The sequence below is a fragment of the Pelobates fuscus genome, chromosome 5 (assembly GCF_036172605.1).
Source record: "Pelobates fuscus isolate aPelFus1 chromosome 5, aPelFus1.pri, whole genome shotgun sequence".
In the NCBI taxonomy this organism is placed as follows: domain Eukaryota; kingdom Metazoa; phylum Chordata; class Amphibia; order Anura; family Pelobatidae; genus Pelobates; species Pelobates fuscus.
The window spans coordinates 5277875-5399770 of NC_086321.1; the positions used below are offsets into that span (position 1 = coordinate 5277875).

A 121896-nucleotide genomic window follows, 5' to 3' on the forward strand; every position below is an offset into this window, starting at 1 on the left:
CCAGTCAATCGTAACAGGGCAATCATATCGTATGCATTGTACTACTTCTGCTGTGGGGACTAACTTACTAGTGTAGCGTGGTTCTTGCCCTGTCCTTTGTCCATTTATGTTTTGTTTATTGTCTTCCCGTCTGTACCCATTTTCACGTAGTTTGTCTAGCTGCAGCCACCATGTCTGCCTCAGGTATCCATTACTGAGACAGTAGTGACTAGCAACTTCGTCAGTCATTGTGTGTGTCTTGAATATTTTATTAAACCATATATATATATTTTTTCTAATGATTTTTTAACGATTTCCTATACACGATTTAGAGACAGCCTCTTCTCTCTCCTTTCGCATCTATCTACTTAGGGTTATCCCCTGTGCTGTCACTTTATATAGGACCAACCCCCTCAATATATAGAATATATTATCAGTTGTTGTGGTAAGCGTGTGCTCACTAGGTGGCAGCCTTGTATCAAAAATCCTTTATAAATGGGGAATCTTAAACTAAACAGCGAATAGTCTTAATATGTTGAATGAGAGTAAATCCTTAAAATTTGAATAGGAATATATTAACACAACGGCTATGAAATAACTGAATAAATAGTCCAGACACATTAATGGTCCAATAGAATCAGATAAAGAACTTTGTCTTTCAAAGACTTTTTTGGACTTCAGTTATACTTCAGTTATTATATTATCTAATATGTCAGTTATTATATTATCTAATACTTCAGTTATTATATTATCTAATACTTCAGTTATTATATTATCTAATACTTCAGTTATTACATTATCTAATACTTCAGTTATTATATTATCTAATACGTCAGTTATTATATTATCTAATACTTCAGTTATTATATTATCTAATACTTCAGTTATTATATTATCTAATACGTCAGTTATTACATTATCTAATACTTCAGTTATTATATTATCTAATACTTCAGTTATTACATTATCTAATACTTCAGTTATTATATTATCTAATACGTCAGTTATTACATTATCTAATACTTCAGTTATTATATTTTCTAATACTTCAGTTATTATATTATCTAATACTTCAGTTATTATATTATCTAATACTTGAGTTATTATATTATCTAATACTTCAGTTATTATGTTTTCTAATACTTCAGTTATTATGTTTTATAATACTTCAGTTATTATATTATCTAATACTTCAGTTATTATATTATCTAATACTTCAGTTATTATGTTTTCTAATACTTCAGTTATTATGTTTTATAATACTTCAGTTATTATATTATCTAATACTTCAGTTATTATCTAATACTTCAGTTATTATATTATCTAATACTTCGGTTATTATATTTTCTAATACTTCAGTTATTATATTATCTAATACTTCAGTTATTACATTATCTAAATCTTCAGTTATTATATTTTCGAATACTTCAGTTATTATATTATCTAATACTTCAGTTATTACATTATCTAATACTTCAGTTATTATATTATCTAATACTTCAGTTATTATATTTTCTAATACTTCAGTTATTATATTATCTAATACTGCAGTTATTATATTATCTAATACTTCAGTTATTATATTGTCTAATACTTCAGTTATTACATTACCTAATACTTCAGTTATTATGTTTTATAATACTTCAGTTATTACATTATCTAATACTTCAGTTATTATATTATCTAATACTTCAGTTATTATATTATCTAATACTTCAGTTATTATGTTTTCTAATACTTCAGTTATTATATTATCTAATACTTCAGTTATTACATTATCTAATACTTCAGTTATTATATTATCTAATGCTTCAGTTATTATATTATCTAATACTTCAGTTATTATATTATCTAATACTTCAGTTATTATGTTTTCTAATACTTCAGTTATTATATTATCTAATACTTCAGTTATTACATTATCTAATACTTCAGTTATTATATTATCTGATACTTCAGTTATTATATTATCTAATACTTCAGTTATTACATTATCTAATACTTCAGTTATTATGTTTTCTAATACTTCAGTTATTACATTATCTAATACTTCAGTTGTTATATTTTCTAATATTTCAGTTATTATCTAATACTTCAGTTATTATATTTTCTGTGTGTTGCTGTGTGTTGAATGCAGGGCTGTATTTGTGTGACGTTGGTGTGACCATGATGTGAGCACTCATACATATTGCCAGTCTGACACGGGTCTGGTCATGCCGTGACCAGAGAACATGAGTAAATTACTTTATTAGGGAATCCCACAATATAAAAAGAGGAGTGCTTATAAAATCAAATCAATTAAAAGTATGTATCAATCAGAAAATCTGTATTAATGCAAGAATGTTGTAAATCTCCTACAAAAAGTATCAGAAAAATTCCACAAGAAATACATTAAAACAAACTAAGGATCTATGTGTTAGTGACAACCCAAGTGGATAATCCGCTAAGCAGAGCAATCAGGAAAAACGTGCAACTGCCAAAATGGGCCAGGTCAAAGGCCCAAGGTAGATACAATATATAAAAATAAAAAACACTATAAACATAAAGCAGATTCTGAAAAACACAGAAATAAACTAACAGAAAAATGCATATAAACATGTCCATTAATCTATGGGAGTGATATCAACCACAAATTCTGATGATGATAGAAGTAGGCTGTATAGATGCTCACATGATGAGGCTGTACCAGACCAAATCCAGGTCTGCCCAGAGAACTCAACCCTTGCCAGCGGTAGTGGGCACCAGTGGTGTATCCTGGTTTTGTGCTGCCCTAGGCAGGACAAAACTCGCACCCCCCACCCTTCCTCCCTGCCCCGCCCCGCCTTCTAAATACACACACACTCACTAACAGACACATGCAGTCACTAGCAGACACACACATACACTAACAGACACACATACACTCTCACTAAGAGACACACTCCCTGACATACACACACTCACTAACAGACACACACACACACACTCACTCACTAACACACACACTCACTTACACACTCACACAAACACTCACTCACTAACACACCCACACTCACTCACTAACACTCACACACTCACTCACACACACATACACACTCACTCACTAACACACACTCACACACACACATACACACTCACTAACACGCACACACTCACTCACTAACACACGCACACTCACTCACTCACACACTCACTCACTAACACACACACACTCACTCACTAACACACACACACTCACTAACACACACACACACACACACACACACTCACTCAGTAACACACACACACTAGTGTTTTTTGTTCTTTTTAAATTGAACCCCCCAGCCTCCTTACCTTTGGGAATGCTGGGGGGGTTCTTTCTCTCCCTGGTGGTCCAGTGACTGCTTGGCGGTCGGGCGGGCGGCGCTGGCGAGGGAGCACTTCCTCTGAGCTGTCTGCTCAGTTCCCTTGCGCGCCGCCCGCAGAGTGAGGCTGGGAGCCGGAATATGACGTCATATTCCGGCTCCCAGCCTCACTCTGCGGGCGGCGAGCGAGGGAGCTGAGCAGACAGCTCAGAGGAAGTGCTCCCTCGCCAGCGCCGCCCGCACGGATTTTCACATAGCCGCCCGCCTGGCTGGACGGACTGTTAGCCGCAAGGCTAACAAGGCATTTGCCCTGGGCGTTTGGGGGCGGGGTTTTTTGCCGCCCCCTGGAAAATGCCGCCCAAGGCAAATGCCTTGTTTGCCTCGCGGCTAAACCGTCCCTGGTGGGCACCAGAGACCAGCTGAAATAACTTGTGTGACCACACGAACAAGAGGGGCAGCCACCACACGCCAAATGCATGTGTCCTGGTTGATTATATATTTCCTACCTGTTCTATGTTAAATGTTGTATTTATTGTGTATTAATATTGTTTTTGTATTTTATTGTACCCTAATTGTAACAATGCAATGATTTGTGGACCCAGGACATACTTGAAAACGAGAGAAATATCAATGTATCTTTCCTGGTAAAATATTTTATAAATAAATAAATAAAAGGGGATCACACCAATTTGGGATCCTGGATATAACCGCGGCCGGTAACTTTGAAAAAGGCCACGGTTATCTTAAAGAGATAGCACAATAAAAATGTGTGAACCAAAATTAAGAGACCTCAAATCTACGCGTTTTGTCTCTTAACTGAGACTTTTTCAAGACAAAGATCTAACAGCAAATGGTCCCGATACATACCCACTAAATTGGGCACATTTAGGGTTAAAATCTAAAGTCAGGCATGGATTACCAAATTAATTAATATAAATCTGAGAGTAAATTATATGTAAAACAGACAAATATATAATACTTTTAATTATGATTTTGGTTATCTATTGTCAGGATCGGGTCAGGGATCCAACACGTAAAGTACAAACAGGTACAGGGTACGTATACCGGACCTTAGAATGGCCGGACTAACGTACAGAGAGTATAGAGAATGGTCAGAGACAAGCCGAGGTCGAGGGAACGAGAGGACAGGTAAGCGAGTAACAAGCCGGGTCAAGGATAACAGAGGTAAACAGAGTAAGACAAACAAGCCGGGTCGAAACCAAAAGGATAACTGAAAAACACCAGAGCACTGTGTGACTAGACAGGCTAGAACCACGACAGGGCAATGAGCAACAGGGCGAAGTATGTTTAAATACCCTGGCTAGAGAGGGTAGACACGCCTCCGACGAGTCCTGATTGGTCTCCAACGGATTGAGTGACAGGTCGTTCCGGATTGGCGTCATGACGTCGGTCTCCGGGCACCATGCTACATAAGGAAGTAAGTCCCTCGCGGCCGGCGTTTATGTGAACGGGTCGACCGCGAGGAACAGGAGAAACATGGCGTCCGGACGGATAAACGTCTAAGTCTCTACCTCTCTCGGAGGTAGAGACCTCAGGTACCCTGACAGTACCCCCCCTCTCAGATACGCCCACCGGGCGGAAGGAACCGGGACGAGATGGGAAGCGGGAGTGATACGCCCTGCGGAGACGAGGAGCATGGACATCCTCTTGAGGTACCCAACTCCTCTCTTCAGGACCATAACCCTTCCAATCGACAAGATATTGAACCTTCCCCCGTGAGATTCGAGAATCAATAATAGAGTTAACCTCATACTCCTCCTGACCCTCCACCTGAACAGAGCGAGGAGGGGTTGTTGTGGAGGAAAATCTGTTGCATATAAGTGGTTTCAGCAATGAAACATGAAACGAGTTAGGGATGCGTAAGGTAGTAGGAAGAGCTAGACGGTACGCAACTGGATTGATTCGAGTCAGTACCCTGTAAGGACCAATATAACGGGGAGCGAACTTCATGGAGGGCACTTTTAAACGGATGTTCCTTGTGCTCAGCCATACCCTATCACCTGGAACAAAGACCGGAGCCGATCTTCTACGTTTATCAGCGTGTTTCTTAACCAGCATAGAGTTGTGCATAAGGATTTGTCGAGTTTGGTCCCACAACTTCCTCAAATTGGCCACATGAACATCAACCGACGGCACCCCCTGGGAAGGAGAAGCCGAAGGAAGAATAGACGGATGAAAGCCATAATTCATGAAGAAGGGGCTTGAATGAGTAGAATCGCAGACGAGATTGTTGTGTGCAAACTCCGCCCAAGGAATCAAACCGACCCAATCGTCCTGGTGTTCGGAAACAAAACATCGTAAATATTGTTCAATTTTCTGGTTGGTACGTTCAGCAGCTCCGTTAGACTGAGGATGATAGGCAGAAGAAAAGTTCAACTTGATACCTAGTTGTGAACAGAAGGCCCTCCAAAATCGGGAAATAAATTGAGAACCTCTGTCAGATACAATTTGGGAGGGTATCCCATGTAGACGAAAAATCTCCCTAGCGAATATCTCTGCCAATTCGGGAGAAGACGGTAGTTTAGGCAGAGGAATGAAGTGAGCCATCTTAGTGAATCTGTCAACCATGGTGAGAATAACAGTCTGTTTTTTAGAGATAGGTAGATCGACAATAAAGTCCATGGCCAAACAGGACCATGGTTTCTCTGGAACCTCTAAGGGATGCAGGAATCCACAAGGGAGTGTATGGGGTTGTTTGGTTTTAGTACAAACCTCACAAGCAGCGATGAAATCTTTAGTATCTTTACGTAAAGCAGGCCACCAGAAGTCTTTGGAGATCAAAGCAAATGTTTTGCGAATACCAGGATGTCCCGCCATCTTGCTGTTATGGAGACACTGCAACAGTTCCAGTTGAAGAGCAGGAGGAACGAAATGTCGACCCGCAGGAGTCTGTTTAGGTGCTAGATGTTGCAGCTTAATGATCTTGGCCAGTAACGGGGAGTGAATCCTGAGATTCGTATTAGCAACAATATTGCATTTCGGAACTATAGAAGAAAGGACCGGTTCCGGTATAGTAGAAGGTTCATATTGGCGAGATAAAGCATCGGCTTTAGAGTTCTTAGAACCAGGTCTGTAAGTCAGCACATAATTGAAGTGAGTCAGGAATAAGGACCAACGCGCTTGCCTAGAAGACAGACGCTTGGCCTCCCCAATATAGGACAAGTTTTTGTGGTCCGTCAAAATAGTAATAGGGTGTAAGGTCCCCTCCAATAAATGTCTCCACTCCTTTAAGGCTTTAATGACCGCTAACAGTTCCCTGTCTCCGATGTCATATCTGCTCTCAGGCACCTACTCCTGTCTCAGAGGCATCGACCTCGAGTAGAAACGACAAAGTCGTATCAGGATGGACTAAAATTGGAGCAGAGGCAAAAAGTTCTTCGAGATTCTTGAAAGCAACGAGAGCTTCAGTAGACCACGTCTTAGTATCCGCCCCCTGTTTGGTCATATTGGTAATGGGCGCAATAATAGACGAGTAACCCTTAATGAAGCGCCTATAATAATTGGAGAACCCAATAAACCTCTGAATAGCCTTGAGTCCCTTAGGTAATGGCCAATCTAGAATAGACTGGAGTTTGTCAGGATCCATCTTAAAGCCTTCCCCAGAAATCACGTATCCCAGAAAGTCTATCTGGGTCTGGTCAAAACTGCATTTCTCCAACTTACAGTATAAACCGTGTTGCAGAAGTTTGTGTAACACCTTTCTGACTTGTCTATGGTGAATCTCAATCTCTCTAGAGTGTATGAGTATGTCATCCAGGTAGACAATAACACAATCATGTTGGAATTCCCTAAGAACTTCGTTAATCAAATCTTGAAAAACTGCAGGTGCGTTGCAAAGACCAAAGGGCATGACCGTGTACTCATAATGACCATAGCGGGTATTAAACGCTGTCTTCCACTCGTGACCTTGCTGAATTCTCACCAAGTTATATGCCCCTCTGAGATCCAACTTGGTGAAAATTTTAGAATCCTTTAGCCGGTCAAAGAGCTCGGTAATCAGGGGAATAGGATAGGCATTTCTGATGGTTATTTTATTCAAACCTCGGTAATCGATGCAAGGTCTGAGTGAACCATCCTTCTTTTTAACAAAAAAAAAATCCAGCCCCGGCAGGAGAGGAAGATCTCCTAATGAATCCCTTGTCTAAATTCTCCTGAATATATTCCTCTCAAACAGCATTCTCTTTAGTGGATAGAGGGTATACATGACCCCTGGGCGGCATGGTACCAGGCAATAGATTAATTTTACAATCAAATGTCCTGTGTGGGGGTAGCGTATCAGCGTTCTTCTTGTCGAACACTGCTTTTAAATCCAGGTATAGAGGAGGTATCTGTATCCCCTTAGACTGGGTAGAACTGTCTGGTGTGTTAATTACAGCCAATGGGGATACCCTGCGTAGACACCTCTCCTGACAACCCTGACCCCATGAGAGTATTTACCCTAACTCCCAATCGATAATAGGATTATGTCTCCTTAACCATGGGTACCCCAGAACTATGGGAACAGAAGGAGACGAAATGAGCATAAGTGATAAGTTCTCCTCGTGTAAGATACCAACAGTTAAGTTAATAGGTATAGTCTCACGCGAGATAACAGGCTCGAGTAGCGGTCTACCATCTATGGCCTCAACGGCCAAAGGTATCTTTCTTAACTGGAATGGGATAGTGTGTTTAGTAGCAAAGGCTTGGTCGATAAAATTCTCAGCAGCACCGGAATCTATCAAGGCCATGGTCTTTAGCACTCCCTTCTCCCACGTTAAAGAAACTGGTAACAGCAACCTGTGATTTTTATAATCATGAGTAGAGGACAAAATAGAAACACCCAAGGCCTGTCCTCTAGAGAAACTTAGGTGCGGGCGTTTCCCGAGCGAATAGGACAATTCAGGCGCAAGTGACCTCTGACTCCACAATACATACATAATCCCTCCCTTCTCCTGTACTGTCTCTCCTCCTCTGAAAGGCGAGTATTGCCTATCTGCATAGGTTCAGGAAACAGTGAGGTATTGGAATCAGGACTTTGAAATGCGGGTGCTAACTTAAAGGTAGGTCTAAGATTCCTCTCTCGGGTGTTCTGTCTCTCTCTTAAACGCTCATCAATGCGAGAAATGAACGAAATTAAGTCCTCTAAATTCTCAGGCAGCTCCCTAGTAGCAACTTCGTCAAGGATAACATCTGATAACCCGTTCAAAAATACATCTATATAAGCCTGCTCATTCCACTTGACTTCTGCCGCCAGAGACCTGAACTCTAGTGCATAATCCACAAGTATTCGGTTCTCCTGTCTCAGGCGCAACAGTAATCTGGCTGCATTGACCTTCCTACCAGGCGGGTCAAAAGATCTTCTAAAGGCAGCTACAAAGGCATTATAATTATATACCAACGGGTTATCGTTCTCCCATAATGGGTTGGCCCATCTCAGAGCTTTCTCAATGAGTAAGGTGATAATAAATCCAACCTTTGCCCTATCGGTAGGATAGGAGCGAGGTTGCAATTCAAAATGAATACTGATCTGGTTTAAAAAACCACGACACTTCTCCGGTGAACCACCATAACGTACTGGTGGGGTAATACAGGAAGAGGCACCTACAGTGGCTACCTCTAGGCCTGAATTTACAGAGGAAATTGGAGTAGTACGCGTCTCCTCTGGTGGGTTATTAGCACGAGATAATAACGCCTGTAGTGCTAAGGCCATTTGGTCCATTCTGTGTTCCATGGCATCAAACCTGGAATCAGAGGGGCAAACCTGACTGTTTGTACCTGCAGGATCCATTGGCCCTGTCGTAATGTCAGGATCGGGTCAGGGATCCAACACGCAAAGTACAAACAGGTACAGGGTACGTATACCGGACCTTAGAATGGCCGGACTAACGTACAGAGAGTATAGAGAATGGTCAGAGACAAGCCGAGGTCGAGGGAACGAGAGGACAGGTAAGCGAGTAACAAGCCGGGTCAAGGATAACAGAGGTAAACAGAGTAAGACAAACAAGCCGGGTCGAAACCAAAAGGATAACTGAAAAACACCAGAGCACTGTGTGACTAGACAGGCTAGAACCACGACAGGGCAATGAGTAACAGGGCAAAGTATGTTTAAATACCCTGGCTAGAGAGGATAGACACGCCTCCGACGAGTCCTGATTGGTCTCCAACGGATTGAGTGACAGGTCGTTCCGGATTGGCGTCATGACGTCGGTCTCCGGGCACCATGCTACATAAGGAAGTAAGTCCCTCGCGGCCGGCGTTTATGTGAACGGGTCGACCGCGAGGAACAGGAGAAACATGGCGTCCGGACGGATAAACGTCTAAGTCTCTACCTCTCTCGGAGGTAGAGACCTCAGGTACCCTGACATCTATACACAAAAATACCTAATAATTTTAAATTAAACATTTAGGATAAAATCCTGATACTTATATTCCCATAAAACTGATCTATTCAGAATTAACCATCTATGGTTCACGGGTAATTTAACCACTAACATACCCTTGGTAGAAATCCCTTAGGTATGAAGAAATCATTCTGATAAAAGTTGAAAAACTGGGAGCCGGGAGGGGGGGGGACTTTCTGTTAGTTTATTTATGTCTTTTTCAGAATCGGCTTTATGTTTATAGTGGTCTTTATTTTTATACATTGTACCTACCTTGGGCCTTTGACCATCTGGGCCATTTTGACAGTTGCCCATTTTTCCTGATTGCTCTGCTTAGCAGATCATCCCCTTGGGCTTTCACTAACTAACACATAGATCCTAAGTGTGTAAGATACTTTTTGTAGCAGATTTATAACATGCTTGCAACTTAGGTAGAATGTATACAGGTTTATTTGAATGGTGCATACTATTAATTTATTTTATTCTATAAGCACTCTTTTTTATATTGTGGGATTCCATAATAAAGTAATGTTCTCATGCTTTATCTTATTTTATCTTTTATGAAGCAGCGCTCACACTTGACTCTCTGTTTAGTTTTTATATCTTACATTAAGTCGCTCGTTTTATAGTGTGAAGCAGAGAAAAAAAGATAGTGTAAACCAGAGACCATAGGTCTAGGAAACACTGGTGAGATACAGATCTCAGTTGTCTGTTAAAATTTATAATCTTTAATTAGGTATACATAATCATGAACAAAAAGATAATGAAAAATAAAAAATAAATAGGAAAACGCACCCAAATAGTGAAAGAGGAGATCTTAAGGGGCTCAGGGAGCTATGGGAGAGGTATGAGCATAGAATAATGTTGCTCTAGATATATACCTCGCTAATAGGAAATATCGGTGGGAGAGACCAGAGACTACTCGTGTTAACAGCTAATGTATAGACAAATCCTTATCCCTGGATACGGGTAAGAATAGGGTATACTGGTATGATACACTGGCTAATGAATGCCAAACAGAACCACAAAACGTGTAACCATATAGAGGTATAGAGACATTAAAGCCTCAACAGAGTTACACTAGAGGGTACTGCAACATGCAGTGTTACGTAATCGCTCATATGGCCACAAGTAGATTACTAAGTGCTAGTAGGACATTGCCCCAATAGAGGGTGGGCAGCATATACAATATAGAGCTGGTCCTACAGTGGCACTCAGATACTGACAAATAGTGTGAAAAGAAACCTCCGGTTAAAGAGTAGTAAATATTAATTAGGAGACTTGAATGTCCCCCTTGTTAGTATTACCGGACACAACACTGCTTGAAACTAGCCCCAGTGCTGTATGCACTGACTGGTCAGAGTAGGACTAGTATTGCAGCGTAACACACTCTGTCTGTTTAACACATACTGGTATGACACACTGGCTAATGAATGCCAAACAGAACCACAAAACGTGTAACCATATAGAGGTATAGAGACATTAAAGCCTCAACAGAGTTACACTAGAGGGTACTGCAACATGCAGTGTTACATAATCGCTCATATGGCCACAAGTAGATTACTCAGTGCTGGTAGGACAATCCCCCAATAGAGGGTGGACAGCATATACAATATAGAGCTGGTCCTACAGTGGCACTCAGATACTGACAAATAGTGTGAAGAGAAACCTCCGGTTAAAGAGTAGTGAATATTAATTAGGAGACTTGAATGTCCCCCTTGTTGGTATTGCCGGACACAATACTGCTTGAAACTAGCCCCAGTGTTGAATGCACTGACTGGTCAGAGTAGGACTAGTATTGCAGCGTAACACACTCTGTCTGTTCTAGCAAGAAATCCTCAGCTAGTTGTAGTCATAGTACTGCTCCCTTATTCCCTCCAAAAAATTCTCCATACCGGCCCCAGCTCCTCTTATCCTAATAAAACACCCCAAACAGTGTGAAGTGAAAATAAATAAAAAAGTGGCGTGATTATAAAATCATCATCATCTGCCTGCCTGCCTTACGTGTCCAGGGCATGCAGGACTGTTGGTTACAGTGGTTATGGTGCGTAGAGTGATGCTATTGTGACGTGAATAGGGCTTCATACATGCACTCGTTCTGTCTTTGCTGAAGACGCAGAAACATCTTCATTTTATTTCTAATAATATAATATCTTAATTTTAGTTCTAATAATAATATAATATCTTAATTTTAGTTCTAATAATAATATAATATCTTCATTTTATTTCTAATAATATAATATCTTAATTTTAGTTCTAATAATAATATAATATCTTCATTTTATTTCTAATAATATAATATCTTAATTTTAGTTCTAATAATAATATAATATCTTTATTTTAGTTCTAATAATAATAATATAATATCTTAATTTTATTTCTTTAAATTCTTTATTTTTATCGTGCGCAGATTAACAACAGGCCTGCAGAGCCACGATAGCAGCTGCAAGCTTTTCAATACATTTTTACCAGGTAAAGTGTGGCAGATTAAATAGCACGTTTTCTTTTTTTGATAACAAAAATAAAAGAAAGATTACATGGGAATAACAGGCATTGTAACAGCAATAGTTGAGGTTAAAACACGCTAAGCTAGTCAAGTTTGTGAATGGATTAGTCACCTTTAGGATTCTGTTAACTGTCGTGTCGTCTCCATGTTATTGCTTTTCTGAAGCGGTATAAACGTTTAAGTTAATGCGAGATTTATGGCTGCTTAGCCGTTCTCTTTAGTTTAGCATCAAATTGTGCCTGACTGGTAGAGAAAATCATAGGGGATATTCAGATTAAGAGTGCTGCTTACGTGAACCTCATAGCATTGGGTTAATATCGTCGTGTTATGGGTATAGCTGTCGGGAGAGCTAAGCGGTGTGTAAGCAGGCGGTTCCCTTTATACTAGCAGATTTCTGATCATAGGTCTGTCTTCGACTAAGAGTAGGCTAGGCACAAAGTACAGGTTCAGTTTAGTTTAACAGTGTGCATCCGACAGTGGTATAGTAAGCTATGTTTCTATTTGAAGTACGTGAGGGAGGCAAATTATAGTGGTCCCTCAACCTTGTGGCAGTGGACCGGGTAAGGTGATCTGCTCAGGGTGGTCGAGGTAACCTGCTATCTGTGGTCGATAGGGGCGCCTACAATTAGTTTAAACGCCGTTTAGCAGGCTCTTTTGTAGAGCCTCGTTAGGCTATTACTGTGTGTGGTCATGCCTATGCGTAAACAGTAGACAATACAATACGAATGTCTATTACGAGAGAGTAGAGTAAGGTTCGCTATGGTAGCGACCCATATCGCCTTTCGCTTGCCAGCTTCTAAGCATTAGCAGGAAGTCCTATAACGTTTACACACACCAAATAGTCTAAATCAATCTACTTAGAGTTACTAGTCTGAGAGAGCTAAAACAAACATGGCAAAAACAGCGGTATTTACAACCTAGCGCCTGTCCTCCGAGGAAGTCCAGTAACTTTTAAAACATACCAGACATGTTATGCATTCCAAAGTGTGAATCATAAAGATATATGGTTAATGCAAGTGTCCCAAACTAGTCTGTAAGTCCCATGCCTTCACGAAGTCATGAGGCGGTTGTCTCGGTTTTTAGTCCCCTGGTTCTGTCTCAGGCGAGTGGTGGTCTCTCCGTGGTTCGAATGGGGCGATGTTGTCCACATCCCATTGTTGTCCCCGAGGGCTGCCCCTTCTGGGCTCTCTCTGTGCTGCAATGCCTTGCTGGGTCAGGAACGATTGGCCTTCCTCCGGTGAGCGAATGGTATGGGTTATCCCTTCCGTGGTAATCTGAAGAGAGCGTGATGTGCCCCAGCGGTACAGAATCTTCTGCCGTCTCAACGTGCTGGTAACAGGGCGCATTGTTTGCCTCCACAGCAAGGTGGGTTTGGAGAGGTCGTTATAGAATGTCAGATTATGTCTCTCGAAGGACAGGAACGGCAGGTCCCTCACCGCTGCCATGATCGCCGTTTTGTCTAGGTGTGTGACAAGCTGTAGAATGACATCGCCGCTTGTCTGTTGGGGCTGTCCGCCCTGCCTGCGGGTTCTGTAGATGTTGTCCATCAGGATGTTCTTAGCTTGTTTGTGGGGAAGTATTTGCTGGAGCAGGCGCCCCACGTATTGTGGCAGGTCAGTCTTATCTATCGAGGCAGGGATACCCCTAATCTTGATGTTCTTGCTGCGACTGCGGTCTTCATAATCGGTTAGTTTCTGAGTCGTTGTTGCTTGTGAGGCGGTTACCCTTTTCTGCTCTGCTGCAAGTGTGGTTTGCTCGGCTTTAAGGTGGGCCGCTGTTTCTTCTGCGGCCTTGATTCGCCCTGTGAGCGAGAGCATGTCTTCTCTCAATATCGCTAGGTCCGCCTGAAACATCTTACGGATGTCGCGGAGGAGCGACTTAATGTCCCCCTTTGTGGCCGGGGTGTTGTTCTCCTCGTCCGAGGATTCCATATACAGGCCGCCAGCTTGTGGGATATCATCTAGGGCGTCCATGGAGGCTTCTTCCTCCTCCGACGAGGCCTCCGCATGTAGGTCCGCCATCTTGGGCGCCACGCGCGGTAGGCTTCCCTGCATGTACTCCCCAATATTACGGGTTCCTGATGCCATTGCTGCCTTGAGCTTCTTGGTTCGTTTTCCCATTGTGTAGGTGGGGTGCTAGTCGGTGTACCGGTGATTTTTCACCCGGTTAGTTGCTGTTTTTAGGCTTGTTGGTACGGAGCTACAGCTCTGCACGTCTGTTCAGTTCGCTGGCTTGGCTCCGCCCCCCTCTTAATTTTATTTCTAATATTAATATAATATCTTAATTTTAGTTCTAATAATAATATAATATCTTTATTTTATTTCTAATAATAATATAATATCTTCATTTTAGTTCTGATAATAATATAATATACAGAGAGAGAGAAAAAAAGATAGTGTAAACCAGAGACCATAGGTCTAGGAAACACTGGTGAGATACAGATCTCAGTTGTCTGTTAAAATTTATAATCTTTAATTAGGTATACATAATCATGAACAAAAAGATAATGAAAAATAAAAAATAAATAGGAAAACGCACCCAAATAGTGAAAGAGGAGATCTTAAGGGGCTCAGGGAGCTATGGGAGAGGTATGAGCATAGAATAATGTTGCTCTAGATATATACCTCGCTAATAGGAAATATCGGTGGGAGAGACCAGAGACTACTCGTGTTAACAGCTAATGTATAGACAAATCCTTATCCCTGGATACGGGTAAGAATAGGGTAAACTGGTATGATACACTGGCTAATGAATGCCAAACAGAACCACAAAACGTGTAACCATATAGAGGTATAGAGACATTAAAGCCACAACAGAGTTACACTAGAGGGTACTGCAACATGCAGTGTTACGTAATCGCTCATATGGCCACAAGTAGATTACTAAGTGCTAGTAGGACATTCCCCCAATAGAGGGTGGGCAGCATATACAATATAGAGCTGGTCCTACAGTGGCACTCAGATACTGACAAATAGTGTGAAAAGAAACCTCCGGTTAAAGAGTAGTAAATATTAAATAGGAGACTTGAATGTCCCCCTTGTTAGTATTACCGGACACAACACTGCTTGAAACTAGCCCCAGTGCTGTATGCACTGACTGGTCAGAGTAGGACTAGTATTGCAGCGTAACACACTCTGTCTGTTCTAGCAAGAAATCCTCAGCTAGTTGTAGTCATAGTACTGCTCCCTTATTCCCTCCAAAAAATTCTCCATACCGGCCCCAGCTCCTCTTATCCTAATAAAGCACCCCAAACAGTGTGAAGTGAAAATAAATAAAAAAGTGGCGTGATTATAAAATCATCATCATCTGCCTGCCTGCCTAACGCGTTTCGGCGCTGTGAAAAGCGCCTTTCTCAAAGGCTGTCATTGAGCAAATGCTCAAGTGTACTTGTTAAATATGAATAGCGGCCGATATTCAGCCAATCAGCGGTAGCCGTGGGCGGAACTACAGTTACGTACGCCCACCGTTTGTGATATGTGCGAGAGTCGTCAATCTTACAGGCTCTGGCCAATCAGAGCGGATGGAGGGCGGGACTAAGTGCCGAAACTAAATCACAATATGTAGTGCTAACAGTGGCACCGGCTTGAATGCCTTGTGAGTGTTACAGCAATTAAAGGATTTCATACAACAGAGGGGATTAATCACTCCGATGATAACCTTGTAATACATGATTTTAGAGTCCTATGTGTGTTCATATAGGACGAACTAGGAACTAAATGAGTTATACCCATCCAAGGGTTAATATTGAAATCTTACAGTATCCATGTATATAATCTCATATTAAAAGAGGATACTGTGGGTACATCCGCACTGTACATTAGCTGACTGGTAGAACTCAGGTATAGCCGCTAGAAGTGAGGTTCATGATGATGACCTGTTAAAGATGTGATTTATTCATTTAATATGTACATTAACATACAACAAGTATAAAAACATGTGAAGGATTTATAACTATAAAATGAAGTATCTTTATAGAATGAAAGGGGTGAAGGTAAAACCTTCATTGAGGCCATTTGGGGACATGGTGTTTAATGTCTGAATCCAAAAACATTCTCTCCTCTTCAGGATAAGATCAAGGTCTCCCCCTCTTTTGCCCACGTTGACTTTTTCTACCCCTGCAAATTTGAAGCATCTAGATGTGTCACTCTGGTGTGTTCTAGCATGTCTTGCTACAGGGGTGTCTCTATCGGATGAAACCGAATGGACATGTTCCATCATGCGCCTCTTGAAGGGACGTATTGTTTTCCCTACATATTTTTACCACATTTACATGTGAGGAGATAGACCAGTCCCGTTGAATTACAATTGAAAAATTGTTTAATTGGGGTCTTATGTACACCGGAGGAATCAGTTATGGACTTGGAATCTCTATCTATGTAGCAACAGGCTACACAGCGTCCACACTGGTAGGTGCCATAGACATTGAGCCAATTTTTCTTATGTTCATTGTGTTTTGAAAGGTGGCTTGGAACTAACAGGTCCTTGAGATTTCTTCCCCTTTTTGCTGTTATGGAGACGTGTGATGGAATCACATCTTTGAGATGTCTATCTTGTGTGAGTAATGGCCAGAATCTTGCCAGAATTTTTTTAGATATATCCCAGCCTGCGTCAAAATTCGCCACACAGCGGATTATTTTCGGGGGTGAGGGTTTAGGAATGTTATCAAGCAGCACCTCAAGGTCACTTGAAAGTGCCCGCTGATATGCCTGTTCATAGTGTGAAGCAGCCCAATTTATTGTTCTTACCCTGTGAGGGGTAATTTTATTTCTACCACAGCCATATATTACATAGCAATTAGAAAATTACTTGTAAAACAGGGGTATAATGTTTAATTAGTGGGGTAATAGCTTCTTGCTCCAAGGAGACATCTGACTGCCATTTTGGGGTCAATGATTTATTTTATTCGTGGTTTGTTGCAATATTGGACATGCTTCAGATTGGGTTTTTTTTTGCATTCTTTTGGATCAACAGCAAAAACAAACAGGAGAAACGCTGAATTTGATGGACGCATGTCTTTTTTCAGCTTAGCAACTATGTAACTCTTGCTTGGCAAGGGAGGGAGCAGAGGTGTATGAACGTAGCATGAATTTGTAGTGTAGGAAGTAGAGTGTGGTGTGAGGGTTTCTCCAGCAACATTCTGCAGTATAGGAGCATCATTGGAGATAGCGGGTGAGCATGCTATGCCAGGGATGAAGGTGTGGCTGATGCATCAAGTGAGCTTCGATTGGTGCAGTAGACAAAACAGAATTAGGTTTATGATAGTCCGAGATAAGCTAGGACTAATACGTTGAGGTTAGAAGATGGTGGTCAGGCAGAGGGAAAGTGTTACACACTTTAGAGACAGAGAAAAGGTTAGAGAAAACAAGTCAATGTAAAACTTGATACAATATTGGAGAATTCTTGGCACCAGTCTCCCCCATTCACATTTAGGTTGTGAATGGAGAAAACCAGAATTATACCTTAAATTGCCTGTATCCCTCAGCAAGAACTGTCCATAATCTGTTTTTCTGTTGCCAATTTGTAGACACTTATTGGCATCCACCCACCCACTCAATTCATATCGGACTTGAAAATGAAGTAAACTAGCCATGTATTACATTTCATTTACTGTATTCCCCAGGAAGAGTGCTCCATAAATAAAACTTCTAATTTACTGTTTGACATAAAACAAATCTATCAATGTTTTCTCCAGAAAGTTGGTAAAATGGTCCATCCTATAGCAAACATGCATTAATACGGTTATAACACTTGCTCGAGATTAGTAAATGTTCTTTCAGTCTACAATCTTCGCCTTGTATGTTGATGCTTCTCGCGAGATGTCATCCCTATTGTCTTCAATTTCTCTACGGCTGGTAAAATTGTCATTCTAAAGTGATATGTCCCTTCTTTCTGTTCAAACCCGCTCCCTGGCACAATACAGATCCAAGACTCTTCCAGGAGCTGCATACAGAAAAACATATCAGGAGCCATTCAGAGTTTCTCAGCTCTCTGTACGGTTTTATCAGGGATGAACATCCTGGGGAAGGCATACATGACGCCTTGCAGAGGGTTACATTTATTGTCCAGAATTTGGTTAAATATTTATTCCGTTAGTTTAGCTTTATAAGCCAAGTTTGACAGAACAGCTTCCTTCTCCCTGATAAAACCCTCTTCTTCAGGGTTTGGTGGGTTCACAACCACATCCATAGCTGTCTGTCCTGAGACTGGAGGGCAGAGCTGGACAGACAGCATTTTAACCAGCTGAGCTGCGATGTCTTGGTGTAAGTTCACAACCTCCACATACCCTCCTCTATAACTACACTCGCCCATGTATCCATTGGACGTAGACTGAAAAGACGCAAGCTCCACGTTAGTACATTCTTAAAGGACTTTCTTAAAGGAATGGAATTCGCAGCTGTCCGAATATCTTGGTGTCTTGATACACCTCGTCTTCCAACAGAAAGAGTCCCTCTTCCCATGCAAAGTGAATAACCCCTTCTAGACAATGTCTGCTCTGTACCTAGCCTGTTGGGTTTCCTGGGTTGGTGATACATAGGACTTTGTGGTTATATATTGACATTTACACTGGCAGGTTAAAACAAATAATATTGGTAGTGTTACAAGTTAGCAACGGTCTAATTTTATATACTATGTCCGTGGACTCCCCCTCACAGTCCCTCGTCACTTTATTTTGTGCTGCCCATGCAGGCTAATCAGTACCCATATTTAAAAAAAAAAAATCATTATTAAAAAAAAAAATCGATATATATATATATATATATATATATATATATATATATATATATATATACAATTATTCCCACTTATATTTTTAAACGACTTTTCACTAAGTGTCATTTTATGTTTGGTACCCATGTGTAGACCATCGTAGAGTGCAGTGGAACAATGTTCTGTAGAAGGGGATCTTCTGCAAGGACAAACACATATTTATTTATCATATTTTCCCTCAATAATTAAAAATCAATGCAACATCCTCTGTATTCCTCTTTATTTCCTTTTTTGTCTGATAAGGTCTTCATACACCTCTTTATAAGCTTTTTCAATATTTCCTCAAAATAACGTTCGAGACAGAACTATGAATTCTGCCTGGACACCCTTATTAATGATACAGCTGGACATAAAAGGACCGAATTGCTTGTTACATGTGAATTACTATTACCCAAGAATAGTGATGTACCGAACTGTCCGCCGGCGAACAGTTCCCGGCGAACTTAGCGTGTTCGCGTTCGCCACGGCGGGCGGACACATGCGCAATTCGATCTGCCCCCTATTCGTCATCATTGGGCAAACTTTGACCCTGTGCCTCTCGGTCAGCAGACACATTCCAGCCAATCTCCCTCCCTTCCACACCCTCCAACCTCCCTCCCAGCATCCATTTTCGATTCATTCGGAAGATGCATCCTTAGTGAGAGGAGGGAAAGTTTAGCTGCTGCTGATTAGATAGGGAAATTGATAGCTAGGCTAGGGTATTCAGTGTCCACTACAATCCTGAAGGACTCATCTGATCTCTGCTGTAAGGACAGCACCCCAAAAAGCCCTTTTTAGGGCTATAACATCAGGCTGCTTTTTTTTTTTTTCCTGTGTAATGTAATTGCAGGTGCCTGCCTGCCAGCTTCTGTGTGAGGTTCACATTGGATACTGTGCCTACTTGCCCAGTGCCACCACTCATATCTGTTTTAACAATAGGTTAAGCTTTACATTTAAAATAAATATTTTTTTTTCACTGTAATAGAAGAGCAGTTGCCTGCCTGACAGCTTCTGTGTGAGGTTCACATTGGAAACTGTGCCCACTTGCCCAGTGCCACCACTCATATCTGTTTTAACAATTGGTTAAGCTTTAGATTTAAAATAAATAATTTGTTTTCACTGTAATAGAAGAGCAGTTGCCTGCCTGCCAGCTTCTGTGTCAGGTTGGATGCCTTGCCCATTTGCACAGTCAGTGCCACCACTCATATCTGTTTTAACAATTGGTTAAGCTTTAGATTTAAAATAAATAATTTTTTTTCACTGTAATAGAAGAGCAGTTGCCTGCCTGCCAGCTTCTGTGTCAGGTTGGATGCCTTGTCCATTTGCACAGTCAGTGCCACCACTCATATCTGTTTTAACAATTGGTTAAGCTTTAGATTTTAAATAAATAATGTTTTTCACTGTAATAGAAGAGCAGTTGCCTGCCTGCCAGCTTCTGTGTGAGGTTCACATTGGATACTGTGCCCACTTGCCCAGTGCCACCACTCATATCTGTTTTAACAATTGGTTAAGCTTTAGATTTAAAATAAATAATTTGTTTTCACTGTAATAGAAGAGCAGTTGCCTGCCTGACAGCTTCTGTGTCAGGTTGGATGCCTTGCCCATTTGCACAGTCAGTGCCACCACTCATATCTGTTTTAACAATAGCTTAAGCTTTAGATTTTAAAGAAATCATTTTTTTTCACTGTAATAGAAGATCAGTTAGTTGTCTGCAAGCGTCTGGGTGTCAGGCCTACTTCAGCGTGTGCTCTGCAGACCTGTGCCAGCGTGCTTTGACAGTTGCCAATCATATCTGGTGTCTCTTTAGCGTGCTTTTACAAAGAAAAAAGGTTTCCAGTGTAAGCTAATAGCAGACAGTCAGTGTCCTTCAAGCGGCTCTGTCAGGCCTTCCTTCAGCGTGTGCCCTGCACAACCCTGCCAGCGTACTTTGACAGTTGCCACTCATATCTGGTGTCTCTATAGCGTGCTTTTACAAACAAAATTTTGTTTCCACTGTAATAGAAGAGCAGTTGCCTGCCTGCCAGCTTCTGTGTGAGTTTCACATTGGATACTGTGCCCACTTTCCCAGTGCCACCACTCATATCTGTTTTAACAATTGGTTAAGCTTTAGATTTAAAATAAATAATTTTTTTCACTGTAATAGAAGAGCAGTTGCCTGCCTGCCAGCTTCTGTGTGAGGTTCACATTGGATACTGTGCCCACTTGCCCAGTGCCACCACTCATATCTGTTTTAACAATTGGTTAAGCTTTAGATTTAAAATAAATAATTTGTTTTCACTGTAATAGAAGAGCAGTTGCCTGCCTGACAGCTTCTGTGTCAGGTTGGATGCCTTCCCCATTTGCACAGTCAGTGCCACCACTCATATCTGTTTTAACAATAGCTTAAGCTTTAGATTTTAAAGAAATCATTTTTTTTCACTGTAATAGAAGATCAGTTAGTTGTCTGCAAGCGTCTGGGTGTCAGGCCTACTTCAGCGTGTGCTCTGCAGACCTGTGCCAGCGTGCTTTGACAGTTGCCAATCATATCTGGTGTCTCTTTAGCGTGCTTTTACAAAGAAAAAAGGTTTCCAGTGTAAGCTAATAGCAGACAGTCAGTGTCCTTCAAGCGGCTCTGTCAGGCCTTCCTTCAGCGTGTGCCCTGCACAACCCTGCCAGCGTACTTTGACAGTTGCCACTCATATCTGGTGTCTCTATAGCGTGCTTTTACAACCAAAATTTTGTTTTCACTGTAATAGAAGAGCAGTTGCCTGCCTGCCAGCTTCTGTGTGAGGTTCACATTGGATACTGTGCCCACTTGCCCAGTGCCACCACTCATATCTGTTTTAACAATTGGTTAAGCTTTAGATTTAAAATAAATAATTTGTTTTCACTGTAATAGAAGAGCAGTTGCCTGCCTGCCAGCTTCTGTGTCAGGTTGGATGCCTTGCCCATTTGCACAGTCAGTGCCACCACTCATATCTGTTTTAACAATAGCTTAAACTTTAGATTTTAAAGAAATCATTTTTTTTCACTGTAATAGAAGATCAGTTAGTTGTCTGCAAGCATCTGGGTGTCAGGCCTACTTCAGCGTGTGCTCTGTAGACCTGTTCCAGCGTGCTTTGACAGTTGCCAATCATATTTGGTGTCTCTATAGCGTGCTTTTAAAACCAAAATTTGTTTTTCACTGTTATAGATTGAATAGCAGTTACTTGTCTTCAAGCGGGTGTCTCAGGCCTACAGTGTGTGCTCTGCAGAACTGTTCCAGTGCACATTGCCAATCATATCTGGTGTCTCTATAGCGTGCTTTTAAAACCAAAATTTATTTTTCACTGGTATAGATTGAATAGCAGTTACTTGTCTTCAAGCGGGTGTCTCAGGCCTACAGTGTGTGCTCTGCAGAACTGTTCCAGTGCACATTGCCAATCATATCTGGTGTCTCTATAGCGTGCTTTTAAAACCAAAATTTGTTTTTCACTGTTATAGATTGAATAGCAGTTACTTGTCTTCAAGCGGGTGTCTGAGGCCTACAGTGTGTGCTCTGCAGAACTGTTACAGTTCACATTGCCAATCATATCTGGTCTCACAGTAGCTTGCACGCATAGTACCACTAATCCCCCCAAAAATGACAGGCAGAGGCAGGCCACCCCGCAGGGGCCATCGTGGTCGTGGTGCTGTGATTCCCTTTTGCCCTAGAATAATGCCCAGTTTTCAGAAGCCACGTACCCTGAACTTGAAAAGTTCTGAGGACATAGTTGACTGGCTAACACAGGACACCCAATCTTGTACAGCCTCCGCTCGGAACCTTGACGCACCATACTCCTCCAGCTTAGCTTCAGGCACCTCTCAAGATACCACTCACCCGCCTGCCGCCACCACCAAAACTAGCACCACAGCCGCTTTACTTGGTATGTCAGAGGAGTTATTCACACACCCGTTTGAAGAAATGAGTGATGCGCAACCATTATTGCTAGAGGATGTAGATAACAGGGATATGTCTCAGGCAGGCAGCATTAAACACATGGAGGTACGGTGTGATGATGATGATGTTGTACCCACTGCTGCTTCCTTTTATGAGTTGTCAGATACAAGCGAAGTGGTTGATGATGACGATGCGTCCATGGATGTCACGTGGGTGCCCGCTCGGCAAGAAGAAGAACAGGGCGAAAGTTCAGATGGGGAGACAGAGAGGAGGAGGAGACGAGTTGGAAGCAGGGGGGGGTCGTCGCAAGGAGCTAGTGGCACAGTCAGACAGCATGCATCGGCACCCGGGGTCAGCCCGACAGCACGCCAATCAACGCATGCTGTGTCCACCACCAGAATGCCATCATTGCAGAGCTCAGCAGTGTGGCATTTTTTTTGTGTGTCTGCCTCTGACAACAGCGATGCCATTTGCAACCTGTGCCAAAGGAAACTGAGTCGTGGGAGGTCCAACACCAACCTAGGTACAACTGCTTTGCGTAGGCACATGATCTCACATCACAAACGCCTATGGGATCAACACATGAGTACAAGCAGCACGCCTACTCTAAGCCGCCATCCTCCTCCTGGTCCAGCATCTTCAGCCACGTCAACCACTGCTGTCCTTCTTGCCCCCTCTCAACCATCCGCCACTCCGTCTCCCGCCTTGAGCAGTTCCCGCTCATCTGCCCACAGTCCTGTGTTTCTGTCAAGGACATGTTTGAGCTTAAGAAGCCAATGTCACCAAGTCACCCCCTTGCCCAGCGTCTGACAGCTGGCTTGTCCGAACTATTAGCCCGCCAGCTTTTACCATACAATCTGGTTGAGTCTGAGGCGTTCAAAAAATTTGTAGCTATTGGGACACCGCAGTGGAAGGTACCCGGACGGAATTTCTTTTCACAAAAGGCAATCCCCAACTTGTACTCGATTGTGCAAAAGGAAGTCATGGCATGTCTGGCACACAGTGTTGGGGCAAGGGTCCATCTGACCACTGATACCTGGTCTGCAAAGCATGGTCAGGGCAGGTATATCACCTACACTGCGCATTGGGTAAACCTGCTGACGGCTGACAAGCAAGGAATGCGTGGCATTGCAGAGGAGTTGGTGACACTGCCACGAATTGCAGGCAGTCCTGCTGCCACCTCCTCTACTCCTCCTACTCCATCCTCTTCCATAACCTCCTCGGCTGAGTCCTCTTGTGCCGCTGCTTCTTGCTCCACATCAACGGCACCCCCCAGCTCCCCAGGTACTATTCCACATCCCGGATACGGCAGTGTCACTCCGTCTTGGGTTTGACTTGCTTGAAATCAGAGAGTCACACCGGACAAGCACTCCTGTCCGCCCTGAACGCACAGGTGGAAAAGTGGCTGACTCCGCAGCAACTGGATATCGGCAAAGTGGTGTGTGACAACGGAAAAAATTTGATAGCGGCATTGAAGTTGGGCAAGTTGACACATGTGCCGTGCATGGCACATGTGTGTAATCTGATCGTACAACGCTTTGTGCATAAGTACACAGGCTTACAGGACGTCCTGAAGCAGGCCAGGAAGGTGTGTGGCCATTTCAGGCGTTCCTACACGGCCATGGCTCACTTTGCCGATATCCAGCGGCGAAACAACATGCCAGTGAGGCGCTTGATTTGCGACAGCCCTACACGTTGGAATTCAACACTCCTAATGTTCGACCGCCTGCTCCAACAAGAAAAAGCTGTTAATGAATATTTGTATGACCGGGGTGCTAGGACAGCCTCTGGGGAGCTGGGAATTTTTTTGCCACGTTACTGGACGCTCATGCGCAATGCCTGTAGGCTCATGCGTCCTTTTTTTTTTTTTTTTTTTTTTTTTCAACGTATATTAAAATTTTTAGTATACAAATGTAAAAACATATCCCATGCTTTACCCATTTTACAGTACAACTGTACACATGCAACATAAAAGAAATCACTGAAATTCAACAACACAAAGCTTACATGGGCTTTGAGGTGTTTGCCAAAATGCATGTATTTGTAGCCCAGATATAACAGTGGCTATAATTAACCTATGTAAACTTGTCACATCTGGCACACTTATACATTACTAAACACAGAATAGTAGTGAACTAAAAAACAAATTAAAAAATTCTGGTATTTGAAGAATATATTCAAATCATTCGTTTTCTGCCTACATTTTGTCATTCAGTTTTCAATTCAGTACAAATAGATGTTCAGTGAATAAACAGCTTAATATGGGGTTGTTGCTTGCTAAAAACAGACAGTTATGCTTTCTTCAGAAAACAATTATTGAACATTTGAAACTCCCATAGAAAGTATGGCTTTCAACTTACTGAGACAAATTAAAATTTCAGCTTTGATGTTCAGCACATTACATGTATTTTTTTCAATATTTCGCTAAAACATAACAGTTAAAAAAAACCAAAAAACGTAAATATAACAAAACTACAACATTTATGCAAAAGGTTGAGGTCCTGCAGTAAAATGTTGATCAGATAAGAAGTTAGGTGGTATTATTTGTGAAAGCGGGTAAGAGAAGAGATTGGCTGGGTCAATGGACAATGGATTTACTGCATGAGTAGGGGGCAACATACCATGCCAGCCAGGGTAGGCTGCTTCTGGATACAATGGAAAAGATGGATATGGTAGACCTGCTGGAACAGTATTTGGCACATGGGGAGGTGGCATAATATTAGCACCCTGACTCTCTCCTATAATTACAGAGAATTCTCCTGGGAACTGAAGGCCATTGCTCAAATTTTGGAGCATATTCATGATCTCAGGCATGCCAACTTCCTCTCCTGTATCCTCAGAATTCTGATTCCACTGCTCAAAATTTGGGAAACCTGGAGGAGGGAGCCCTTGCTCGGCCATTTGTCTCTCCTCTCGTTCAACATCTGCTAATATGTCAGAGAAAATATCATCTGGGATATCCAAACCTTCTTTATGTTTCTTGGAAGATTTTTTGGGATAAGCTGTCCAGGAAGGATGGCTTGGAAGAAGCAAGATCAGAAGCAGAATAGGATGGTTGTCTTCCAAACCTGGACCTCCCAAAGGACGCAATCTTTGAGGGATGGGTTGGCCGGCAGGTAGAGGCACTAGGAACGCCTCCATGCCATGACTTCTGATGATTGCATATCTCAGCTTCCGATTAAGATAAGAATACAGCCGAGCATATGAAACTGCATCACTTGACGTTCTTTGATTCAGTCGGATCACACACATGTCCTTGGTGCACTCTGGCCAGATACGATCCACATATTCCCAAACAGACTCTTGCAAAATGCATCCTTCGGATGTTAACACTTTTGGTAAATCCTGGCAAAGATGACTGCTATAACCAGACTCTGGCGTGGCTGTAACTTTAAACTGCTTTATAGAGAACATGTGAAGGAATCCCTTCCACACACTTGAGTCTGCTGGATCTGTGAGTCTAGTATCTGGATCATACAATTTCTTGTTCTTCTTTTCAATGCATGAAGAGTGTTGATTGCCATTAGTTATATGGTGTTTCCATATTTTCTCTGGTTTCTTGGTAATTACCCATTGGCTTAAGTCAGCATCACCTGGGGGGTTTATCAGCCCTTTGCATATAAGGCAGTCCTGATCTAAAAGGTGGCTCTTGTGTTGGGATGTTGTGTCCCTTTTCTCTGAGATGCAATCCTGCTGAGAATCCTGAGGCTGCCACACAGACTCAGACAGATCCTCTAGGGTCAAGTTCTGATCGGGCACGGTATCAATTTCAATTAACCCCTTGTGTGTCAGCTTTGTCATCTGAATCTGGTATGGCTGTCTTTCCTCTTTCTCGATTAGTTCCAGTGCATGTTTTCTCTTTTGAATTCTCCAGTTGGCCAGCTCCTGTGCAGCCATTTACGTTGCACTCATTAGAACCAAACACTGTGGGGTGATTTATGGCCCCCACCCACCGCGCAGGGGTGGGGGCCGAGGGGGGGAGGACAGTAGGTCCCCCCATTGTGATTTATGGCCCCCACCCACCGCGCAGGGGTTGGGGAGGACAGTAGCTCCCCCCAGTGTGTATCATGGGCTTTGAGGACAGGTGTCAATCCATACCTGCCAAGTGACCCAATGTAGGGGTAACAGTCCCTATTCTGCTCTGTGTCGGTGTGTATCATGGTCTCTGTGGACGGGGAACAGTCTCTATTCTGCTCTGTGTCAGTGTGTATCATGGACTCTGTGGACAGGGAACAGTCCCTATTCTGCTCTGTGTCAGTGTGTATCAGGGGTTTTGAGGACAGGTGTCAATCCATATCTGCCAAGTGACCCTATGTAGGAGGAACAGTCCCTATTCTGCTCTGTGTCAGTGTGTATCAGGGGCTTTGAGGACAGGTGTCAATCCATACCTGCCAAGTGACCCTATGTAGGGGGGACAGTCTCTATTCTGCTCTGTGTCAGTGTGTATCTGTCAGGGTACCTGAAGTCTCTACCTCCGAGAGAGGTAGAGACTTAGACGTCTATCCGTCCGGACGGGCTGTTTCCTCTGTTCCTCGCGGTCCACCCGGTCACGTAAACGCCGGCCGCGAGGGAGTCACTTCCTTTTGTAGCAGGACGTCCGGTAACCGACGTCATGATGCCAGCCCGGAACGACCTGTCACTCAATCCTGTAGAGACTAATCAGATCTCGTCGGAGGCGTGTCTCTCCCTCCGAGCCAGGGTATTTAAACTTGCTTCTCCCATTTGCTCATTGCCCTGTCGTGGTTCTAGCCTGTCTAGTCACACAGTGCTCTGGTATTTTCTGTTATCCCTTTGGTTCCGACCCGGCTTGTTTGACTTACTCTGTTTACCTCTGTTATCCTTGACCCGGCTTGTTCCTCGCTTACCTGTCCTCTCGTTCCCTCGACCTCGGCTTGTCTCTGACCTTTCTCTATACTCTCCGTACGTTATTCCGGCCATTCTAAGGTCCGGTATACGTATCCTGTACCTGTTTGTACTCTGCGTGTTGGATCCCTGTCCCGATCCTGACATTACGACAGGGCCAATGGATCCTGCAAGTACAAACAGTCAGCTTGCTCCTTCTGATCCTAGACAAAACAATGAGTGAGCGCTGGATAACACAGTAGGCAGCAACTTGATAAGGGAATCCCTCTAAAACCCTTAAGGGAGATATAACAAAAAAGAAAAAACAATAAAAGCTGCGCCTAACAACAGTCAAAAAATTATAGTCCAAATAAAATAGATGGATAAAAGGGAGAAAGTCTTATCTAAGAGTGTCCCGTGCAGTCGTCTAGTACGGCAGTATTCAGTCTGCAATAAATGTCCTTGTTTGGTTCTTCCTTGTAGATCCACTCACATATAGGAGACAAAAAGGGTATATACAGGAAGCCGGATAGTGTAGTAAGTTAAAATATAAATGAATAAAATATATAAAACTTGTGAATGTAAACTCACATTTGCGAGAGCTAAAACCAGCTCAGGTGGAAAGGGCGTACAGCGGTATGATCCCCGCTTATGGGATATACAGTGGGTATCCTCCGTCTGTGGGAAATTTCCTCCGTTCTTGATACAATAGGCACTCGGGTACAAAGAAACAACCAATAGTGCACACTGGATAAAAAGCTGATTATAAAATAAAGAAATAAAATGGGTACTCACAAGGGGGGAGCAGAACAGCTGCTCTCTTTTGATAGCGCTGGTGGTATTATCCCCACCTAGGATTACTTGGAGTCCAGAGTGATGATTAAAATGCCAGGTAAAAAGTGGATAAATATGTATTAAAAAAATACAATTAAAAGTAACAAATTATACTTTAATATTTAAAATACATAATATTATAACCATAAACGCGTTTCGCCAATACGGCGTTATCAATATGGGAAAAGAGAACCTAATACCTGGCAAGAAGAGCATTAAATAGCAAATACAATACTTTAAAATTGGCGCCAAAAATTAGGCAACCAATCACAGAGAGAGTAAGAACTAATATACAAAATCATTTTAGAAACAGTTAAAATCAGTTATGACGTGGTTACAATTTATAATTGCAGCAACAGTGTACTTATAAATATGTAAAACGAACTATTAAACAGAAAGAAATCGCAAACATGTATTGAATATAGCTCGGTCACATGACCGGCATAAACAACCAGGGGGGTATTGGGAAGTGTAGTCGGACGCCGGCGAGCACTGCGCAGCTGCCGGCGTCCTAATAGGAAATCGTCCTAGGTTTGAAGCCATGGATCACAGAATGGATCAGATGGCGCTAGCACTACAGGCGTTATTGTCTCGTGCTAATAACCCGCCAGAGGAGACGCGTACTACTTCTATTTCTCCTGTGAGCTCAGGCCTAGAGGTAGCCACTGTAGGTGCCTCTTCCCGTATTACTCCACCAGTACGTTATGGTGGCTCACCTGAGAAGTGTCGTGGTTTCCTTAACCAGATCAGTATCCACTTTGAACTACAACCTCGCTCCTATCCTACAGATAGGGCAAAGGTTGGATTTATTATCACCTTACTCATTGAGAAAGCTCTGAGATGGGCCAACCCACTATGGGAGAACGATAACCCGTTAGTATATAACTATAATGCCTTTGTAGCTGCCTTTAGAAGAACTTTTGACCCTCCTGGTAGAAAGGTCAATGCAGCCAGATTACTGTTGCGCCTGAGACAGGAGAACCGAACTCTCGTGGATTATGCACTAGAGTTCAGGTCTCTGGCGTCAGAAGTTAAGTGGAATGAGCAGGCTTATATAGATGTATTTTTGAACGGGTTATCAGACGTAATCCTTGATGAGGATGCTACTAGAGAACTCCCTGAAAATTTGGAGGATTTAATTTCGTTCATTTCTCGTATTGATGAGCATTTAAGAGAGAGACAAAACACTCGAGAGAGGAACCTTAAACCTTCCTTTAAATTAACTCCTGCATTTCAGAGTCCTGATTCCACTACCTCACTGTTTCCTGAACCTATGCAGATAGGCAATACTCGCCCCTCAGAAGAGGAGAGACAGTACAGGAGAAGAGAGGGATTATGCATGTATTGTGGAGTCAGAGGTCACTTACGCCTGAATTGTCCTAATCGTTCGGGAAACGCTCGCACCTAAGTTTCTCTAGAGGACAGGCCTTGGGTGTTTCTATTTTGTCCTCTACTCATAATTATAAAGATCACAGGCTTCTGCTACCAGTTTCTTTAACTTGGGAGAAGAGAGTACTAAAGACTATGGCTTTGATAGATTCCGGTGCTGCTGAGAATTTTATCGACCAAGCCTTTGCTACCAAACACACTGTCCCATCCCAGTTAAGGGATACACCCTTGGCCGTTGAGGCCATAGATGGTAGACCTTTACTTGAGCCTGTTATCTCCCGTGAGACTATACCCGTTAACTTAACTGTTGGTATCTTGCACGAGGAGAACTTATCACTTATGCTCATTTCGTCCCCTTCGGTCCCCATAGTCCTGGGGTACCCATGGTTAAAAAGACATAACCCTATTATCGATTGGGAGTTAGGGGAGATACTCTCATGGGGTCAGGGCTGCCAGGAGAAGTGTTTATGCAGGGTTTCCCCATTGGCTGTAATAAACACACCGGGTAGTACCACTCAGTCTACAGAGGGACAGATACCGTTTATCTACCAGGACTTAAAAGCAGTATTCGACAAGAAGAATGCCGATACCTTACCTCCACACAGGTCATTTGATTGTAAAATTAAGCTTTTACCTGGTACTATACCTCCGAGGGGCAATGTATATCCTCTATCCACTCAAGAGAACTCAGTTCTAGAGGAATATATTCGTGAGAATCTAGAAAAAGGATTCATTAGGAGATCCTCTTCCCCCGCCGGGGCTGGTTTTTTTTTCGTTAAAAAGAAGGATGGTACTTTGAGACCTTGTATTGATTACCGGGGTTTGAATAAGATAACCATCAGAAATGCCTATCCCATTCCTTTGATTACCGAGCTGTTTGATCGTTTAAAGGGCTCTAAAATTTTCACCAAGTTGGATCTCAGAGGGGCGTATAACTTGGTGAGAATCCAGGATGGACACGAGTGGATGACAGCGTTCAATACCCGTTATGGTCACTATGAATACACGGTTATGCCATTTGGTCTTTGTAATGCTCCGGCAGTCTTTCAGGATTTGATTAATGAAGTTCTTAGGGAGTTTCAACATGATTGTGTCATTGTATACCTGGATGACATACTTATACACTCTAGGGAGATTGAGACCCACCACAGACAAGTCAGAAAGGTATTGCTCAAACTTCTGCAACATGGCCTATACTGTAAATTGGAGAAATGCAGTTTTGACCAGTCTCAGATAGACTTTCTTGGGTACGTGATTTCTGGGGAAGGCTTTAAGATGGATCCTGACAAACTCCAATCTATTTTGGATTGGCCATTGCCTATGGGACTCAAAGCTATCCAGAGGTTTATTGGTTTCTCTAATTATTATAGGCGCTTTATTAAGGGATACTCTTCTATTATTGCGCCTATTACCAATATGACCAAACAAGGGGCTAATACTAAGACCTGGTCTACTGAGGCTCTTGTTGCTTTCAAGACGCTCAAGGAACTTTTTGCTTCTGCCCCAATTTTGGTTCATCCTGATACGACTCTGCCGTTCCTACTCGAGGTTGATGCCTCTGAGACGGGAGTAGGGGCGGTTCTGTCACAAAGGTTAGGGGTGGACAAACCGTTACACCCTTGTGGGTTTTTCTCTAAGAAACTATCTGGTCCTGAAAGCAGATATGACATCGGTGACAGGGAACTGTTAGCGGTCATTATGGCTCTTAAGGAGTGGAGGCATTTATTGGAGGGGACCTTACATCCTGTTACTATTTTAACGGACCACAAGAACTTGTCCTATATTGGGGAGGCTAAACGCCTATCCTCCAGGCAAGCTCGTTGGTCCCTATTCCTGACTCACTTCAACTATGTGCTTACTTATAGACCTGGTTCTAAGAACTCCAAAGCCGATGCTTTATCTCGCCAATATGAACCGTCCACTATAGTTGAGCCAGTTCTTTCCTCGATAGTTCCTAAATGTAATATCATCGCTAACACGAATCTCAGGATTCATTCTCCGTTGCTTACCGAGATCATGAAGTTACAACATCTAGCTCCTAAACAGACTCCTGGGGATAGACACTTCGTTCCTCCTGCTCTCCAACTGGAGGTGTTACGGTGTTTCCACGACAGCAAGGTAGCTGGGCATCCTGGCATTCGCAAGACGTATGCTTTAATCTCCAAAGATTTCTGGTGGCCTGCTTTGCGTAAGGATATTAAAGATTTCATCGATACTTGTGAGGTCTGTACTAAGACTAAGCAACCTCATACGCTTCCATGTGGATTTCTGCATCCCTTAGAGGTTCCAGAGAAACCATGGTCCTGTTTAGCTATGGACTTCATTGTCGATTTGCCTATCTCTAAAAAACAGACTGTCATCCTCACCGTGGTTGACAGATTCACCAAGATGGCTCACTTCGTTCCTCTGCCTAAACTCCCGTCTTCACCCGAATTGGCAGAGATATTCGCAAGGGAGATTTTTCGTTTACATGGGATACCCTCCCAAATTGTATCTGACAGAGGTTCCCAATTTGTTTCCCGTTTTTGGAGGTCCTTCTGCTCTCAACTGGGTATCAAATTGAATTTCTCTTCTGCCTATCATCCTCAGTCTAACGGAGCTGCTGAACGCACCAACCAAAAAATTGAACAATATTTACGTTGTTTTGTTTCTGAACACCAGGACGATTGGGTTGGTTTGATTCCTTGGGCGGAGTTTGCACACAACAATCTCGTTTGTGATTCTACTCATTCAAGCCCCTTCTTCATGAATTATGGCTTTCAGCCATCTATTCTTCCCTCGGTCTCCCCTTCCCAAGGGATACCGTTGGTTGATGTTCATGTTGCCAATTTGAGGAAGTTGTGGGATCAGACTCGACAAATTCTTCTGCACAATTCTATGCTGGTTAAGGAACACGCTGATAAACGTAGAAGGGCGGCTCCGGTGTTTGTTCCAGGTGATAGAGTTTGGTTGAGTACAAGAAACATCCGTTTAAAAGTACCTTCCATGAAGTTCGCTCCTCGTTATATTTGACCTTACAGGGTGCTGACTCGGACTAACCCAGTCGCGTATCGTCTAGCTCTTCCCGCTGCCTTACGCATCCCTAACTCATTTCATGTTTCATTGCTGAAACCACTAGTCTGCAACAGATTTTCCTCCACAATGTCCTCTCCTCGCTCTGTTCAGGTGGAGGGTCAGGAGGAGTATGAGGTTAACTCTATTATCGATTCTCGAATCTCCCGGGGGAGAGTACAATATCTGGTCGATTGGAAGGGATATGGTCCTGAGGAGAGGAGTTGGGTACCTCAAGAGGAGTTTAGAGAGATGATGAATATTGTGATACTCTGTAGAAGTGAAGCGTTAAATGATATAGACAAAGAGGTTAAGGATATTCAAAAAATATTAGAACCAACAGTGGAAACCAGGGACTATGAGGAATTAACTAAACAAACCAGAGAAAATCTAAATAGATTAGAAGAACAAGTTAAACAAAATAAATATAAAAAATACAAAAGAGACATGGACGATTACAAATACAATAAAGTTAGAAATTTCCATAAACCAACAGGAGAACATAGGTATGTCAGAAAAGACCACTCCAGGTATCGTACAAATACCTATGATAGAAAAAGGAATGTTAACCAATCTTATACAGATTTTAATACCCCCAAATGGAAAACACCAGAGAGTAATAGAAGAAATGAATGGACAAAAGTGGAACCCCAGAATAAACGCAATTTCAGACCATACAAAAATAGAAATTCCCCTAGAAACAGAGAGATAGAATTACGCAATAGGTATGATCCATTGGCTCAGGCCCAAAGGCAGGATGTTTTTTTAGAGAAACCGAGAGGGAAAGTCTCTTTCTCTCCCCTAAAGAGGAGGAGAGACAGAGAGGATGCAGAGGAGGAATTAGGTTACAACGACGGAAAAAGAGGAAGAACGTCGAACTGGAGGGAGTGATTAACTTATCACAATTTGTACCTAATAAAGACGAAATTCAAATTCTTAATAAAGGTTTAAAATTTGCCCCCAGTAGAAATTTTAACTCCTTCTCTGCATACATAGATATACTCAAATACTCCAGAACTCTCACAATAAAAAGATTTTTTTAAATAAATAAATTTGCAGATACTAAGAAAAGCGATAACCATACCATGTTAAAAAATAGGTCACAATTTTATCCAAAGAACTATAGAACCAGTGCTATCGACATGTTTGAGAAATCTGTCATTGAAGATTTTGAAAAATTAAATAAAGATAATTGTAAGAAAAAATCTCAAGACAATTTAAATCCCAGGGAATATAGAGCATTACAACAATTGAGAAGCAATAAAGAAATTATTATAAAACCAGCGGATAAAGGAGGGAGTATAGTCATTCAAAATACATCAGACTATCTAAAAGAATGTTGCCGTCAATTAGGAGATAAAAGAATATACATGGAACTTAAGAAAGACCCCACGACAGATATCAAATCATCTCTTGACATTTTATTAGACAGAGGAAAGGAAGAAGGAATTTTAAATGAAAAAGAGTACAAATTTATCAAAATAGAATCTCCGAGAATACCCGTTTTCTACACTTTACCGAAAGTGCACAAAGATCTAGACCATCCTCCTGGAAGACCGATTGTGTCTGGGATAGGTTCTATCTCATCTAACCTTTCCAAATATGTAGATATATGGCTGCAAAATATAGTAAAAGATATGCCCTCATATTTGAAAGACACGACAGATATGATAAAAACTTTAAAAAATGTACAGTGGACAGAAGGGTATATCCTGGTTACTTCAGATGTATCCGCTTTATATACATCAATTCCTCACATTTTAGGCTGTGATACAGTACGCAAATGTTTAGAAAAATCGAAGACACTGTCTAACACTGTCTAAAGAACATGTTTTTATTGTAGATAGCATCAGGTGGATTTTAGAAAATAATTATTTTTTATTCAATTCTAAATTTTACTTGCATTTACAGGGTACGGCTATGGGGACCAGGTTCGCCCCTAGCTACGCAAATTTATTTATGTCAGGGTGGGAAGAAGAAGCCATCTACTGTCATGGATCGTGGGGGACGAACCTGGTCTCCTATAAGAGATATATTGACGACCTGTTTTTTATATGGAGAGGTTCCCAAAATGATTTGAATTTTTTTTAGAAGAAATTAATCAGAATTCCTGGGGCATACAACTAACTAGTAATTTTAGCACACGGAATATCAACTTTTTAGACCTGGAGATTTATGTTGAGGAAGGGGTTTTAAAAACAAAGAATTTTTTTAAAAAAGTAGATGCAAATAGCTACGTACTGTATAACAGTGGACACTACACCCCGTGGCTTAATAATATTCCCAAAGGGCAATTGCAACGTATACGAAGAAACTGCACAGATAAAGATATTTTTGAAGAACAAGCGAAAACTGTAATGAAGAAATTTTCCCAAAAAGAATATCCGAATGAACTATTACTCAAAGCCTATGAGGAGGTAAATAAATTAGATCAGGATGTTCTAATTCATAAAAACAGTAATAAAATGAGTGGAGACAATACTCTTCAACCTCTAGTTTTAGATTTCAACAAAGATTCACAAAAACTCAAATGCATTGTAAATAAACACTGGCATCTACTAAGAAAGGATAAAGAATTAAATAATATTATTCCACAAAAACCGTTTATCACTTTTAGAGGGGCTACTAATTTAAAACAAATACTCACGTTTAACCACCCCAAAAGAGAAGTGCCAGAAACTTTTTTAAGTAATAATAAAAAAGGTTTTTATTCATGCGGGACATGTGTGGGCTGTAAATGTAGTGTAAATAGGACCCTTAAAGGAATTAACAAATTTAAAAGCAAACATTCTAAATACGAGTTTAATATTAGGAATTTTATCACTTGTTTTAGCAAAAATATTATATATCTGCTGATTTGCCCCTGCGGATTGCAGTATGTAGGGAGAACGATCCGTCCGCTACATAAAAGGATTTACGAACATGTTAACAATATACGCAAGGGATTTGAGCTACATAGTGTGTCTGCACATTTCAAAAAATACCACAATAAAGATCCGAGCGGACTAACCTTTGTAGGGATACAAGAAGTTAAAAAATCCTGGCGAGGAGGTGACCATATACAGCACATAGGTAGAGAGGAAATGAAATGGGTCCATAAATTGGGAACCCTGGAACCAATGGGTCTTAACATTGAATTTGATCTTTTTAATTTTTTATAAAAGATTTTTTATGATGTTTCTGAACTTTTCCATTATCTGTACTTCTTCTGTCTACAATGTTTTTTAATCTATTTTACTCTATTAGTAGGATGTGGGACATTACAATATAGCTGCTACTACATCTGGTATGACGTTTTCTATTTAATTGTATTATAAAAATAAAAATAATAATATATGTAGTTATTTTACATTTACTTGTGCTTAGCTTGTGTTTATAATATTATTGCATATTAAAATGTTTTAAATTTCCAATATAGACAAGTGTGAAAAATGCTAGTATTATTAGCTTTTATATTTCTTCATTTTCAACATAAAAGTGCAGTTTAGGCGATATGCCCAAAACAATAGAGACTGGACGTTTTAATTATGGAGTCATCAGGTGACCCAGAACCAATAGACTTTCCTCTTAAGAAATCCACGCACAGAAAGATCGTCATAAAACCGACAGGACAGCAGGATCCAACATGTGATCTGAGGAAGCCAATCTGGCGAAACGCGTCATCACGCACGACGTCACCACGTGATCGCTCCGAAACCCGGAAGTATTGACTCGAGGTGATAATACTTATCAACCGGCGGATACAAACAGCACATATCGTGACCGCTGGACGAGGAGAATCATTTGGACTGGTGACTTAGAAGCTATTTTTATACATTTTATCACTTTGTGTGAATTACTTTTTAAATTATTTTCAAATAAAGTGCCTCAGAAGGATTTGTCTGCTGTCCTGAATACTAAAGGTCTCTGAGTCCTGAGATAAGAGGACTTCTGCCATCATAGTTAGAGCAGACTTTTACTGCTCTACTTTTGTAAGTGTGAATATTTCCCCTTACATATATTTTTAGTTTTAAAGACATATTACCCTATGATCTCTGTCTTTTTGTGTTTGTTTTACATATTTGCATAGCCCTGAGGGGTGATCCACGCCAGTGGCGTTAAAATTGTGAGTGTGGATTTGCTACCCCATTTTCTTCACGTGTTGCACATTGCACATGCACTTTTAACAATAATATTAAGAATTATTATTGTATTGTACACTATTAAGTTATTTAACCCCTTAAGGACACATGACATGTGTGACATGTCATGATTCCCTTTTATTCCAGAAGTTTGGTCCTTAAGGGGTTAAAGTCATAGCGCACCTTATTTTTCCTGCAATCTATTCTGCTCTGTGTCAGTGTGTATCATGGGTTTTGAGGACAGGTGTCAATCCATATCTGCCAAGTAACCCTATGTAGGGGGAACAGTCCCTATTCTGCTCTGTGTCAGTGTGTATCAGGGGTTTTGAGGACAGGTGTCAATCCATATCTGCCAAGTGACCCTATGTAGGGGGAACAGTCTCTATTCTGCTCTGTGTCAGTGTGTATCAGGGCTGGGCTTTGAGGACAGGTGTCAATGTTAGGTGATTTCTGCCCTTTATGGATTAAAAGCAGACTCTGCATCAACTATGTAATTTTCCATGGGAGTTTTGCCATGGATCCCCCTCTGGCATGCCACAGTCCAGGTGTTAGTCCTCTTGAAACAACTTTTCCATCACTATTGTGGCCAGAAAGAGTCCCTGTTGTTTTTAAAATTCGCCTGCCCATTGAAGTCAATGGCGGTTCGCGCGGTTCGCCGGTTCGCGAACATTTGCGGAAGTTCGCGTTCGCCGTTCGCGAACCGAAAATTTCGGGTTCGCGACAACACTACCCAAGAATGAATCCAAATCACCGAACACCGGACCACCTTGGTGTGCAATTAAGTGATATTTTACCTTCCAGCTCTATTTCAGCCGTTCGCATGGTTCAGCACGAATCCTTTGTGTTAAGCATAGGTGGCCGCCATTTCGGGACTTTACACGTGTTCGCGGCCATCTTACGCATGAACAGCGGTGTTTGCCAGCAATCACCTGGAATTAAAAACGGATACGCAAACAGGCGAACACCGCTGAGACCTCCAGGACAACGTAGCTTCGTGCTGGAACTACCGACCGACCGGCCGTTCGGTAGAAATACTACACCTTACATGGGGATTCCTTCGAACACCGAGATAGCTGTGGATGGCAAGGGTTTCGTGGGGTTTTAATGCACGAATGGAAACCGACCGCAAGGCCAAAACATGTGGAACTATTTTCGGCCAGAAAGTCTGCGCGGTCGGTCAAAACTGGTTATTAGATTTGTGGTTCCCCTGAACCAGGGCTATCTGGGGATACCGGATTTAAAGATGTACCCCCTGTTTTTTGGGAACATCCAGAACTTGGGTAAAATTATGTGTGTGTTAATTATGTTCAAGGTTTATCTGAGGGGAGGAGACATGGGGGTTGTACCATGTATGTGATTGGTTATTGTGATAATTATGTAGGTGTAGCCCTTCCCAGGGCAGTATTGCATAAAAGGAGACCCCTGTCAATAAACCTCAATTCTGCTTGACCTTTCAAAACGTAGCCTCGTCTCGTTCTTGGAAGGGATCTATTGTACCATTACTCTGTTCCAGTTTACAGCTATGCCTGACTCTACCCTTGGATTTCGTGGATGGGATTAAGAGCTCCATTACTACACAGCAGCTTGTCAGGAAAAGGACGTCTCCAACGGCTGATACCCCCTTACTACCTGGGTAGCCGTTACAATGTTTTTCCTTAACTCCATTCATAAATGTATTTGCTTGTTTATCACATACAGTAAGCTCAGTCCAATTTCTCCTGATCCTCATCAGTTGAGCCTTGTGGGATATTGCTAATACATGGACGATAGTGACAGCTATCAAAAAGGATAAAACTATTAATTTCTACCTTCTTGAAAAAGGTATTAGTGTGAATATAACCATCTAAAATATAAATATAAATATATATATATATTTTTTAATAACATTTGTGCCATTATATTCCAAAGTCATCTTAATTGCCCATGAATTCAAATTAGGGAGCACGGTGAAAAGACCGCCTCCAAATCCAAAACAGGCCAGCTACGGACTCTGTCGGCGCTATATAAATGGCGATAATAACAATAATCTATGAAACGATGATAGGGAACCAGTTAATGCATTCTAACTGTACAAGATACAGTTATACCTGTAGTGGATCGCTAAAATACAGAAACAAGGGAAAAAACAAAAAGTAAACACAAAATATAGTGCAGATGGTAATTATATTCAAGTGATATATCTTTAGAAGGCCAGTCCACTCACATGTAATGGAGCCTATATGCATTGCCTCCGTATATTATGCTTTCATGCTCTTAGGGCAGCATCACACCACTCCTTCAAAAAAGATGAACCTTTCTTTCAATCATTAAAGCTCTTTATAGTAATCCTACAGCGACAGTATTGACCTCAGGATTTTGTTCAAAACCGTTCAATATTACTAATGGAACACACCAGGGTTGTCCTTTATCGCCGATGCTTTATGTTCTTGCTTTAGAACCTTTACTCACAGCAATACGGCAAAACAAAGATATACAGGGAGTGCAAATAGGGCGGAGTGAATATAAACTTAACGCTTACGCAGATGACATTTTGTTAACAATCACTCAACCACATATTTCCTTACCAAATCTAAAGAAAGAACTATTGTTGTATAGTCAAAACTCGTACTATAAGCTCAATATAAGCAAATCGCAAGCAATGTGCCTTAGTATCCCTAATTCTCAAGAAAATAGACTTAAATTAGACTATCATTATGACTGGAGGGAAGATTACTTATTGTATTTGGGAATTAGATTTACAAAAAAAGAAAAAGACCTATTTTCAGCTAACTATAAAAAATTATTTAAAGATACCGAAAACCAATTGAAAGCTTGGGGAAATGTATTATTATCATGGATAGGTAAAATATCTGCAATTAAGATGCAAATCTTACCAAAAATACTTTACCTATTCAGATCCTTACAGATTAAGGTTCCACAAACATTTATTACATCTTTACAAGCGATATTGCTACATTTTAGCTGGGGAGGGAAGCATCCCCGAGTCCCAAAAGGTTTAATAATGAGACAAGTGAAGTGCGGGGGTATGGGGTTTCCGAATTTGAAAATGTACTATCACGCTGCAATTTTAACTAACATAGCTTCTATTAACCCACAGAGATATAATCCGCAATGGGTGGCAATAGAAGAACATTGCTGTGGAACCCAGGATCTTTATTCTTTAATATGGCTCCCCCTACAAAAACGGAAAGCAACTCCTGACATATTACACTCGACAAGACTCCTATTTAAAATTTGGGATAATAATAGAGCAAGCTTATGTTCAGGGCACCCATGGTCACTGGCAACCCCCATAAAAAGTTTATATAGCTGTAATGAAACATTTCCTTACTTACAATGGTATAGAAAAGGAATTACACATATCTCTAAACTCTACACGACAGAGGGGTTAAAGCCTTTTTCGACTCTCCAATCGGAATTTACACTTCTTCCACAATCTAAATTTGCATATTGGCAGATTAAAGCCCTTCTGTCTGACAATAATTTATATGTAGGACACCGAACAACTCGAAAGATAGTTACAAAATTTGAAGAGATGTGTATAGCACTTACTCCACCTAGGAAAGTACTATCGCTCTGTTATAACATTCTAACAAACCCAAGAGAAACAGCAACACCGAAATTTATGATAGATTGGCAAACTGATATACAAGAAATTATATCAGAAGATGAATGGAACAATATTTTTACGGCACATTTGGGAATGTCTTCATGCACAGGACACTTTGAAATATCACGGAAAATCTTATACAGATGGTATATGGTACCTACCCGCATTCATGCAATTTATTCTGACGTACAAGACACATGTTGGAGATGCCACTCCTATAAAGGAACTATGCTTCATATATGGTGGACATGTGAAAGAGTCAACAATTTATGGAGAGAGGTCGAAACAATGATCCAAGAGGTGACATCATATAAGTTAGATCACACACCGAAAACACTTCTTCTCAAAGCCTTTCCGGACCATATCCCTAAATCTATGCGCAAATCAATTTTTTTATTACTATCTATAGTGTCAATTCTTATAGCTAGAAATTGGAAAACTACAATCTTACCTACAATAGATGAAATCAAAACATTAATGTCCCTGACTACAGATTATGAGCTTACCATGTGGAACCAGACTAAAATTGGGAAACTAAGTTTAAAAGTAGCTAGCTGTTGGAAAACTTATAGACAAAGATAATAACCGAATAAGCTTAACAGACATATGGGGTATATATTTAGAATAGGATGTGAGAAATTAAACCTATTCTTTTAGTTATTACCAGAACATAACTCAGAATATAACTGTCACGATACCTTACCTGTCATCCTCGGACCCACGCAGTACAGCATCCTCCTTCACTGAGCGGCACGGCACCTCTGACGCCGGCCGCTCACTCAGAGCGGAATTTCTAACTTCGGCGCATGCGCGCCACTGCCGTCGGCTGGAAGCCGACAGAATCATGACGCAACCACGCACCCGGACCTTTTGGGGGCGTGGTTTTAAAGCAAAACACACCACACTATAAAAGGGCTGTCTTGACAGCAGTAAGACGCCCTAGTGTGGTTCTTGCTAGTTCCCATAGTGCTCTTTATGTTTATTGGTATTCTCTCCTGGTATTTAACTTCTGGCTACTCTATTTGACTATTCTACTCTCTGGTTCCCTGTACTTTGGCTTGTTAATCGTTATTCCGTCTTCTGTTATCCCTTGACCTCTGGCTATCCCATTTGACTACTCTAACGTGAGCCCGGCCATTCTAAGGTCCGGTATACGTTCTATAGTTAGGTTGCACTCTGCGTGAAGGGGTCACTGTCGTGACATTACACTAGGGCCATGGACCCTGCAGGTGTTAACCCTCTTGGGCTTGGTGCGGACAATAGGTTTGAGGAGCTGGACCATCGTATGGACCAGATCGCCCTCGCCGTACAGACCTTAATTAACCGCACTGCTTATCTCCAGCCGGAGGAGCAGACTCCTAGTCTGAGACCCCAAGAACATCCCATGGAAGTGCTACCTACAGGTACTTCCAATCAGGCTACAGCACCTCTCAGGTATGGGGGTGATCCTAACGGATGCAGGGGGTTCCTAAATCAGATAAGCATATATTTTGAACTCCATCCTAGAGCTTACCCTACCGATAGAGCTAAGATTGGGTATATTATAACCCTGTTAGTAGATAAGGCTTTAACCTGGGCTAATCCCTTGTGGGAGAATGACAACCCCATAGTCTTTAATTACACTAACTTTGTTGCAGCTTTCAGGAGAACTTTTGATACCCCAGGCAGAAAGACTAACGCTGCCAAATCCTTATTGCGTTTAAGACAAAATACCCGTTCTCTAGTAGATTATGCCTTGGAATTCCGTACTTTAGCTGCAGAAGTCAGATGGAACGAACAAGCATTCGTAGATGTGTTCCTGAATGGAGTATCTGATAGAATCCTAGATGAAGTGGCCACAAGAGATTTACCAGATACTCTAGAGGAGCTAATAACATATTTAGCTCATATTGATGAACGTCTTAGGTACAGGCAGAACACCAGAGAGAGACCTAGGAGAGTACCGGAACGTCTTGCTCTAACCTATCCCTCGTCCGAAACCCCTCCAGAACCCATGCAATTAGGGGCTACAAGATTGTCTGAGACAGAGAGACAATACCGTAGGAGGGAAGGTTTATGTTTGTATTGTGGCAGGAAGGGACATACACGAGTGAAAACTCTCGCACCTAAGTTCACCTAACCGGCCGGAAAACTCTCGCACCTAAGTTCACAAGGGGGACAGGCCTTGGGTGTTATGTGTATGTCCTCCTTCAATGATAAAAAAGATCTCCGGCTTCTTCTACCTATTACTTTAGAATGGGAGGGAAAGAAAATATCCACCCTTGCTTTAATTGATTCTGGGGCTGCTGAGAATTTTGTAGATCTCTCATTCGGGCAGAAAAATACCCTTCCATTCCAAAAAAGATCGGCACCCTTGGCCGTTGAGGCCATAGATGGTAGACCATTATCGATACCTCTTATTACCCAGGAGACCATTCCTCTAGTATTATCTACAGGTCTTCTTCATAGGGAGGTTATCATTCTGCAACAGATAACATCTCCTATTTTTCCTGTAATACTTGGGTTTCCTTGGTTAGTCCAGCATAATCCGTCGATTGACTGGGAAAAGAAGGAGATCATTAAGTGGGGAGATTCTTGTCACAGTAAATGCATTACTCCGATTAAACCAGTAGGCTTAATCAATATACCTACTATGGAACCATTGACTACCCAAATACCCAACCAATATATTGACCTTAAAGATGTCTTTGAACCTAAAGAGGCAGAAAAGTTACCTCCCCATCGTCCCTATGATTGTCCTATTGAATTGTTGCCTGGTACTATGCCTCCAAGAGGCACGGTTTATCCCCTGTCGATGGCCGAGAATAAAGTATTAGAGGAGTACATTGCCGAGAATTTAAAGAAAGGGTTTATCACTAAATCCTCATCGCCCGCGGGTGCGGGGTTTTTCTTTGTATCTAAGAAAGAAGGGGATTTAAGACCCTGTATTGATTACAGAGGGTTGAATAAGATTACTATCCGTAATGCTTATCCTATTCCCTTAGTGACTGAACTATTTGACAGGTTAAAAGGAGCTACTGTCTTTTCTAAACTAGATTTGCGGGGAGCATATAATTTAATCAGAATAAAAGAAGGGCATGAATGGAAGACTGCTTTTAATACTCGTTATGGTCATTATGAGTATCGAGTTATGCCCTTCGGCTTATGCAACGCCCCAGCAGTCTTTCAGGACTTCATCAATGATGTGTTGCGAGACTTTTTACAAATGTTTGTAATCGTATATTTGGATGATATCCTGATTTATTCTAAAAACATAAACGAACACTATGAACATGTCAGATTGGTTCTTTCAAGGTTATTAGAGAATGGTCTCTATTGTAAATTGGAGAAATGTTTGTTCCACAAGGAAGAAGTGCATTTCCTGGGATATATCATTTCTAGTACGGGTTTCCAAATGGAGCCGAAAAAGTTAGAAGCCATTCAGCAATGGCCCTTACCAGTTGGACTCAAAGCAATCCAACGCTTCCTGGGGTTTGCCAATTACTATAGAAAATTCATAAAAGGATTCTCTTCAATAACAGCCCCTATTACTGCTATGACTAAGAAGGGAAGAAATCACAGGGAATGGTGTACTGAAGCTAAAAGAGCTTTTGATTTATTGAAAGAAGCCTTTTCCTCAGCACCAGTATTAAGACACCCTGATCCTTCTCGTCCTTTCATACTGGAAGTAGATGCATCCGAGTCAGGGAAAGGAGCAATACTATCTCAAAGACCTTCGGATGATCAACCATTGCATCCTTGTGGGTTTTTTTCAAAAAAATTAACGGAAACTGAGAAGAGATACGATATAGGGGAGAGAGAGTTGTTGGCAATTATTTCTGCCCTTAAAGAATGGCGATACTTGCTTGAAGGGTCACCCATCCCTGTTACCATTTTTACAGATCATAAAAACCTCTCTTACTTCAGTGAAGCCAAGAAAATGTCTGACAGACAAGTACGTTGGTCTTTATACCTCAATCGTTTCAATTATGTTGTTACATACAGGCCAGGGTCAAAAAATACTAAGGCGGATGCTCTATCCCGCCAATATGAACCTGTTACTTCCTCCAATGAAGTTATGTCCTCTTTAATCCCTCATAATCGTATTGTAGCAACTGTCTTTGCTAAAGTCTCATCGGGATTAATAGAGGAGATCTCTACATTCCAAGATCGTACTACCTTGACTGTTCCTCAAGGAAAACTATATGTGCCATTAACCTATCGGAATAAAGTATTATCCCTCATGCATGACTCCAAAATGGCAGGACATCAAGGGATACATAAAACCACATCATTGCTGGCGGAACGATTCTGGTGGCCTTCCTACAAAAAGGATGTGCGTGAGTTTGTCCTTGCTTGTAATATTTGTTCCACTACAAAATCACCTAAGGGTCGTCCTATAGGACTCCTTATGCCCTTACCTGTTCCAGAGACTCCATGGTCAAGTATTGCTATGGATTTCGTAGTAGACCTACCCCCTTCTAAGAACTACACTGTCGTATTAACGATAATTGACAGATTCTCCAAGATGTCTCATTTGGTTCCTCTTTATAAATTACCTACATCATCTGAACTGGCGTATATATTTATAAAAGAAGTGGTCCGTTTACATGGGGTACCCCAAGATATTGTCTCTGATAGAGGGCCTCAATTTATTTCTCGTTTCTGGAAATCATTTTGTGGACAGTTAGGTATCAACCTTAACCTTTCCTCTTCTTATCATCCCCAATCTAATGGGGTTACAGAAAGGATGAACCAATGCCTGGAACAATACATCCGTTGTTTCACTTCGGTTCATCAAGATGACTGGGCGGACCTGTTACCATGGGCAGAATTTGCTCACAATCATCATATCCATGAATCCACTTTACACAGCCCGTTTTTTATTAATTATGGGTTTAATCCTACAACTTTACCGAGTTCCATTCATTCTACCGGAGTGCCAAGTGTAGATGACACCGTTAGGAACATGAGGGAGACTTGGTTAGGGGTTAAACAAATATTGACTCAAAGGGCTAGTGTGTACAAAGCCAATGCGGATAGGCATCGGAAACCTGCTCCCACGTTCATGATCGGGGATAAAGTGTGGTTAAGTACCCGTAACATTAGACTTAAGGTCCCATCTATGAAATTCGCTCCCAGATTCATTGGTCCATTTCAGGTTCTCAAGCGTATCAACCCTGTTTGTTACAGTCTTCGTTTGCCCTCTAATATGAAAATACCGAATTCGTTCCATGTCTCACTTCTCAAACCATTAATTTGTAATCGGTTTACTCGTAATACCCCTCCTCCTCTTCCTGAAGTTGTGGAGGGACAAAACGAATATGAGGTGAGGTCTATTTTGGATTCTCGTTTTTCTAGGGGTAAACTTCAATACCTTTTAGACTGGAAGGGTTATGGACCTGAGGATCGTTCGTGGGTGGACGCTTCTGATGTGCACGCCCCCCGCCTGATTCGTTTATTTGAAAGGAGGCGTTCTAACCGCCCTGGGGGCGGTCCTTGTGGGGGGGGTACTGTCACGATACCTTACCTGTCATCCTCGGACCCACGCAGTACAGCATCCTCCTTCACTGAGCGGCACGGCACCTCTGACGCCGGCCGCTCACTCAGAGCGGAATTTCTAACTTCGGCGCATGCGCGCCACTGCCGTCGGCTGGAAGCCGACAGAATCATGACGCAACCACGCACCCGGACCTTTTGGGGGCGTGGTTTTAAAGCAAAACACACCACACTATAAAAGGGCTGTCTTGACAGCAGTAAGACGCCCTAGTGTGGTTCTTGCTAGTTCCCATAGTGCTCTTTATGTTTATTGGTATTCTCTCCTGGTATTTAACTTCTGGCTACTCTATTTGACTATTCTACTCTCTGGTTCCCTGTACTTTGGCTTGTTAATCGTTATTCCGTCTTCTGTTATCCCTTGACCTCTGGCTATCCCATTTGACTACTCTAACGTGAGCCCGGCCATTCTAAGGTCCGGTATACGTTCTATAGTTAGGTTGCACTCTGCGTGAAGGGGTCACTGTCGTGACAATAACTGAGTAGGAATTAATGAAATTTAATAATAACCATTAAAATTTTGGCTTAGCCCCTTGTGGATCGATCTCTTGGAATGAAAGCGAGTTGAGACATATCACATATCGTGAGTGCCGATGAGGGGTTAATTGAGTCTTCACTATTGGCCTAGGTCAAGCTTTAACACAATTCAAGATATATACAACTAACAGGACACATAATTTATTCCTTTTCTTAATATTACGCAACCAAACCAAATATAAGTTCTTACTGGCAGACTAGTTTAAATATATGAATGTCTAGGAGAGACTTTTCTCCCTTTATTTATTTTTTTTTATATTTTTTTTTTTTATTTATTTTTTTTTTCCCTTTCTCTCTTCTTCAGTAGTTGTTAACATATCCTGAGGGGAATCTTAGAGTGGACATATTGGCATCCAATAGGGTATATGTAATAAATGTGGACAGGATTTATATATTATATATATTACTTAAAGGCAATATGACTAATGCATAATATTGTATAATAAGTGTATGACTAAAATGATCTAACACTACTGACTGTACCCCAATCCCTTTTTTTCTTTTTGTACCCCTTGTTTGTTTTCTGTTTTTTTTTTTTTTTTCTCCTCTTGAAATCTTTTGAAAAATAAAGTAAAAATACAAATTGTAAAAAAAAAGATGAACCCTCCGGTAAAATAAAAGAGAGAAAGGACACCAATGTGTAGTGTTTTCAATTAAAACCAATAAAAATATGTCTCCTCTCTTTACTCTATTATCCAACAAGAGATAGGTATTGAAGCTGCTCCTTTTTTCTGGAATCAGATGAATTATCCCAGACAAAGTCCAAAGTCAGTCCAAATATAGAAAGATTGTGTTTTACTGCACACAAAGACACTTCCAAGGAACCAGCAGGGACATTTCTTGCAGTTGCCTGTTTATTGTAGAATAAAAAATTACACAAGGCAGAAACAATCCAAAATATATATAATATTGAGGAGAATAAATCCAAAGACATGAAAGACCAAAAAAGAAAGGGGTTAACCACTAAACAAAAATAGCGAATAGAATGCGCTTTCCATCTGGCAAATGATGCTTCCTCAACAAATCGCAGGCATTAAACGCGTTGTGTTCACTATTTTTGTTAGTGGTGCCCCTTCCTTTTTTTGGTCTTTGCTGTTGTTTGGATTTATTCTCCTCGCTCATATATTTAACAGTTTTTTCCTTTTGTATAGAGTTGAGCGGACACCTGGATGTTCGGGTCCGGCGGGTTCGGCCAACTTTGAAAAAAAGTCCAGGCTCGGGCTCGAACTTGACCCCGAACCACATAAGTCAATGGGGACCCAAACTTTTGGCCTCAAAAATGCCTCTAAAAAACTCATGGAAAGAGCTAGAGAACTGCAAAAGCAAGTAACATGGGGGTAAGAGTAGGACAAGTGCCCTGCAAACAAATGTGGATAGAGAAATCACTTAAAGTAACATCAAAATAAAAAATACAGCTGAGCCATAAAATAGCACTAGATGGAATCTTTGATTTTAGCTTTGGAAGAACAAAAATCAAAATCTAAAGGCTTTCATTGTTCAAACTGAGCTCAACCCCTGATGCATGGAGAAAAGGCCTTCACAAGCCTCTGCTATTGTGTACCTAGTTTATACTAAGTGACCCATAGGTTGAGGAGGCGGTGACCGTGGCGGTGGAGGAGGAAGCAGCGGTGGAGGAGGAGGATGAGGTAGTCAACACTGTATTTTATGTTTTTTTTTTTTTGTGGTAGCCCACAAAATATTGGGACATACAAATAAAGAAACATGTGCGGCCTGCGGTGCATTTCTTGCAGTCCTGATGCATGGAGAAATGCTCAACTCCTGATGCATGGAGAAAAGACCTTCACAAGCCCCTGCTATTGTGTACATAGCTTATACTAAGTGACCCATAGGTTGAGGAGGCGGTGACCGTGGCGGTGTAGGTGGAAGCAGCGGTGGAGGAGGAGGATGAGGTAGCCAACACTGAATTTTATGTTTTTTTTTTTTTTTATTGTGGTAGCCCACAAAATATTGGGACATACAAATAAAGAAACATTTGCGGCCTGCGGTGCATTTCTTGCAGTCCTGATGCATGGAGAAATGCTCAACTCCTGATGCAAGGAGAAAAGGCCTTCACAAGCCTCTGCTAATGTGTACATAGTTTATACTAAGTGACCCATAGGTTGAGGAGGCGGTGACCGTGGCGGTGTAGGTGGAAGTAGCGGTGGAGGAGGAGGATGAGTTTGCCAACACTGTTTTATATATATATATATATATATTTATTTATTTATTTATTTTTAAATTGGGGTAGCCCCCCCAAATATTTGGACATATAAAAAAAGAAACATTTCCGACCTGCGGTGCATTTCTTGCATTCCTGATGCATGGAGAAATGCTCAACTCCTGATGCATGGAGAAAAGGCCTTCACAAGCCTCTGCTATTGTGTACATAGTTTATACTAAGTGACCCATAGGTTGAGGAGGCGGTGACCGTGGCGGTGTAGGTGGAAGTAGCGGTGGAGGAGGAGGATGAGTTTGCCAACACTGTTTTATATATATATATATATATATTTATTTATTTATTTATTTTTAAATTGGGGTAGCCCCCCCAAATATTTGGACATATAAAAAAAGAAACATTTCCGACCTGCGGTGCATTTCTTGCATTCCTGATGCATGGAGAAATGCTCAACTCCTGATGCATGGAGAAAAGGCATTCACAAGCCTCTGCTATTGTGTACATAGTTTATACTAAGTGACCCATAGGTTGAGGAGGCGGTGACCGTGGCGGTGTAGGTGGAAGTAGCGGTGGAGGAGGAGGATGAGTTTGCCAACACTGTTTTATATATATATATATATATATTTATTTATTTATTTATTTTTAAATTGGGGTAGCCCCCCCAAATATTTGGACATATAAAAAAAGAAACATTTCCGACCTGCGGTGCATTTCTTGCATTCCTGATGCATGGAGAAATGCTCAACTCCTGATGCATGGAGAAAAGGCCTTCACAAGCCTCTGCTATTGTGTACCTAGTTTATACTAAGTGACCCATAGGTTGAGGAGGCGGTGACCGTGGCGGTGTAGGTGGAAGTAGCGGTGGAGGAGGAGGATGAGTTTGCCAACACTGTTTTATATATATATATATATATATTTATTTATTTATTTATTTTTAAATTGGGGTAGCCCCCCCAAATATTTGGACATATAAAAAAAGAAACATTTCCGACCTGCGGTGCATTTCTTGCATTCCTGATGCATGGAGAAATGCTCAACTCCTGATGCATGGAGAAAGGGCATTCACAAGCCTCTGCTATTGTGTACATAGTTTATACTAAGTGACCCATAGGTTGAGGAGGCGGTGACCGTGGCGGTGTAGGTGGAAGTAGCGGTGGAGGAGGAGGATGAGTTTGCCAACACTGTTTTATATATATATATATATATATATTTATTTATTTATTTATTTTTAAATTGGGGTAGCCCCCCCAAATATTTGGACATATAAAAAAAGAAACATTTCCGACCTGCGGTGCATTTCTTGCATTCCTGATGCATGGAGAAATGCTCAACTCCTGATGCATGGAGAAAGGGCATTCACAAGCCTCTGCTATTGTGTACATAGTTTATACTAAGTGACCCATAGGTTGAGGAGGCGGTGACCGTGGCGGTGTAGGTGGAAGTAGCGGTGGAGGAGGAGGATGAGTTTGCCAACACTGTTTTATATATATATATATATATATTTATTTATTTATTTATTTTTAAATTGGGGTAGCCCCCCCAAATATTTGGACATATAAAAAAAGAAACATTTCCGACCTGCGGTGCATTTCTTGCATTCCTGATGCATGGAGAAATGCTCAACTCCTGATGCATGGAGAAAAGGCCTTCACAAGCCTCTGCTATTGTGTACATAGTTTATACTAAGTGACCCATAGGTTGAGGAGGCGGTGACCGTGGCGGTGTAGGTGGAAGTAGCGGTGGAGGAGGAGGATGAGTTTGCCAACACTGTTTTATATATATATATATATATATTTATTTATTTATTTATTTTTAAATTGGGGTAGCCCCCCCAAATATTTGGACATATAAAAAAAGAAACATTTCCGACCTGCGGTGCATTTCTTGCATTCCTGATGCATGGAGAAATGCTCAACTCCTGATGCATGGAGAAAATGCCTTCACAAGCCTCTGCTATTGTGTACCTAGTTTATACTAAGTGACCCATAGGTTGAGGAGGCGGTGACCGTGGCGGTGTAGGTGGAAGTAGCGGTGGAGGAGGAGGATGAGTTTGCCAACACTGTTTTATATATATATATATATATATATTTATTTATTTATTTTTAAATTGGGGTAGCCCCCCCAAATATTTGGACATATAAAAAAAGAAACATTTCCGACCTGCGGTGCATTTCTTGCATTCCTGATGCATGGAGAAATGCTCAACTCCTGATGCATGGAGAAAAGGCATTCACAAGCCTCTGCTATTGTGTACATAGTTTATACTAAGTGACCCATAGGTTGAGGAGGCGGTGACCGTGGCGGTGTAGGTGGAAGCAGCGATGGAGGTGGATGATGAGGTAGCCAACACAGTTATTTTATGTTGTTTTTTTTTAATTGCGGTAGCCCACAAAATATTGGGACATACAAATAAAGAAACATTTGCGGTCTGCGGTGCATTTCTTGCAGTCCTGATGCATGGAGAAAAGGCCTTCACAAGCCTCTGCTAATGTGTACCTAGTTTATACTAAGTGACCCATAGGTTGAGGAGGCGGTGACCGTGGCGGTGGAGGAGGACGTAGCCAACACAGTTTTTTTTTATATATCTATATTTTTTTAATTGGGGTAGATCCCAAAATTGGGACATATAAAAAAAGACAACTCTGTTCCGCAGAGTAGCTGTTGACATTATAGTTGCGCAGGAACTTTGTTGACTCTAGAGAACCTCGGGACAATCGCACATCCCCGTGACGGCGACTTTGCATGCGGTTGTCATCCATATCAACTTTCGATGCCAGTTTCTGCGCCTACCATGGTGATTACAGGTAACGGGGAATCAGGGTTCCATTCCGCACAGGGACCCTGAGAAACGGCTACCACATGCAAGGAAGACAGCAGGCGCGCAAATGAAACACTCCCGACGCAGGAAGGTAGTGATGACAAATAACAATACAGGAGCCACTGACCCGTGAATGCTGCAGCTGAAACTCCACTATCGCCTGCTGCTGCTCACACAGTCTCATGAGGCGGTGAGCGGGAAGGCCGAAGTTACACTGTAGCGCAGACAGGCGAGCAGCAGCAGGGTGAGAACGCCAAAAGCACGCACAGCCGCTACAGTGAATGTCACATCCTGTTCCAAGTTGCATTTCAGTCTGGTGAAGACTTCTGGTATCCATTTTTTACTAAAGCTGCATCAGGGTCCTGAAATGTTGCCACACAAACGCTGGTGCTCAACACCAGGGGGCGTGCGGTTACCCTGCACCAGACCCTGATAATCCATTCCACACTGTGACTCCTAACTTCAACATCAGGCATACTGGGTCCCGGTTGTCCGACTGCCGCCCAGACAGTATCTGGGTCCTGGTCACCGGACTGCCCACCTGACTGTTAAACTACGAATGGATCGTTAAATCTTGTACGAACTTGAACTTTGCAGTTCGGGTTCGCTCAACTCTATTATGGATCCTTTGATCGCTACATGTATTACTTGGATAACTGGTCATTCTCGAGCTAATACATGCCGACGAGCACTAGGGGACGGCCGCTCCGCTTTTGCACCCTGCTCCCTGTTATGCTGTGCTGGTACCTCTGTGCGACCAGCGCCTCTTCCTCCAAACTGCACACGTCACTCGCATGACCTTGATTCCATGTGGAGTCTAGGACCTCATCATCCTCCACATCATCTTCCACCCACTCCTCAACCCTGCCCTCCTTGCCGGTATGCACACTGCAGAAAGCCACAGCAGTTGGCACCTGTGTTTTTCCAGCATGTAAAGTCTGCAAAGGACATATGGAAATTGTTTTAGAATTGTATCCAGGCAACAGTTTTCCCTATAAACTGACCTCTCAGTTTGACTTGTGAGGGTATTGCCCCAGAATTACAATATTGTTGAAGTACCTCTTAGCTATTGATCACTGGTTTAAATATAGCAGCTTGTTATCTGGTAGTTTCTAGTGTAGAAAATATGAATCTGTTTTCTATCACTTAGATCTGTGTAAATAGTGTTGTAGGTGTGAAACAATATTACAAGTGACCGATGTAGTAAATTCGAATCAAAGTTACACTTCGATTTGACTCTCAGATATGAAGTGAACACCCCACATATACTATTTAGCGCCCCCCCCCAAAAAAAAAAAATTGACTTTTTAAAATTCCAATTTAAGCAGCAGATTAGCAGCAAAACAATTAGAATGTTTGCAACTGCGCAGTAAGCGCACTATTTGACGCTTCTATTTGACTCTCAGATATGAAGTGCACCCCACTAAAAAGTTTTAAGATATGAAGGGCACCCCACCCCACTAATGTACTAGTTCGCTGAATTCTTTCCTAAGCTGTCCTATCAGCTAATAAGACCTCATGTGCGTGCGGCGCTACGCGACTCCAGCTTATATATAGAGGCTGGGTCACATGCTGCACTGGCCAATCACAGCCATGCCATTAGTAGGCATGGCTGTGATGGCTTCTAAGGGCACACAAGTCAAATGCTTGTTGATTGGCTGCCCTGCAGCCTTTGAATCGCGCCATTAAATCGCCGAACACCGAACTCCCACCCAAACATACAGTGATATGTCCATGTTCGGGTCCGGGGTCCAAAAAAACGTAATGTTCGGTACGAACCCGAACTTTTCAGTTCGGGTTCGCTCAACTCTACTTGTGTATTTATGGTATTTTACCATTGAATGAGACTACGTTTTGGTAAGATTTATCTGTGTTTGGGCGCTCCACTTATAGGTGTAGGTCCTTGTCACTTACACCGCACCAATATCTTCTACTTGTGTATTATTTAATGGAGTGGGCACATCAAGCCACGTCTTGGTATTTGCAGATAACAAACAACCAGGTATGGTAATACCAGTGGTGACTCTAGCAACAATATATACCGGGGCAAATAAGATCCAAAAGACAAAAGTGGGGGAACACTAATAATTTAGGGGTGGGGTAAAGTGTCGCCGTTGGCATACAGTGCGACCTGGTATCAGACATGAAATTTGCACATAATTCACATTTACCATTCAGAATTTTTGCTCTGGGCTGGCTAGTGGCACCTAGTTACATCTGCTGCTTTCAACTGTTTAGCAGATAACTCTCCTATTTACAGAAGGGACCAATTTAAGGAGTTATCTACTAGAGAGTAGAACAATCAAAATTAAGGAAAGTCCTTCTTTGTTTTCCTTATGTGGGATTGCCATTTTTAAGGATACTAAATTAGGGAGTTTTCTATTAAATGCAAAACTAGATTATCCATATAGACTTGAAGAGAGGAGATTTCACATACAGCAGAGGAAAGTGTTCATTAGAATAAAGAATAACGATGTGGAATTATTGGCCTAAAAAGTTTATTTTATAAGATTATGTATCAGATTTTTCAATGACACTTGGATGCTTTTTTTTTGTAACACTGAAATATTCAAGGATATAATATGTCAATATGTGTTTATCCACCAATACAGTTCAGCCTCATTCACTGGCGATCACAGGTCTATTAAACTATACATATTATTACATTGGTAATGAGATCCAGAATAACCTGGCAAATAAATAACAAATATTAACATTAGTAATGGTGTTTACAGTGCAAAAAAAGAACACAGTCTAAATACGCGTGTATGATGCCCTCCACCTACGTGAAATCATATTGCCTGAAAAAGGGACACACATTGTACACGTGTAGTTAGACTGTTTTCTTTTTTTGCACTCTCTAGACCGCTGCTAGCATTAAACTGACAATCAGTGTCTTTATTATACACTGGTGAGGACCTCTCCAGCTGGGTGGGCCGTGTTCGTGTTGCCCCTGTTTTTGTGTTCATCGTGACAAACTCAATGTTCTACTCCTTGTTAAATTCACTGATATTAGAATTGTAATAAAAATAAATAAATGATCCTGATGCCACCCACTCTGCTAAAACCTCGACCCCAGCTGGGAACCAGCGCGAAATTCACCCAAAATGTGCTACTTCTCTGTTTAGTGTCCCCCATGACTGCACACAGCATGTACCGATACCCACCCATTTCCTTCCTCATGCAGACAGAATCTGGTACCAGATAGCTAACGAGGATTTGATAGACCGTGGGCTGCCATGGCTGTAATCTACGCTGACCTGCGCTTCATGAGACCGCCGCTCCAGGACCCCACTACAACAAGTAATCTTGACTCTTTCCTGAACATTAAACCTGAGATAGAAGGTTATACAAAGCATAGCAACTAATCAGTTAAAATTACTATTTATATGAGTTGCCATGGTGATTGGCCAACTTTTACAACTCTCCCCACCTTTCAAAAGATATCACTTCGATTAATATCTGCCAGTGTCTATCACGGGAAGGGTGGGGGGGGAGAGCTGAGGTATTAAGGTGAACTAATACAATGGGAGCAGCAACAGTGATATAGAAAGGGTAGTAGATACCTGGGATAGCCTCCCAGTGGGAGCAGTAACAGTGATATAGAAAGGGTAGTAGATACCAGGAATAGCCTTCCAGTGGGAGCAGCAACAGTGATATAGAAAGGGTAGTAGATACCTGGAATAGCCTTCCAGTGGGAGCAGTAACAGTGATATAGGAAGGGTAGTAGATACCTGGAATAGCCTTCCAGTGGGAGCAGTAACAGTGATATAGAAAGGGTAGTAGATACCTGGAATAGCCTTCCAGTGGGAGCAGTAACAGTGATATAGGAAGGGTAGTAGATACCTGGAATAGCCTTCCAGTGGGAGCAGTAACAGTGATATAGAAAGGGTAGTAGATACCTGGAATAGCCTTCCAGTGGGAGCAGTAACAGTGATATAGAAAGGGTAGTAGATACCTGGAATAACCTTCCAGTGGGAGCAGTAACAGTGATATAGAAAGGGTAGTAGATACCTGGAATAGCCTTCCAGTGGGAGCAGTAACAGTGATATAGAAAGGGTAGTCGATACCTGGAATAGCCTTCCAGTGGGAGCAGTAACAGTGATGTAGAAAGTGTAGTAGATACCTGGAATAGCCTTCCAGTGGAAGCAGTAACAGTGATATAGAAAGGGTAGTAGATACCTGGAATAACCTTCCAGTGGGAGCAGTAACAGTGATATAGAAAGGGTAGTAGATACCTGGAATAACCTTCCAGTGGGAGCAGTAACAGTGACATAGAAAGGGTAGTAGATACCTGGACTAGCCTTCCAGTGGGAACAGTAACAGTGATATAGAAAGGGTAGTAGATACCTGGAATAGCCTTCCAGTTGAAGCAGTAACAGTGATATAGAAAGGGTAGTAGATACCTGGAATAACCTTCCAGTGGGAGCAGTAACATTGATATAGAAAGGGTAGTAGATACCTGGACTAGCCTTCCAATGGGAACAGTAACAGTGATATAGAAAGGGTAGTAGATACCTGGAATAGCCTTCCAGTTGAAGCAGTAACAGTGATATAGAAAGGGTAGTAGATACCTGGAATAACCTTCCAGTGGGAGCAGTAACAGTGATATAGAAAGGGTAGTAGATACCTGGAATAGCCTTCCAGTTGAAGCAGTAACAGTGATATAGAAAGGGTAGTAGATACCTGGAATAGCCTTCCAGTGGGTGCAGTAATGGCTAACAGTGTTATAGAAAGGGTAGTAGATACCTGGAATAACCTTCGAGTGGGAGCAGTAATGGCTAACAGTGATATAGAAAGGGTAGTAGATACCTGGAATAGCCATCCAGTGGAAGCAGTAACAGTGATATAGAAGGGTAGTAGATACCTGGAATAGCCTTCCAGTGGGAGCAGTAACAGTGATATAGAAAGGGTAGTAGATACCTGGAATAGCCTTCCAGTGGGAGCAGTAACAGTGATATAGAAAGGGTAGTAGATACCTGGAATAACCTTCCAGTGGGAGCAGTAACAGTGATATAGAAAGGGTAGTAGATATCTGGAATAGCCTTACAGTGGGAGCAGTAACAGTGATATAGAAAGGGTAGTAGATACCTGGAATAGCCTTCCAGTGGGAGCAGTAACAGTGATATAGAAAGGGTAGTAGATACCTGGAATAGCCTTCCAGTGGGAGCAGTAACAGTGATATAGAAAGTGTAGTAGATACGTGGAATAGCCTTCCAGTGGGAGCAGTAACAGTGATATAGAAATGGTAGTAGATACCTGGAATAGCCTTCCAGTGGGAGCAGTAACAGTGATATAGAAATGGTAGTAGATACCTGGAATAGCCTTCCAGTGGGAGCAGTAACAGTGATATAGAAATGGTAGTAGATACCTGGAATAGCCTTCCAGTGGGAGCAGTAACAGTGATATAGAAAGGGTAGTAGATACCTGGAATAGCCTTCCAGTGGGAGCAGTAACAATGATATAGAAAGGGTAGTAGATACCTGGAATAGCCTTCCAGTGGGAGCAGTAACAGTGATATAGAAAGTGTAGTAGATACATGGAATAGCCTTCCAGTGGGAGCAGTAACAGTGATATAGAAATGGTAGTAGATACCTGGAATAGCCTTCCAGTGGGAGCAGTAACAGTGATATAGAAATGGTAGTAGATACCTGGAATAGCCTTCCAGTGGGAGCAGTAACAGTGATATAGAAATGGTAGTAGATACCTGGAATAGCCTTCCAGTGGGAGCAGTAACAGTGATATAGAAAGGGTAGAAGATACCTGGAATAGCCTTCCAGTGGGAGCAGTAACAGTGATATAGAAAGGGTAGTAGATACCTGGAATAGCCTTCCAGTGGGAGCAGTAACAGTGATATAGAAAGGGTAGTAGATACCTGGAATAGCCTTCCAGTGGGAGCAGTAACAGTGATATAGAAAGGGTAGTAGATACCTGGAATAGCCTTCCAGTGGGAGCAGTAACAGTGATATAGAAAGGGTAGTAGATACCTGGAATAGCCTTCCAGTGGGAGCAGTAACAGTGATATAGAAAGTGTAGTAGACACTTGGAATAGCCTTCCAGTGGGAGCAGTAACAGTGATATAGAAAGGGTAGTAGATACCTGGAATAGCCTTCCAGTGGGAGCAGTAACAGTGATATAGAAAGGGTAGTAGATACTTGGGATAGCCTCCCAGTGGGAGCACTAACAGTGATATAGAAAGGGTAGTATATACCAGGAATAGCCTTCCAGTGGGAGCGGTAACAGTGATATAGAAAGGGTAGTAGATACCTGGAATAGCCTTCCAGTAGGAGTAGTAACAGTGATATAGAAAGGGTACTAGATACCTGGGATAGCCTTCCAGAGGGAGCAGTAACAGTGATATAGAAAGGGTAGCAGATACCAGGAATAGCCTTCCAGTGGGAGCAGTAACAGTGATATAGAAAGGGTAGTAGATACCTGGGATAGCCTTCCAGTGGGAGCGGTAACAGTGATATAGAAAGGGTATTAGATACCTGGAATAGCCTTCCAGTAGGAGTAGTAACAGTGATATAGAAAGGGTAGTAGATACCTGGGATAGCCTTCCAGTGGGAGCGGTAACAGTGATATAGAAAGGGTAGCAGATACCAGGAATAGCCTTCCAGTGGGAGCAGTAACAGTGATATAGAAAGGGTAGTAGATACCTGGGATAGCATTCCAGAGGGAGCAGTAACAGTGATATAGAAAGGGTAGTAGATACCTGGAATAGCCTTCCAGTGGGAGCAGTAACAGTGATATAGAAAGTGTAGTAGATACCTGGAATAGCCTTCCAGTGGGAGCAGTAACAGTGATATAGAAAGGGTAGTAGATACCTGGGATAGCCTCCCAGTGGAAGCACTAACAGTGATATAGAAAGGGTAGTAGATACCAGGAATAGCCTTCCAGTGGGAGCAGTAACAGTGATATAGAAAGGGTAGTAGATACCTGGGATAGCCTTCCAGAGGGAGCAGTAACAGTGATATAGAAAGGGTAGCAGATACCAAGAATAGCCTTCCAGTGGGAGCAGTAACAGTGATATAGAAAGGGTAGTAGATACCTGGGATAGCCTTCCAGTGGGAGCGGTAACAGTGATATAGAAAGGGTATTAGATACCTGGAATAGCCTTCCAGTAGGAGTAGTAACAGTGATATAGAAAGGGTAGTAGATACCTGGGATAGCCTTCCAGTGGGAGCGGTAACAGTGATATAGAAAGGGTAGCAGATACCAGGAATAGCCTTCCAGTGGGAGCAGTAACAGTGATATAGAAGGGTAGTAGATACCTGGAATAGCCTTTCAGTGGAAGCAGTAACAGTGATATAGAAAGGGTAGTAGATACCTGGGATAGCCTTTCAGAGGGAGCAGTAACAGTGATATAGAAAGGGTAGCAGATACCAGGAATAGCCTTCCTGTGGGAGCAGTAACAGTGATATAGAAAGGGTAGTAGATACCTGGGATAGCCTTCCAGTGGGAGCGGTAACAGTGATATAGAAAGGGTATTAGATACCTGGAATAGCCTTCCAGTAGGAGTAGTAACAGTGATATAGAAAGGGTAGTAGATACCTGGGATAGCCTTCCAGTGGGAGCAGTAACAGTGCTATAGAAAGGGTAGTAGATACCTGGAATAGCCTTCCAGTGGGAGCAGTAACAGTGATATAGAAAGGGTAGCAGATACCAGGAATAGCCTTCCAGTGGGAGCAGTAACAGTGATATAGAAAGGGTAGTAGATACCTGGGATAGCCTTCCAGAGGGAGCAGTAACAGTGATATAGAAAGGGTAGTAGATATATAGATATATGTCGTATGGTTTGTGTGGGGAATTTATTCTGCATTTTGTTTTTTATTCTGTTTTTTATTTTTAAAATTCACCTACTATTAGAATTATAGACTGATCATTTCTATGCTAGTGGACAAATGTTCAAAATTAGCAGGGGGTCAAATACATTTTCCTTCACTGTATAACACGACCAGACCCAGCGATAACTTGACGCTTCCTATCCTATATAACATTTTCAGGAAGAAATGAAAAGAGTTAATCTCTTCCCATTGCAGATTTTCCCCAGGTGCCATCGTATGATGAGTGGGAAATGACATATGAGAATCTGAATGCTGAGAGGGAACAACGGCAGAATCCACGGCCTTCTCATGGACCAACCTTTAGAAAACAGATACAGAGTAAGAGATATTTTCTCTATGCCTCTCCTATTAGTAAAGCCTTGCATACCACACATGTGTCCCGGTTTAAAGGGACACTCCAGGCACCCAGACCACTTCTGCTCATTGGCGTGGTCTGGGTGCCAACTCCCACTACCCTTAACCCTGCAGGTGTAATTATTGCAGTTTTTATGAACTGCAATAATTACCTTGCAGGGTTAACTCCTCCTTTAGTGGTGGTGCAGTAGACATTGCTTACCTAGATTTCAGTAAGGCTTTTGACACTGTTGCACATAGAAGGCTTATCAATAAACTGCAATCTTTAAGTTTGGATTCCAATATTGTTGAATGGGTGAGGCAGTGGCTGAGTGACAGGCAACAGAGGGTTGTAGTCAATGGAGTATATTCGAAGCTTGGGATTGTCACCAGTGGGGTACCTCAAGGATCTGTACTTGGACCCATTCTTTTTAATATTGTTATTAGTGATATTGCAGCAGGTCTTGATGGTAAGGTGTGTCTTTTTGCTGATGATACTAAGATATGTAACAGGGTTGATGTTCCAGGAGGGATAAGCCAAATGGCTAATGATTTAGGTAAACTCGAAAAATGTGGAAACTGACATTTAATGTGGATAGTCCTAACCTCAACATCTGAGGAAAGGGATTTAGGGCTGATTATTTCTGATGACTTAAAGGTAGGCAGACAATGTAATAGAGCAGCAGGAAATGCCAGCAGAATGCTTGGTTGTATACGGAGAGGTATTAGCAGTAGAAAGAGGGAAGTGCTCATGCCATTGTACAGAACACTGGTGAGACCTCACTTGGAGTACTGTACACAGTACTGGAGACCCTATCTTCAAAAGCATATTAATACCTTAGAGAGAGTTCAAAGAAGGGCTACTAAACTGGTTCATGGATTGCAGGATAAAACTTACCAGGAAAGGTTAAAGGATCTTAACATGTATAGCATGGAGGAAAGACCAGACAGGGGGGATATGATAGAAACATTTAAATACATAAAGGGTATCAACACAGTAAAGGAGGAGACTATATTTAAAATAAGAAAAACTACCACAACAAGAGGACATAGTCTAAAATTAGAGGGACAAAGGTTTAAAAATAATATCAGGAAGTATTACTTTACTGAGAGGGTAGTGGATGCATGGAATAGCCTTCCAGCTGAAGTGGTAGAGGTTAACACAGTGAGGGAGTTTAAGCATGCGTGGGATAGGCATAAGGCTATCCTAACTATAAGATAAGGCCAGGGACTAATGAAAGTATTTAGAAAATTGGGCAGACTAGATGGGACGATTGGTTCTTATCTGCCATCACATTCTATGTTTCTATGTTTCTATGTTTCTATGTTTCTATGTTCTGATTAGTATTATGGGAGTTATGATGTTTTAAAATAGTTTAATTTTCTGTACTTGGGAGATAATCTAATTAAGGAATTGTTCTTATGCAATTATCTTCCAAGTACAGAAAAGGGTCATGGGAAATGTGTCTTTGTTCCCTGTCCTCCACAAGGTCCACCAGGGGAATGTAATTAAAGAAACCCCTTGCATGGGGAATTGCATAAAAGCCAGCTGTGGCTCAATAAAAACCAGTTGACTCCCAAAGCTATGTATCGTCCAGTTGTTGGGGAATGGAGATAGGATTGCCGCGCTACGCTGTATTTGAATGCGGATTACGTCTACCAGCGGAGATACTGCAGGTAATACTTCTACTCCTCTACAGGGATTGTCAGGATAAACGAATGTCCAACACACAGAACCTAAGTAGAAAATAAAGAAAGCCCTAAGACGCATTCCCGGGCCTCAGAACGACCGAATGTAACGTATAAAAGGAAAAACCACAAGACAGGCTGTGGACAAGAACACAGAAATCACGGAAACTTTAAGCAAGCCAAAGGTCGAGGAATATAGAAGACAGAATAGTCAGGAGCCAAGCCAAAAATCAAGGGATACAGAGATCAGACAGTCAGTAGGATAGCCAATAATAAAACAAAATAGGTGCACAATATGGGGGTGAATAGAAGATAATGCTCAAACACCTAAAAAGTGGTATCCCCTACACCACTTAAAAACACATAGTATACATACATACCTTTTTATGTATGTATAGTAGGATAGCCAAGGTCAAAATACCCAAGAATCAGTACAAAAAACGCGCTCTCGGATGACCAGAATGGAAACCACGACAGGGCACAGAGAAATGGACAAAAAAGGTTTAAATAGCCTGAGGTGCTCCCTGATTGGCTGCAGGGAAGCATGTGATAGTGAACATGTGTGTGTGTGTGACATCACCCACACGTTCCAAAATAAAAACCTTAAAAGGTTCTAACTTGTAGCGGCCGCTGTTTACAGACCCGGCTGCTGTATAAGGGGAGGAGTTCCTGTCAGTAAGGCCAAAAGCGTCGAAGGAGGAGGTAAGCGATAGGCAGCATTCCCATCACCACATGGGAATGCCGCCACAACAAGATGCGCCTGCCGGGTCCCAGTCCAATCCCGGGCATGAGCGGACTCGGCGGGTGCCTGAAATATTTGGCGGCATTCCCCTTGGGACCCATACCGCTCTCTGATCCTAGAGAACGCTCATTAGAGGATTTTACTTCACACAGTAAATCACAATTTCTAAAAATATAATTTATTGTGACAATAATAATAAAATAATAATAATATGTAACATGCATGACAATCAGTGAATATTTAGGTATAACATAAGCATATAATATTTTTAGACAAATATGATTTAGACACAATTCAGCTGCTAAAAGTGACCAGTTGTCAAGAACTTAAAGGGACTCTCCAGGGAGGCAATTTTACTTACCTGGTTCCAGCGCCGGGAGCCTCGTGAAGCCGCGCCCCCTATTTCGTCAAAATGACGAAATAGGCGGGCGCGAGCCGGGAGCAATCAGACGCTTCCATTTGGAAGCGTCATTCCTCCCTTGTGCGCATGCGCGGCTTCGCCACACATGCGCACATACTTCAGAGGGCGGCATTCATGCCGCCCTCTGAAGTCCTGAGCGCACTACCGCGCATGCGCGCGGTGTGCGCGGCCGCGAGCTGAGCTGAGTGACAGCTCAGCTCGCGGTCTTTGCCCGCCCCCCTCCTCCGCTGACAGGCTGGAGAGAGAAGGCGCGCACACAGTGCCTTCTCTCTCCTGAACACGTCAGACGTATTTTAATACGTCTGACGTGTACAGGGCCTTTTTAGGGCCCTGTGTGATAGGAAGTCGCTCTAGTGGCCGTCTGAGTGACGGCCACTGGAGGTATTCCTATCAATCAATGTAAACACTGTATTTTCTCTGAAAATACAGTGTTTACATTAGATTGCCTGCAGGGAGCTATAGATAATACCTGAACATTAAGCTGTAGTTGTTCAGGTGACTATAGTGTCCCTTTAACAATATTTATGTTAGGGTACTTCACTTAGAAAGTAACTTCACACAGAACACAGAACTCACAGCACAGCCTAAAGCAATAAAACTCTGGCTAACAGTTAGATCACACTAAGTAACCCTTGCACTGCTGGCTACAATCCTCATAGGCAATATCCTATTAAAGTAATGTTCATACCAGATCATTTAACCATTGCCGAATTTTAACTTTACTAAATAAGATTCACTTATTTCAGAACAAGTCAATACATCTGGATAAATGTGGCGAGCTAACCTCTGACACATGTATCATTAATATATCGTTATCTTTATTCCACCCGCAGGAATGGGATTTTTATAACCATATATTCTCTAGTTAACTAAGATTTCTAATGATTGAAATCTGACCAAAGTTTATCCAAATATATATTCCTGCTATTAGTAAATTTAAATTAATTAAATAAAACCAGCATAATTAGCAGTTAGTTTGTAGATTTTCTCTCCGATAGGTCCCAGGAATTTGAATGCAAGTATGATGGAGATTGTATGGGAATAGATAAAAGTGGTGTTGGTTGGAAAAGTAATAGTGAAAATTAGTCCAAGTCAGAATGTGGTTCAAAGAGTGTGAATGTTTGCCAGCCTCCTACCCTGTGACTATGGCCCATGTGTTAAACCCTGATTAAACCACTGTGTGTGCCTGTTTGGACTTGTATGGCCACACTTCGAACTTTCGTAAGCGACAACCGCACGAACCAGAGACCACCCTGGGGCTTGTTATCACCTAATAACAACTTGGAAAGTTTCTCACTGCAGTGTTCTAATTGTTCGTCTGGGCAGCCGCAATTTCTATGGACAATCACGAGGTGGCGGCCATCTTGTTCGCATGAACGCAGGCAGCGGTGTTTTGGCATGAATCTCACGGAACTACAACATGTCTGCAGTCGGTCAAATAAATGACTTCCAGAAAAAAATCCTGAACTGACCTGGGTGATTTTTTGATATGTTGGTCACCCAGATCAGGGCTATCAGAGGATGTAACTTTTGTGGGGTTTTATGTATTTGTAGGGTACCTTTGGGGTGTTTTAAAAAAGTATGTTTTTTCTGTGCTTAGAGATAATTGGATTAGAATTAGTAAAGTTACTGATCCGATTATCTCCCAGGCAGAGGGGAGGGATTGTATGTAGGGGAGTGTCATGTATTTAAACACGTTTTTCATTGGTCTGTGACTTTGTGCTTCAGTCCCCCACAAGGTCCAGGAGGGAGTGCCCCTTGCATGGGGACCTGCATATAAGGCCAGTTGTGGCTACCATTAAAGCATTCCAGCTTGCCCTCCAAAACTGTGTGTCGTCCTGTTATTGGAGGGAAGAAAGATTTAACCCCTGTGTCTGCTGTTCCAGCTTGCAGGGGATTCAACGGGAAAAGTCCTTGTAAAGACTAGAGCTCCCAGGACTGAGTGTAGTCCAGTGCCTGGACTACATTTCCCATTCGGCTCCAGGAAGGTGCAGTTCCAGAGACCCAGTCAAGCTATGGCAACTGTGGGCAGAAGTGCGACAGTTTGTTCCCTGTTCTAGCTAGGAATCGGTCCTTGGCGGAGGTACCCAGCCAGGGTACAGGGAGCTCCGTTACACGTACTACGCTTCCTATTGACTCCATGGCATATTTAAGGGAACCTATGGAGAAAAGACTGGGTGCTAACCTAAGAAAAGCCTATCTGTCTTTGGGCTCAGCCTTACATCCAGCCATAGCTCTTACCACCCTCTCCAGGTCTATGAAACTTTGGTTAGACAACCCTAGGGATTTGGACAACCTTAGGGATTTTAGACTTGTGGGAGATTTCAGTTCCGAAGCATCCCTGGATATATCCAAGATGATTGCCAACAGCATGGCATTATCTGTCTCCCTGTGGCTACAATCTTGAGGAGCTGACTACTCTTCAAAAGCCTCTCCTCTTCCTTTCCAGGGTGATATCCTCTTTGTAAAAGTCCTCGGTGAGGCCATCCAAAAAGCTGCCGACAGCAAGAAATCTTTCCTACCTCAAGTGAAGAGAAACCCATAATCAAGCTCATGGAAAGTTAAGAGATTTCGCGACAAGTCCTTTCAAGACAATAGATCATATCGATCAGGGAAAGAATATAACAGATATGCATCTTGGAGATCCTATCAGCCTCCTTCCTCTTCCTCTAAAACCAACAGAGGGAGAGGATCTAGAGTCCTTTCTAAAAACTGCCATTGTCCTAGCGCTTAAAAAGTGGCGACATCTTTTGGAAGGTTCCAAGGATCCCCTTTTGATCATTACAGACTGTAACGGACCGTTTCACTTACAAGAGGATAAAACCCAGTTTAGGCGATATCCCCCTTTCCAGATGCACAGGCAGCTACTGCAAACACCACTCTCCCGACTGGAGACACACGAACACTGGAACAGCTGAACAAGAAAAGCAGACATCGGCTTACACTCCTGGCAGTCAGCATACAATCCAATTCCCCCAAAGAACAAGACGACACATCGCTTTGAGGGTTAAGCAGGAACTCTGGACTGGCTCATCCAGCCTGGCTTTTATTTCCAACTCACACATACAGGCCACACCCAGGGGGAGGCATAAAAGAACCAATGACATAGATGTTACCTCCCACACATCCCCTCCCCTTAGTGTGACACATAATCCCATTATGCATACAGTGTAAAATGTACTTTTACACAACTTTCATAACTTTAAAACCATACATCACATTCACATAAAAAATACATATCCACAATCAATCCATTCAGGGGAACAACATATTAAAAAATGGCATGAATCCGACCAGGGGTTCAAAAGTTACTAAAAGTATCTTTTGTCCCTCCTGGCTGGCAGAAAAACATCCCCACAATGCACCCTGGTTTCCTCCCTTCTGCCCTGGAGTTAATTGGAGAAGTAATCCAATTATCCAGGACTAGAGGCAGACTCCATTAACCACATGGTTGCAAAACGACATAAAACACTTTAAAATACATAAGGTCACATTTACACATAACACACAGACATTTTACCTATCCCCAGATAGCTGGTATCTGCGCGCACAAAACTACCGAATAGCGCGCAGATCCTACTCACACAGTACAATTGCCATGGAGCTAAAGTCTTTCCCATAGTCTTTCATTATATGAATAGGCTCCATGGTATGGCTATCTGGGGTATCACATTCCCATAAAGTCTGGTCCATAGTCCAAAGGCAAGAGGCGGGCAATCAGCCCCCTCCAAGGACACGTGGCGAGGTCGGTTTCGCCACACAGACCATAAGAATTTGGCTTATATAGGGGATGCTAAACGTCTATCTTCTAGACAGGCTAGATGGTCTTTGTATCTGTCTCACTTTAACTTCCTTATAACTTACAGATCTGGTTACAGGAACACGAGACATCCCCTATCGTGCCTCCTGAATGTATCATCGCTTCTACTGTTCTTTCACTGTCTTCTCCCTTGCTTGGTGCTATAATGGAGGCTCAGTCTCAGGCACCATGCAATAAACCACTGGACAAATTGTTTGTTCCATTAGGTGAAAGAAAAAATGTGCTGAGGGTGTTTCACAACAATGTTACTGCTGGTCACTCAGGTATCAATAAATCCATATCTGCGATCACAAGATCATTTTGGTGGGATTCCCTTAAAAACGATGTGAAGGACTATGTGCAGGCTTGTTTAGTTTGTGCTGTTTCTAAGGTCCCTCATAAGCTACCTTGTGGTTTGTTGCAACCACTTCCTGTACCTAGTGTTCCATGGTCCCACTTGTCAATGGTCTTCATAGTTTAACTTCCAAGTTCCAATGGCTATACCACCATTCTTATGGTGGTTGACCGTTTCTCCAAGATGGCTCATTTTATTCCACTTAAAAAAATTGCCACTCTCAAGACCTGGTTCTTATCTTTATACGTGAGATTGTCCAACTGCATGGCATTCCTCGCAATATTGTGTCTGATAGATGCTCTCAGTTTGTGTCTCGGTTTTGGAGGGCGTTCAGTAAACAGTTGGGCATTGAAGTGTCTTTTTCTTCCGCTTACCATCCCCAAACTAATGACACGGCTGAGAGGGCTAACCAGTCATTAGAGTTATATCTGCGTTGTTTTGTAAATAGCACTCAAGATAATTGGTCCGAATTACTACCCTTGGCCAAGATTGAGAGGAACAATGCCACCCATGACTCTTCTGGTCACAGCCCATTCTTTGTTAATAACGGTCGTCATCCCACTGTCCTGCCGGCTGTTTTCTCCGAGAAAACTATCCCTGCTTTGGATGATCACCTTTATTCTATCCGTGATACTTGGACCAAAGTTCCTTCTGCTCTCAAAACTGCGGCTGATCGCTTCAAGTTCTATGCGGATAAACAGCGGGGTGCCAACCCCGTTTACCAAGTGGGTGACAGAGTATGGTTATCATCGCGCAACATCAAATTGAAAGTTCCTAGTATGAAGTTTGCACCCAGATTCCTGGGCCCCTTTCGTATCCTTCGGAGGATTAACCCTGTGTCATATTCTCTGGCCCTCCCAGCCTCATTACGTATTCCAAATACCTTTCATGTGTCGCTACTCAAACCTTTTGTTTGCAATAAATGTCTAAAGTGTCCCTCCTCCTCCTTTAGTTGTTTCTGGACAGGAAGAGTATGAGGTCTATTCCATAATTAGAAAATTTATTTGGTAGATTTTAGTGCCTTATTTTACCAAATAAATTTTCTAATCATACTACTTGTTCCTGCTCTTCTGTGGTTTCCGGATCTGTGGACCGATAACATCTAGCAGTCCCAGTGTTGCATATTCCCCCTCAGCTACCCAGGGGTGATGTTCTGAATGCGCAAAACTCCTGACATCTTGTGAGTGTACCTGTTAGCGTGTCTTTATACATGCTCATAACAATCTTCACTATGTATTGTTAATTTCTTTTTTATAGGTATAGACAGCGATTTCCCTTCTACTCTTTGTATACATGTGTTTACCGGCATCTATGTGGATAAGTTGCCATTGGGAAGCTGTCACTAAGTTAAGTTTGTTTTAACATTTTATTCTATACATACTATTGTAGTGTGTTTGTTGTTTCTATTCCATAATTGATTCCAGGTTTTCTCGGGGCACTTTGCAGTACTTGGTGGATTGGAAAGGTTATGGACCAGCCGATTGTTCTTGGGTTTAAGCATCTGATATACATGCTGGACACAAAATTTGCTGTTTTCACGCCAAGTTTCGGCGGTGGGTGTTCTTCAGGTGGGGGGTAATGTGTAATACAAATGTGGTTAATGGCATTTGCTGTCCACACAGGAAAAGTCGTGCCGAGCAGCAACCAAATCCACAGAAGGGTTAATGCTGAGCAGCAATTATGCAAATGGGAACCTGGTAACTGCCTTTGAGTACAAAGGCCGTCGGTTGCCTCCAGGCTGGCTGGAAGTTGGACCGTAGAAAGGATGCTCCTAGCGCTCACCAAAGGATCATCAGCACCGTAGACACCATAACTACTGCGTAGCCACCATAAGTACTGCAGACTCTATGAACCACCGCTGCTGGGCTGGTATCTCGCCGTCTGCTCTGCGCCCTGGTCCTACGACCAGGCTCCAGTAGGTGAACCTCTTCCTTCTGTAGAGCGAAGCAGGATCAGGAACAAGAGCTCTTACAAGAGCTCAGTAGCTAAGGGAGTATGAAGAGCATAGCAATCCCTGTAGTGATTATAGCTGTCCCCTACAAACATGAGTCAAGGCTGCAAGTTAGAGGGTCAGAAGAGGTCTGAGGTGCTGGAACACCCAGCATGGTTTAACATAATTATCACAGACAGTAAAAATACAGTTTTTACTCATACACTGTAACTTTAAAACCATACATTCAATCTCCATAAAGTTAAATATTTAAACTCAGCATACATCAAACATAGTAAAAACCAAAGAAAAACATGTTACTTGCGCTCTATCCTTTATCCCTATGTATTTTTAAAACAAATGGAGGGCTTTTAGTTACCTCCAATGGCCATGAGAGGATTGAGCCCACCTGCCACATCAAGGCAGACCCCCCTAGGTGGGTCCTAACTCTAACCATTCACCTTGCTTCCTTGAGCCTCTGGCAAAAATCTCTAATGAGACAGAAAGGGGTATTTTTTTATATACACCCCTATACATTATTAACCCTTAATAGGGAACACATGGGATGGGCGGCTGCATTGTAACAAGGCTGAGTAATAGAAAAATTGGATACAAATGCAGAAAGAAAAGTCCTGCGCTCAACTCCCATCACTACTGGGCGGCTGCAATGACTACAGTACACATCAGCCCCAATACATAGTAAAAACCAAAGAAAAACATGTTACTTGCGCTCTATCCGTTATCCCTATGTATTTTTAAAACAAATGGAGGGCTTTTAGTTACCTCCAATGGCCATGAGAGGATTGAGCCCACCTGCCACATCAAGGCAGACCCCCCTAGGTGGGTCCTAACTCTAACCATTCACCTTGCTTCCTTGAGCCTCTGGCAAAAATCTCTAATGAGACAGAAAGGGGTATTTTTTTATATACACCCCTATACATTATTAACCCTTAATAGGGAACACATGGGATGGGCGGCTGCATTGTAACAAGGCTGAGTAATACAAAAATTGGATACAAATGCAGAAATGTATCCAATTTTTGTATTACTTAGCCCTGCGGATGCCCTTCCTGGGAGAGCAGCCCCTGGAGGAATGGGTGAGGGAATTGGAACACCTAGTATGGCAGGAAATGTGGCTGGAGGATGCCTACCAGGCGCTCTGGTGGTATGAAGCTCAGTACCTGCCCTGGACAGCCGAGCATGACAAGCCAGAGGGAGACGAGTTTGATGGTCCTGGCTTGTTATGGGAGACTTTTGCAGAGCCTGAGTTTGGGAGCGCTACACAAGCCCGGTTCCAGGATCTCTTTGAGTGGAGGGAGAGCAGGTATGACTGGGACGACACTCATAAGATTGAGCAAGACCTGGTCCACCTGGTGACCCGGGAGATGGAGCTGGAACAGGGCTACCAAAATCTGTTCCACTCCAGTGAGAAGGCTCAGCAGGGAAGCGCAGACCCAGATCCCTTCAGCTGGGAAGATATTGTACAGTTTTACTGGGAAGAACCCCAGGTGGCCAGTGGAGATGGGACCGAGGTCTCTCCACCGGTCCTGCAGGGAATTGGGAGCCCAGTCTCCATTCCCCAGCGGCAGTGTAAAGTGCAGGGAGAGGAGAGCAGTGTCCTCCCTCCCCAGCGGCAGGCTGAGTTACAGGGGGCAGAGGTAGTTGTTCCTGCCCCCCAGCAGCAGAGTGATATGCCAGGAGGGCAATGTGAAGTGCAGGGAGAGGAGAGCAGCGTCCTCCCTCCCCAGCGGCAGGCTGAGTTACAGGGGGCAGAGGTAGTTGTTCCTGCCCCCCAGCAGCAGAGTGGTATGCCAGGAAGGCAGTGGGAAATACAGGGAGAGGAGAGCAGTGTCCTCCCTCCCCAGCGGCAGTGTGATGTGCCGGGAATTGGGAGCCCAGTCTCCATTCTCCAGCGGCAGTGTGATGTGCCGGGAATTGGGAGCCCAGTCTCCAGTCCCCAGCGGCAGAGTATCCAGCAGGGAATAGAGAGCCCAACCTCCTTTCCCCAGCAGCAGGACTCTGTATTGGGAGGAGAGACAGTCGGTCTCCCTCCGCAAAGACTGGAAGTATGTATGGGAGAGGAGCTTGTTACCACCTCTCCCCAGTGGCGGATCATGAATGGGCAGAGTGTTCTATCGGGAGAGGAGCTTGTTACCCCCTCTCTCCAGCGGCAGCTTAATGTACCAGGGGGAGACTGTAAACCCCCCACCAGTGCAGATGGGACCGTGGTCTCTGCACTTACCACACAGGGGGTAGGGATGGTCGGTCCTACCCCCCCACGACAGAGCTGTGTATCCAAGGGGGAGACAACCGGTCTCCCCACTCAGCAGCAGAGCTATGCAACTAAGGGGGAGACAGTCCGTCTCCAGCAACCAGGCTCCAACCAGACTGCTCCGGTGGTAGTGCTGGCACCAGGACAGAGTACCGCTGGTCTCTGCCCACTCAGCAACCCACCAAGGCAGCCTACCAGTCCCCTACACAGCCGTGGTGAGGCACCTGGACATGGACAAACTTCTCCTCTACCCAGGTGTAGTAACCATTTATTGTGGGTGGGCTGTACTGTTTTTTTTGCTTTGTGGGTGGGTTGCTGGACTAACAAGGGCACTGACCGGCAGGAGGTCAGGTACCCTGTTAGTCTTTTTGGAAAGGGGGAGAGATGTGACGAAACCAATCTCGCCACATTGTATTGGAGGAGCCTGGTTGCCCGCCTGCTGCCTCTGGACTATGGACCGGCAGCTACTGTGCAGAAGGATTTATTTCTCCCTTTCTGCACAGCAGTTCGGTAGATTTCATCTACCGAACAAACAGCCGTTCACCAACCTCCCCAGAGCCGTGGGAAGCCGGCCGGCGTTGTTAATTGGCCACCCAGAAGCTGGAGTGTGCTGCCAATTTACCTCCCTGAAGCTGCGGTTAATTGCCTGTTAACTGTGTGGCCGCTGTTACACTTAGCGGCCGCTAGGTGGCGGTGTTCTGGAGCTCCCCGGGCAGCCAGCACTTTTCTGCCCGGCTTTCATGCATCAAAATCTGACACTTTTCCGTGCAGGCACCGCTGAACCTCCAGCCCCTGGTTCTCATTCGTATGAATTTGGTGAATGCAGGGAAATTCGGTAGTTTGTTTTATGTGAACTGTAGTAACCCAGATAGCAATGCCACGGAGCCTGTTCGTATAATTAAAGACTTTGGCTCCATGGCAATTAAAATGTATTTGTGTGATCTGGGTGCCATTCACCTAATAATGTGCACCCAGACCTGAGCTATCTGGGGATATGTTACATGTCTGTGTTTTATGTATAAAATGTGTCTGTATGTATTTTAAAGTGATAGTCTGTTTCTGTGTCACCATGTGCATAATGGAGTCTGGCCTTTGTCTTAGGAGATAATTGAATTACTTCATTAATTATCTCCAGGGCAGGGAGGAGCAAACCAAGATGCATGGTGGGAAGGTATTGTGGCTGTATGTACTAATCTGATACATGTCTGTCTGCTGTTTCAGTCTTCCATCTGGTCCCCTAGGGGAGTGTCCACCAGGTGGGAGACCTGCATAAATACAGGGGCAGGTAGCCCTGAATAAACAGACCACTGCTTGACCTTCAACACGGAGCCTTGTCTCGTTCTTGGGGGGATTCACTGTATGCTGATAGGGACTGACTGCCAGGAGTGTAAGCCGCTTGGGAGCTTTTCCTGTTCGTCTGCTAGCAGCAATTCGTGAGGTTCCAGTTCGGGAGTTTGGAGTGCTACCTTATTCCCTTGTATGCAGTTCGGGAGTTTGGTGCATTCACCTATATCCAATTCGTGAGTTTTGGTGCTTTTACAGTAGCTGTGCCTTTTTGTGAAAAGGGGATTATCGCCTAAACGGATTTTTCCCCTTTTATGCTGAAACGGTCCGTAACAAGAGATTTTTGCCAGAGGCTCAAGGAAGCAAGGTGAATGGTTAGAGTTAGGACCCACCTAGGGGGGTCTGCCTTGATGTGGCAGGTGGGCTCAATCCTCTCATGGCCATTGGAGGTAACTAAAAGCCCTCCATTTGTTTTAAAAATACATAGGGATAAAGGATAGAGCGCAAGTAACATGTTTTTCTTTGGTTTTTACTATGTATTGGGACTGATGTGTACTGTAGTCATTGCAGCCGCCCAGTAGTGATGGGAGTTGAGCGCAGGACTTTTCTTTCTGCATTTGTATCCAATTTTTGTATTACTCAGCCTTGTTACAATGCAGCCGCCCATCCCATGTGTTCCCTATTAAGGGTTAATAATGTATAGGGGTGTATATAAAAAAAATACCCCTTTCTGTCTCATTAGAGATTTTTGCCAGAGGCTCAAGGAAGCAAGGTGAATGGTTAGAGTTAGGACCCACCTAGGGGGGTCTGCCTTGATGTGGCAGGTGGGCTCAATCCTCTCATGGCCATTGGAGGTAACTAAAAGCCCTCCATTTGTTTTAAAAATACATAGGGATAAAGGATAGAGCGCAAGTAACATGTTTTTCTTTGGTTTTTACTATGTATTGGGGCTGATGTGTACTGTAGTCATTGCAGCCGCCCAGTAGTGATGGGAGTTGAGCGCAGGACTTTTCTTTCTGCATTTGTATACATCAAACATAAACACTTCCAAAAATCAGCCAAATCCCTCCAGTGGATCAAAAGTTATATGGAAGTCCTTTATGACCGACTGCAAGCAAAATTTCCTGCCCAAAACAGTTCCATAGATTTGGGCTGTGCGGTCGGTCATCTTCGAACGGAGCTGCAAGTTCAGTATGGAAGAAGGTAAGGGTCAGCGGTCAGCGGTGTTCGTGTATTTGCGCATCTGATTTTAGTTCCACAGAATCTTTAGCATACACCGCTGACCACGTTCGAATGAACAAAGATGGCGGCCGCCACGTGTTCGACTGTCGAATGGCGGCCACCCAGCGGTCGGCAATTAACCTGCAGTAACCTGACAGCCTGGGAGGTAAATTGCCTGCACACTTTAACTTCTGGGAGGTCTGCCTGTGTGGTACTTGGTTCAGTAAGCCCTATTTACTGAACCAAGTGGGAGAGGCAAGTTATTTTACAGGTCTGGGGACATAGTCTTAAAGGGGTATTGTTCACCAAAGTCACAATATGTCGTTATATATACGTTATATATATACGTTATACGTTACCTATTAGTCATCTGTGTGACACAATTCTACGTTCTGGATCAACTAGTAATCCTGACAGGAAGTCTTGATAGCAAGTGTCAAAAAACTACTTCTCCAAGGTGTCATAGAAGAGGTACCTCTTTCAGAAAGAAACAAAGGCACCTATCCAAAAGTGTTCTTGGCCCCAATATCCAATAGGAAATGGAGACTGATTACAGATCTGAAAAACATCAACGTATTTCTGAAACGCCCATCATTTAAGATGGAATCTATATCCACTATTAGTCCCAACAACAACAGAGGGGATTGGCTAAAGTCTATAGACCTGAGGGATGCATATTACTACGTTCCCATCTACCCTCTCCATCACAAGTTCCTCCGATTTCACATATTAGGACAGCATTTCCAATTCAGAGGCCTTCCTCAGAGGCTTAACCCCTTAAGGACACATGACATGTGTGACATGTCATGATTCCCTTTTATTCCAGAAGTTTGGTCCTTAAGGGGTTAAAGGGAAACTCCAGTGCCAGGAAAACAATCCGTTTTCCTGGCACTGGAGGGTCCCTCTCCCTCCCCCCCCCCCAATCCCCGGTTGCTGAAGGGGTGAAAACCCCTTCAGTGACTTACCAGAGGCAGCGACAGGTCCCACGTCGCTGCTTCCTCCTCCCCCACCGCTCCTCCTTCTGCTTACGTCGGCCGGTGGGCGAGACTGATCTCGCCCGCCGGCCGAGGAGACCTAATGCGCATGCGCGGCAGTGCCGCGCATGCGCATTAGCGCACCCCATAGGAAAGCATTGAAAATGAATTTCAATGCTTCCCTATGGGGAATAGAGCGACGCTGGAGGTCCTCACACAGCGTGAGGACGTCCAGCGACGCTCTAGCACAGAAAACCTGTGCTATAGAGCAGGAAGTTTCCTCTAGTGGCTGTCTAATAGACAGCCACTAGGGGAGGACTTAACCCTCCAAGGTAGTTATTGCAGTTTAAAAAAAAAAACTGCAATAATTACACTTGCAGGGTTAAGGGTAGTGGGAGTTGGCACCCAGACCACTCCAATGAGCAGAAGTGGTCTGGGTGCCTGGAGTGTCCCTTTAAGCCTTGCCCCAAGCACATCAAAGACAACAAGGGCTAGTCATATTTCACTATCTAGACGACATGCTAATAGTTGCTCTATCCCTTCAGGAAGCCACTTGTCACACTATACAAGCCCTGAACTGTCTAATAGAACACGGTTGGATTATCAACAAGGAGAAGAGTTCTCTAAATCCTTCCCAACACACAACATTCCTGGGTGCCTACATAAACACCAAAGAAGCAAAGGTCTTTCTATCACAAGAGAGGATGAGCAGACTGGAAAACAAGATTCTCTCGGTCCTCCCCCAATCTTTTTTAATAGCCATAACAGCCATAACAGTACATGAGCATTCTGGGATCACTAACTCCAACCATTGTGCTCAATGGAACTCAAGAACAATCCAATTAAATTTCCCTTATCAGTTCAACAACTATCGCAGCAACTGGAATCAAATGATTCAAATTCCACAAATAGCAAAAGATCAGTTGGTATGGTGGCTACCGCAAGACAACCTACAGAGTGATTTTCCCTTAGAAGATCTGCATTGGCAAATTGTCACCACGAATGCGAGCATGACAGATTGGGGTGCTCACACAGAATCTACATGGATTCAATGCACTTGGAACCCATCAGAAAGGTAACTTCACTCAAACCTGAGGGAATTGAGGACCATATACGTTGCACTACGGAGACTCCATGGGGCTCTCAAGAGCCCTTAGATAACCATATGGACGGACAACAGAGCATTGGCTGGATACATAAATCACCAAGGAGGCACAAGAAGCAAACTTCTCTTACGAGAAATTACTCCACTGATGTCCTGGGCACAAGTTCATATCAAGGGGATGAAAGCAGTTTACCTCCCAGGGACAGAAAATATTTTGGCAGATTTTCTCAGCAGAACTCAAATACTACCAGGCAAGTGGAGCTTGAACCCCAGTGTGTTTCAGGCTCTGGCAAAGAGGTGGGGCATATACTAGGTAGATCTAATTGCCAACATGCTCAGGTGACAAGCTACTTTTCATTTTCCAATAACCCTCTTGCTTTGGGTCAAGATGCCCTTTCCCATCCTCAGAACTTTATCCTGGGGTATGTATTCCCTGCCCTGCCTCTGATTCCTTGGGTACTGAGAAAAATCTAGAAAGAAAGTGATAGCCATTATCCCGATATGGCCAAGGAGATCTCGGTATTCCCTTCTCCTGAGAATGTCTGTGACCCATTCTTGGTTACTTCCAATATCCCGGACCTTCTCATCCAGGGTTCAGAAACTCAACCCAACCCAGCCAAGCTGGAATCTGGGGGCCTAGCTAATGAAAAGGGGTCCTTCCTTAACCAGGGCCTATCCGAAGCAGTGCTTAATTCACTCCTGAAGGCAAGGAAACAGTCAACATCAGCCTACTGTTACAGAATTTGGGAAACCTTTCAAAAATAGGCAGCGGCAAAGGCTTTTGATTCTCTACACCCTACTCACCTCCATGTTCTGGAATTTCTACAGGCAGGCCTGGACAGAGCTCTCAGGCTCAACACTTTGAAGGTGCAGTCCTCAGTCCTATCGGCCCTTTGTAATACCTCCATGGTCTTCTCACACTCTCATCTCAAGGTTCTTTAAGGAAGCATTAAACTTGCGCCCTCCAGCCAGAAACACAGCACCTCCATGGAATCTACCTATGGTCCTAAACACTTTAACTGAATATCCCTATACACCTCTGCAGGATATCTCCATTCAATGCCTCACTCATAAAACAATGTTCCTGGTGGCAGTCTCCACAGCCAATTTTGGAACTCCAGGCATTCTCTAGTGATGAGTCACACACTCATATTTTTCATGTTTAAGTGACCCTAAGACCTAGTGAAGACTTCCTTCCTAAAGTCATTTCTAGATTTCATCTTCTCCAGGAAGTGGTTCTCCCTTCCTTCTGTTCTTCCCTGTCTTCTCCCGGGGAAGAGCGACTCCATGAACGCAATGTGAGAGAACTTCTCATTAAGTACCTGTTACTTCTGACTTCAGAAAAAAACTAAAAAATAATTTGACCTTCCTTCTGGCCTTTGAAAGGGTGAAGCAGCCTCTTCCTCTACCTTAAGGAGATGGATAGCTTCTGTCATAACAGACTCCTACCTTCAGAACAAGCTGACTCCTCTGGCCAAGATTAGAGCTCACTCTACCAGATCCCTGGCTACATCTTGGGCTAATTGGGCAGAGGTTCCTCCAGATGACATCTGCAGTGCAGCTACTTGGTCCACTCCAACAATCTTTTATTAAGCACTACAAACTGGACCTTCACTCTAAGTCTACTTCCTTTGGGAGAGGAGTCCTATCTGCAGTTAACATGCATAATACAAATGATACATAGTTTGCAGCAATATGAGTCTGTGTCTATTCAATTTGTCTTCCCTCCCTTTTAAGGGTTTCAGCTTGGGTACTACCCATTAGTGATGCTGCCATTGCTTTGCTGCTGAAGGTTTCAGTAAAGAAGGTAAAGCAAATAAGAAGTCTTGACTTACAATTATTGTAATATAAATTTTATAGAACACGAGAGAAAGGATTCCAAACATTTATACTGTACTTGTTTATTGTACTTATATAGTTACATAGTTACATAGCTGAAAAGAAACTTGCGTCCATCAAGTTCAGCCTTCCTCACATTTGTTTTTTTGCTGTTGATCCAAAAGATTTCCATTTCTTTACATTTGGTTATTTTCTGTCTTTCATTCTGCTTACAAGTCATTCATATCCCGGTGACTACAACCATGTGATCTCAGCAAATCTTGGAGGATAGGATCAGCCACTGCCATCATTACGTGGAAACAAAGACAAAAAGCTTTTCCATTGCACCTGTGCAGACCTGGAGCCCCAGATCAGAGAAATCTATGGGAAATTGGGAAATAAAAAAAAAACAGTAATTTCATTCCTCACGCTAGGGTTGGACCCAGGGTAAATAAATAATTAAAAAGCAGCAAAAATGCTTCAATGGTTGAGTTTAAATACGTTACAGTGTTAGAACATTGGAAGGTATGGAATTGGGACTAGTGTCACCACAACGCCCACAATGTGTGCCAGCTTCGCATGCCATACCCCCCCCCCCACAGGGCATATCATGTGGCAGCAATCTGTGCCAGCCAGCCCACCCCCCCACAGGACAGATCATGTGGCAGCAATATGTGCCAGCCCCCCTCCGGGCAGATCATGTGGCAGCAATCTGTGCCAGCCCCCTCAGGGCAGATCACATGGCAGCAATCTGTGCCAGCCCCCTCAAGGAAGATTTTTTGGCAGCAATCTGTGCCAGCCCCCACAGGGCATATCACATGGCAGCAATCTGTGCCAGCCCCCCTCAGGGCAGATCACATGGCAGCAATCTGTGCCAGCCCCCCTCAGGGCAGATCATGTGGCAGCAATCTGTGCCAACCTCCCTCAGGGCAGATCAAGTGGTAGCAATCTGTGCCAGCCCCCCTCAGGGCAGATCATGTGGCAGCAATCTGCGCCAGCCTCCCTCAGGGCAGATCAAGTGGCAGCAATCTGTGCCAGCCCCCTCAGGGCAGATCACATGGCAGAAATCTGTGCCAGTCCCACTCAGGGAAGATTTTGTGGCAGCAATCTGTGCCATGTCCCAGTGGTGCCCTCGGCTGGCTGGAGTTATTTCCCTGGAGTCAATAGATCTAGAACCCCTTGAAAAGGGTTTTAGACACTCAGACACTTTAGTCACTCAGGGTACACTCACACACCAACACAGCTTTTATGAATTTTAGAACTTTTGGCCTAAAACATTATTATTATTATTATTTATAATTAAACATTTTGCAGTGTTAGAGCATGATATTTTCCACCTAGGTTTTGCAGTTTTTAATATTATTTAAACAAATTATCTACAGAATTAATCAATTCCAAATTGAAAATGAAGGGTATTCACACCACTTAGGTCATCACTGAGCAAATATTAAATATATCAGCAAAGGGTTAAATGAAAGGACAAAAGATCATCCTCTCTGCTAAAACGAACACTATATAGCTAGCAATTCACACACATGTGCCCTTCCCCTCCCCCCCACCGGTGAGGGCTTGAAAGGTGAGTATAACTCATTGCGCCGCAGCGCCGGTCTCCACCGCCCCTTTGGCTGCTATTTTCAGTGTAGGGAGTGCGCTAACCAAAACAATCCGATTAAAAAGTCACATTTATTGCGGCTGTTTGAGTTAGGAAGACTGCATGTTTACCCTGTAATGTAAACAGAATGGCAATGTTTAACCCCTTAAGGACCTAACTTCTGGAATAAAAGGGAATCATGACATGTCACACATGTCATGTGTCCTTAAGGGGTTAAAGGACCACTCTAGGCACCCAGACCACTTCAGCTTAATGAAGTGGTCTGGGTACCAGGTCCTTCTAGGGTTAACCCATTTTTTCATAAACATAGCAGTTTCAGAGAAACTGCTATGTTTGTGAATGGGTTAAGCCTTCCCCTATTTCCTCTAGTGGCTGTCTCATTGACAGCCGCTAGAGGCGCTTGCGTGATTCTCACTGTGAAAATCACAGTGAGAGCACGCAAGCGTCCATAGGAAAGCATTATGAATGCTTTCCTATGTGACCGGCTGAATGCGCGCGCAGCTCTTGCCGCGCGTGCGCATTCAGCCGACGGGGAGGAGAAGAGGAGGATTGGAGGAGGAGAGCTCTCCGCCCACCGCTGGAAAAAGGTAAGTTTTTACCCTTTTCCCCTTTCCAGAGCCGGGCAGGAGGGGGTCCCTGAGGGTGGGGGCACCCTCAGGGCACTCTAGTGCCAGGAAAACGAGTATGTTTTCCTGGCACTAGAGTGGTCCTTTAAGTCTCAAGGCTAATGTGGCTCAGTCAGCTCTGTATCAAAAATGAGTCTTTCACAAATCATTGTGAAACAATCATTGATAGTGATGTCGCGAACACGAAATTTTCGGTTTGCGAACAGCGAACGGGAACTTCTGCAAACCGAAAATTGGACAGGCGAATTTTAAAACCCACAGGGACTGTTTCTGGCCACAAAAGTGATGGAAAAGTTGTTTGAAGGGGACTAACACATTGACTGTGGCATGCCGGAGGGGGATCCATGGCAAAACTCCCATGGAAAATTACACAGTTGATGCAGTTGAGTATGGTTTTAATCCATAAAGGGCAGAAATCACCTAACATTCCTAAATCGCAATGAATATGGATTGACACCTGACATATGACATATTGACACCTTGACATATGGATTGACACCTGTCCTCAGAGCCCCTGATGTACACGGACACAGAGCAGAATAGGGACTGTTCCCCTTACATAGGGTCACTTGGCAGGTATGGATTAACACCTGTCCTCAAAGCCCCTGATACACACTGACACAGAGCAGAATAGAGACTGTTCCCCCTACATAGGGTCACTTGGCAGGTATGGATTGACACCTGTCCTCAAAGCCCCTGATACACACTGACACAGAGCAGAATAGAGACTGTTCCCCGTCCTCAGAGACCATGATACACACTGACACAGAGCAGAATAGAGACCGTGGGTCTAGTAGCGTGGACACCCAGCGCAGGTCGTTCTCCTTCAGCCTTTTTATACGAGGGTCCCTCAACAGGCACGACAGCATGAAAGACCACATTTGCACAAGGTTGGATGCCGAGCTACTCATTTCCCATTCCTCCTCCTCACACAGAGTAGAATAGAGACTGTTCCCCGTCCTCAGAGACCATGATACACACTGACACAGAGCAGAATAGAGACTGTTCCCCGTCCTCAAAGCCCCTGATACACATTGACACAGAGCAGAATAGAGACTGTTCCCCCTACATAGGGTCACTTGGCAGATATGGATTGACACCTGTCCTCAAAGCCCCTGATACACACTGACACAGAGCAGAATAGAGACTGTTCCCCGTCCTCAGAGACCATGATACACACTGACACAGAGCAGAATAGAGACCGGGGGTCTAGTAGCGTGGACACCCAGCACAGGTCGTTCTCCTTCAGCCTTTTTATACGAGGGTCCCTCAACAGGCACGACAGCATGAAAGACCACATTTGCACAAGGTTGGATGCCGAGCTACTCATTTCCCGTTCCTCCTCCTCACACAGAGTAGAATAGAAACTGTTCGCCATCCTCAGAGACCATGATACACACTGACACAGAGCAGAATAGAGACTGTTCCCCTTCCTCAAAGCCCCTGATACAAACTGACAAAGAGCAGAATAGAGACTGTTCCCCCTACATAGGGTCACTTGGCAGATATGGATTGACACCTGTCCTCAAAGCCCCTGATACACACTGACACAGAGTAGAATAGAGACTGTTCACCGTCCTCAGAGACCATGATACACACTGACACAGAGCAGAATAGAGACTGTTCCCCGTCCTCAAAGCCCCTGATACACACTGACAAAGAGCAGAATAGAGACTGTTCCCCCTACATAGGGTCACTTGGCAGATATGGATTGACACCTGTCCTCAAAGCCCCTGATACACACTGACACAGAGTAGAATAGAGACTGTTCACCGTCCTCAGAGACCATGATACACACTGACACAGAGCAGAATAGAGACTGTTCCCCGTCCTCAAAGCCCCTGATACACACTGACAAAGAGCAGAATAGAGACTGTTCCCCCTACATAGGGTCACTTGGTAGATATGGATTGACACCTGTTCTCAAAGCCCCTGATACACACTGACACAGAGCAGAATAGAGACTGTTCCCCCTACATAGGGTCACTTGGCAGGTATGGATTGACACCTGTCCTCAAAGCCCCTGATACACACTGACACAGAGCAGAATAGAGACTGTTCCCCGTCCTCAAAGCACCTGATACACACTGACAAAGAGCAGAATAGAGACTGTTCCCCCTACATAGGTTAACTTGGCAGATATGGATTGACACCTGTCCTCAAAGCCCCTGATACACACTGACACAGAGCAGAATAGAGACTGTTCCCCCTACATAGGGTCACTTGGCAGATATGGATTGACACCTGTCCTCAAAGCCCTTGATACACACTGACACAGAGCAGAATAGAGACTGTTCCCCCTACATAGGGTCATTTGGCAGATATGGATTGACACCTGTCCTCAAAACCCCTGATACACACTGACACAGAGCAGAATAGGGACTGTTCCCCCTACATAGGGTCACTTGGCAGATATGGATTGACTCCTGTCCTCAAAGCCCCTGATACACACTGACACAGAGTAGAATAGAGACTGTTCCCCGTCCTCAGTGACCATGATACACACTGACACAGAGCAGAATAGAGACTGTTCCCCGTCCTCAAAGCCCCTGATACACACTGACAAAGAGCAGAATAGAGACTGTTCCCCTACATAGGGTCACTTGGCAGATATGGATTGACACCTGTTCTCAAAGCCCCTGATACACACTGACACAGAGCAGAATAGAGACTGTTCCCCCTACATAGGGTCACTTGGCAGGTATGGATTGACACCTGTCCTCAAAGCCCCTGATACACACTGACACAGAGCAGAATAGAGACTGTTCCCCATCCTCAAAGCACCTGATACACACTGACAAAGAGCAGAATAGAGACTGTTCCCCCTACATAGGTTAACTTGGCAGATATGATTTGACACCTGTCCTCAAAGCCCCTGATACACACTGACACAGAGCAGAATAGAGACTGTTCCCCCTACATAGGGTCACTTGGCAGATATGGATTGACACCTGTCCTCAAAGCCCTTGATACACACTGACAAAGAGCAGAATAGAGACTGTTCCCCCTACATAGGGTCATTTGGCAGATATGGATTGACACCTGTCCTCAAAACCCCTGATACACACTGACACAGAGCAGAATAGGGACTGTTCCCCCTACATAGGGTCACTTGGCAGATATGGATTGACACCTGTCCTCAAAGCCCCTGATACACACTGACACAGAGTAGAATAGAGACTGTTCCCCGTCCTCAGTGACCATGATACACACTGACACAGAGCAGAATAGAGACTGTTCGCCGTCCTCAAAGCCCCTGATACACACTGACAAAGAGCAGAATAGAGACTGTTCCCCTACATAGGGTCACTTGGCAGATATGGATTGACACCTGTTCTCAAAGCCCCTGATACACACTGACACAGAGCAGAATAGAGACTGTTCCCCCTACATAGGGTCACTTGGCAGGTATGGATTGACACCTGTCCTCAAAGCCCCTGATACACACTGACACAGAGCAGAATAGAGACTGTTCCCCATCCTCAAAGCACCTGATACACACTGACAAAGAGCAGAATAGAGACTGTTCCCCCTACATAGGTTAATTTGGCAGATATGGATTGACACCTGTCCTCAAAGCCCTTGATACACACTGACAAAGAGCAGAATAGAGACTGTTCCCCCTACATAGGGTCACTTGGCAGATATGGATTGACACCTGTCCTCAAAGCCCCTGATACACACTGACAAAGAGCAGAATAGAGACTGTTCCCCGTCCTCAAAGCCCCTGATACACACTGGCACAGAGCAGAATAGAGACTGCTCACCCTACATAGGGTCACTTGGCAGATATGGATTGACACCTGTCCTCAAAGCCGCTTAAAGACAACTAACTGCTATTCAATCTATAACAGTGAAGAAAGGTTTTTGGTTTTAAATGCACAAAATTGTGACACCAGATATGAGTGGCAATGTGCACTGGTAGGGTTCTGCAGGGCACACGCTGAAGGAAGGCCTGAAACACCCGCTTTAAGGACACTGACTGCTATTAGCTTACACTGGAAACCTTTTTTCTTTGTAAAAGCATGCTATAGAGACACCAAATATGAGTGGCAACTGTCAAAGTACGCTGGCAGGGTTCTGCAGGGCATACGCTGAAGGCCTGAAACACCCGCTTTAAGGAACCTGACTGCTATTAGCTTACACTGGAAATCTGTTTTTCTTTGTAAAAGCACGCTATAGAGACACCAGATATGAGTGGCAACTGTCAAAGTACGCTGGCAGGGTTCTGCAGGGCACGCGCTGAAGGAAGGCCTGACACACCCGCTTTATGGACACTGACTGCTATTAGCTTACACTGGAAAACTGTTTTTCTTTGTAAAAGCACGCTATAGAGACACCAGATATGAGTGGCAACTGTCAAAGTACGCTGGCAGGGTTCTGCAGGGCATACGCTGAAGGCCTGAAACACCCGCTTTAAGGAACCTGACTGCTATTAGCTTACACTGGAAATCTGTTTTTCTTTGTAAAAGCACGCTATAGAGACACCAGATATGAGTGGCAACTGTCAAAGTACGCTGGCAGGGTTCTGCAGGGCACACGCTGAAGGAAGGCCTGAAACACCCGCTTTAAGGACACTGACTGCTATTAGCTTACACTGTAAAACTGTTTTTCTTTGTAAAAGCACGCTATAGAGACACCAGATATGAGTGGCAACTGTCAAAGTACGCTGGCAGGGTTCTGCAGGGCATACGCTGAAGGCCTGAAACACCCGCTTTAAGGAACCTGACTGCTATTAGCTTACACTGGAAATCTGTTTTTCTTTGTAAAAGCACGCTACAGAGACACCAGATATGAGTGACAACTGTCAAAGTACGCTGGCAGGGTTCTGCAGGGCACACGCTGAAGGAAGGCCTCACACACCCGCTTTAAGGACACTGACTGCTATTAGCTTACACTGGAAAACTGTTTTTCTTTGTAAAAGCACGCTACAGAGACACCAGATATGAGTGGTGGCACTGGGCAAATGGGCACAGTATGCACTGAGCCTGACACAGAAGCTGGCAGACAACTAACTGCTCTTCAATCTATTACAGTGAAAAAAGTTTTTGGGTTTTAAATGCACGCTATAGAGACACCAGATATGAGTGGCAAATTACACTTGCTGAGGTTGGCAGAGCACACGCTGAAGGCCTGACACCCAGACGCTTGCAGACAACTAACTGCTATTAGCTTACAGTGAAACACTTTTTTTGTTTTTAAAGGCACGCTATAGTCACACCAGATATGAGTGGTGGCACTGGGCAAATGGGCACAGTATCCACTGAGCCTGACACAGAAGCTGGCAGACAACTAACTGCTCTTCAATCTATTACAGTGAAAAAAGTTTTTTGGTTTTTAAATGTCAAGCTTAAGCTATTGTGACACCAGATATCAGTGGTGTCACTGGGCAAATGGGCACAGTATCCACTGAGCCTGACACAGAAGCTGGCAGACAACTAACTGCTCTTCAATCTATTACAGTGGGAAAACTAATTTATTTTTAAATGTCAAGCTTAAGCTATTGTGACAACAGATATGAGTGGTGGCACTGGGCAAATGGGCACAGTATCCACTGAGCCTGACACAGAAGCTGGCAGGCAACTGCAATTACATTACACAGAAAAAAAAAAAAAAAAGCAGACTGATGTTCTAGCCCTAAAAAGGGCTTTTTGGGGTGCTGTTCTTACAGCAGAGATCAGATGAGTCCTTCAGGACTGTAGTGGACACTGAATACCCTAGCCTAGCTATCAATTTCCCTATCTAATGAACAGCAGCTACACTTTCCCTCCTCTCAGTAAGCATGCAGCTTCAGAATGAATCTAAAATGGATGCTGGGAGGGAGGTGGGAGGGTGTGGAAGGGAGGGTCTGCTGCTAATTTGCTGGAATGTGTCTGCTGACCGTGAGGCACAGGGGCAAAGTTTGCTCAATGATGACAAATAGGGGGCGGATCAAACCGCCCATGTGTTCGCCCGCGGTGGCGAACGCGAACACGCTATGTTCGCCAGGAACTATTCGCCAGCGAACAGTTCGGTACATCACTACTCATTGACTGTTAGAATTTCATTAGTATTCCAAACCAGTGAAGAGACATACTGAGACAAAGTAGGGACTGGTTCTTACATTAAACACGTCTCCAATAAAAGTATTGCAAGATTCTCCTACAATGTGTGAAGTATGATCACTGGTTATTATCAGACAGACAATACAGGAAAGGAAACATTCTAATTCTAGAGACAGGACCACAAGGACTTAGACACTCTGGGTGTAGAACCTGCCTATCATGTTACATAATGACCAGGAATTATCACAATACAACGCTTTCTACATTACTCTCTGGGGACTCATCCTCATTTCTTTTTAGGTTTTCTATCCGTTCACTCCCTTTATCTTACTGTGTTTTTACTGGGATTTTGCCTCCTGCTGCTTGTTATTATAACTGGAATCTCCACACACCGTGAGTATTAATAGGGTACATGGTTGGGTATGTGAGTATTAATGGGTTACATGGCTGGGTATGTGAGTATTAATGGTGCACATGGCTGGGTATGTGAGTATTAACAAGGGGCGATGCTGAGGTATGAGAGTAATAATGGGAAATATAGCTGCAGTATGTGAGTATTAATGGGATACATGGCTGGAGTATGTGATTATTAACATGGTACATGGCTGGGGTATCTGAGTATTAATGGGTAATATAGCTGGAGTATGTGAGTATTAATGGGATACATTGCTGGAGTATGTGATTATTAACGGCGGCATGGCTAGGATATATATAGTATTAACAGGGCACATTACGGGGGTATGTCAGTTTTAATGGGGCACATGGCTGGGTATGTGAGTATTAACATGTTACATGGCTGGAGTATGTGAGTATTAATGTGGGTATAGCTAGGGAATGTGACTAATAACAGTATACATGGCTGTGTATGTGAGTATTAATGGGGCGATGCTGGGGTATATGAGTATTCGAAAGGAAGAATTTATTTGAGAAATGTTACTGCTCTTACAGCCAGTATCTCTCGCCATATGTTAAATCTCACCATTTTTGACATCTTGTTTGTCTGCCAGTGTCGTCAGTATCCCAGCACCGTGATGACACCGTTTCCCACTTCAGTCAGCTGAAAGAGGTCCATCAAGCCTTGAATTCCACTCTAACCAAAAACATTGCCCTGAAAGACAAAGCCACCCAGGTGATGGAAGACATTCTAAGAACAACCCAGGAGGAGCTGCAGCGAACCAAAAACCTGCTAAATAAAAGCCAAGAACAAGTGAAAATAATGGAAGAACGGTTCAGTCTGTCAATGGAAGGGCAACGCAAACTTCAAGTCACCTCAACCTCCTGTCAAAGTAACCTGGACTTCACAACAAATAAATTACATGAAATCGAGCAGCAGAAAGCCAGGTAACATCTCAAAAAGATTCATAAACTAATGGACAGACGGATAGACAAAACAGACAAGAAGACAAAGTTCATTGTGAGCACACCCAGAACATGTATTTTGCAGGAAAGTTGCTGGCATAGTGACCAGCATTTATACATAAAACAGATTAAAAATATATTGATGTTCCTTAACATGTATTATGTATACATTTTAGTCACATGTTCAGAAATAATCACCCCTAAATCCCTTTCGTCGGATGTTTGATAGAGTCCTAACCTCAACATCTGAGGAAAGTGATTTAGGGGTGATTATTTCTGATGACTTAAAGGTAGGCAGACAATGTAATAGAGCAGCAGGAAATGCTAGCAGAATGCTTGGTTGTATAGGGAGAGGTATTAGCAGTAGAAAGTGCTCATGCCATTGTACAGAACACTGGTGAGACCTCACTTGGAGTATTGTACGCAGTACTGGAGACCGTATCTCCACAAGGATATTGATACTTTAGAGAGAGTTCAGAGAAGGGCTACTAAACTGATTCATGGATTGCAGGATAAAACTTACCAGGAAAGGTTAAAGGATCTTAACATGTATAGCTTGGAGGAAAGACGAGACAGGGGGGATATGATAGAAACATTTAAATACATAAAGGGAATCAACACAGTAAAGGAGGAGACTATATTTAAAAGAAGAAAAACTACCACAAGAGGACAAAGTCTTAAATTAGAGGGACAAAGGATTAAAAATAATATCAGGAAGTATTACTTTACTGAGAGGGTAGTGGATGCATGGAATAGCCTTCCAGCTGAAGTGGTAGAGGTTAACACAGTAAAGGAGTTTAAGCATGCGTGGGATAGGCATAAGGCTATCCTAACTATAAGATAAGGCCAGGGACTAATGAAAGTATTTAGAAAATTGGGCAGACTAGATGGGCCGAATGGTTCTTATCACCTCACTTGGAGTATTGTACGCAGTACTGAAGACCATATCTCCAGAAGGATATTGATACTTTAGAGAGCGTTCAGAGAAGGGCTACTAAACTGGTTCATGGATTGCAGGATAAAACTTACAAGGAAAGATTAAAGGAACTTAACATGTATAGCTTGGAGAAAAGATGAGACAGAGGGATATGATCGAACGTATTTAAAAAAAAAATTGGCCAGACTAGATGGGCCGAATGCTTCTTATCTGCCGTCACATTCTATGTTTCTATGTTTATGGGTGTGCCCCAATTCCCTTTTGTCTTTACTATGTAAATTTGAAATCCATGACAGGTTCCTTTTGGGTTGGGCACCCAGCCCAGCCCATCAGCTTCAGAGGCCCCTTTGGAGGTGGCCACAGGAAGGTATATGTTTGAGGAGGTTTTAGAAATGATATCTTTAATGATAAGGAGCATTCTCCCCTGAGCTCTCTCTGCTCAGCAAACAAACTGTCTAATGGATGCCACAGGCTGACCTTTTATGACAATTCCCCATGCAAGGGACCTTGTGGGGCACAGGGTGACAAAGCTGTTACACCAATCAACATGTTTTTACAATTTTACAACACTCTTTTACAGTTGAAACTCCCTCTTCTGTGCTTGGGGATATAATTGAATCCAGAGCTGGGCTTATCTAACTCAATTATCTCCCTGCACAAAAAGTACAATATTTGACTGGTACCCCGAAAGTACTCCTAAACAACATGGCATTCACTGTGTTTAACCACGAGCCTGTGTGGCCAATTAGCAGCACACTTCACTTGAGGGTGGTCTGGAGGTTCGGTGGATTTTATTTAGATGAACCAACAGACGAAATACATGGAGCACAAAGTAATAAACGAATGGGACAAGGCGAACAAGGAATAGTTATACTCGGGCAAAATCTCTGGTTTTGTCACACACAGACATACTGTTACACACACCAACAAAACATGCAGATACAGGCACACAGATACACATACTCACACATACAGATACACACACTGACACACATACAGATGTACAGACATACAGATACACACACACACACACTGACACAAATGCAGATGCTCAGACATACAGATACACACACTGACACCCTTACACCTGCATAGACATACATATAAAAACGGACACATACAGATACATATACACACATTGACACATACACAGATACAGACATACAGATACACACACTGACACACACATGCAGATAAAGAGAAATGTAGATACACAGACTTACAGATTCAGACACTCACACAGACATACATACAGATTCCGACACTCATACATACATACATATATACATACTGTAACGGAACCCCCAGGTATACAAAGGGTTAAAGCCGTTTAGTATGTTGCCTTTCCGAATGCCAAGGCAGCTATGAACACTCCAATCAGCCGAACAGGAAAAACTATACAAATAAATCTCCCCAAGTTCGAGAAAAGGCTCCGTATTGAGGGTCAGCAGGAATCTGGTTTAATGTTTTCTACCTGCCCGGTATTTATGCAGGTCTTCCACCAGGTGGACACTCCCATAGGGGACCTGGTGGAAAACTGTGACAATAATAATACAGTAGCCAATCACAAGGTTGCAGACATAAACACTTCCCTTTAGTTGTAAGGGACCCTCCTCTCTATCCTGGAGATAATTGGGAAGTAATTCAATTATCTCCGAGGATAGAGGCAAAACTCCATTTTATACCTGGCAGAAAAAACACATAAAAATATATAACATGAAAACTACCGAATGCACTATGTACAATTAACGTATCCCCAGATAGCTTAGATCTGAGCGCACATTATTAACGAATGGCGCTCAGATCACATACATACAGTTCAATCGCCATGGAGCCAAAGTCTTTCACATAGCCTTTGGTTATACCAATGGGCTCCATGGCATGGCTATCTGGGGTAAGTCCATTCGTGCAGAAAAGTACCGAACAGACCGGCGTTCGTATGATGGAGAAATAGAAGAAGGGAGGTCGGCGGCTTCAGCGGTGTTCGTGCAAAATACTATCCGTTTTTAGTTCCATGAAAGCGTCGACGAACAACGCTGGGCATTCGTATGTCCAATATGGCCGCCGCCTCATGTTCGTTATACGAACGACGACCACCCAGCCTACATTCGACAATTAAGAGGTTTCTGCAGTTAACCACAATGTTCTAATGAGGCCAAGAGGTTAACCAGCAGCACACTTCCATGCTGGGTGGCCGTCTGTTCGGCAGTTCATTCAGTAAAATGAAGAATAAACGTACGGGCTGTACAGGCAAAGAACTAGCCAAACAAACAGATGAACCAAGGAGAAATAAAGCAGTTTAAAAAACAGAGAGGTCTGTCACACATACATACAGATTCACACACCCACACAGATTCAGACACTCACACATACATACAGATTCAGACACATACATTCAGATCCAGACACTCACACAGACATACAGATTCAGACACTCATACATACACAGACATACAGATTCAGACACTCACACATACATACAGATTCAGACATAGAAACATAGAAACATAGAATGTGATGGCAGATAAGAACCAATCGTCCCATCTAGTCTGCCCAATTTTCTAAATACTTTCATTAGTCCCTGGCCTTATCTTATAGTTAGGATAGCCTTATGCCTATCCCACGCATGCTTAAACTCCTTTACTGTGTTAACCTCTACCACTTCAGCTGGAAGGCTATTCCATGCATCCACCACCCTCTCAGTAAAGTAATACTTCCTGATATTATTTGTAAACCTTTGTCCCTCTAATTTAAGACTATGTCCTCTTGTTGTGGACACACACATACATACAGATTTAGACACTCACTCATACACACAGATTCAGACACCCACACATACATACAGATTCAGATACCCACACAGATTCAGACACTCACACATACATACAGATTTAGACACCCACACAGATTCAGACACTCACACATAAATACAGATTCAGACACCCACACAGATTCAGACACTCACACATACATACAGATTCAGACACATACACATACATACAAATTCAGACACATACATACAGATTCAGACACCCACACAGATTCAGACACTCACACATACATACAGATTTAGACACCCACACAGATTCAGACACTCACACATACATACAGATTCAGACACCCACACAGATTCAGACACTCACACATACATACAGATTCAGACACATACAAACAAATTCAGACACATACATACAGATTCAGACACCCACACAGATTCAGACACATACATACAGATTCAGACACTCATCCATACATACAGATTTACTCATACATACAGATTCAGACGCTCACACATACATACAGATTCAGACACACACATACATACAGATTTAGACACTCACTCATACACACAGATTCAGACACCCACACATACATACAGATTTAGACACCCACACAGATTCAGACGCATACACATACATACAGATTCAGACACCCACACAGATTCAGACGCATACACATACATACAGATTCAGACACTCACACATACACATACAGGCTAAGATTTTAGCCACCCTCCAGGTCCTAAATTTTGCAGCAGGAGGGTGACTTCCATGGCTGGGGGTGTTAGGAGTTGTGATTCCTACTTCCTCTCCCGGTCCGGACCCCACATCTCCGGTCGACAACCCCCTGCCTCTTGTGAGGCTCAGAGTAAGTCAGCTGGGAGGAAGTGACAGGTTCTCACTTCCTCCCAGCTTTCCAGGAGGCTTATAGGGCACCCGTTCGTGCAATTAAAGCACCAGAATGCACGACTGGGCCCCTCATGGCATATGTCCATCGGGTGGTCCTAAGTGCATGGGCCATCCGATGGACTGGTGGTTCCCAACCCGTGCGGTGAGGCTGCACGGACAGGTCCACCATTACCGTTTTAGGTTCGCATACCCCCGGGGCACTGAATTGTACCCTTGGTGGCACTCGTACCACAGGTTGGGAACCGCTGGTATAGATGATCCCTTCAAATGGTGCATGTCATAACTGCAAGGTCAAATAGCATTGTGTTCATTGTACATTTTTTAATTTCTGTGTTTTTTTTTTTTTTTTTACTGGTTTTGTTTCGATTCTAGACAGATTGTGTAACATACGAAACTTAATTTTTCTTGGACTAGACCATATGAAAATTACATCAATATTGCTGTGACAACTCAATAAAAATATATAATATATAATAACATAATTACATATTAATAAATGGGTGGGAAAGGCAACAATTAACATAAAACATCTCTCCTGCTTGCAGAAATAGCAATATGCAAGTCTACATGAATATGCAAATTAACCAGACTTGCTATTCAGGTAGTGCATATTGCTTTTGCTACCAACACTACAGAGGCTTAATAGCCAAATCCACCTAGTTGGTAGCAATCCTTAGCAGTACAGGAGAGGAGGCAAAACATTTAACAGTATACACACACACACATTATAAACAATTACATTACACACACCCTGCACCTATAATGGGTACAGGGTGACTAAAACATAAGAAAAATCCAGCAATCGTCACAAGGTTAGACTATGGTATATGGAAGTAAGGGTTACGGGCTGAATATATATCTGGGGGTTGTTGTAGTGGTGTTATGGTTACCTTACAGTTGTTAAAGAAAGGTTTGCTAGTAAGGGATATGGTGGGATAATGGGAGATATACCGGTAGTTAAAATTTAGACTACAGTAATGGGAGTTTGGGTTAATAACAGGGTTAATCTATAGTTATATGAGTTAAAGAAAGAAGCTGGGATTAGGATGAAGTAATATGAGTTATGGCTAGAGTTATGGTAAAATGAGAGCGAATGGCCTTAGGGCTAGCCTGGAGTTATGGGAGTTGGAGTAGGAGGTAGGGTTAGGCTGGCATTATGGCGTTATGGGAGATCCCATAGGAGGATAGCAGTAGGATTTATGGGAGTTAGAGTTGGATGTTACGGTTTGGCTGGAGTTCTGGTTAACACAAAGAAAAATACTAACCGCATGACTACCTACCTTCTAAACAGTAGAGGGGCAGTGCCAGTGCAAGGATTTTTGACTACACAGGCGAAGATGCATTTTGCCGCCCCTCCTCCCCTTCCCCAAAAATGCATCTTCACCTGTGTGTCATGTAACCCCCTTTTGAATTTCTTACCCCCTTCAGTGTTTTATATCCTATCATTCGAATATCTTACTCCCTTTTCATCCTTTGTGTGTCTTACACCTGCTTTGCTGTGTATTATCTCCTCGTGTGTCTCTTACAACGCACTTGGGTATTTTTTTTACTTACTCCAGCCCCTTTGTCTGTCTATTTATTCTCCCCAACACCTTTGTGTGGCTCTTTCTCCCCAACACATTTGTGCATCTTTCTCCTCCTCATACCCTTTGTACGTCTTTTTCTCCCCACAAACCTTCTGTCTGTCTATTTGTCCCTCCTCAGCCCCTCTGTGTGTCTTTTTGCCTCCCCCTGTGTGTCTTTATCCCCACTTAGCCTCTCTGAGTTTCTCTTTGTTTCCTGCACCTTTCCTGCGCCTTTTAATGTCCCCCTCCCCATATTCCTTTCATTGTCCCACCTCCCGTCCTGTGTCTTTCAATGTCCCCCACCTTTTATTGTCTCCCCTCCTGTAACTCTGATTGTCCCCCCACCTGTAACTCTTATTGTCCCCCCTACTGTAACTCTTTTTGTTCCTCACCTCCCCTTCTGTAACTCTTCTTGCCCCCCTCTTGTAACTCTTATTGCCACCCCTTCTGTAACTCTTATTCCCCCCTCCCATAACTCTTCTTGTCCCCGCTTCTGTAACTTTTATTATCCCACCTCCTGTACCTCTTATTCCCCCATAACTCTTCTTGTCCCCCCCTCCTGTAACTCTTATTCCCACCTCCCATAACTCTTCTTGTCCCCCCTCTCCTCTAACTTTTATTGTCCCCCACTCCCCTCCTACCTTTCATTGTGCCCCCTTCTTCTCTCTCCATGTAGCATGGTTGAGCAGGTGGTACACGGTGGAGGATCCTGTTTCCTGTCCCGGTCTGACAGGAAGAAGTTTGTTGCATCTCCTGTCAGACCAGGAAGACCGTGGTCTGCCCGCTCGGCCACTCTACATGCAATTACCGGCAGGAGGGGAGCACTATGCAGGTTGCTCTCTTCCTACCGGTCACCGGAGGATCGCACCCCCTGGCCGATGCGCCCTAAGACTGTCTCTTGTTCCGCCTTATGGTAGCGCCGGCCCTGTAGAGCCCATTGTTGTACATAGCGGGGAATGTGGTGCGACTAAAAGAAAGAGACTACCCACTTATCCCCCCAATAACGACAGACAATGCATATTGGATGAAACAGGCCACAGCATTTATTAAAACTTACAACTGTAGGACACATCTGAACGTTACTCTTTTCCTTTAATTCAAATATAAATAAACACATAAATATATATACATACCATAATTAACATATAAATTAACACTTATTGCCCTACAGCCTTCAACTTAAATAACTGTCCTTGCCAACGAACTTAACCAGGTGCCTATGCACCAAAAACTTTACCCACTGATGTCTCGCCTCCCCCCTCGTCCAAACCAAATTCCCATCATCTTAAATGCTCTAACTACCAGTCGGCTCTTAGCTCGGTGGGCACGTCCAATTCGGTAACTTGAAAGTTTACCTTACAGAGCAGGGGAGGTTGACATTCCTGACATTCCATCTGCTCCCCAACCCTGTTGGCAAGGACACGCTCCCCGCTAGCTGTGACGAAACAAAAAACATAAATTAGGGTGGGTGGGAAGTTGTTTGCTGGCCAGAATCCAAACAGGCACTGAGATAAGATGATCCCTGCCCCACTACAAACACTCCCCTAAACACATACAGCCAATCACTAGCACCATCCCCACACTCAGACATGTGTCCTTGTCCGTTTAGCTGTGCTGACTCCCCAGGGCCTGAATAAGTTCATCAAATTAATGAAACTTCATAGACAAACCAAAAGAAGCATATAAGTAGAAGAGCATATATTGTAACAGAGTAAAACGAGTTATCCTGACTCAAACTTTGATAGCCAAAAAATGATTTAAAAAAAGAGGACGGAAGCCTGCTAAATGTTTAACTTGTAAGTTGCTCAAAAAACTCAGATACAGTGAGATCCAAACTCCCAAACTAAGACTTCAGTACACCTTAAGAGAGTGGATTTACCTATATACCTATAGTGTAAGAGACACAAAGAACCAACAAAAGCTGAAACTCTCTGTAGTGAAACTAGCAATAAAGAAGCAGTAAGTCTCCTTATAGTTGGCACAAGGGTCTCCCAAAGTAACTATTTCTTCTAAATAAACCTACTAAATATATTCATAACGCTATTAAAATAAATAAACAAATGCCACCCATCGTGAAACCGTGAGAACATAAAAAACAAAAAACGCAGGTGTAACGCACGTTTCGATGCTCCATCACGCATCTTCGTCAGAGGCAGACTGTCTAACTATGGATGGCACTTGTTTGTTGTTCTCTAGGTATATTCGTGCAAGCACCCTCACACTAAGATAGTCTTGTTGTAGCGGAACTGCATTATTAAAATCAATATCTTCGCTGGTAGAATTATAAAACATCCAAGAGAAGTGCGGTTCAGCAGTACAATCACAATTTCCCAATAACCGGATGATACACAGTTTTGGGAGTCAACTGATTTTTATTGAGCCGAAGCTGGCTTTTATGTAACTCCCCATGCAAGGGGTTTCTTTAATTACATTCCTGGGGTTTTCCCTTGGTGGACCTTGTTGGGGACATGGGACAAAGTAACATTTCCCAGACTCCTCCTGTACATGGGAGATAATTGAGTAAGGACAACTCTTTAATTACAATTCGAGTTGAGCGGACACCTGGATGTTCGGGTTCGGCGGGTTTGGCCGAACTTTGAAAAAAAGTCTGGGTTCGGGCTCGAACATGACCCCAACGCCGAACCCGAACCCCATTGAAGTGAATGGGGACCCGAACTTTTGGGCACAAAAATGGCTCTACAAAACTCCTGGAAAGGGCTAGAGAGCTGCAAAAGGAAGTAAAATGGGGGGTAAGGCTAGGACAAGTGCCCTGCAAACAAATGTGGATAGGGAAATCACTTAAAAATAACATAAAATAAGCAGCCGTTTAGTAGATAACTCCCTAATTCCAACGGGGTTAGGGAGTTATCTACCAAAAGGCTGAAAGACCTAAATTGTTCTTTCAGCCACATTTACTAATGCTAAGGAAAGATTACTTGGTATTAGTAAATTCATTCCCTACTCACTATACCGCGAGTAGGGGCGTGTCTAGTAAACAGTGAGCAGCCAGCTACTGCTCACTGTAAAAAAAAAAAACACAAAAAAACAAAAACAAAAAAAACTATTGCCCCCACCCCTGTGCGACGGGTGGGGGCCCTAAAGAAGAATGTGGAGGGGGGGACCTACTGTCCTCCCCCCCGGCCCCCACCCCTGAGCGGCGGGTGGGGGCCCTAAATAACAATAAGGGGGGCCTACTGTCCTCCCTCCCAGCCCCCACCACTGAGTGGTGGGTGGGGGGCCCTAAAAACTATTTAGGGGGGACCTAATGTCCTCCCTCCTGGCCCTCACCCCTGAGCGGTGGGTGGGGGCCCTAAATAACAATAAGGGGGGGCCTACTGTCCTCCCTCCCGGCCCCCACCACTGAGTGGTGGGTGGGGGGCCCTAAAAACTATTTAGGGGGACCTAATGTCCTCCCTCCTGGCCCTCACCCCTGAGCGGTGAGTGGGGGCCATAAATGAGAATGTTAGGGGGGGACCTACTGTCCTCCCCCCGGCCCCCACCCCTGCGCGGCAGGTGGGGGCCCTAAATAACAATAAGGGGGGGACCTAATGTTCTCCCCCCCGGCCCCCAACCCTGCGCGGCGGGTGGGGGCCCTAAATAACAATAAGGGGGGGGACCTAATGTCCTCCCCCCGGCCCCCAATCCTGCGCAGCAGGTGGGGGCTCTAAATAACAATAAGGGGGGGGGACCTACTGTCCTTTCCCCCCGCCCCCACCCCTGAGCGGTGGGTGGGGGCCATAAATAAAAATGGGGCCCCCACCACTTTTCATAAAACGTCCTCTGCTCCTAAAGGCGGATCACCAGATCAGTGTTACATACCCGATACGTTTTCACATAATTACTTTTAATTCATTATGACATGTATTCGTGTTAAGTATTTGCCCATGAGTTAACCAATAGTAAAGGTGTTTTGCTTTTTGTTTTGTTTTTCAAATAATTTTAATTTTCATTCCTGCCTGGTCCTATTAGTTAGGATCTGTTGGTTTTTCTGTTGAGTTATGTTTAGGCTGGAGTTGTGGAATTTATAGTTGAAAGTTAAGGTTAGGCTGGGTTATGAGAGTTAGGGGTTAGGGTTTGGCTAGAGTTATGGGAGTTAGAATTGGAATTTGGGGTTTGGCTGGAGTTATGGGAGTTAGAAATGGAAATTGGGGTTTGGCTGGAGTTATGGGAGTTCGAATGGGAATTTGGGGATTGGCTGGAGTTATGGGAGTTCGAATGGGAATTTGGGGTTTGGCTGGAGTTATGGGAGTTAGAAATGGAATTTGGGGTTTGGCTGGAGTTATGGGAGTTAGAATTGGAAGTTGGGGTTTGGCTGGAGTTATGGGAGTTAGAATTGGAAGTTGGGGTTTGGCTGGAGTTATGGGAGTTAGCTTAAGTTTCTGGCCCCAGGTGACATTATAAATATTGATACAATGCACTGCATGATTCCCTGGCTGTTAGATTCTACAGATGCATTGACACAGTCTTTGATTTATTTGAAATAACCCCAGATGTGAAGAAAATCTCATGGTTACAATTAATCAGAAACAATTATTGGATCAGGATCTCAGCCAGACGCGTTTTACTCTCCAGACTACACAGAATAAATTAAAGGATACTGAGAACAGACTGAACAGGAATATGTTAGATCTGTCTAAGGAAAAAACCCGCCTGCAACAAACCTCCAAGAACCTGCAAAATATTCAGAAAAAAGAAGAGACAACGAGGACCAACTTTAATTCCCTCAACAATAAGTGGAAGGAGGCTCAGACCTGTGTTACTTCTAACTGTAAGTGTGGAGAGAAAGCTACCTGCTTCCAGGTTTAGTGAGCGTACAGGGTACATACTAGGGTAGAGAAATCACCAAGTGTGCCATGAAAGCAAACATGGAAAGGTATAAATGTAAATGTTCATAGAGGCCCAAACTCCACGTGAGCGCTTAACACTACACATTAAATAACTTGATGTCAGTTTATGGCTGGTTGTGTTAGATTTGGTTTGTTGCATTTTAAAGGGAAACTATAGTCCCCTGGACACAACTGCAGCTTAATGTACGGCAGGCAGTGTAATGTATAGTATACAGCTTAATGTACAGCATGCAGCGTAATGTATAGTATACAGCTTAATGTACAGCATGCAGCGTAATGTACAGCAGGCAGTGTAATGTACATGACATGCGCACAGTCGTTATTCGGCTTGTGGCATTTTCTTCCCCATAACCCACCAATAAACACAGACACCAATTTTCTGTTGGAAAATAAAAGTCCACAGCTTTATTTAAATTTTTCCATAAACAAGATAACAAATTGGGGTCATTGCCAAATAAATTAATTTACCCCCACCCCCATCCGTACAGCATTAACCCAGACAATGACCCCATACCATAAACAATATATAACAATATAAATAACACATAAATATATAACACACGGCCTACCAAAGAGGCCCCATAATTGTAACTTTATTAACTGTAGGGGTGTACCGAGACACCCCTACACCACCAGGTTCGGAGCCACCGATGAGCTCGAACCAACAGACCACTTCCAACTCTGGCCTAATTCAACTTAAGCTTAGCCTAGCCACTTGCTAATCCACTTCCATCCCAATTACCCTAGCCCTATCCCGCCACAGCCCGAGACTTGATCCCTTAATGTCTCGAGCGCCCCCCACCACACAGAAATAGGGCCCGGGAGATCCCTTCCTGAAAACCGAGGTTTAGCAAGTCACAACCTACCTCCGAAAGGTGCACCCCATCCTTACGATAATACCCAGGTAACATACCCTCTAGCTCCCAATGCCTTACCGGGACCCCGCCTGACCTCCTAACGAAAACTGACATGGCCTTATTAACCTTCCCCCGACATCTCGACACCGCCGCTGTGTCCCTGGCGTGTCTCCAATTAAATCTAGGAACCATCTCAGACCACACTATAACCACTCCCGGCACCCGCTCCCGGAGGCGATCCAAATCCCGCTTCATTCTCCTAATTAGCTCCCTCTGAGGGATAAGCCCCAAATCGTTACCCCCACCATGTATCAGTATTACGTCCGGGGGATTTCCTTCCAACAATTTACCAAAAATCACTCCGCTAATGCTCTGCCAGCTGAAACCACGAAAACCAAACCATTGTAACTGTACAGTGTCCTGAAGAAAGCCCAGTTGTGCTCCATTCCTCCGAACTGCGGCCCTCTTCTGCGCCCAATAAACGTAGGAGTGACCCACCAACCATACAACCCGACCTGGAAAGAAACACAAGTTATAAACTAGCAGAGCATCGACACCACAACTCAAACCCAACCAGACACCCCCTTCAAACCAACTTATCTGTTCGTACATAAGTCCTAAAACGCGCGGACTCCCACCGACCTATCTGTTTAATCCGATCATCCCCGAGTCCGAGCCGCGCTGCTTCCGTTGCAGCCCCTATGCGAAATGAATGAGTCCCAAATTGCATGGGATGCAAACCCAACTGTTGCAGCCCCATGCGAAATACCCTGACAAATTGGAAGCGCGACAGCGCAAGACCATCCTCGTGAACGAGGAAGCACCCCGAGCTTTGAGGGCGCACGCCCAAGTATTTGTGCCCACACGCTACTGGGCAGACTACCGACCCCGGCAACGCAAACAAACTTATCGTCTTACCTCTCCCAAAGACATCCGTCTTGGAGCACCTCAGGCGTATCTCGACTTTGTCCTGCCCCAGCACCACATCCTCGAACCGGATCCCGTTCGCCCCGGACTTATTAGAACTGACCAGTTCGCCGATGCGGAACGCCCCAAAAAACGCCCAAACAAAAGCTACGGTAAACAAGAGCACTTCAAACGTAGATGTACAAACGTCATGCAGCCTGTCAGTCAGGCCATGTAGAATGTTAAACGACACAGGCCGTCTCGAGTCTACAGACCTACGACCTTTACGAAAGCCTTTCAACACCTGCTTCACCAAAAAAGTTTTTGTAATATCCTCTTTACCCATGAATTTAAACCAAAATGCTAAAGCTGACATGTAACGGTCCACCTTCGCGGGAGAAGCCCCTCCCGCGAATAACCGACACAATAACCATAAGAGCGTGTCCAACCTACCTGCCGGCGAATTCGCCCCTCCAGACTGCCCCATCATCTCCTCCCATTCATACCATACCTTGGTGTACGCTGTCCACGTCCCGGGCGCCAGGGAACTTCTTACAAAGCCCCCAAGCAAGACGTCCCGAGCCGCCACATCTCCGCCGGGCATGACTGACCTGTCTCCTGAGCTCCCGGCGCCGCTGCCCGAAAACGTTCCCACTGTGAACGAGATAAGGCGTCAGCGATAACATTCGACAATCCCGGGACGTGTTTCGCCCTAAACACAATATTCCAAGACATGCACAGCAGCACCAAACGCCTCAACAACCGTACCACAGGCAGCGAAGAGGCCGAGATATTATTAATTGCCTGCACCACTGCCATGTTATCAGAATGAAAGATCACCTTCCTGTTCGCGAGCTCTTCGCCCCATAAAGATACCGCCACTACCACAGGAAAGAGCTCAAGGAAGGCCAGGTTCCTGATCAAGGCGCTTTCCTTCCACGCCTCTGGCCACTCTTCCGCGCACCATCTCCCTGCCAAGTAGGCCCCGAAACCTACGCTCCGTATATAAGCCTATCGCGTCTGAAGACGTCGCCTCTTCCCTAAAATACACCCGACCATTGAACTCCTGTAAGAAACACAACCAAACATCCAGATCCGCCTTCATCGCAGCGGAGACTCTGATATAATGACCTGGCAAACGCGCCCCGCAGGTAGCTCGAGCCAACTGCCTGCAAAAAACCCTCCCCATAGGGATCACTTTACAAGCAAAGTTCAAGCTCCCCAGCAGGGACTGTAACTGCCTCAAGGTCACCTTCTTCGAACCCCTGACTACCGTCACCCGCTGGCGGAGCGCTGTCAATTTATCCGCAGGTAACCTACATTCCCCCTTCACCAAATCTATTTCCAGCCCTAGGAAGCTCAAGCATACCGTCGGGCCCACCGTCTTCTCAGCCGCCAACGGGATCCCAAAGACCTGCGCCACCCATTGCAACACCCCTAGTACTCGCCCACAACGATCGGACCCTGCCGGACCCACGCACAAAAAATCGTCCAGATAGTGCACTTCTGCACCCCCAGCCGACTCCAGACGCACCACCCATTCAAAGAAAGAGCTGAACTTTTCAAAGTATGAGCAAGAAATAGAGCAGCCCATGGGCAAACACAAATCCACGAAAAAACCCTCGTCAAAGAAACAACCCAATAAGTGGTGACATGTCGGGTGAATAGGAAGCAACCTGAAAGCCGCCTCCACGTCCACCTTCGCCATCAACGCACCCGGCCCCGCTCTCCTCACCAACTCAACCGCTTGATCGAATGACGCGTATGACACCGAGCTTAGGGCCGCGTCAATGTCGTCGTTAACAGACGCCCCTTTTGGGTAAGACAAATGGTGTATCAACCGAAATTTGCCTGGTTCCTTCTTGGGGACCACCCCCAACGGAGACACCCTCAAGTTCGGCAAAGGTGGGACCGCATAGGGTCCCGCCATCCTGCCAAGCCGTACCTCCGACATCAATTTGTCCCGCACCACCCCTGGGTGATCCCGAACGGATCGTAAATTCAAACATAAAGCCCCTGACCCCTTCCCTTTAAACGGTATCCTAAACCCCTCCGTGAATCCTTTCCACAAAAATTCCGCGTCAGCCCGATTAGCGTAGCGCTTTAGCCACGGCAGCATCTCGCCTACCTTCACCGGAGTTGCCCCCAGTGGCAGCGGCAGGGGCCGTGGCGCCACTGGGACCTCCCCCGCTAGACGATTTGCCTCTCTTGGAGCACCTATTGACTCCATGTGTACCGCCGCAACCGGAACACTCGTGTTTGAATCTGCACGACGATCCCCATTTACATTGGCCTTCGTTGAAAAGCCAGCAGAAACCCTTCTTTTGTCTGGCCGGCGCCGCTCCTCCAGGTGCTGCACCGGCCGCCCCGTGAAAGGGCGCAGCCTTCTGCGCCATCATGAGCCGCATCCACAGGGGCAGATCCATCTGATCCCATCTCATGCTCGGGTTCGCTGCTAAACGTTGGCGGAACTGCTCATCGTATTTCCACCAAGCAATCCCCCCATACGTCCGGTAAGCGTCCCCTATCCCGTCCAAGTAGCAAAAGAGTTGCGAACAGCGATCGGGAAACTTTTCCCCGATGACGCTGGCCAGTATGCAAAAAGCCCGCAACCAGTTCGCAAACGTCTTGGGTATCTTCCGATACCTACGTTTTTTCTCTTCCTCCTCCTTCTTCGCATCCTTTTTATCCTCATCCTTTAGATCAAGGAACTCTTCCAGAGGAAGGAGAGAAAAAACCTCCACAAACTCACCTTTCCAAATCCTGTCCTTCACCTCAGACTTCAGGTGACATCCCAAGGGGCCCGCGAAAGAGACATGTACATTCTGCCGCGCCGCATCAGAAACCTCCCCTCCTCCTACCGAACTCAAGCCTGTCCTCTCACCCGGTTCGGGCGTGCTCCGTCCGGAGACACCACTCACCGCCCCTTTCGCCTGACCCGACGTCCCGGAACCTACTTCCGGAACCCATACCCTTGAAAATTGCGGTGAAGCCCCCTCCCCACCGCCCCATGAATCTAACAATGATTTGAGGCAAGTTAACATGGAATCAGAATGTGATGTAACAGGCAACTCACCGCCAGAGCCTCCGGCCGCGGAAGGCCGCGGGGTCGTTTTCCTTCCCTCCGCCGCGTGCGGCCCCGGGGTGTCCAATTGACGCCGACTCCCTTCCGCCAGATCCCGCCGTGAGACCGTAGGTGTACCGCTCCGTGACCTGTAGGGAGAAGAACACCTGGGTAGTCTGTTCGAGTGCCCATCTACCCGCCCTTCCTCCTTACGTTCCCTGTCATCAACCCTGCGCCTCTCCCGCCTAGTAGCCAGGCCCTCTGGGCCGTAAGAACTATCCGGCCGTCCTTGGGTGCTCCCGTTGGATGACCCAGACTCGCTGCGCCGTTCCCTTCTCCCCCTGGCTCTGCAGACTGATCCCCGCCTACTGCACCCGTCAGTAGACGAGCTCCTCTCCCGGACACACCCTGTCCGTTTTTGCCTGGCGCCTGCCCCGCGCCGCCTCTTGTAATCCGCAGGCCTAGGGTTGTCTCTGTAATCATGCCGACCCCGGGAGCAACATTTATGGCCCTCCCGTACACTCCTAACCCCGCTGTCAGAGTGTGTGTCATACCCCTGGGACGATCTCTCACTGTCCGCTCCCCTGTCCACTGGGGAAGCGCTGCGCTGGCCCTGACAAACGGAAGCCCCTTCCGCTGTCGCCCTGACTTGTTCCTGCTGCCCTAGCTGGGTGACCTGTCCTGCCGTCCCCCCGCTGCCTTGCCTGGGCCTTGCCTCGCCCGCATGATCCAGTCCCCCTCCACTGGAATCCCTCACTGCCCTCTGAGATGGCGTCAGCCCGTCCTTCCCAATCCCCAGTGCCTTTCCTTGCCGCCCGGTATTTAAACCGGCGGCAGACTCACCGGGATGTCTCTGGGCTCCATCCGCACCTCCGACATCCTCTGCGGTCCCGGTCTCCTCGGAGGCCGTCGCTAACTTTGCCGCCTTGCCGCCCGCCGACCTGCGAGCAGCGCTCCTCGTGGTAGGCCGCGACACCATGCCAGGCCTAATCACCGCCCTTGCCTTACCGGCGCCACGTCGTACAGACGGGGCCGGCGGCGTTTGCGTTGGCTCCGACCGGCCTGCTTCCCCAACCGATGATCCGCTTGCCTCCCTGGAAGGACTCCGTCTCCGACGCGCTGCGGGCATCACGCCCGGGCTCAGCCGCTGGGGCGGTCTCGCCCTCCGCACCGAACGCCTCTCCACAGCCGCTGGGGGGTTACCGCTGGTCCCAGGAACCGCCAGTTGCTGCTGCAGCCATGCCATCCCCCTGTCTCTCACTGCTGCTCTCACACCGTCCAAAATCTCTTCAAGCGAAGCCATCTGAAAAGCAGAAGAAAAGAAACCACACAGCCTGCCAAAAACAATTAACAGGTAAGTGCGGATTCTGAATTAAAATGGCCGTTTGCTAAAATGGCCGCTTAATATACTCGCACTTTTCCACACCCTTTTGCATGCTCCACCCTAAACCCCACCCCCGAATCTATAGCTCCACCTGCCTACTCCTTGGCTCTGTCAAGGCCCATTCCCCTGACTGCGCTGATCCATGGGCTTCAGTATACAGCTTAATGTACAGCATGCAGCGTAATGTACAGCAGGCAGTGTAATGTACAGTATACAGCTTAATGTACAGCATGCAGCGTAATGTATAGTATACAGCGTAATGTACAGCAGGCAGTGTAATGTATAGTATACAGCTTAATGTACGGCAGGCAGCGTAATGTATAGTATACAGCTTAATGTACGACAGGCAGCTTAATGTACAGCATGCAGCGTAATGTACAGCAGGCAGTGTAATGTATAGTATACAGCTTAATGTACGGCAGGCAGCGTAATGTATAGTATACAGCTTAATGTACGACAGGCAGTGTAATGTATAGTATACAGCTTAATGTACGGCAGGCAGCGTTAAGTACGGTATACAGCTTAATGTACAGCATGCAGCATAATGTACAGCAGGCAGTGTAATGTATAGTATACAGCTTAATGTACGACAGGCAGCTTAATGTACAGCATGCAGCGTAATGTACAGCAGGCAGTGTAATGTATAGTATACAGCTTAATGTACGGCAGGCAGCGTAATGTATAGTATACAGCGTAATGTACAGCAGGCAGTGTAATGTATAGTATACAGCTTAATGTACGACAGGCAGCGTTAAGTACGGTATACAGCTTAATGTACAGCATGCAGCGTAATGTACAGCAGGCAGTGTAATGTATAGTATACAGCTTAATGTACGGCAGGCAGTGTAATGTACAGTATACAGCTTAATGTACAGCATGCAGCATAATGTACAGCAGGCAGTGTAATGTATAGTATACAGCTTAATGTACGACAGGCAGCTAAATGTACAGCATGCAGCGTAATGTACAGCAGGCAGTGTAATGTATAGTATACAGCTTAATGTACGGCAGGCAGCGTAATGTATAGTATACAGCGTAATGTACAGCAGGCAGTGTAATGTATAGTATACAGCTTAATGTACGGCAGGCAGCGTAATGTATAGTATACAGCGTAATGTACAGCAGGCAGTGTAATGTATAGTATACAGCTTAATGTACGACAGGCAGCTTAATGTACAGCATGCAGCGTAATGTACAGCAGGCAGTGTAATGTATAGTATACAGCTTAATGTACGGCAGGCAGCGTAATGTATAGTATACAGCGTAATGTACAGCAGGCAGTGTAATGTATAGTATACAGCTTAATGTACGGCAGGCAGCGTAATGTATAGTATACAGCGTAATGTACAGCAGGCAGTGTAATGTATAGTATACAGCTTAATGTACGGCAGGCAGCGTAATGTATAGTATACAGCGTAATGTACAGCAGGCAGCGTTAAGTACGGTATACAGCTTAATGTACAGCATGCAGCGTAATGTACAGCAGGCAGTGTAATGTATAGTATACAGCTTAATGTACGGCAGGCAGCGTAATGTATAGTATACAGCGTAATGTACAGCAGGCAGTGTAATGTATAGTATACAGCTTAATGTACGGCAGGCAGCGTAATGTATAGTATACAGCGTAATGTACAGCAGGCAGTGTAATGTATAGTATACAGCTTAATGTACGACAGGCAGCTTAATGTACAGCATGCAGCGTAATGTACAGCAGGCAGTGTAATGTATAGTATACAGCTTAATGTACGGCAGGCAGCGTAATGTATAGTATACAGCGTAATGTACAGCAGGCAGTGTAATGTATAGTATACAGCTTAATGTACGGCAGGCAGCGTAATGTATAGTATACAGCGTAATGTACAGCAGGCAGTGTAATGTATAGTATACAGCTTAATGTACGGCAGGCAGCGTAATGTATAGTATACAGCGTAATGTACAGCAGGCAGCGTAATGTACAGCAGGCAGTGTAATGTATAGTATACAGCTTAATGTACGGCAGGCAGCGTAATGTATAGTATACAGCGTAATGTACAGCAGGCAGCGTTAAGTACGGTATACAGCTTAATGTACAGCATGCAGCGTAATGTACAGCAGGCAGTGTAATGTATAGTATACAGCGTAATGTACAGCAGGCAGTGTAATGTATAGTATACAGCGTAATGTACAGCAGGCAGTGTAATGTATAGTATACAGCTTAATGTACGGCAGGCAGCGTAATGTATAGTATACAGCGTAATGTACAGCAGGCAGTGTAATGTATAGTATACAGCTTAATGTACGGCAGGCAGCGTAATGTATAGTATACAGCGTAATGTACAGCAGGCAGCGTAATGTACAGCAGGCAGTGTAATGTATAGTATACAGCTTAATGTACGGCAGGCAGCGTAATGTATAGTATACAGCGTAATGTACAGCAGGCAGCGTTAAGTACGGTATACAGCTTAATGTACAGCATGCAGCGTAATGTACAGCAGGCAGTGTAATGTATAGTATACAGCGTAATGTACGGCAGGCAGCGTAATGTATAGTATACAGCTTAATGTACAGCAGGCAGTGTAATGTATAGTATACAGCGTAATGTACGGCAGGCAGCGTAATGTATAGTATACAGCTTAATGTACAGCAGGCAGCGTAATGTACAGCAGGCAGTGTAATGTATAGTATACAGCTTAATGTACGGCAGGCAGCGTAATGTATAGTATACAGCGTAATGTACAGCAGGCAGCGTTAAGTACGGTATACAGCTTAATGTACAGCATGCAGCATAATGTACAGCAGGCAGCAGGGCCGCCATCAGGGGGTGACAACCATGACGGTTGTCACGGGCCCGGCGGCCCTGGGGGCCCCGGACTGCTCTGGCAGTCCCGGGCCCCACTTTCCCTCCCTGCACACATAGATAGCGAATATTGCTATCTATGTGTGCAGCCGCGGGCCCCCGGCTCCCTGTTACCGCAGAGGGGGCCCAGGCAGCACACAGCTTCTCCTCTCTTGTAATAACTCTCGCGAGACCCGGTTGCCATGGCAACGCTCCGCGGGTCTCGCGAGAGTTATTGGAACAGAGGAGAGAAGAGAAGCTGTGTGCTGCCTGGGCCCCCTCTGCGGTAAAGGGGAGCCGGGGGCCCCCCCACCGGACCACCAGGGATCATGGAATCTCCCCCTCCCTGGACAAGGTAAGCAGGGAGGGGGGAGAAACGTAATTAGATTTCAAAAAAAAAAAAATATGTAAAAATGTTTCCCCCGTCCTCTGAGTCCCACCGGGTGGCCCATGCACTTAGGGCCACCCGGAGGGCTTGTATCAGCAGGGGCCCGGTCGGGCGCTCTTTCCCCCCATGACCGGGCCCCTTGCTTTCCGGCAGCCGGCTGGGAGGGAGTGAGGATGGGGGATCCTCACTCCCATCATCCTCAGGCACCACACTGGACCCCAGGGAATCCACCCTCCAGCAAAAGGTAGGAAACTGGAGGGTGGGTTTAAAAATGTACATTTTACATGTGTGTCAGTATGTCTGTGTGTCAGTATGTCTTTTTGTCTGTGTGTCAATATATCTGTGTGTGTCAGTAGGTCTGTCTGTGTGTCAAAATATTTGTGTGTGTGTCAGTATGTCTATGTGTGTGTGTCAGTATGTCTGTCAGTGCATGTGCATGCATGTGTCAGTCTCTGTATGTGTCTGTGTGTGTCAGTATATGTGCCTGGATGTGTGTCAGTATTTCTCAGTGTATATGGGTGTCAGTGTGTCTGTCAGTGTGTGTGTGTGTGTGTCTGTGTGTGTCAGTATCTCGGTCAGTGTATGTGCCTGTGTGTGGGTGTCAGTATTTCTGTCAGTGTATGTGTGTCAGTATGTTGATCAGTGTGTGTGTCAGTATGTCTGTATATAAGCCTGTGTGTGTTTGTCAGTACGTCTACCAGTGTATGTGTCTGTGTGTGTCAATATATGTACCTGTGTGTCAGTATGTCTGTCAGTGTATGTGCCTGCTTATCTGTATGTAGTCAGTGTATGTATCTGTGTATCTGCTTGTGTGTCAGAGTATGTACCTGTGCATCTGAGCCGCAGCTTTATATACAAATACACCCCTCCATTCAAACTTCAACACTACATACAAGCACACTCCTACATTCAAAAACAAACACTACACATAAATGCACACTTGCATTCAAACTCCAGTACCACATACAAACACATTAACACAAACATACTTCATACAAACACATGCTTACATTCAAACACACAAAACAGTGCTAAATACAACCCTGCAAGCATGGGAAATTGGTAGAGCCCCACCTGTCAAAGCATTGTTAGAGTTGCACGACAGATGGGGTTCTACCTTTAGTCCAATCTTGCAATTGGGTGTCCCAAAAAAATTCATTCTATTTAATGCCGCCACTGCATTGGGATGGATGCCGTGATTGCATACCAGGGAGTGAGGGGCGACGGCGGCAGGGCCCAGGGGGCCCAACGGTCCAGTCGTTATTAAAGACGGCCCTGCACACACACACACTGCATACACTGACACAACACACACACTGCATACACTGACACAACACACACTCTGCATACACTAACACAACACACACTGCATACACTAATACAACACACTCTGCATACACTGACACAACACACTCTGCATACACTGACACAACACACTCTGCATACACTGACACAAGACACACTCTGCAAACACTGACACAACACACACTCTGCAAACACTGACACAACACACACTCTGCAAACACTGACACAACACACACTGCATACACGAATACAACACACACACTGCATACACTAACACGCACACACTGCATACACTAATACAATACACACACTGCATTCACTAATACAACATGCACTCTGCATACACTACACACTAACACACTCACTGCATCCACTATACTGACACACACTCTGCATTCACTACACTAACACACACTCTGCATCCGCTACACACTAACACACTCTCTGCATTCACTACACATTAACATTCTGCATTCACTACACTAACACACACTCTGCATCCGCTACACATTAACACACACTCTGCATCCGCTACACATTAACACACACTACATTCATTACACTGACACACTCTGCATTCACTACACCCTAACACACACTCTGCATTTATTACACCCTAACACACACTCTGCATTTATTACACCCTAACACAAACTCTGCATTTATTACACCCTAACACACACTCTGCATTTATTACACACTAACACACACTCTGCATTCACTAAACTATGCACACACTCTGGATTCACTATACTGACACACACTCTGCATTCACTACACTAACATACACTCTGCATTAACTGTACACACAGCATCCACTACACAAACATCCTGTATTCACAGTACACACACTACATCCACCATAAATTGAAACACTCTGCATTCACTATACACAGACACTGCGTCTAATACACACACTACATCCACTACAGACACTGCATCCACTAAACACATTTCATATAGTACATACAAACACTACATCCACTACACAAACACTCACTACATCCACTACTCAAACACACTCTATGTTCACTATAGACACTGCATCCGCTACACAAACACACACTCTGCATTCACTGCACAAACAGTATCTAATACACACAAACACTACATCCATTACACACATTCTAATTTACTTCCACCATACACACCACATTCAGTCCTGCATCATTGTCAGCGGACTAGGTAGGGCATGGGCGGGCCCGGGAGGGAGGGGGGGGGCCCAGACCTTGTGCTTTGTCAGGGGCCCCAAAATTTCTGATGGCAGCCCTGGCAGGCAGTGTAATGTACAGTATACAGCTTAATGTACAGCATGCAGCGTAATGTATAGTATACAGCTTAATGTACGGCAGGCAGTGTAATGTACAGCATGCAGCGTAATGTACAGCAGGCAGTGTAATGTATAGTATACAGCTTAATGTACGGCAGGCAGCGTAATGTATAGTATACAGCTTAATGTACGACAGGCAGCTTAATGTACAGCATGCAGCGTAATGTACAGCAGGCAGTGTAATGTATAGTATACAGCTTAATGTACGGCAGGCAGCGTAATGTATAGTATACAGCGTAATGTACAGCAGGCAGTGTAATGTATAGTATACAGCTTAATGTACGGCAGGCAGCGTTAAGTACGGTATACAGCTTAATGTACAGCATGCAGCATAATGTACAGCAGGCAGTGTAATGTATAGTATACAGCTTAATGTACGACAGGCAGCTTAATGTACAGCATGCAGCGTAATGTACAGCAGGCAGTGTAATGTATAGTATACAGCTTAATGTACGGCAGGCAGCGTAATGTATAGTATACAGCGTAATGTACAGCAGGCAGTGTAATGTATAGTATACAGCTTAATGTACGGCAGGCAGCGTAATGTATAGTATACAGCGTAATGTACAGCAGGCAGTGTAATGTATAGTATACAGCTTAATGTACGACAGGCAGCTTAATGTACAGCATGCAGCGTAATGTACAGCAGGCAGTGTAATGTATAGTATACAGCTTAATGTACGGCAGGCAGCGTAATGTATAGTATACAGCGTAATGTACAGCAGGCAGTGTAATGTATAGTATACAGCTTAATGTACGGCAGGCAGCGTAATGTATAGTATACAGCGTAATGTACAGCAGGCAGTGTAATGTATAGTATACAGCTTAATGTACGGCAGGCAGCGTAATGTATAGTATACAGCGTAATGTACAGCAGGCAGCGTAATGTACAGTATACAGCTTAATGTACAGCATACAGCGTAATGTACAGCAGGCAGTGTAATGTATAGTATACAGCTTAATGTACGGCAGGCAGTGTAATGTACAGTATACAGCTTAATGTACAGCATGCAGCATAATGTACAGCAGGCAGTGTAATGTATAGTATACAGCTTAATGTACGACAGGCAGCTTAATGTACAGCATGCAGCGTAATGTACAGCAGGCAGTGTAATGTATAGTATACAGCTTAATGTACGGCAGGCAGCGTAATGTATAGTATACAGCGTAATGTACAGCAGGCAGTGTAATGTATAGTATACAGCTTAATGTACGGCAGGCAGCGTAATGTATAGTATACAGCGTAATGTACAGCAGGCAGTGTAATGTATAGTATACAGCGTAATGTACAGCAGGCAGCGTAATGTACAGTATACAGCTTAATGTACAGCATACAGCGTAATGTACAGCAGGCAGCGTAATGTATAGTATACAGCGTAATGTACAGCAGGCAGCGTAATGTATAGTATACAGCTTAATGTACGACAGGCAGCGTTAAGTACGGTATACAGCTTAATGTATTTGTTCTGGTGAGTAGAATCATTCCCTTCAGGCTTTTTGCAATAAACACTGTTTTTTCAGAGAGGCAGTGTTTACACTACAGCCTAGTGATAACTCTACTGGCCACACATCAGATGGCTACTGGAGGTGCTTGCTGGGGCAGTGCTGCACAATGTGACTGACATTTGGTCTCTCCACCCTCAGCATGGAGACACTGAACTTTCCTCATAGAGATGCACTGATTCAATGTATCTCTATGAGGAGATGCTGATTGACCAGGGCAGCATTTGGCTCCACCCCGACCCACCTCCTTGGCTTGAAGATCATCAGAATTGACAATTCAATGCATTCCTATGGGAACGTATTGTGATTGGTTCAGATTATCACTTCTGATTATGTCAGCCAAGCAGGCAGATCAGGGGTGGAGCTCGGAGCAGCAGATAGGAATAAAGGTAAGATTTGACTATACAAATAAGAGCTAGATGGTGATTTTAACACTATAGGGTTCAGAATACATGTTTGTAACGGATCACCTGGCACCCCAAATGGGTACCTCCGTTAATGGATGCTCCTAGTGCTTCCCGAGGGCTCCAAGCACTCCACTTGACACCATAAGCACTGCAGACCCCACGAACCGCCGCAGCTTGATTGGGGTCTCACCGTCTTCTACCAACGCCCTGGACCTAAGACAAGGCTCCAGGTTCCAGTGGGTGAACCGCTCTTTCCCCAGAGAGCAAAGCAGGAACAGGAACAAGCTCTTAGAAGAGCTTAGTGATTATAGCAAGGGAGTATGAAGAGCATAGCAATCCCTTGTAGCAGATTTCCCCCAATAAGAGACAGGCCTCTAAATTGAGGGTGAAGTAGAGCTGGTTTAATGAGCACACAGGCATTTCTTATATACAGTTTTCCCCACAAGGTTACCACCCACAGGACACAGTCACAACAGCCAATCAACACAGTATTGTACAGTTAGACACTCCCAGCTAATGTACACAAACCCTCCCCTCTGCCTGTGATACAATTACCAAACACAATGGACTAACTCAATTACCACAGGCAGAAAATATCCAAGTTTACCCAAAGTCCAGAAACACCCCAAAACAACAACATATCCCCACAAATCCTACATCCCTGGATAGCCCTGATCTGGGTGAACAACATATCCATAAATCACCCAGATCAGAGCAGGGGTTCAAAAGTGTTATGGAAGTCACATTTGACCGACCGCAAGCATGGCTTTCCTGCCCAAAATAGTTCCACAGATTTAGGCTGTGCAGCCGGTCTATCTTCTCATTATCCTGGAGATAATTGGCTTAAGTGGCTGTGGTAACTTAATTATCTCCAGGTACAGGAAATATCTCTAAGTCAAAAACCACATAAAAATACATAACTCATATAATACAATGTTTAACCTATATGTCCAACATATCCCCAGATAGCTTGGATCTGAGCGCTCAATATGTCCGAAAAGCGCTCAGATCTCACGAATACAGTTGGACCGCCATGGGGTTAAACAATAGCAAGGGCTGGGGAGGGACAAAGCAGCCAGTTTAAACTGGTCTGGCAGTGTCCCTGGGACAACGCCCTGCTGGAGAAACAATAGGACAGGAAAAAGGGGGAGGGGAAGAGGCACATTTTCCCATGGATTTAAAGGGGCAGAAAAAGTGTTTTAAAATCCAATATGCCCAAATAAAACTTTTAGAGGGCAATACATCCCAGGGGCCATAGTCACAGGGCAAGAGGCTGGCAAGCAGGCCCCTCCAAAACCCAGTGGTGGAGTGTAGTTTTTAACAATGTTTGTGTTCCTGACTCTATAATGTTCCTTTAAGAAAAACATATCTTGTATCTAATATATTAGGTGAGGTGTTAATCCTCTTAAACCCTGCTTTATTCTCATTCTAGGTGAAGCTGGTAAGGATAGTGGCAGAGTGCATATTGGTAAGTGAGGTCGGTCCGAAATTGCTGCAAATTCGTTGGGTTTTAAACATTTTATAAAACCTCCTTTATAGTAAAATTGGTGTCTTATTTGTCATTGTTTATTTTTACTTTTTTAATGTGCTGACCAGCTACCACTTCATTAACGCTCACAGTGCTGATTGTTTTTAATGATTTGTCTGCTGGCCGATAGCACCACCAACAGGCAAATCGTTTGGAATAGTTTTAAATCTTTCATGAATTAATCAGGTCGCTTAATTGCAAAGTCAGGTCATTGTTGTATAGCGTGAAGAATGTTCTGCAGTCTCAATGACCCTATACAGAGCTGGCTGGATTTTTCACATCAGGTACGCAGCCAATCGCACTTTAGTCAACATATTTGAAAATGAATTTAGAATTTAACTGTAAGCATAACAGGTTTGGAGATTTTTAAAAATGTGTCCAGTTTGAAATTCACTTTTAATTAGAGCTATTGAGCTAACAGAAACGGCAGGGCATAAAGGAATGGAGGAGGTGAGTGTATATAGTCTGCAAATTCCAAATTTAGACCCGAATTTGGTTGCACAGAAAAGCATGCTGTGTGTAAGCGTGCAGTGCCAGACCCAACACAGAAAGCTGGAGGTAAGCTGGCAGCATTCCTGACAGGATTAGAGCAAGCACCCAGTGGATCCATACCCCTCCACCCATAAACCATAGGTACTTCTTTGGGTCGGGCCTATAGTCTGGACCTCCAAGCCATTCCATAAGCCAGGGGCTTCCATCACACCTAGCAAGGCTGAAGTGATCATCAAGGGTTGCTGTGTCTCATGAAAAGGAAGCCGGCCTGAATTTTGGATCTGGAGTGTGTCACGTATTCATCCGCTTATAAAAATGTGGTTAATGACATTTACTGTCCACACAGGAAAAGTTGTGCCGAGCAGCAACCTAATCCACAGAAGGGTTAATGCTGAGCAGCAATTATGCAAATGGGAACCTGGTAACTGACTTTGGGGTCAAAGGCCGGTTACAGCCTATCAGATCTAGAGGAGGAGTATTTAGGCCCAAATCTCATCCTGCTCAGTGCCCTGTCGTGGTTTCCCTTGTGGTTGTCCGAGAGCGCGTTCCGGTTTATAGTTTTCTACCTGGTTTTTGACTTTGGCTTTGTTTATTGACTTCTCTATATTCTGGTATCCTGACTCCTGGCTTTCCTCATCGCTGCGTCCCTTTCAGTGTTCCCTGACCCCGGCTAGTATTTTGACTATTCTATGTACGTTAAATCCGGCCATTCTAAGGACCGGTAATACGTTACTTATTTGTCATCCGTGCTATACAGTTCTACGTGCTGGATCAAACAGTAATCCTGACAGACTGCCCTTTTTTGTGTGTTCTCTCTGTAAGGGCACAAGATGAGCTAATATTTGTATATGGAAAAATATGTACATAAAGGGAAAAAATTAGAGAAAAAAGGAAAAAAGTAAAAAAAAAAGGATAAAAGCAGTCCTACGTACGTAAAGGAAAAAAGTACAGAGTCCATCCAATATATGACAAAAAAGACAAAACTCTCCAAGAAGAAGGTACTGGTTGAATCTCACCATAAGGAATGTGGTTTGTCCTGGAAAAAAGTCCTGATTAGCTTTGGTGGCAATCCATCATATAGAAATCCATGTATTTCCTGGACATAGGAGAGATCCTAGACTCTGCAGACTGTCCCTTCGAAGGCCTTTGTCAAGGCTATTTCTGCACAGTCTCGGATATCTCCTATGTCCAGGAAATACATGGATTTTTATTTCTACAGACACCTGACATGTGAATCTGGCTCTGTTTGCATTCAGGCAGCTGAGATTCCTATCTATCAATCACTAGTACAGAGATTATATCGAGGAGAATGATCTGCCTGAGCACTAACCTACATTAACATTTCTTATTTGTTCTACACGAATCTGTTAAAGTTCTCAGTTTTTATAAATTTTACCATTATTCCTCTCATTACAGTCCATGGAGCAGGGTGTTGCTAGGTTCTAAAAACACACAGGAATTAAGCTCAAAATTATTTGGTGACCCATTTCCTAAAGCTTCACTCCTACTCTCCACCAAACTACACCTCTTAACAACTCTCATCATGCTCAGTTTGTTACACAGATGCTCACAGGCACAAAGGCATACACAGGCACATACGGACAAAGACAGACCCACACAGATACCAGACAGGCACACACAGACAGAGGCAGGTTTAGACACACAGACACACACAGACAGTCCTAGGCAAACACAGGCAAGCACACAAATACAGACAGGTAAACATAGACACTGGCATAGCCAGGACTAGAAAGGCGCACACACAGGCATGCATACTCACACACAAAGGCAGACTTGCATGTCGTAAAAAAAAGATACATTTTCTGTACGAGAGATTTACAGGGAATATGATAAAGTATAATTTTCCCTGGATATCTATCACTGCTTCTGCCAGTCCCTGCAAAAATATTTGGGCTACAGTCCCCCATACTGCTCTCTAGCACCCTGGGCCCCTGATAGTTACACACCAGCCGTGGAGGGACCAAGTCCCAGTGAGGCCAAGCAAGTGAACCTGGCAATGGACTCCTAAGTAGCCCGATACTGATAAATATCTCAGTGAAACCTATTGTGAAATACCCAGTAAAATGGGTACATTAGTTTTAAATTCCACATCCTGTCTTGTGAAACTCATTTATGATCTTTTACTATTCTGTTGATAGAGACCATCCCTATGACACCCTCCTGATCCAGTTATCTAAATGTATTAAAGCATAGAATTAAACATAATGTCTTCCGTGAGTAGATATTCTCTATATCCACTGTTCATAACTCTCATTGATTTACCCTTGTTTCCCACAGACCCATTCACTTTCTGTCCAAGTGGCTGGAGACAGATTAACGATAGGTGCTACTTCTTCTCCCAGGAGAGAAAAGCCAGAATTAACAGTGGAGAGGACTGTGAAAGAAGAGCAGCCACTCTTGTCAAAATTGATGAGGAAGATGATCAGTTACAGGTAAAATATTAATTAAATATCCTTAATAGCATGTGTTAGTGGAGAATAATAATATGAGTGTAGAGCATTGATTAGCCAAGAATAATAAATGTGAACATCTGGTTGAGGACAAATGCTTCCATGGTAAAGCCAGGTTTGTGCTATGGACCTCGTATTCTTTCTGAGGTCTCCTCCATAACAAGTAATTATTGCTTTTTGTGAATGTCCGTGTTCACACGGCGTATGGCTTCACGCAAGAAGCATATCAATTAAGTGGTAAAGTATATATCCGTGGTGCTCAAAACGTAGATTCCCAGATGTTTTAGAACTTCATATTCAATAGTGATTTGCCATTCTAAAGGCTGGCAAAAAAAATCTAGAGATCTTTACTGTAGCGGGACCTGGGTAACCTGGCTGGTTATCCCCTGTTCGTAAGATAGGTCAGACCCATTTCCCCAGTAACCGGACGGGACACAGTTCCAGGATTCAATTGTTGACAATGTTTATTTGGACACACAGGGTGTCTCATCCAATCCAACACAAAACACATCCGGGAGGGGGCTAGGGAACAGAACCATCTCCCGCTCTGGGAGATACTAACAGGACACAGGGACACGCATTAGTACACATTAAAAACAGGAGGGTGAACTTTGGGGCTCGGCGCCCCGGGACGGGAAGAGGGTACAGGTGTTACATTTTATATGGATGAACAGCCCCAGGTCTCATCTGGGATCCCTGCAAAAAGCGGGGCGATCGGATGTACAGAGCCGGAGATATCAGCGTCGTAAGTCTGGGGCTCAAGGCTCTGTACATCTCCGAAATCAGTTCCGTGGTGTTGCTTGGTTTAGTCCAGTGAATTCAAACTTCAAACTGAATTCAAATTCAAACTCTGCTGCACCAATCGGTGCTCGAGGAGGATAGGGGTTTCGTAGCCCAATCAGAAGAGAGGGCGTGAAACCCGATGTCAGCAATCCGCAGAAAGGCGCAAAACTTATTCGCTCCAATCAGCGCCAAGGTACGAGAGGGCTTTCGCCGCCCAATCAGATGGAAGGGCGCGAATCCCCGTTTTAACAAGCGCTCCTTCTCGGATTGGTCGCTTGCTCCCTGCGGCGACCAATCCTCGCTTTACCCGTGCCGACCAACCAGGAGAGTGGCGTGAACCCAGTTTGAATGGGCTCTCCCATTGGTCGGCACAGACTTCCATGCGGCCAGCGGGAACCCTGCAGCCATGAGACTGACTCACAGCCCCAGGGACTCTCTGCTGGCGGTCGTCCCTCTCTATGGTGGATATCCCCACGCAGGTATTCACTGGAGAGAGTGCTCTCCTGGGCAGCCATGAGCGTAGCTCCCAGGTAAGGGACAGGGATGAGGGATTATAGCTCCATTGGGAGCAGGTAGGATGATCCCTGACACTGGGATCAAAGACAGTGTACATAGGCCGGTTCGGGAGACGAATGCTCACCCTGGTGGGCGTTCGGTGATACGAACCAGCGGCCACCCAGGGGAAGCATGCAACGCTTGTTTGTGAAGGTGTATTGGGAAGGTCCGGCACGGTTCAGGAGACGAATGCTCCCCCTTTTGGACGTTCGGTAATACGAACCAGTGACGGGAAGCAAGCGCCGCTCGTTCCCTTGTGGTCTGCGGTTTTCACACCTCGTTAGCGAGGTGTGAATGTTCTAATTGGGGTATTGGGGTGGTTCGGCATGGTTCGGGAGAGGAATGCTCCCCCTGTTGGACTTCAGTAGTACGAACCGGCAGCCACCCAGGGAAAGCACGCGCCGCTCGTTCCCTTTGGTCTGTGGTCTAAGTAAACGTGCTAAATGAAGTGCCGGGTGGTCGCCCCCAGGCAGTCAAATGGAACATTGCAGGATTTTATGGTCAAAACTAGCAGAAAGAGGAATATGAAAGAGGGGGAACACACATTCTAGTAGGTTACATCCACACATAAAACAAGATTCACAGTTTAGGCAGTCCCGCCACATCTACCATCCAGGTTATCGGGCTCCTCTCATACATATTATGCAGGGAGTGCAGAATTATTAGGCAAATGAGTATTTTGACCACATCATCCTCTTTATGCATGTTGTCTTACTCCAAGCTGTATAGGCTTGAAAGCCTACTACCAATTAAGCATATTAGGTGATGTGCATCTCTGTAATGAGAAGGGGTGTGGTCTAATGACATCAACACCCTATATCAGGTGTGCATAATTATTAGGCAACTTCCTGTCCTTTGGCAAAATGGGTCAAAAGAAGGACTTGACAGGCTCAGAAAAGTCAAAAATAGTGAGATATCTTGCAGAGGGATGCAGCACTCTTAAAATTGCAAAGCTTCTGAAGCGTGATCATCGAACAATCAAGCGTTTCATTCAAAATAGTCAACAGGGTCGCAAGAAGCGTGTGGAAAAACCAAGGCGCAAAATAACTGTCCATGAACTGAGAAAAGTCAAGCGTGCCGCTGCCAAGATGCCACTTGCCACCAGTTTGGCCATATTTCAGAGCTGCAACATCACTGGAGTGCCCAAAAGCACAAGGTGTGCAATACTCAGAGACATGGCCAAGGTAAGAGGCTGAAAGACGACCACCACTGAACAAGACACACAAGCTGAAACGTCAAAACTGGGCCAAGAAATATCTCAAGACTGATTTTTCTAAGGTTTTATGGACTGATGAAATGAGAGTGAGTCTTGATGGGCCCGTGGCTGGATTGGTAAAGGGCAGAGAGCTCCAATCCGACTCAGACGCCAGCAAGGTGGAGGTGGCGTACTGGTTTGGGCTGGTATCATCAAAGATGAGCTTATGGGGCCTTTTCGGGTTGAGGATGGAGTCAAGCTCAACTCCCAGTCCTACTGCCAGTTTCTGGAAGACACCTTCTTCAAGCAGTGGTACAGGAAGAGGTCTGCATCCTTCAAGAAAAACATGATTTTCATGCAGGACAATGCTCCATCACACGCGTCCAAGTACTCCACAGCGTGGCTGGCAAGAAAGGGTATAAAAGAAGAAAATCTAATGACATGGCCTCCTTGTTCACCTGATCTGAACCCCATTGAGAACCTGTGGTCCATCATCAAATGTGAGATTTACAAGGAGGGAAAACAGTACACCTCTCTGAACAGTGTCTGGGAGGCTGTGGTTGCTGCTGCACGCAATGTTGATGGTGAACAGATCAAAACACTGACAGAATCCATGGATGGCAGGCTTTTGAGTGTCCTTGCAAAGAAAGGTGGCTATATTGGTCACTGATTTGTTTTTGTTTTGTTTTTGAATGTCAGAAATGTATATTTGTGAATGTTGAGATGTTATATTGGTTTCACTGGTAAAAATAAATAATTGAAATGGGTATATATTTGTTTTTTGTTAAGTTGCCTAATAATTATGCACAGTAATAGTCACCTGCACACACAGATATCCCCCTAAAATAGCTAAAACTAAAAACAAACTAAAAACTACTTCCAAAAATATTCAGCTTTGATATTAATGAGTTTTTTGGGTTCATTGAGAACATGGTTGTTGTTCAATAATAAAATTAATCCTCAAAAATACAACTTGCCTAATAATTCTGCACTCCCTGTATGTTCTGCTGCCTGGAATGCTAAAAGTGTCTTACTTTTATTAAGTATGTTACTACGCTTTGCAGAGGGCTGTCTATAAAACAAAATGTGATACCATATGAACGAACATTTACAGCACTCTTTTTATTGGTTCTAGGAATGGATTCGTCAGTCTAGACAGAGCTATTGGATTGGTTTGAGCAAAGATGACAACAGTCTGTATAGATGGCCTGACAATACAATTCAGTAAGTGGCCATCTGTTTGAATTCTCATTTTATTTTATTTTTATTTATAATTATATTTCTTTTTTTCTATTCTCTCCAGACAAGTACACTTTAAAAATAACTTTGCATGTGTAAAAGCAAGTCCAGACCTGGAGGAATCTTATTGTGGTATAGCTCTTCCGTGGATCTGCGAGAAACCAATTGGTCAGTGTTTTTCGAAGGAGAGCACCCTGCAGTGTCTTGGAGAGAAGTTGGAGGTCATTGCAGAGAAGCCTTCTCCATGAGTCCTACAAAAACATGTTAGATCCTTGTGACTATCGATAAGACATTCTGTTCAAACTTTTTAAACGTTGATGGAAGATGTATTGTGATAAAGCAAACATTTTGAGTTAAAATGAGAACATACATGCAACACAGAAACAGTATCTACACATCTTCCCTATTAAAGGGAAGCAATACGAGCTGTGATGGAATGAAGCTTAACACAAACATTCAGGGATTCTGCTCAAAATTCATATAAGTTAATGGTGGGTTTGTGGTGCTTGGATCTACTAAAATCTTGATTTTCCTAAATATTGTCTGATTAAGATTAACAGATTTGCTGCGTATCTGATTCGTTCTTCATACAATAAAAAACAAAGTAAAATGTATTTTCTTTAGCACATTCATTATCTCCACTTCAAACATGATCTGTGTGAGGGAACAGATATTTAAACCAATAACTGGTACGTACAAATCCACAACATGTTCCGCAGCGCTTGGCCAATCTCAAAGAAACGGGGAAAAATGATTATCATTTATGTATTATTATATATGTAAAATGTATTGAGTGAAACTAAATTGCAGATTCAAGTTATGGAACCACAAGGAACAGAGTAATCTAATAGATAAGCCTTTCCTTCCCAAAAATGTACTTGGTATACATACATACATACATCAGATACAGGACTATCCGTTAAAGTGAGGATTCAAAGTAGGGATCGACCGATTATCGGTTTTACCGATATTATCGACCGATATTCGGTATTTTCGGCAGTATCGGTATCAGCCAATAGAGATACCGATATTGCCGATAATACATACCAGGACCGCCGGGCCCATTATAAGCCTGGCGGTCCTGGGGGACCCACAGCAAGCTGTTACTTACCTCCCAGCAGCTCCGTTCAGCTCCCAGTGTAAATCTCTCTCATTTTAATTTAGGGCCCCCACCCACCGCTCAGGGGTGGGTGCCAGGGTGGAGGACATTAGGTCCTCCCCTTATTCTTATTTAGGGCCCTCACCCACCGCGCAGGGGTGGGGGCCCGGGGGGAGGACAATAGGTCCCCCCCATTATTTTATTTTAGGGCCCCCACCCACCGCTCAGGGGTGGGGGTAGGGGGGGCAATAGTTCCCCCCCCTTATTCTAATTTAGGGCCCCCACGCACCGCTCAGAGGTGGGGAAATAGGCCCCCCTTTAGTTTAAAAACCGGGAGGGGGACCCTTTTTTTTTTTTTTG

At 43.9% G+C, this 121896-nt stretch overlaps 1 protein-coding gene and 1 pseudogene across 1 annotated transcript; one reads left to right on the forward strand and one right to left on the reverse strand.

Moving 5' to 3' along the window:
- Window positions 1-17966: 17966 nt before the first annotated feature.
- On the reverse strand, window positions 17967-18747 carry LOC134610522 (alanine aminotransferase 2-like; annotated as a pseudogene).
- A 36215-nt stretch (window positions 18748-54962) lies between these two features.
- LOC134612346 (B-cell differentiation antigen CD72-like) lies at window positions 54963-121039 on the forward strand. Its single transcript, XM_063456683.1, has 9 exons — window positions 54963-55049; window positions 59789-59911; window positions 86119-86211; window positions 86826-87159; window positions 97859-98136; window positions 113607-113642; window positions 116493-116647; window positions 120334-120422; window positions 120502-121039. Exons 1-9 carry the CDS (start codon window positions 54986-54988, stop codon window positions 120683-120685), a joined length of 1356 nt encoding a protein of 451 aa, XP_063312753.1. The 5' UTR covers window positions 54963-54985; the 3' UTR covers window positions 120686-121039.
- The last annotated feature ends 857 nt before the right edge of the window (window positions 121040-121896 follow it).

Coding starts and splice junctions, on each gene's coding strand:
- LOC134612346 (XM_063456683.1), top strand. CDS start 54,986: ATGGCTGTAATCTACGCTGACCTGCGCTTCATGAGACCGCCGCTCCAG. Junction 55,050..59,788: donor CCAGGACCCCACTACAACAA/GTAATCTTGACT, acceptor TTCCCATTGCAG/ATTTTCCCCAGGTGCCATCG. Junction 113,643..116,492: donor TAGTGGCAGAGTGCATATTG/GTAAGTGAGGTC, acceptor TGTTTCCCACAG/ACCCATTCACTTTCTGTCCA.